Source organism: Mus caroli, unplaced genomic scaffold (assembly GCF_978045245.1).
Source record: "Mus caroli unplaced genomic scaffold, Mus_caroli_1 scaffold_5, whole genome shotgun sequence".
Classification (NCBI taxonomy): domain Eukaryota; kingdom Metazoa; phylum Chordata; class Mammalia; order Rodentia; family Muridae; genus Mus; species Mus caroli.
Genome location: NW_028227260.1, coordinates 65,509,217 through 65,653,395, shown reverse-complemented (window position 1 = coordinate 65,653,395; position 144,179 = coordinate 65,509,217). Strand labels below are relative to the sequence as shown.

The 144,179-nt window shown below is 40.8% G+C and overlaps 2 protein-coding genes and 1 pseudogene across 3 annotated transcripts; 1 reads left to right on the top strand and 2 right to left on the bottom strand.

Moving 5' to 3' along the window:
- Positions 1-57,714: 57,714 nt before the first annotated feature.
- Positions 57,715-141,155, bottom strand: LOC110286813 (brain-specific serine protease 4-like). Of its 2 annotated transcripts, XM_021153425.3 has the most exons (6): positions 141,081-141,155; positions 140,388-140,556; positions 121,728-121,975; positions 114,373-114,512; positions 111,410-111,556; positions 57,715-58,106 (listed from the first exon to the last, which is right to left on the bottom strand). In XM_021153425.3, exons 1-6 carry the CDS (start codon positions 141,136-141,138, stop codon positions 57,999-58,001), a joined length of 870 nt encoding a protein of 289 aa, XP_021009084.1. In that variant the 5' UTR covers positions 141,139-141,155; the 3' UTR covers positions 57,715-57,998. The 2 variants fall into 2 exon arrangements, with proteins under 2 accessions (XP_021009084.1, XP_021009083.1); XM_021153424.3 differs by lacking the exon at positions 57,715-58,106 and having other exon boundaries at positions 110,257-111,556.
- On the bottom strand, positions 59,004-61,472 carry Nap1l2 (nucleosome assembly protein 1 like 2). The gene has a single exon (XM_021153426.2). The coding sequence runs from the start codon at positions 61,132-61,134 to the stop codon at positions 59,749-59,751; it is 1,386 nt and encodes a 461-aa protein (XP_021009085.1). The 5' UTR covers positions 61,135-61,472; the 3' UTR covers positions 59,004-59,748.
- Positions 123,633-124,193, top strand: LOC110287023 (large ribosomal subunit protein eL20 pseudogene; annotated as a pseudogene).
- Positions 141,156-144,179: the final 3,024 nt, after the last annotated feature.

Sequence of the window (144,179 nt, the reverse complement as noted above, 5' to 3'; positions counted from 1 at the left end):
AAGATCAGTCTTAGTCCATGGTGATCTGATAGGGTGCATGGGACAATTTCAATATTTTTGTATATATTGAGGCTTGTTTTGTGACCAATTATGTGGTCAATTTTGGAGAAGGTACCGTGAGGTGCTGAGAAGAAGGTATATCCTTTCGTTTTAGGATAAAATGTTCTGTAGATATCTGTCAGATCCATTTGTTTCATAAGCTCTGTTAGTTTCACTGTGTTCCTGTTTAGTTTCTGTTTCCATGATCTGTCCATTGGTGAAAGTGGTGTGTTGAAGTCTCCCACAATTATTGTGTGAGGTGCAATGTGTGCTTTGAGTTTTACTAAAGTTTCTTTAATGAATGTGGCTGCCTTTGTATTTGGAGCATAGATATTCAGGATTGATAGTTCCTCTTGGAGGATTTTAACTTTGATGAGAATGAAGTGCCCTTCCTTGTCTTTTTTGATGACTTTGGGTTGGAAGTCAATCTTATCAGATATTATAATGGCTACTCCAGCTTGTTTCATCCTACCATTTGCTTGGAAAATTGTTTTCCAGCCTTTCATTCTGAGGTAGTGTCTATCTTTTTCTCTGAGATGAGTTTCCTGTAAGCAGCAAAATGTTGGGTCCTGTTTCTGTAGCCAGCCTGTTAGTCTATGTCTTTTTATTGGGGAGTTGAGTCCATTGATATTAAGAGATATTAGGGAGAAGTAATTGTTGCTTCCTTTTATTTTTGTTGTTAGAGTTGGTGTTCTGTTTTTGTGGCTGTCTTCTTTTAGGTTTGTTGAGGGATTACCTTCTTGCTTTTTCTATGACGTGGTTTCTGTCCTTGTATTGTTTTTTTTTTCTGTTATTATCCTTTGAAGTGCTGGATTCGTGGAAAGATAATGTGTGAATTTGGTTTTATCGTGGAATACTTTGGTTTCTCCATCTATGGTAATTGAGAGTTTGGCTGGGTATAGTAGTCTGGGCTGGAAATTGTGTTCTCTTAGTTTCTGTATAACATCTGTCCAGGCCCTTCTGGCTTTCATAGTCTCTGGTGAAAAATCCGGTGTAATTCTGATAGGCTTGCCTTTATATGTTACTTGACCTTTTTCCCTTATTGCTTTTAGTATTCTATCTTTATTTAGTGCATTTGTTGTTCTGATTATTATGTGTCGGAAGGAATTTCTTTTCTGGTCCAGTCTATTTGGAGTTCTGTAAGCTTATTGTATGTTCATGGGCATCTCTTTCTTTAGGTTTGGGAAGTTTTCTTCTATAATTTTGTTGAATATATTTGCTGGTCCTTTGAGTTGAAAATCTTCATTCTCATCTACTCCTATTATCCATAGGTTTGGTCTTCTCATTTTGTCCTGGATTTCCTGGATATTTTGAGTTAGGATCTTTTTGGATTTTGTATTTTCTTTGATTGTCGTGCCTATGTTCTCTATGGAGTCTTCTGCACCTGAGATTCTCTCTTCCATCTCTTGTATTCTGTTGCTGATCCTCGTATCTATGGTTCCAGATTTCTTTCCTAGTGTTTCTATCTTCAGTGTTGCCTCAATTTGGGTTTTCTTCATTGTTTCTACTTCCCTTTTTAGGTCTTGGATGGTTTTATTCAATTCCATCACCTATTTGGTCTGGTTTTCCTGCAATTCTTTAATGGATTTGTGTGCTTCCTCTTTAATGTCTTCTACCTGTTTAGCAGTGTTCTCCTGCAATTCTTTAAGGGATTTTTGTGCTTCCTCTTTAATGTCTTCTACCTGTTTAGCAGTGTTCTCCTGCAATTCTTTAAGGGATTTTTGTACTTCCTCTTTAATGTCTTCTACCTGTTTAGCAGTGTTCTCCTGCAATTCTTTAAGGGATTTTTGTGCTTCCTCTTTAATGTCTTCTACCTGTTTACCAGTGTTCTTTTGTATTTCTTTAAGTGTGTTATTAAATTCTTTCTTGATGTCCTCTACCATCATCGTGAGATATGCCTTTAGAACCGGGTCTAGCTTTTCCGGTGTGTTGGGGTGCCCTGGACTGGGCACCTGGACAGAGTGCTGGGTTCTGATGATGGTGAGTGGCCTTGGTTTCTGTTAGTAAGATTCTTACGTTTACCTTTCGCCATCTGGTAATCTCTGGGATTAGTTGTTATTGTTGTCACTGTTTAAAGATTGGAGCAGACTCTGTGTTCCATTCACCATAAGTCTCAAAATCCTGTTGCGGGTGTCCTGGGTAGCTGGCGGGTGTCAGCAGACCCTGCACTCTAGCTACCCCGGTGCTGTTCAGACCGGAAGAGGCTTGTGGCCCTACTCAGGCCGGATTTCTGCCTCCCCAACCAAAGCAGTCTCAGGTCCCCCGTGACTGGACTGGAGCAGAAGCTGTGTTCCACTCACCAGAAGTCTCAAAATCCTGTGGCGGGTGTCGTGGGTAGCTGGCGGGTGTCAGCAGACCCTGCGCTCTAGCTACCCAGGTGCTGGTCAGGCCCGAAGAGGCTTGTGGCCCTACTCAGTCCGGTTTTCTGCTTCCCTAACTCCATTTCTGATTTTGTTAATTAGGATGCTGTCCCTGTGCCCTCTAGTGAGTCTAGCTAAGGTTTTATCTATCTTGTTGATTTTCTCAAAGAACCAGCTCCTTGTTTGGTTGATTCTTTGAATAGTTCTTGTTTCCACTTGGTTGATTTCTGCCCTGAGTTTGATTATTTCCTGCCATCTACTCCTCTTGGATGAATTTGCTTCCTTTTTTCTAGAGCTTTTAGGTGTGTTGTCAAGCTGCTAATGTGTGCTCTCTCTAGTTTCTTTTTGGAGGCACTCAGAGCTATGAGTTTCCCTCTTAGAAATGCTTTCATTGTGTCCCATAGGTTTGGGTATGTTGTGGCTTCATTTTCATTAAACTCTAAGAAGTCTTTAATTTCTTTCTTTATTCCTTCCTTGACCAAGGTATCATTGAGAAGAGTGTTGTTCATTTTCCACATAAATGTTGGCTTTCCATTACTTATGTTGTTATTGAAGATCAGCCTTAGTCCATGGTGGTCTAATAGGATGCATGGGACAATTTCAATATTTTTTTATCTGTTGAGACCTGTTTTGTGACCAATTATATGGTCAATTTTGGAGAAGGTCCCATGAGGTGCTGAGAAGAAGGTATATCCTTTTGTTTTAGGATAAAATGTTCTGTAGATATCTGTCAGATCCATTTGTTTCATCACTTCTGTTAGTTTCACTGTGTCCCTGTTTAGTTTCTGTTTCCACGATCTTTCCATTGATGAAAGTGGTGTGTTGAAGTCTTCCACTATTATTGTGTGAGGTGCAATGTGTGCTTTGAGCTTTACTAAAGTGTCTTTAATGAATGTGGCTGCCCTTGCATTTGGAGCATAGATATTCAGAGTTGAGAGTTCCTCCTGGAGGATTTTACCTTTGATGAGTATGATGTGTCCCTCCTTGTCTTTTTTGATAACTTTAGCCCAGAAACTTAGTATACCCGAGATATAAGATACAATTTGCAAAACACATGAAACTGAAGAAGAACGAAGACCAAAGTGTGGGCACTTTGCCCCTTCTTAGAATTGGGAACAAAACACCCATGGAAGGAGTTACAGAGACAAAGTTTGGAGCTGAGACAAAGGGATGGACCATCTAGAGACTGCCATATCCAGGGATCCACCCCATAATCAGCCTCCAAATGATGACACCATTGCATACACTAGCAAGAGTTTGCTGAAAGGACCCTGATATAGCTATCTCTTGTGAGACTAGGCCGGAGCCTAGCAAACACAGAAGTGGATGCTCACAGTCAGCTATTGGATGGATCACAGGGCCCCCAATGGAGGAGCTAGAGAAAGTATCCAAGGAGCTAAAGAGATCTGCAACCCTGTAGGTGAAACAACGTTATGAACTAACCAGTACCCCAGAGCTCTTGACTCTAGCTGCATATGTATCAAAAGATGGCCTAGTCGGCCATCACTGGAAAGAGAGGCCCATTGGTCATGCAAACTCTATATGCCCCAGTACAGGGGAATGCCAGGGCAAAAAAGTGGGAATGGGTGGGTAGGGGAGTCGGGGGGGAGGATATGGGGGGCCTTTGGGATAGCATTGGAAATGTAATTGAGGAAAATGCGTAATAAAAAATATTTTTTAAAAAAGAGGCTCATATTAGGTAATCACAAAGTGGGTGGGTTCTCCAGGCCATCTTGTGAAGCAGTTATAGCAAAAACATTAAATGGATGCAAAAAACAATGTTTTTCCTTACTGGATGTCATCTCCAAGGCTAATCATTCCTATTGTGCTGTGTAGTTCTGATTAAACTACATCTTATTTAAAGTTGATTGGAAGCAAAAGGCTCAAATAATATGTGAATAATCAGTCAGGGTTCAAGTTCAAGTATTAGTCAATATTTTTTCAGTTGAGCCCTACATTGCTTCAGTGTACATTTATGGGTGCATAGAGTGTGCATGCAAATGGAAGTCAGGTATTCATGGTGGATATCTTTCTCCAAATTTTGAGTCAAGTTCTCTCACTAAAACCAAAGCTCACCAATGTTGCTAGACAAGCTGGATAGAAAGTTCCAAGGACTTTCCTGTCTCTGTCTCACCAGCACTAGTGGTATAGGCATATGGTAAGGACCATGGCTACTCAATTTGAAGCCAGGTTCTCACACTTGTGAGGCAATACTGCACTGACTGAGCAAACCCCCCAGCCCCAATTTGCTTCATTTTAAAAGAAATTTACATAACATAAAATTTATTTTTGGTTTCTGTTAAGATATATAATTTGGAAGGGTGAAATCTCTCAGGGTCCTACCCTTAAACAAAAACTATAGGCAACTAAGGAGTGCTGAGAGCAGGAGAAATAGTCTTCCCAGGAATAAGCCCCCCAATTCATTATTCAATATGAATTGGTCATCTGTAAATCAACTAACAATAAACAAACTAAAAAATTTTAGTTATATGTTTATGCATTTATATATATATATATATATATATATATATATATGCAACAATAACAAATAAAAAGAGGCCATGGATTTGATAGAAGGAAGATATGAGAGGGATTATAAGGAGGAAAAGGAAGAGGAAATGATGTAATTATATTTTAATTTAAAAAATAAAAGTGTATAAGCCTATTTTAGCATGCTTGAAAGTGAAGGGACTTATAGTAAATTGCAAGAACCACAAGCAATCTAGCCATTCTGAGAAAATTAACAAGAATTTGGGAGGTCACACCAACCACCAGAAATACAGGCCACACAAACCAGATGACCAAAGAGGAAAGAGAAACCAAGGAACAAAACACCCATTCAACAAAGACAAGCCCAGAAATCAGCACCTACATCGTATCTTACAGGCTCTAAGAGAACATGGTTCCCATTCCCAGCTACTATTCCCACAAAACCTTCAATCACCATAGATGGAAAAATATTTCATGACAAAGTCAGTATCTATCCAAAAATCTAGTTGTACAGAAAGTACTAGAAAAGGTCCAACCAGAGGAAGTTAACTAGACTCATGAAAACATAGGTACTAAATGATCTCCCAGCAGCAAAATCCAAAGAAGAGAAACACATACACACACACACACACACACACACACACACACAAGCACACACACACAACCATCACCAACAACAACAAAAAATAAAAATTAACAAGAATCAACAATCATCATTAGTCATAAATCTCTCAATATCAATGGACTCAACTCACCCAAAAAGATACAGGCTAGGGCTGGTGAGATGGCTCAGTGGGTAAGAGCACCCGACTGCTCTTCTGTAGGTCCGAAGTTCAAATCCCAGCAACCACATGGTGGCTCACAACCACCCGTAATGAGATCTGATGCCCTCTTCTGGTGCGTCTGAAGACAGCTACAGTGTATTACATGTAAAAAATAAATAAATAAATCTTAAAAAAAAAAAAAAGATACAGGCTAACAGAATGATACACAAACAGGATCCATCCTTCTGCCGCATTAAAAAAAAAAAAAACCCTCAACATCAAAACTAGACATTACTTCAGGAATTAAAGGGCAGGAAAATGATTTTCTAAGCAAATGGACCTAAGAAGAAAGCTGGTGCAGCTCTTCTAATATCTAACAAAATAGACTTCAAACCAAAGTTAATCAAAAGATATGGAATAGGATATTTCACAGTCAAAGAAAAATTCTATCTAGATAATCTTTCAATTCTAAACGTTTATGCCCAAAACACAATGGTGTCTACATTTGTAAAAGAAACAGTAGTGAAGCAGAAACCATACATCAAACATCATACATTAATAATGAAAGACTTCTGGTACACTCTAGAAATCCCCTCTGACCAATTTCTGTTCTCTCTCCTCTGCTCTCCCTACACCTGCTTCCCTCTGCCCCCTTCCCCTCCCACCAAATTACCTCCCTCCTTCAACCATATGTGTGTGTGTTTGTGTGTGTGTGTGTGTGTGTGTGTGTGTGTGTGTGTACGTACATATATCTCCTAAATGTTCTCAGCCTCCTTTTGAATAGTAATACACTTGAGGAATCAGATGTAGAAATCAGAAGTCTTGGTAGTATTTAAGTGATCTAATAACCATTACCTTAATAGTACCCAGATAGGAATTATCATCTAGTAAAGGTATTAACAATGTAAGAGCCAGCAGTAATTAGCAGAAGCAGAAGGGATGGCGGCCCTGTGATGGCTGACATCAGGGTTGCTATGTAGGTGGATTCTAGAAATGAACAGGGCACCAATCACAATTATTTTATCTCAGGTCCCCCTTTTGTACTGTTTCCTTGACTATAGTCAGATTATAATTCTAAATGATTTGAATAGAAATAATAATTTTCTCTTAAAGCCATATAATACCTCTTTGTTCTGCATAAAGCAGGCCAGTGTCCTATCATATAATAGAACTATTTCAGTTAATGAATCTACCTGTTGATAAATCTGTGCCTGTAGAGGAATTTTAATCCAGCAACATGGCAGCTCTGGCAAGGGATCATAGCCAAAGAATGTCTAGATCTATGCAATATGGCTGATATAAACCAGTCTAGCTGCTGTGATTGATCCCTCTCTTCATCTGTGTCAGCTAACATGCAGGTGGATTTAGGCTACCCCTGTAAAAGGGTCTTTTGACCTCCAAAGGATCTCAATCCATAGGTTGAGAACCACTGCTCCAAACCCTTTGCCAGATTATTTAAATAATTATCTTGCTGTATCATAATATAGGAATCTTTTACTCTCTGGTGTTTAATATCTTGTGCTCATAGCTGTGACCCAAATTTGTAGCCTTTTATTTATTTATCAAGATCACATATTAATAAAAACATAACAAAATACCTTATAAACTTTAAATGCCCTATAGATTTATAAATTCAAATATTTTTAAAATCTATTCCTTTGATGTATCCAGGGGTTTTTTTATTTAAATTTTCTGTAAAACTCCAAAAATGTTTTTAAAGAAATTTAAAAATCTCTCAGCTGTGTGCTCTAGTAATATCAAAATAAAGTGCATTTTTTACTTCAAGAGTGAAGACACAGGGTACAACCATACTCTGTACAAGGCAAACCAAATCTCCAACAGTGAAAACAATTCAATGTCTCTAAAATCAATACCACCTGGGTGACTCTTATGCTACAAAGTTTGGCTTCCAGCAAAGTATGATCATATGAACATATGAAGATACAACTTTAATACCTTACCAAACAAGCACTGTTTTAAAATCCTATCTTTTATAAACCTTTTCAGAACAGGAGAGTAATTATCATACAAAAATGTACAAATCAAAATATCTCGAGGACCTCTTGTCTCTCTGGTCAGCCCACAAGATGTGGTTGCCCTTAACAAGATGGTGGTGAAGCGCATAGGGCATCCTTTCCAACACTATCAAAGATGGCTGCCAGCCATGTGACTGCCTAAGGGTGACAGCAGGCCACATGTTGCTTATAAATACCATATGGTTCCTTTAAGATTACCTACGCACAGACTTTTAATTATCAACCCCATGTTGTGAGTTTTACATTAATCTTTTTGTTACAAATATTCTAGATTTTTAACCATACCCAAATGATGTTGGAATCCCTATTAGATATAGTGGCTAGAAAGGCCAGAGATAAATTCTGAGGTGAGGAGTGGGTACTCGGGGCAGGAGAAACAATAAGCTTATACATTCAAGGAGAATCAGTCATACAAAACAGCAAAATTACACAGTAAGTCTACACACTCAAGGAAGACCAGTCAGAGCACACCATATATCTGCAATGTAGTGTAAAGTATCTTTTTTTTTTGTGGGTAGTTTGATAGCTATTCTGATTGTCTACTTAACTACATCTGGAATTAACTAAAACCCAAATGGCTGGACACATCTTGAGGGATTATTTTCTTCCTTTCTTTTTAATTACATGTATTCATTCACTTTACATCCCAATATTAGCACCCCCTCTAGTCCCAGTACCTCTCACAAAGATCCTTCCACCCGTTCCTCCCCCCCCCACCTTCTCCTTTGCAAAGGGGAAGCCCTCTCTTGGTGTCAACTCCCCACACTAACACTCCCCACCCTGTACACCAAGTCACTACAGGACTAGGCACATCCTCTCCTACTGAGGCCAGACAAGGCTGTCCATTTAGGGGAACAGGATCCACAGGCAGACAGGCAACAGATTCACTGACAGCCCATCCTCCAGCTGTTGGGGACCCACATGAAGACCAAGCTGCTCATATGCTACATATGTTCAGAGGGCTTAGGTCCAGCCCATGCTTACTCTATGGTTGGTGATTCAGGTCTGAGAGCCCCAAGGGTCTGGGGTAGTTGAATCTGTTGGTCTTCCTGTGGAGTTTCTATCTTCTTCAGGTCTCTCAACTCTTCTGTAAGACTGCCTGAGCTCCATCTAATGTTTGGTTGTGAATCTCTACATCTCTTTCCATTGACTGCTGGGTGGAGCATCTCAGAGGACAGTTATGCTAGGTTCCTCTCTGCAAGCATAACAGAGGATCATGGTAGTGTCAGGGATTGGTGCTTTCCCGTGTGCAGTCATTGGTTGGCCATTCTCTCCTTCTCTACTCTGTCTTTGTCCTTGTTATCTTGTAGGCAGGACATATTTTTAATCAAAGGTTTTGTGGGTGTGTTACTTTTCTTATCCCTCCCCTTAGAGTCCTTTCTGGCTAGAGGAAGTGGCCAGTTCAAGATTCATATCCCCCACTGCTAGGAGACTCAGCTACAGTCATCCCCATATACCTCCTAGAGCTTCCATCCAATCCTAGGTCTCTGGCATGTCATAGAGATTGATCCTACCTACCAATAATTCTCTCTCTCTCTCTCTCTCTCTCTCTCTCTCTCTCTCTCTCTCTCTCTCTCTCTCTCTCTCTCTCTCTCTCTCTCTCTCTCTCTCTCTCCTGTTCTATCTACAACTGATCCATCCTTCCCATCTCTTCTCCCACAGTTTCCTCCTTCCCTTCTGAGAAATATTCAGCTGTTTTCCCTTGGACCTTCCTTGTTATTTGGCATCTTTGGCTCTGTTAATTATAGCATGGTCATCCTGTATTTCATGGCTAATATCCACTTGTAAGAAAGTACATACCATGCATGTCTTTGGGGGTCTATGTTACCTCGCTCAGGATGATATTTTCTAGTTCCATCCATTTGCCTGCAAAATTCATGACGCCCTTGTTTTTAATAGCTGAGTAGTATTCCATTGTGTTAATGAAACACATTTTCTTTATCAATTCCTCAGTTGAGGGACATCTGGGTTTTTTCCAGCTTCTGGCATTACAAATAAGGCTGCTATGAACATAGTAGCAAGTGTCTTTGTGGGATGATGGAGTATCTTTTGAGCATATGTCCAGGAGTAGTATAGCTTGGTCTTGAGGACTTATTCTCAATTTTCTGAGAAATCACCAAATTCATATCCAGAGTGGCCATACAAGTGTGCACTCCCACCAGCAATAGAGGAGTGTTCCTCTTGCTCCATGACCTACCCAGCATGTGTTGTCCCTTGAGATTTTGATCTAACCCATTCTGATGAGTGTAAAGTAGAATCTCAGGGTTATTTGAATTTGCATTTTCCTGATGACTAAGAACACCAAACATTTCTTTAGGTGCTTCTCAGCCATTCAAGATTCTTCTGTTAAGGATTTTCTGTTGGACTGGAGAGATGGCTCAGGGGTTAAGAGCACTGACTGCTCTTTCCAAAGGTCCTGAGTTCAAATCCCAACAACCACATGGTGGCTTACAGCCATCCGTAATGAGATCTTACAGCTTTTTCTGGTGTGTCTGAAGACAGCTACAGTGTACTTAGATATAATAAATAAATAAATCTTAAAAGAAAATTCTGTTTAGCTCCATACCCCATTTCTAGTTGGGTTATTTTGGTTTGTTGTTGTCTAACTTCTTGAGTTTTTTAAATATATTTTGGACATTAGCCCTCTGTCAGATGTAGCATTGGTGAAGGTCATTTCCCAATCTATAGGCTGTCATTTGTCCTATTAACAGTGTCCTTTGCCTTACAGAAACTTTTCAATTTCACAAGGTCCCATTTATAAATTGTTGACCTTAGTGCCTAAGCCATTAGTGTTCTGTTTAGGAAGTTATCTCTTGTACCAATGAGTAAGGTTATTTCCCACTTTCTGTTCTATTAGATTAATGTATCTGGTTTTACATTGAGGTCGTTGATCCATTTGAATTTGAGTTTTGTGCAGAGTGATAAGTATGGATCTATTTTCATTCTTCTACATGCAGACATCCTTTTAGAACAACATCATTTGTTGACGATGCTTTCTTTTTTTCCCATTGTATGGTTTTGGCTTCCTTGTCAAAAATCTAGTATCCATAGGTGTGGGGTGTTATTTCTGGATCTTTGATTCTATTTCACTGATCAACATGCCTGTCTCTGTACCACTACCATGCATTATTTATCACTATTGCTCTGTAGTACAGCTTGAGGTCAGCAATGCTGATACATCCAGGAGTTCTTTTATTGTTCAGGATTGTTTGGGGGGGGTGTTTGTTTTATTTTGTTTTGAGGGTTTTTGTTTGTTTCTGTTTTTCCATATGAAGTTGAGAATTGCCCTGCCAATGTCAGTAAAGAATTATAAGATGGAACACAGGGCCCCCAAAGGAGAAGCCAGAGAAAGCACCCAAGGAGCTGAAGGGGTCTGCAACCCTATAGGTGGAACAACAATATGAACTAACCAGTACCCCCAGAGCTCGTGTCTCTAGCTGCATATGTAGAGAAGATGGCCTAGTCGGCCATCATTGGGAAGAGAGGCCCCTTGGTATTGCAAACTTTATATGCCCCAGTACAGGGGAAAGCCAGGGCCAAGAAGAGGGAGTGGGTGGGTAGAGGAGCAGGGCATGGGGAGGGTATAGGGAACTTTCTGGATAGCATTTGAAATGTATATAAAGAAAATATCTAAAAAGGAAAAAAAGAATTGTGTTGGAATTTTGATGGGGATTATATTGAATCTGTAGATTGTTTGTGGAAAGATAGCCATTTTCACTATGTTAATCCTACCTTTCCATGAGCATGGGAGATCTTTCCATCCTCTGATATCTTCTTCAATTTCTTTCTTCAGGGACTTGAAGTTCTTGTCATACAGATCTTTTACTTGCTTGGTTAGAGTTACAACAAGTTATTTTATGGTTTTTTTGTGACTATTGTGAAGAGAGTTGTTTTTCTGATTTCTTTCTCAGCCTATTTATCATCATTTGTATAAAGGAGGGCTATTGATTTTTTTTTTTTACTTAATTTTGTATCTAGACACATTGCTGAAGGTGTTTATCAGCTGTAGTTCTCTGGTAGAATTTTTGGGGTCACCTATATATACTATCATATCGTTTGTGAATAGTGATACTTTGACTTCTTCCTTTCTAGTTTGTATCCCCTCGATCTCCTTTAGTTGTCTTATTGCTTTGGCTAGAACTTCAAATACTATATTGAAGATTTTCATATATTGAACCACCCTTGCATCTCTGGGATGAAGCATGCTTAATCATGGTGGATGAGGTCTTTGATGTATTTTTGGATTCAGTTTGCTAGTGTTTTACTAAGTATTTTTGGGTCAATGTTAATTAGGCAAATTGGTCTGAAATTCTCTTTCTTTGTTAAGTCTTTATGTGGTTTAGGCATCAGCATGTCTTAGTTAGGGTTTCCATTGCTGTGAAGAGACACAAAGACCAAGGCAACTCTCATAAGGGACAACAACTTAATTGGGGCTGGCTTGCAGGCTCAGAGGTTCAGTCAATTGTGCCTGCAGCATCCAGGCAGACATGGTGGTAGAGAAGGAGCAGAGAGTTCTGGCATTTTGATCAGAAGTCAGCCAGGAGAAGACTGACTCTTCCATACTGAGCAGAGCTTCAAAGCCTATCCCAACACATGTTTTCTCCAGTAAGGCAACATCTCCTAACAGTACCATGTCCTATGGACCAAGAGTATTCAAACCACCACACAGGGTAACCGTGCCCTCATAGAATGAGTTTGGCAATGTTCCTTCTGTTTATATTTTGTGAAATAGTTGGGTATTGTCACTAGCTTTTCTTTGGAAGTCTGGTAGAATTCTGCACTAAAATAATCTGACCCAGGGCTTTTTTTGATTGGGAGAGTTTTAATGGCTGCTTCTATTTCCTTACAAGTTATAGGACTATTCAGATATTTGACCTGATCTTGACTTAGCTTTGTCAGTGGATATCTGTCTAGAAAATCATCCATTTCATTTAGATTATCCAATTTTGTGGAGTGCGGGCTTTTGAAGTAAGTCCTAATGATTCTTTGAATTTCCTCAGTGTTTGCTCTTATTTCTCCCTTTTCATTTCTGATTTTGTTAATTTGGGTACTGTCTCTCTGACCTCTAGTTATTTTGTCTCTCTTGTTGATTTTCTCAAAAAAATGAGCTTTTGGTTTTGATTCTCTGTATTGTTCTCTTTGTTCCTAATTGATTAATTTCACACTGAGTTTGATTATTTCCTACAGTCTACTCTTCCTTAGTGTGTTTACTTCTTTCTTCTAGAACCTTCATGTGTACTTTTAATTCATTGGCGTGAGATCCCTCCAATTTCTTTATGAGGGTACTTAGTGCTGTGAACTTTCTTCTTAGCTCTGCTCTCATAGTGTCCCACAAGTTTGAATATGCTGTATCCTTATTTTCATTGAATTCAAGAAAAACTTTAATTTCTTTCTTTATTTCTTTCCTGATGCATTGATCATTAAGTAGAGAGTTCTTCAGTTTCCATGACTATGTAGGCTTTCTGTTTTACTGCTGTTGTTGAAGTACAGCTTTAATCTATGGTAGTGTGATAAGATAACAAGAAGTTATTTCAATCTTCTTGTTTCTGTTGAGGCTTGCTTTGTGTGTGTGTGTGTGTGTGTGTGTGTGTGTGTGTGTGTGTTTCTCTTATATTGGTTTTAATGGTGTGAAATTATTTATTTCTTGTGTTCTCTTGAGCATAGTTAGTATTCTTGTTGGTGATGCCTATGTCTGTAGTTCCTGATCTCTTTCCTAGTTTTCCATCTCCAGGATTCCCTCAATTTGTGTTTTCTTTATTGCTTCTATTCCAGTTTCAGGTCTTGGACAGTTTTATACATATCCTTCACCTGTTTGATTGCATTTTCCTGTGTTTATTTTTATTTGTCTCCTCTTCTAATGTCTCTCCACCTGTTTGGATATATTTTTCTTTATTTACTTAAGGAATTTATTCATTTCCTCTTTAAAGGCCTCTGTCATCGTTATAAAATTGGATTTAAGATCATTTTCTTCTGCTTCATTTTCATTAGGATATCCAGTGTTTGCTGTAGCAAGATAGCTGGACTCTGGTGGTACCATATTGGCCTGGCTCTTGTTAATTGCATTCTTATGCTGTCTTTTAGGCATCTGGTTTTCCCTGGTGTTGACTGGATGATCCCGATGGCAGCAGAACTTCTCAGAAAGGGCAGGAGAGACACACAATGGAGGTCAGGGTACCCCACTCTGATGGCTGTGTTTTACAAAGGCCCCACTGGCAAGGGATTAGTGTTGCAATGTCCCAAGCTGGTAGTTCTTAAGGGTCTCTGCAGAATGCTCTTGGGACCCTGCAAAGCTCCTCAGACCTGAAGAGTGAGTCTAGAGCTAGACAATGGAGTTCATGGCCTGTGCAGGCTGCATCCCAAAAGGACCCAACTTGATGAGAGTAGTGGAGCAGGGTTCCAAGCTGGTTAGCCTTGGTGCCATTCAAGGTTTCCATGGGGGAGCAGGACACTCTTGGGGTCCTGCAAAGCTCCTCAGGATGGAAGAGTGAGCCCAGAGCTAGACAGTAGGTTTCAGGGAATCATGCACAACTCACCTCTATAGGCTGTGGGGATTTTTTTCCCTAACGAAATCATTTGAAATGGAAAGGGCCCTTTTTAATCTGAATCTTTTGAGGTGGGAAGACTCACCTTTTTATTTGAGCCACACCTCTTGTGACAGCCTATATAAAGGACATGGATGAAGGAGAATTGATTTCTGCCTACTTTATCTTTCTCTGGTTGGCAAGTGCATTTCTTCACTGACATTAAAGCCTATTTCTTCTGGATTCTGGCATACATTGAAGACCAATTGAGACATCCAGCCTTGTGGACTGTACAACTGCTGGATTCTTGGACTTTCTGTTAGTATTTAGCCATTATTGGACTAGCTGCACCACAGCCAGTAAGCCATTCTAATAAGTCCCATATATATTCTATAAATTTTGTTCCTCTATCAGTGGGCCTCAAGTGCCATATGTAATGTTTCTATTGCTGTGATCAATCACCATTTGTGTGTTCTGACCCTGAGCAAATACTTTTTTTTTTAATATTTTTATTACATATTTTCCTCAATTACATTTCCAATACTATCCCAAAAGTCCCCCATAGCGCCCCCCACTTCCCTACCCACCCATTCCCATTCTTTTGGCCCTGGCATTCCCCTATATTGGGGCATATAAAGTTTGCAAGTCCAATGGGCCTCTCTTTCCATTGATGGCCGACTAGGCCATCTTTCGATACATATGCAGCTAGAGACAAGAGCTCCAGGGTTCTGGTTAGTACATCATGTTGTTCCAACAATAGGGTTGCAGATCCCTTTAGCTCCTTGGGTACTTTCCCTAGCTTCTCCATTGGGAGCCCTGTGATACATCGAGCAAATACTTACTAGAAGATTTCACATTAATCATGCTGGTCTCTTCTCAGTCATCACTAATTTCTTAGCTCCAACTAACCAGCATCAATTGTCTCAGTAATGCAAAGGTTTCACTTCAATGTTGCCAGTCTCATGTTAATCATGGCTGACTCATCAGCCACAGCTGACCAAAATGACATAATCTCAATTAAAAATAGCTTTAAACCTCTCTCTCTGAAACTTAACAAGCTAGGCCTCCATCTTCTTCACTGCGCTCAACATTCTTACCTTACAAGATCCCACAGAGTATCCCATTGAGCTCTCGATACTCAGTGGATTCTCTAGCCCAGAGTTCCAAAATCCTTCCACAAGCTACCCAAAAACATGGTCAGGTCTGTCACAGCAATACCCCACAATCCTGGTACCAACTTTATTTAGTTAGGGTTTCTATTACTGCAGTAAAATACCATGACCAAAAAGCAAGTTACAGAGCAAAGTACTCTCCAAAGCAAAGCTGGCTTATATTTCCATATTTCTGTTCATCACTGAAGGAAGTCAGGATAGGAACTCACACAGGGCAGGTTCCTGGAACCAGGAGCTGATACAGAGGCCATGGAAAGGTGTTGTTTACCTTCTTGCTTCCCCTGGCTTATACAGCCTGCTTTCTTATAGAACCCAGGACCACCAGCCCATGGATAGAGCTACCCAAAAGAGGCTGGGAACTCCCCCAACACTCAATAATTAAGAAAATGACTTTCAGCAAGATCTTATGAAGATATGTTCTCAATTGAGGTTCCCTCTGTTTAGATAACTGTAGTTTGTGTATCAAGTTGATATAGTGTCTCTTTGACCCATTGGTCTTAAGAAACGAATGACTGGTTTTTTTTTTCCCTTACATTGTCTTATTCTAAATACAAACTGGAGGACAAAAAGTCTCATCTACTGGGAAATAATGAACATGAAAATAAACCAACAGGGTAGGATACAACAGGGTACTCACAACTCTGAGTAGCTCTTGGCATGAGTTGAGAGTTAGATGAACTGATTTCTTTCTTTCTTTCTTTCTTTCTTTCTTTCTTTCTTTCTTTCTTTTTCTTTCTTTTTCTTTCTTTTTCTCTTCCTTCCTTCCTTCCTTCTTCCTTCCTCCCTCCCTTCCTTCCTTCCTACCTTCCTTCCTTCCTTTCTAATTATCTTTACGCTTTGTTTTTTACAGTCTAGTCATTATCCCCCTCCCGGTCCACCCTCCAACAGTTCCTTATCCCACTCCTCCTCCCCTGTCTCCAAGAGGATGTCCCCACCCCATCCCACCCCGCCAGCCCTCCCCACTCCCTGGGGCTTCAAGTATCTTGAGGCTTAGGTGCATCTTCTCTCACTGAGGCCAAGCCAGGCAGTCCTCTGCTGTATATGTGGCAGGGACCTGGGATCAGCTCATGTATGCTGCCTTGTTGGTGGCTCAGTGTGTGAGAGATCTCAGGGATCCAGGTTAGTTGGTCTTCCTATGGGGATGCCCTCCTCCTCAGCTTCTTTCGGCTTTTCCCTAGTTCAACCACAGGGAACTCTGACTTCAGTCCATTGGTTGGGTGTAGGTATCTGTGTCTGTCTCAGTCAGCTGCTTGTTGGGCTTCTTGGAGGGCAGCCATGCTAGGCTCCTGTCTGTAAGTAAGCACACCATAGTATCAGTAATAGTGCCTTAGAGCTTCCCCTTGAGATGGATCCCGGTCTGGGCCTGTCACTGGACTTCCTTTCCCCCAGTCTCTTCTCCATTTTTGTCCCTGCAGGTATTTTTAGACAGGAACAATTCTGGGTCAGAGTTTTTGACTGTGGCATGGGAACCCCATCCCTCCACTTGATGTCCTCCTATCTTTCTACTAGAGGTGAACTCTACAAGTTCCCCCTCCCTGCTGTTGGGCATTTCAGGGGGTAGGAAAAAGGGGAACATAATCAGGTATTGAGGGAAAACAGGAGCAAAGCCAGCAGAATGAATGGAAACAGGCAACCTTGGGAGGTGGGAGGTGGAAGATGAGGAGACACTCTAGAATGTACAAGAGACCTGGGAAGTGAGAGGTGAACTGTTTTTGGTTTTTTTTTAACTGGGTAAAGTTTTATGGGCTGTTAAAGGTTCCTGTATTTTCTACATACTTCACAGTTTCTGCTAATTGATGTCAATAAAGGAATCACCTTCAGGAGAAAAGCCCCCAGTGGTAAAGAGAGATACATTTAGTGTATCAGAGCCCTTTCACTGATATAGGGTCATAAGAACAAGGGATTAAGCTCTGGAAATCTGACCTCAGACTGCCATGCTTTGAATACCCTGGGTGATTCTCCTTCTAGGATCTTACTTCTGATAGTAAAGTGGGATTTGTGCCATCTAGTTTCAATACTCCTGGTGCTGGTTTTCCACAGCAGATACCATCCTTGGCCTGGTTGTTATATCCTGGGGCTCTTTAGGAGCACAAATGATATTGTTAGGACAGCGGTCAAGATTATCCTTGCAGGTATTCACGGGTTGTGCCATGAACCATTCTGTCCTGATGATCCTTGGAACTATTACTACTTTTGTTCCAATTAGATATTCCCTGTGCCCTACCAGGAATGACTTTAGATCTCTCCCAATTGAGAATCAGCCTGCTTTGTGACTGCCTTTTATGTTGCATGTGTCACTTGTTGCAACCTTGAACCCTTAGCCTCATAGTTGTTAATGAGATGTAACAGGGAAAGTAGATATGCTGTTGAAAATGAGCAAGTAGAAGAAAGCCAAGATGGTGGCTCTGCTGACACCCACTGTGGAACTCTGAGGAGTCTGAGAGACCCGTGGAGGCTCTGAAGGGTGACAAGGTGGTGAAAAAGGAATCTGCAGAGCCCTCAGTACCTTCAGAACAACTACATGAAAATTAAAGGTAAGTCTTTATGGGAAGATGTTTTTAAAATTGAACTCATGAGATTGGAAAGAAAGATGGCATCTCAGCCAGCAGGCTGGAAATTCAAAGGTCATGCCTGATGAACCATGGGGCAACCATGCTGCTTGCCCTGCTAGGAGATGGAAATCCCAGGGCAGTGGTGTTCCCCTGCAGCCTACAAGCTCAACAGTTGGGTCTGATGAGCCTTGGGGCAGCAAGCACCAAGGACAGGGTAGTGTGTGTGTGTGTGTGTGTGTGTGTGTGTGTGTGTGTGTGTCTGGCAGATGGAAGCTCCTGTAGAAACACGCCATTAATGAATTGGGCTGGCCCTAGGCCCACTTGCTAGTCCCAACTTGGAGATACTGCAGCTACAACCTGTGTTGCATGCTTTGCTGGTAGACAGAGAATGGAGGCAGTAGTGCTGCCAGCAGGCTACAAGCACAAAGGTCAAGCCTGGTCCTTTAGACAAGTTTTAGAGTGGCAGACATAGAGAGATGGAGGTGTGTGGCAATCAGGAGCTTGCTCAGAACCTGCCCCCAGATGCCCTGCTTAACCACAATATCACCCTGACTTCAGACAATGGCAGGATGTCTGAGAGGAGCCTTGGCAATGGCCCACTATTTATGCTACCTCAGAAACAAGAAACCTTGAACCAGATCAGTGACTCATTGCAATGAATATTTGCATGTGACTCATTGTAATGAATACTTGCATGTAAAGCTGTTTGGGAATATATATATATATATATATATATATATATATATATATATATATATAGTGTGACACACTGCTGTTTCCAGCATCGCTATGACAAACAAATATGCTATAGAGGGGTGGGCAAAATAAAGGAACAGAGTGGCAAATGGGGAAAGATGGAGCTAGAGATGCAATGGTGGTGGCAGGTATGAGAGAAGGCTATGATGAATAGGGAACATGTAGTTGCTAAATAGTCCTGACAGGGTGATGTGCCGCAGAATGGAGCTTGGGCAGACTCAGCCTCCAAATGCACTAACCAGCTGCATTATCACCTTGGCTCTGAGCAAAGACAGGATATTGGAAATGAAGAATGGATTGGAGCCCCTGCCCTCACCCCACTCCAATAGACCTCTATTGAAGGCCATGGTGTTGCCCATGATCTACTGCCCCAGGCTGTAATGAAACATGAGGTTCATGTCGATGTCCATGGTCTGAGCTGTCACTGGAGACCATGTGGATGTCGAAGGCCAGTGCTACCACAGGAGGCCAGGAGGATTTCCGTAGTCTGGACTGCCATTGGGGGCCATGTTAATGTGAATGGCCTATCCTTCCAAGGAGGACCATGTTGGGGTTCACAATATTGCTGTGGCAGACAACTATGATGATGTCTATGGGCTGTATTGCCACCAGAGAGCATCCTGAGGTCCCTGGCATTTGTTAACAAGAAGACTATGTGGATGTCCATGGCCCATGCTTTTGCTGGGAACCATGTGGAAGTCCATGATCCATGGTCCTGCTGACTAGAAAGGGAAAGATAGCTATTTGTATAGTAGTATCAGTGACCCCAGACTCACAGTTGTAAAAGAGAAGGTTTCTGTGGCAACTTCTATCTACACCCCACCCCACCCAAAAAAGAAACAGCCTGGACAGAAAAACACTGAAGAGAACGCTTTAAAATTGTGATACTGATGCTGAAGTGTAGCTCTCCACAATTGATGGCTTCTAGTGGGGTGGGGGTGGAGAAAGATTCAATTCAGTTTTCTTTCAGGAGCTAGCCACTAGGAGTTTGAACCATGCTCCAGTGTGTGTATGGGCGACACAAATTAGACTTGGGGTTTTTTTGTTTTTGTTTTTGTTTTTAAGATTTATTTATTTATTGCTATATGTAAGTACACTGTAGCTGTCTTCAGACACTCCAGAAGAGGGAGTCAGATCTTGTTACGGATGGTTGTGAGCCACCATGTGGTTGCTGGGATTTGAACTCCGGACCTTTGGAAGAGCAGTCGGGTGCTCTTACCCGCTGAGCCATCTCTCCAGCCCTAGACTTGGGTTTTATTTTTTGTTTCCTCCTCCTCTTCTTCCTCATTTTCCTCTTCTCCTCCTTCTTCTTGTCACAAGGGGAGTGGGGGCAGACATGGAAGGACTAGCAAGTAGGTGTGCTTGGGGTACATGATGTGAAATTCTCAAATAATCAATCAATAAAAATATTATGTTGGGAAAAAAAGAAACACAAATAGATGACAAGTAGAAGTGGCCTGAATGCAAGCACAGCACATGTCTGAAACCTTGCTGGCCAAGTCATGAGTTGCATGTAACCTCTTTTGGTTGGGTGATGTTATAGTTCAGGGCCAAGTTGTAGTCATTCAGCAGCCATGGATGAACTGGGTCTACCTGAAAGGGGGGGCTAGAAATGAAAAGGGAACAGGAAGGATGCGAGAGAAGGATGAAGCCAAGACAAAGTTTCTGATCAAGGCTCAACGTTTAATTTTCATCACTGCGTTTTTATATGGAAAGCCCACAGACCCCATCCTTTGTTTCAGCTGGATTATGTTGCAAAGCAAGCTCAGATGGCAGTCTACTCCTATAGGAAATTGCAAATGTGTTGAGGCCAGAGAGTCCTGCTAGGTTGTAAAACCATTATGTGTCTATTTAGCCTACTCAAGGCTGGGGGAAGGGCACACCAAGTCACAGGTATGAAGCTTACATAATTTGTTTCCTCAAAAGGCCTCCAGCCTGCCTATCTGGGGACTAGATAGAAATGTGATGAATACCTGTGAGCTCCCTGTCAGCCATGGCTAATGATAGGATAGTAGATTTGGCTTCTAAAGGTTCCAAGAGAAGTTTGAGTCTCTTAAATACTATATCAGGGCTGTTAATGTGATCTGTCTCTATCAGTTGGGTATGAAGAATCGACTGTGGTTTACAAGAGTCTCCTGGAGTGAAAGTTTTGCTTTGGGGACAATAAATACTGGTTATCTGGGACTGAAGAATCAGCCGTGATTAATAAGAGTTCAGGGTCAATGAGATGAATCATCTGGAAAGTATTTCTTCAGGATCAATACACAAATACTGTAGTCCAGAGGGGTCAAAGCTGCATTTAATGCTGTCAGTCTAACTTTGTAATATGTAAGAGTCACCTATGGGGTACTGGTGTTGGTATAAAAGTTGCAAGAAATTGCAGGACTATGATATGAGCACCAAGTAGAGCAGCAGCTATGGAGTGGAGCTGGCCTAAACCTATGATATGAGCTGTGGGTGGTATAGAGAGCAGAGCCAAAGAATTGTAACTTCCCAGGCCCTTTAGGTCCCAGAAAATTACAGATGCATCCCAGACACTGAACACTAAGAAGCTATTTCTGATGGCAATTGTTCCCTGGTTCTTCCCTCTTAGAGCTATAATTCTAGTTGTTGGCTGATTTCTGCATATGGATTAGAACTTCTGAATTGGTAGATGGATGGGCTCCAGAATGAGATGGATAAGCCTTGGGCCCTGGGCTTCGCCTAAGTGTATCAATGGGCTAATGAGCTGAAGCCTACATGCTTTATTTCTGTATCCAGCACTGTCTCCAGTTCCGTGTCTGGTCACTAGATTATGTGAGGTTGTAACATGGGTGAATGGAACTTCTGGCTTCTCTCAGAGCTTGTGTAATTTACTAAAGGAGGACATTAAGAGATGGCCCAGATGGTAAGACATGGAAATCCCACTGCTTAGTAGGACCTTTCCAAGGGTAGAATAGACTATACTAGCTGCGCCCTGATCACAGACTGGACATACCCATCCAGGTGGACTATGAAATGAGGATAGGGAAAGGTTAACTTTGACCCAAGGCCTCTTCATCTTTCCTTCTAAGTAGGTGTTTTTGAGAATTTTGGAATACAAAAAGAGGAACCTGGGAGATGGCAGAGGACTGGACCATGGATAATGGATGTCCTAATTACCTAGTCTGACCTGTCCCCGGGGGGAAAAAAAAAACAGACCACACTATCTGCTCCCTGATGGCAGACTATGAATGGTCATTCAGGTAGGCTAGGGAATCAGAGTAGAGAGAGAACAACCCGGACCCAAGATTCCCTCTCCTTTTCTCTATCTGGTTGCAGATGGAACAAATGGATTCCAAGAAAATCATTGCTTGACTGCTTTCTCAAGCACTGGAAAGAATTAAAACCTCAGACACTCAAACAAAAACCTGATTTTCTTTTGTTAGGACGCATGACTGCAGTAATCCCTGGGATATTTCCTTGAAGGGATTCAGATCGTCTACCTGTATTTACAGAATTTTCTTGTTAGCATGGCCTTAAAGAAAAACAAAGATATTAAGTTCTTCAAGGTGTCTGACTCCATTTCCAGGCACTCATAATCTGGTTGTGGATTCAGGCTTCTGAGCATTTAGTTCACCCCAAATCTAGCTAGAGTCTCAGGTTAAACATTGACAAAAGATACTTCTGTCCGCTACAAGCAGTCATGAGAGACAGTCATGTTTTCAGATCTACTTTTAAATTGCTGATATGAGAACTTTCTAAATTATGTGTTATGAACTTTCCTATTAGCACTACTCTCATAGTGTCCCATGAGTTTGGATATGTTGTATCCTTATTTTCATTGAATTCTAGAAGGATGTTAAGTTCTTTATTTCTTCCCTGACCCAGTGAATAGAGAGTTATTCAGTTTCCATGAATGTGTAGCCTTTCTGTTGTTTCGGCTGTTTGTTAAAGTCCAGCTTTAATCCATGGAGATCTGATAAGATGCAAGGTGTTATTTCAATTTTGTTTTAATCTGTTGAGACTTGTTTTGTGACTGACTATATGGTCAATTTTGGAAAAGGATCCAGGAAGTGCTGAGAAGAAGGTATATTCTTTTGAGTTTGGGTGAAATATTCTATACATGTCTGTTAGGTTCACTTGATTCCTAATGTCTATTAGTTTTATTGTTTCTCTGTTTAGTTTTTGTCTGGATGTCCTGTCAATTGGTGAGAGTGGGATGTTGAAGTCTCCCACTATTAATGTGTGGAGTTCAATGTGTGATTTAAGCTTTAGCAATGTTTCTTTTACAAATGTAGGTGCCCTTGTGTTAGAGCATAAATGCTCAGAATTAAGATATCATCTTGGTATATTTTTCCTTTGGTGAGTATAAAGTGTCCTTCCCTGTCTCTTTTGATTAATTTTGGTTGAAAGTTTATTTTATTAGATATTAGGATAGCTACTCCAGTTTGCTTCTTGGGTCCATTTGATTGGAAAACTTTTTTCCAGACCCTTACTCCGAGCTAATGTCTATTTTTATGACTGAGGTGTATTTCTTGTATCCTGTTACCACATCCATTCTGTTAAACTGTGTCTTTTATTGGGGAATTGAGTCCATTGATGCTGAGAGATATTAATGTCCAGTGATTGTTATTTCCTGATTTTTTTTATGTTAGTGGGGTGTTATTGTGTGAGAGAGAGAAAGAGAGACAGACAGAGGCAGAGAGAACTTGTGTGTGATTTCCTTGGTTTTTCTGGTATATACTTTCATGTGTTTTCTTGGATGTAGTTATCCTTTTTGGGTTGGCCTTTTCTAGTATTTTTTATAGGGCTAGATTTGTGGATAGGTATTGCTCGAATTTGGATTTGTCTTGAAATGTCTTGTTTTCTCCATCTATGGTGATTGAGAATATTGCTGGGTATAATAGTCTAGGTAGGCACCTGTGGGTTTTTTAGAAGTTGCAGGATATCTGTCCAGGCCCTTCTAGTTTTTACAGTCTCTGTTGAAAAGTCAGGTGTGTTTCTGATAGGTCTGTCTTTGTATGTTACCTGACATTTTTCCTTTACCTCTTTTAATATTCTTTGTTCTGTAGATTTTGCGTTTTGATTATTATGCGCCAGGAGGAGTTTCATTTCTGGGCCAGTCTAATTGGTGTTCTATAAGCTTCTTGTATGTTTATAGGCATATCTTTCTTTAAGGTTGGGAAAGTTTTCTTCTATGATTTTATTGAGAATATTTTCTGGACCTTGGAAGTGAGACTCTTCACCTTCTTCTATTCCTATTATTCTTAGGTTAGGTCTTTTATGGTAGCCCAGATATTTTGTGTCAGGAATTTTTTAGTTTTAATGTGTTCTTTGATCAATGTATCTATGCCCTCTTTTGTAGCTTCTATGCTTGAGATTCTTTCTTCCATCTCCTGTATTCTGCTGGTGATCCTTTGCATCTGTTGTTCCTGTTGTCTTCCTTAGGTTTTTCCATCTTCAAGATTTCCTTAGTTTGTGTTTTCTTTATTGCTTCTATTTCTACTTTCAGGTCTCACACAGTTTTATTTATTTCCTTCATCTGTTTAATTGTATTTTCCTATATATCTTTATGGGACTAATTTGTTTCCTCCTTAATTGTATTGTATTCTGTATTTCTTGAAGGGAGTTGTTCACTTTCTCTTTAAAGGCCTCTATCATCTTTATAACATTGGATTTAAGGTCATTTTCCTGTGTTTTAGTTGTGTTAGGATATCCAAGGCTTGCTGTAGTAGAGTAGCTGTGCTTTGGGGGGGGGTCATATTGCCCTGGCTCTTGTTTATTGTATATTTTTGAGGGACTTTAGCCATCTGGATGGTTTTGGTCCCTGGATGTTCTTGTCGTAGTAAGTATTGGGAGGGAGGTTAACCTTGATGGTCCTGGTGTAGCATATTCAAAGGATGGATATCCTTGGGGTGTATGGTTCCAGACCTGTGGTTCTGTAAGTTTTAGAAGTCTCAGGTCTGATGGAGATGGGGGTTGATGTGGCAGGAGAATGAAGAGCGCCCTGAGATAGCAGGCTGCTCAGCAAGTTTGGCTTGGCCCAGAGGGTTCAGAGAACAGGACTTATGGGTGGGGAAAGGGAAGCTTACCTGTATGATTCAGCAGTCTGATGGAGGTGGAAGAGAGGTGGTGGAAGAATGGAGGTCCCCCTGGGATAGCAGGCTGCTCAGAGCAGCTTGGCTTGGCACAGAGGGCTCAGAGAGCAGGGAAGGTGAGAGGGGGAAGGAAAGCTTATCTGTAGGGTTCAGGAGTCTGATGGAGGTGGAGGAGAGGCAATGGGAGAATGGAGCATGAATGCTTCTTTTATCTATATGTGTGTATCCTTAATTTGTGTAAATTTTCTTCTATGACCTCACTGACTTGGGGGTTCTTCATTCTCTTCTAGTTTTATGACTCAAAGGTTTGGCCTTTTTATGATGTTCCACATTTTATGCACATTCCTTTTTTGTGTGTTTCTTTTCCCTTTTTCACATTATTTGCCTAGTTGGTCTAGTTCTCTATTTTTAAGCCCTGATATTCTATCTTCTGTTTAAATTATTCTACTTGTTAGGCTTTTGTTATGGAGTTTGTGATCCCTGGGAAGGACTTTTAAAGGCAAAACCACACAAAGACCTTAGATAACAATGTAAGCAAGTAAAACTGCTCTGTTCTGCTAAGCTAAGTGATTAAGGTAACTCAAAACAATCTTTGGGTATCTGTGTAAGCATGTTACAGAAGCAAAAAAACTGTCAACCCCAGACAAAGGCATGAAGGCTTTCTTATAGGGACCTGAGGTAAATGTCTAGAAGTATTAGGTAATCTAAAATTTCATTGGTGGGTGCTAGGGGATCACAAGTGGTCAGTGGTCTGCATTCCTGTGTCATGAATGTTTAACCAGAGGATGACATAGGGTTACCCAGAGCAGATGGCCCATTCTGAAATAAGATATCTTCCCATTCTTGTGGTTATCCCCAAGCTGTTCTTTGGGAGGGGGGGTTATGACCTTGTTTCTGGATTTTATGGTCTGTTCCTGGGGCTAGTGCCTTATGACCTAGTTCCTGGGACTAATGGTTTGTTCCTGGATCTGGTGCCTTATGGACTTCTTTTCAAAATCAGGCTTGGTCATTAAATGGGGACAAATGGGGTTTATGTTGTCCTTTTTTCAGGCTTCCTGGGAACTAATCTTCCAGGGAAAAACATCTTGGTTTTTTGTTTGTTTGTTTTGTTTTGTTTTGTTTTGTTTTGTTTTGTTTTGTTTTGTTTGACATAACACTTTCCCTGGAGTTTTCTAGTTGGATTATTGGCTTGGTTTTTGTTGATTATTGGCTTGGTTTTTTTTGTTTGTTTGTTTTTTCAATTCCATCTTAATTTCAGCTTGAGTTTTCTTCAGTATTTCTTCTTTGTTGAAATCTGTTTTTAAAGTCCTGGATTGTCTCTATCATGTCATTTCTATCAGCTTTAGGTTTGTATTTTCTTGGGAATCACTCAGGAGTTATTTTTTTTCTTTTTAAATTAAATCTGTTTAAATTCATTGAGCTATGTATTTGCATCTTCTTAAATTCTTTGACCTCTTTGATAAAGTTTTTGTTGTTCTTTTAAATTCTGTATCCTGGGATTCAAGATGGCAGCAGCTGTCAACACCCAAGGGATGTTGGAACAGCTGTAAGGAGCCTTAAAAACCCATGGAGGCTTCGAAGAGATACAAAGCAGAAGATGAGTCTGCAGAGTGTACAATATCACACGAACAACTAAAAAAGGCAAGTCTTATGGGAAGATGCTTTAAAAAGTGCTCTCATTAAATTGTAAAGAAAGATGGCAGAGTGGAGCCATGTGCTTGACAGAGTGGCAAAGCCAGAGATGTTGCAGTAGCAATGGGTGTGGGACTACTGCAGACAAAGGAGCTTGTCATTGCTAAGTAGGGCTGGTCCTTAGCCCACCAGGAGCTACATGGAACCACTGTTGTTGCAGCTTGCACAGCTCACTTTGCTGGGGGAGAAGAGCAGGGAGCCAATGGCATTCCCCACAGACTGCAAGCATAATGGTCATACTGAGCTAGTTAACCAGGCAGTCAGCACTGAGGGAAGAGAGGTATGTAGCAGCCTGGACCTCATACAGATCTTGCCCTAGATGTACTGCCCAGCCACGAGATTACCCTGACCTTGGGCAACAAGAGGTTCTTCTAGTCTAGTACTTATAGTGCTTTAGAAACCAGAAATCTTGAACCAGACCAATGACTTATTGCAATAAATATTTGCTTATAAAATTGTGTGGAAGATATATACATATACAATAGTTTGTTATCTTGCTTTGAAGGATGAATGTTCAATGGAGAGGTAAGAATGATGGCAGGATGTAGGGTAAGTGTGCAGAGGAGAGAGGCAGAACTAAAAGATGCCTTGGGGAAACTGACAAGTATAGGATCACAACTGCACAGGGGAAATAAGCATGTTATTACTGAGTAGAGCCTTCAGGGTGGTATGCAGGAGCCTGAAGCTCACATAGGTTTTGCCCCTAAATGCATTGTCCAGTCACACAATTGCCCTGGCTCTAAACAACAACAAGATATCCAAAAGGAAAAATTGACTCATTTTCTGGTTTATAACTCCTCAAAAGACCTCCATGGTCCATGCTGTGGCAAGGGGCCATGCTGGTGTCTGATCTGTGCTGGCACCTCAGTCCATGTTGATTGTGTTGATTTCCAATGTTCAGTTTGCTTCCAGAAGCCATGTGGATGTCCATGGTCTGTAATGCTGCCTGAGAACACATTGATGTTCATGGTCTTTGTTACTGCCAGATGATATGTTGGTTGGTATCTGTGGCCTAGGCTGCCTACTGAAGTCATGTTAATGTTTGTGGCACATGTTACTTGCCAGAGGCTATGTTCATGTCTGTAGTCTGTGCTCCCCTCTGGAGGCCATGTTGATGCCATAGTCCCTGTTACCACTGAAGGCTATCTTAAAGTCCCTTGTCTGTGTTGCCACCGGTTGCGGGCCAACCAGCGGCTCGCAAGGAACAGGTACGACTGAGATGGCAGGCTCGAGCTGAAAGATAGGAACTAGACGGAAGAAAGAACAGAGCTAAGTCAAATTAGATTCTGATCAAAGCTCAATTTTTTTAATTAGGTATTTTCCTCAATTACATTTCCAATGCTATCCAAAAAGTCCCCAATACACTCCCCCCCCAGTCCCCTACCCACCCACCCCCACCCCTTGGCTTTATAAAGAAAAGGGGAGGCCCGTCCCTAGCCAAGCAAAGTTCATTTGAAGGAGATAGATCAGCTTTTTAGTGGGAACTCACAAAGATTGAGAAGTTCGGTGTTAACTCTGGAAAATCTTGGAAGAGAACCGGTTTGGCCTCAGGCAGGTTGGGCCTCAGGCAGGTAGTGGCGCATCAAAGGAGGAGCACAGCAGGTGGCTCCACTTAAGCAGCGGTGGATGGTCACAGCCACCCTTGCTAGGCTGGAAGGAGGTATCATTTTCCCCCTTTAAATAATATTAAACAAAACTGGACTGAGGCAAAAAATTTATTTATGCTCTATAATTTTGCCTGAATTCTTAGGGTCTAATGAAGAAACCTGTCTCAGTAGAAATCCCTAACTTTTCTCATGGTAAACCCTTATTTGGATAAGACTGTCCTTTCTGTCCTAGTAACTTCTTTGTTGAATTCTTACTGAATTTTACGGTCATACTAGGACATTGGCACTCTGGTGAAGACTTAACTATATCAGGATTTGATTTTTTTTTTATTTTTAATATTTTTATTACATATTTTCCTCAATTACATTTCCAATGCTATCCCAAAAGTCCCCCATAGCGCCCCCCACTTCCCTACCCACCCATTCCCATTCTTTTGGCCCTGGCATTCCCCTATATTGGGGCATATAAAGTTTGCAAGTCCAATGGGCCTCTCTTTCCATTGATGGCCGACTAGGCCATCTTTCGATACATATGCAGCTAGAGACAAGAGCTCCGGGGTACTGGTTAGTTCATCATGTTGTTCCAACAATAGGGTTGCAGATCCCTTTAGCTCCTTGGGTACTTTCTCTAGCTTCTCCATTGGGAGCCCTGTGATACATCCAATAGCTGACTGTGAACATCCACTCCTGTGTTTGCTAGGCCCCGGCATCGTCTCACAAGAGACAGCTATATTTGGGTCCTTTCAGCAAAATCTTGCTAGTGTATGCAATGGTGTCAGCGTTTAGAAGCTGATTATGGGATGGATCCCTGGATATGGCAGTCTCTAAATGGTCCATCCTTTCATCACAGCTACGAACTTTGTCTCTGTAACTCCTTCCCTGGGTGTTTTGTTCCCAATTCTAAGAAGGTGCACAGTGTCCACACTTTGGTCTTCATTCTTCTTGAGTTTCATGCGTTTATCAAATTGTATCTTATATCTTGGGTATCCTAAGTTTTGGGCTAATATCCACTTATCAGTGAATACATATTGTGTGAGTTCTTTTGTGATTGTGTTATTTCACTCAAGATGATGCCCTCCAGGTCCATCCATTTGGCTAGGAATTTCATAAATTCATTCTTTTTAATAGCTGAGTAGTACTCCATTGTGTAAATGTACCATAATTTCTGTATCCATTCCTCTGTTGAGGGACATCTGGGTTCTTTCCAGCTTCTGGCTATTATAAATAGGGCTGCTATGAACATAGTGGAGCATGTGTCCTTTTTACCGGTTGGGACATCTTCTGGATATATGCCCAGGAGAGGTATTGCTGGATCCTCCGGTACTACTATGTCCAATTTTCTGAGGAACCGCCAGACTGATTTCCAGAGTGGTTGTACAAGCTTGCAATCCCACCAACAATGGAGGAGTGTTCCTCTTTCTCCACATCCTCGCCAGCATCTGCTGTCACCTGAATTTTTGATCTTAGCCATTCTGACTGGTGTGAGGTGGAATCTCAGGGTTGTTTTGATTTGCATTTCCCTGATGATTAAGGATGTTGAACATTTTTTCAGGTGTTTCTCTGCCATTCGGTATTCCTCAGGTGAGAATTCTTTGTTCAGTTCTGAGCCCCATTTTTTAATAGGGTTATTTGACTTTCTGGAGTCCACCTTCTTGAGTTCTTTATATATATTGGAAGGATTTGATTTTTAAAAGCACTATAAGATAACACTAAAGGAGAGCACGTGTATCCTCCTCTGCATTTTTGGATGACAGGTGGGGAACAAGGAGGAGGGGATGACAACCGGCTTCATAGTACAAGGCCAATTAGCTTTATAGGGTGGGAGGCAGTGAAGGGCTTGCCCTTCTAACGGTACGGTCTCTAACCAGAGACCATCTTATGTCTGTGATCAAGGCTGTTGGGGGTCTATAATTCATGCTGATACTGGAGGTCATGTGGATATCTGTAGTCCATGTTACTGCTAGAAGCCATGTTGAAGTCCATGGTCTGTGCTGCCACTGGACACCATGTGGAAATCCATGATCTAGGCTGCTGCTGACTGTTATGAGCAAGGAAGCTTCTCTTGCAGTGGTGCTCATGACTGTACAGTCATAATTGAAAACAAGAGACATTGAAGGCTTCTGTGACAACATGCCCCGAGAGAGAGAGAGACAGAGAGAGACAGAGAGACAGACACAGAGAGAGAGACCAGATAGAAAGCTTTTGAAGAGAGTCCTTTAAAAATGTGGTAAAGATGCTGAAGTGAAGTTCTTCATTGTTGATGGCTTCTGGTGGGTTGGGAAGGACACAGTTATCTTTAAGGAGCTGGTCACTCAGCATTTGATCATGCTGCAGTGAGTATATGGGCAATGCAAATTGGACTTGGTATATTTTTTTCTTTTGACAGAAAGGGCATGAGGAGGGGAGGGTGGACCTGGGACGAATGATAAGCAAGTGTAATTGGGGTGTGTTGTGTGAAATTCCTAAATAATCAATAAAAAATACTATGTTAGAAAAAAATCTGAATCATAGGTTTCATCTAAGTAACTCCCATTAGAGAATATTTCTATAGGACTGCTGGGTTAGGGTGGGTAAATACTGACTCAATCTTTCATATTGCTTATATTTTTGAAATGCAATGTGGCCAAAAGCACTTCTTTTATTGATTCTATTATTATTCTTTTATTAGGTCTGATGTAAACATACCAGGCTGAACCAGATCACAGGATCTGTGGGCCAGGATGAGCCTGAAAGCTGTATATGGCTAAGATAGAATGAAGTCAGACAGAAAAGAGGCTGGGTTGGTGTGCAGGATGTGCATCCTGGTCCAAGCATGGAGACTGGAGGTAGATCTGGAGTTTTGAGAAGGTGCATGAAAGGGAGAATCTGTGGGGCAATGGGATATGCACAGACAGTCTTCTCTCCAGTCAAGCTGAGGTCTTGAACCGCAGTGAAACCCGATGGGTGGGAATTTTCACCTACATGGGACAGTCACCTCATGACTCCTGGACTCCTGACTCCTGTCATAGTTACTGCCTCTACAGCCCCCACAGCCCCCACAGGAGAGGCTCATGGCTAGCAGTCACGTACACAATGTCCCAAGCTTCTGGCCTTCTGGCTAGACTCCTCCACAGTTACCTAGCAACAGCAAGATAACAAGTTGCTTGGCCCCCCCTCGATCTCTAAGCTCTCCCTCTCCCTCTCCCTCTCCCTCTCCCTCTCCCTCTCCCTCTCCCTCTCCCTCTCCCTCTCCCTCTCCCTCTCCCTCTCCCTCTCCCTCTCCCTCTCCCTCTCCCTCCCCCCTCTCTCTCTCAGCTTTTACCTCTCTCTTAAGCTTTCACCTTTTTAATTCTCTAGCTCTTCCCCCCCCCAACGTGGCCATGGCCAGTCTCTCTCTTTCTACCTTCTCTCTTTCCCCCTGCCTTTCTAAAATAAAGCCCCCACGTGGCCATGGCCAGTCTCTCTCTTTCTACCTTCTCTCTTTTCCCCTGCCTTTCTAAAATAAAGCTCTAAAACCATAGACTGTTTCTGTTCATCAAGGCCCACTGTGCTTGAACAATGGGGTAGGCTTTCTTCTAGCAAGCCACATCTAACCTCCTATCAGAAGGCCTTCCTACACTCCAGCCACAAACCAGACTAAGGACTCTCGATTGCCTGCATGGGAACCACCCAGCGCTCCCGCCTCCTCTTTCTCCCTGCCCCTTCTTCCCATATCTCCAGGGTCTAGTGCTACCCTGGGGCCCCTATTCTGTTCTCAGCTCCTGGTACTGGGGGCTGCCCCTCCTCCAACCCCCGCCATGTGGGTTCAGTGGCTTCACACAGCCAGATGCTCACCCAGGGCAATGTGGAAAGCATCTGACAGTTCTCCCATGTCTGCCTTCCCAGAGCACAAGAACTCTGGCTGGACATGGGCTCTCTCCCTCTCCCCTCTTCCCCTACACCCACAGCCCCACAAGAATCAGGTAGAATCACCTGCCTAGACCCTGGCACAAGGTGTACAGGACCTAGCTTGGCTGAGTGGTTGGATGGGCATGCAAGGGGTCTTTAGACTACAGGAAGACAGCATAGGTAGTGGCCAAAACCCTGTAAGTTGCAAACAATGCAAGTAGGGGTGACCATACGAAGCTGGGGTATTAGGTGTGAGATCCAGGCTAGATCTTGGGATTTGGAGAGGTTTTATAGTGGGAAGATTAAGCATATTCTCCAAGTTAGGCCACGGCACATGATTTACAGGACCTGCCTGGACAGAAAAGTTGAATGTGACTTCCAAGGGGCTTGTTGACTGTGATTTGGAAGTGTGAGTCATGTCTAAAGCCTGGAAATTGGGGAGTAGCACAAAGTATCAGTGGCCAGATTAGGCTCCAACACTGGACATGGGACCCAGGCTAAGTATGGAGAGAGTGGAAGGCACTCTCAGGCAGATCAGGCAGGCTCAACTGGATAGACCTTAGTTCAAGATGTGAAGATTCTGACTGGGCAGAGGTTGTGTGTAGCATAAAAGGACCCTGTAGGTTGTGGGTAGGTGATGTACATATTGCCTGGAGCCTAGAAGTTGGAAATAGCACCATCAGGAGTAGGCATACTAGGTTGGGGCCTCAACTATCTTTCTTATACAGCTCAGGTCCATCTGCTCAGGGATGCCACAACTAACAACTCGTAGGACTTCCTACATCAATCATTTGTTAAGAAAATGCCCCCACAGACACACCAACAGGCCAATATCAGAGAGGTAATTCCTCAGCTAAGATTCTCTCTTCCCAAGTGACTCTGGGTTGTGTCAAGTTAATAAAAACTAGCCAGTACAGATGTCTTCATATGCATGCTACCAAACATTTAAGAGGAAAACTCCTAGAAAATGAAGAAGTCCCAGATCTGGTGGTACATATCTTGCACTCTGGAGGCTTGAGGCAGGAAAACCATGTATTCAAAGCTACTCTGGACTACAACGTAAGGGACAGTATCCAAAAAAGATGGTAAACTCATTTCTTTGTTTTATAAAGACAGTGTGAAGCAGATATCAAAACAACAAACACAAATTATAAGAAAAGAAAATGGTAGATCAGTATCCCTTAAAAGTGTTGGCATTAAAATCCTCATCAAATTAAATTCTGTGACTATTAAAATATTATTCATGGACTAGATGAGTCATGTTAGGAACCCTTACTGAGCAAACATGAAGACTGAAGCTTAGATCTCAGCACACATGCAGTAAGATGGGCATCCAATGCATACCTATAACCCTGGCATTGAAGCGGAACAAGTATTGAGGCACTTGCTCACTTCTAGACTAGCTGAGAAAATGTGAGCCATGGATGTGGGAGGGATCCAGCCTCAAAAGAATAGGTGAGGAGTAACAGAAGAGGATATTCTTCAGCCCTAAATGGAATGTCTCCATCAAATTCCTTCCCTCAGGACTCAGGGAATCCCACAGAAAAGGAGGCAGAAAGAATGTAAAAGCCAGATGGGATGGAGGACACCAAGGAAACAAGTTCATCTAAAGCAACCAAGCAAAGCTCATATGAACTCACAGAGACTGAGGCAGCATGCACAGGGCCTGCATGTGTCTGCACCAGGTCCTCTGCGTATATATTATGGCTTCCAGTTTAGTATTTTTATCTATAAGCTACTCCTTAGTGTGAATAAGTGGGTCACTGATTCTTGTGTCTTCACTTGGGCTCTTTTCCTTCTGTTGGGTTGCCTTGTCAATCTTCAATGGGATAGGTTTTGTTTTAACTTATATTTTATTTTGTTTTGTTTTGTTGTTACCTCTTAGATACTTGTTCTATTCTAATGAGAGACACAAGGGGAGTGGATCCAGATGGAAGGGAATGTGGGGAGGAACTGGGAGGTGTAGACGGAGGGAAACTGTAATCAAGATATATTGTTTGAAAGAAGAATCTATTTTTAATAAAAGGGGAAAAGTATTAAAAAGTAAAATTTTTAAAATGAGAAAAATAATCAGGAAAAAAACTGAAATTCAAGACTTCAATATTGGAAAGGAAAAAGTAAATGTATAAATGGCATAATATATATGAAAACTCCTAAATGTTACATAAAATATTACAGAATTCAATAAAGTTTCAATATACAATCAAATCATTGCATTTCCATGCACTAACAATAAAAATTCAAAAAAGTAAATTAAAAAAATTCCACAGTTCAATTGATAATAACATTAGAAAAATAAAATATTTGAGAATTATCTTAACTAACAAAGAAGAAAACTTATACACCATTAATTCCAAAACAAGACTGAAGGAAATTCAGTGGAATATAAATGGAGACATTGCATATTCATGACCTGCGATAACCTGTATTGTTAAGATGACAGTGCTACCAAAGTCAACCTAGTAAATAAATTCAATCGCTATAAAAATATCATGGATGATTTTGTAGAAATAGAAGATTATGGGCTAATAAGGTGGCTCAGTGGATAAGAGCACTGACTGTTCTTCCAAAGGTCCTGAGTTCAAATCCAAGCAACCAAATGGTGGCTCACAACCACCCATAATGAGATCTAATGCCCTCTTCTGGTGCGTCAAAAATCAGGTAACACAATCACAAAGGAACTAACACAATATGTACTCACTGATAAGTGGATATTATCCCAAAACTTAGGATACCCAAGATATAAGATACAGTTTGCTAAACACATGAAACTCAAGAAGAATGAAGACTGAAGTGTGGACACTATGCCCCTCCTTAGAATTGGGAACAGAACACCCATGGAAGGAGTTACAGAGACAAGGTTTGGAGCTGTGATGAAAGGATGGACCATCTAGAGACTGCCATATCCAGAGATCTATCTCATGATCAGTATCCAAACGCTGACACCATTGCATTCACTAGCAAGATTTTGCTGAAAGGACTCAGATATAGCTGTCTCTTGTAAGACTATGCCGGGGCCTGGCAAACACAGAAGTAGGTGCTCACAGTCAGCTAGTGAATGGATCACAGGGCCCCCAATGGAGGAGCTGGAGAAAGTACCCAAGGAGCTGAAGGGATCCGCAACACTATGGGTGGAACAACATTATGAACTAATCAGTACCCCGGAGCTCTTGACTCTAGCTGCATATGTATCAAAAGATGGCCTACTTGGCCATCACTGGAAAGAGAGGCCCATTAGACATGCAAACTTTATATGCCCCAGTACAGGGGAACGCCAGGGCCAAAAAATGGGAATGGATGGGTAGGGAAGTGGGGAGGAGGGTATGGGGAACTTTTGGGATAGCATTGGAAATGTAATTGAGGAAAAGATGTAATAAAAAATATATTTAAAAAATCAGGTACATTGTACTTATTTATAATAATAAATAAATCTTTGGGCCTGAGCAAGTGGGGCTGACCAGAGTGAGCACGGTACTACAAAAATTCAATTTAATTCCCAACAACCACATGAAGGCTCACAACCATCTGTACAGCTACAGTGAACTCATATATATATAAATAATAAATAAATAAATCTTTTTTAAAAAGAAAGAAATAGGGGCTGGAGAGATGGCTCAGCAGTTAAAGGCACTGACTGCTCTTCCAGAGGTCCTGAGTTCAAATCCCAGCAACCATATGGGGGCTCACAAACATCTGTAATGAGATCTGATGCCCTCTTCTGGTGTGTCTGAAGACAGCTACAGTGTACTTATATATAATAAATAAATCTTTAAAAAAGCCCTTCCAGTCGATGCCAGCACCAGGGCACCTGGGCACAGAGTCGGTGGACACCCCCCAAGGTCCCTAGAGGACTCTCCACCAGATCTTAGGACCACCAATGAGTGGAACACAACTTCTGTTCAAATCCAATCGCACAAGACCTGAGACAGCATTAGGAAAGCAGAAAACCTGGCCTGAACAGGGTCACAAGTCCCTTCCAGTTGGCGCCAGCACCAAATCACCTTGGTCGTGGAGTTGGCAGACACCCCCAAGGTCCCTAGAGGACTCTCCATGCGATCTTAGGACCACCTGTGAGTGGAACACAACTACTGTTCCAATCCAATCGCCTGACCAGGGTCAAAAAATCCCTTCTGGTTGGTGCCAGCACCTGGTCACCTTGGGCACGGAGTCAGCGGACACCCCCAAGGTCCCTAAAGGACAGCTTCTGAGGCAGACCCCGTTTCAGGCTTCAGACATCCTGCACCTTCCCTGCCAGAAGAGAGGTGTCTGCCCCACCCACCCGCGAGGGCTTTGCTGGAGGGGCACCTGGGGGAGGCATCTTGGCTCCCGGATCCCTCCGAGACTAGTCTGCATAGGTGAGAGTGTGGACTACAGAAGCTAACAGCTTCCCCAGGACAGGCTGAAGTGACACAGCTTCTGGGTCAGGCCCTGTTTCGGGCCTTCATCTTCCACCTTCGGAGGAAGGTCCGAACGCCAGATATCTGTGCACCTTCCCTGCAAGAAGAGAGTTTGCCTGCAGAAAGTGCTCTGACCACTGAAATTCAGGAGAGATCTAGTCTCCCAGGTCTACTGATAGAGGCTAACAGAATCACAGGAGGAACAAGCTCTAACCAGAGACAACTATAACAACTAACTCCAGAGATTACCAGATGGGGAAAGGCAAACATAAGAATCTTACTAACAGAAACCAAGACCACTCACCATCATCAGAACACAGCACTCCCACCTCACCCAGTCCTGGGCACCCCAACACCCCTCGAAAAGCTAGACCCGGATTTAAAAGCATATCTCATGATGATGGTAGAGGACATCAAGAAGGACTTTAATAACACACTTAAAGAAATACAGGAGAACACTGTTAAAGTAACAAGTCCTTAAAGAAAAACAAGAAAACACAACCAAACAGATAGAAGTCCTTAAAGAAAAACAGGAAAACACATCCAAACAGGTAATGGAAATGAACACAACCATACTAGACCTAAAAGGGGAAGTAGACACAATAAAGAAAACCCAAAGTGAGGCAACACTAGAGATAGAAAACCTAGAAAAGAAATCTGGAACCATAGATGCAAGCATCAGCAACAGAATACAAGAGATGGAAGAGAGAATCTCAGGTGCAGAAGATTCCATAGAGAACATTGGCACAACAATCAAAGAAAATACAGAATGCGGAGACTGCACTAGTTAGGGAAGCAGAAACCGGCCTGAGTAGGACCACAGGCCTCATCCGGCTGGATCAGCGCCGGGGTAGCGGGAGCGCAGGGTTGCCTGACACCCGCCAGCTACCCACGACCCCCGCCGCAGGATTTTGGGACTGCTGGTGAGTGGAACACAGCTTCTGCTCCAGTCCAATCACGCGGGACCTGAGACTGCTCTGGTTGGGGAGAGAGAAATCCGGCCTACATAGGGCCACAACCCTCTTCCGGTCAGAAAAGCACCGGGGCAGCTGGGGCTCAAGGTCTGCTGACACTCGCCAGCTACCCACAACACCCGCCACAGGATCTTAAGACTTCTGAAGAGTGGAACACAGCTTCTGCTCCAATCCAATTGCGCAGGACCTGAGACTGCATTAGTTAGGGAAGCAGAAACCGGCCTGAGTAGGACCACAGGCCTCATCCGGCTGGATCAGCGCCGGGGTAGCGGGAGCGCAGGGTTGCCTGACACCCGCCAGCTACCCACGACCCCCGCCGCAGGATTTTGGGACTGCTGGTGAGTGGAACACAGCTTCTGCTCCAATCCAATTGCGCGGGACCTGAGACTGCATTAGTTAGGGAAGCAGAAACCGGCCTGAGTAGGGCCACAGGCCTCATCCGGCCGGATCAGCACCAGGGTAGCGGGAGCACAGGGTTGCCTGACACCCGCCAGCTACCCACGACCCCCGCTGCAGGATTTTGGGACTGCTGGTGAGTGGAACACAGCTTCTGCTCCAGTCCAATCACGCGGGACCTGAGACTGCTCTGGTTGGGGAGAGAGAAATCCGGCCTACATAGGGCCACAACCCTCTTCCGGTCAGAAAAGCACCGGGCAGCTGGGGCGCAGGGTCGGCTGACACTCAACAGCTACCCACAACACCCACCACAGGATCTTAAGACTTCTGGAGAGTGGAACACAGCTTCTGCTCCAATCCAATTGCACGCGGGACCAGAGACTGCATTAGTTAGGGAAGCAGAAAAATGGCCTGAGTAGGACCACAGGCCTCTTCCGGCTGGACCAGCACCGGGGTACCGTCAGCTACCCACGACCCCCGCCTCAGGATTTAGAGACTGCTGGTGAGTGGAACACAGCTTCTGCTCCAATCTTTAAACAGTGACAACGATAACAACTAACCCCAGAGATTACCAGATGGCGAAAGGTAAACATAATAATCTTACTAACAGAAACCAAGACCACTCACCATCATCAGAACCCAGCACCCCCACTTCGCCCAGTCCAGGGCACCCCAACACACCGGAAAAGCTAGACACGGATTTAAAAGCATATCTCCTGATGATGATAGAGGACTTCAAGAAGGGCTTTAATAACACACTTAAAGAAATGCAGGAGAACACTGCTAAACAGGCAGAAGACAATAAAGAGGAAGCACAAAAATCCCTTAAAGAATTGCAGGAGAACACTGCTAAAGAGTTACAAATCCTTAAAGAAAAACAGGATAACATAATCAAACAGGTAGAAGTCCTTACAGAAAAACAGGAAAACACATCCAAACAGATGATGGAAATGAACAAAACCATACTAGACCTAAAAAGGGAAGTAGACACAATAAAGAAAACCCAAAATGAGGCAACACTGGAGATAGAAACCCTAGGAAAGAAATCTGGAACCATAGATACGAGCATCAGCAACAGAATACAAGAGATGGAAGAGAGAATCTCAGGTGCAGAAGATTCCATAGAGAACATCGACACAACAATCAAGGAAAATGTAAAATGCAAAAAGATCCTAACTCAAAACATCCAAGAAATACAGGACACAATGAGAAGACCAAACCTACGGATAATAGGAGTGGATGAGAATGAAGATTTTCAACTCAAAGGACCAGCAAACATCTTCAACAAAATTATAGAAGAAAACTTCCCAAATCTAAAGAAAGAAATGCCCATGAACATACAAGAAGCCTACAGAACTCCAAATAGACTGGACCAGAAAAGAAATACCTCCCGACACATAATAATCAGAGCAACAAATGCTCTAAATAAAGATAGAATACTAAAAGCAGTAAGAGAAAAAGGCCAAGTAACATATAAAGGCAAGCCTATCAGAATTACACCAGATTTTTCACCAGAGACTATGAAAGCCAGAAGATCCTGGACAGATGTTATACAGACACTAAAAGAACACAAATTCCAGCCCAGGCTACTATACCCAGCCAAACTCTCAATTAACATAGAAGGAGAAACCAAAGTATTCCACGACAAAACCAAATTCACACATTATCTCTCCACGAATCCAGCCCTTCAAAGGATAATAACAGAAAAAAACCAATACAAGGACGGGAACCACGCCCTAGAAACAACAAGAAGGTAATCCCTCAACAAACCTAAAAGAAGACAGCCACAAGAACAAAATGCCAACTTTAACAACAAAAATAACAGGAAACAACAATTACTTTTCCTTAATATCTCTTAATATCAATGGACTCAACTCCCCGATAAAAAGACATAGACTAACAAACTGGCTACACAAACAAGACCCAACATTTTGCTGCTTACAGGAAACTCATCTCAGAGAAAAGGATAGACACTACCTCAGAATGAAAGGCTGAAAAACAATTTTCCAAGCAAATGGCATGAAGAAACAAGCTGGAGTAGCCATTCTAATATCTGATAAGATTGACTTCCAACCCAAAGTCATTAAAAAAGAGAGGGAGGGACACTTCATACTCATCAAAGGTAAAATCCTCCAAGAGGAACTATCAATCCTGAATATCTATGCTCCAAATACAAAGGCAGCCACATTCATTAAAGAAACTTTAGTAAAGCTCAAAGCACACATTGCACCTCATACAATAATAGTGGGAGACTTCAACACACCACTTTCACCAATGGACAGATCATGGAAACAGAAACTAAACAGGGACACAGTGAAACTAAGAGAAATTATGAATCAAATGGATCTGGCAGATATCTACAGAACATTCTATCCTAAAACAAAAGGATATACCTTCTTCTCAGCACCTCATGGTACCTTCTCCAAAATTGACCACATAATTGGTCACAAAGCAGGCCTCAACAGATATAAAAATATTGAAATTGTCCCATGCATCCTATCAGATCACCATGGACTAAGGCTGATCTTCAATAACAAAATAAATAATAGAAAGCCAACCTTCACGTGGAAACTGAACAACACTCTTCTCAATGATACCTTGGTCAAGGAAGGAATAAAGAAAGAAATTAAGGACTTTTTAGAGTTCAATGAAAATGAAGCCACAACATACCCAAACTTATGGGACACAATGAAAGCATTTCTAAGAGGAAAACTCATAGCTCTGAGTGCCTCCAAAAGGAAACTAGAGAGAGCACACATTAGCAGCTTGACAACACACCTAAAAGCACTAGAACAAAAGGAAGCAAATTCACCCAAGAGGAGTAGACGGCAGGAAATAATCAAACTCAGGGGTGAAATCAACCAAGTGGAAACAAGAAAAACTATTCAAAGAATCAACCAATCAAGGAGCTGGTTCTTTGAGAAAATCAACAAGATAGATAAACCCTTAGCCAGACTCACTAGAGGGCACAGGGAAAGCATCCTAATTAACAAAATCAGAAATGAAAAAGGAGACATAACAACAGATCCTGAAGACATCCAAAACACCATCAGATCCTTCTACCAAAGGCTATACTCAACAAAACTGGAGAACCTGGATGAAATGGAGAAGTTCCTAGACAGATACCAGGTACCAAAGTTGAATCAAGATCAGGTTAATGATCTAAACAGCCCTATATCCCCCAAAGAAATAGAAGCAGTCATTAATAGTCTCCCAACTAAAAAAAGCCCAGGACCAGATGGGTTTAGTGCAGAGTTCTATCAGACCTTCAAAGAAGATCTAATCCCAGTTCTTCACAAACTATTCCACAAAATAGAAACAGAAGGTACTCTACCCAACTCATTCTATGAAGCCACAATTACTCTGATACCTAAACCACAAAAAGACCCAACAAAGATAGAAAACTTCAGACCAATATCCCTTATGAATATTGATGCAAAAATCCTCAATAAAGTTCTTGCTAACCGAATACAAGAACACATCAAAACAATCATCCATCCTGACCAAGTAGGGTCAGGTCATTCATCCCAGGGATGCAGGGATGGTTCAATATACGGAAATCCATCAACGTAATCCACTATATAAACAAACTCAAAGACAAAAACCACATGGTCATCTCCTTAGATGCGGAAAAAGCATTTGACAAGATCCAACACCCATTCATGATAAAAGTCTTGGAAAGATCAGGAATTCAAGGCCCATACCTAACATGATAAAAGCAATCTACAGCAAACCAGTAGCCAACATCAAAGTAAATGGTCAGAAGCTTGAAGCAATCCCTCTAAAATCAGGGACTAGACAAGGCTGTCCACTTTCTCCATACCTATTCAACATTGTACTTGAAGTCCTAGCCAGAGCAATTCGAACACAAAAGGAGATCAAAGGGATACAAATTGGAAAAGATGAAGTCAAAATATCACTTTTTGCAGATGATATGATAGTATATATAAGTGACCCTAAAAATTCCACCAGAGAACTCCTAAGCCTGATAAATAGCTTCGGTGAAGTAGCTGGATATAAAATTAACTCAAACAAATCAATGGCCTTTCTCTACACAAGGAATAAACAGGCTGAGAAAGAAATTAGGGAAACAACACCCTTCTCAATAGTCACAAATAATATAAAATATCTTGGCGTGACTCTAACTAAGGAAGTGAAAGATCTGTATAATAAAAACTTCAAGTCTCTGAAGAAAGAAATTATAGAAGATCTCAGAAGATGGAAAGATCTCCCATGCTCATGGATTGGCAGGATCAACATTGTAAAAATGGCTATCTTGCCAAAAGCAATCTACAGATTCAATGCAATCCCCATCAAAATTCCAAATCAATTCTTCAACGAATTAGAAAGTGCAATCTGCAAATTCATCTGGAATAACAAAAAACCTAGGATAGCAAAAACTCTTCTCAAGGATAAAAGAACCTCTGGTGGAATCACCATGCCGGACCTAAAGCTCTACTACAGAGCAATTGTGATAAAAACTGCATGGTACTGGTATAGTGACAGACAAATAGACCAATGGAATAGAATTGAAGACCCAGAAATGAACCCACACACCTATGGTACTGGTATAGTGACAGACAAATAGACCAATGGAATAGAATTGAAGACCCAGAAATGAACCCACACACCTATGGTCACTTGATCTTCGACAAGGGAGCTAAAAACATCCAGTGGAAGAAAGACAGCATTTTCAACAAATGGTGCTGGCACAACTGGTTGTTAACATGTAGAAGAATGCGAATCGATCCATTCCTATCTCCTTGTACTAAGGTCAAGTCTAAGTGGATCAAGGAACTTCACATAAAACCAGAGACACTGAAACTTATAGAGGAGAAAGTGGGGAAAAGCCTTGAAGATATGGGCACAGGGGAAAAATTCCTGAATAGAACAGTAATGGCTTGTGCTGTAAGATTGAGAATTGACAAGTGGGACCTCATGAAACTACAAAGCTTCTGCAAGGCTAAAGACACCATCAATAAGACAAAAAAACCACCAACAGATTGGGAAAGGATCTTCACCTATCCTAAATCAGATAAGGGACTAATATCCAATATATATAAAGAACTCAAGAAGGTAGACTCCAGAAAGTCAAATAACCCCATTAAAAAATGGGGCTCAGAACTGAACAAAGAATTCTCACCTGAGGAATACCGAATGGCAGAGAAGCACCTGAAAAAATGTTCAACATCCTTAATCATCAGGGAAATGCAAATCCAAACAACCCTGAGATTCCACCTCACACCAGTCAGAATGGCTAAGATCAAAAATTCAGGTGACAGCAGATGCTGGCGAGGATGTGGAGAAAGAGGAACACTCCTCCATTGTTGGTGGGATTGCAAGCTTGTACAACCACTCTGGAAATCAGTCTGGCGGTTCCTCAGAAAATTGGACATAGTACTACCGGAGGATCCAGCAATACCTCTCCTGGGCATATATCCAGAAGATGTCCCAACCGGTAAAAAGGACACATGCTCCACTATGTTCATAGCAGCCCTATTTATAATAGCCAGAAGCTGGAAAGAACCCAGATGTCCCTCAACAGAGGAATGGATACAGAAATTATGGTACATTTACACAATGGAGTACTACTCAGCTATTAAAAAGAATGAATTTATGAAATTCCTAGCCAAATGGATGGACCTGGAGGGCATCATCTTGAGTGAAGTAACACAATCACAAAAGAACTCACACAATATGTATTCATTGATAAGTGGATATTAGCCCAAAACTTAGGATACCCAAGATATAAGATACAATTTGATAAACACATGAAACTCAAGAAGAATGAAGACCAAAGTGTGGACACTGTGCACCTTCTTAGAATTGGGAACAAAACACCCAGGGAAGGAGTTACAGAGACAAAGTTCGTAGCTGTGATGAAAGGATGGACCATTTAGAGACTGCTGTATCCAGGGATCCGTCCCATAATCAGCTTCTAAACGCTGACACCATTGCATACACTAGCAAGATTTTGCTGAAAGGACCCAAATATAGCTGTCTCTTGTGAGACGATGCCAGGGCCTAGCAAACACAGGAGTGGATGTTCACAGTCAGCTATTGGATGTATCACAGGGCTCCCAATGGAGAAGCTAGAGAAAGTACCCAAGGAGCTAAAGGGATCTGCAACCCTATTGTTGGAACAACATGATGTACTAACCAGAACCCTGGAGCTCTTGTCTCTAGCTGCATATGTATGGAAAGATGGCCTAGTCGGCCATCAATGGAAAGAGAGGCCCATTGGACTTGCAAACTTTATATGCCCCAATATAGGGGAATGCCAGGGCCAAAAGAATGGGAATGGGTGGGTAGGGAAGTGGGGGGTGCTATGGGGGACTTTTGGGATAGTATTGGAAATGTAATTGAGGAAAATATGTAATAAAAATATTAAAAAAAAAAGAAAAAGAAAATACAGAATGCAAAAAGATCCTAACTCAAAACATCCAGGAAATCCAGGACAAAATGAGAAGACCAAACCTATGGATAATAGGAGTAGATGAGAATGAAGATTTTCAACTTAAAGGGCCAGCAAATATCTTCAACAAAATTATAGAAGAAAACTTCCCAAACCTAAAGAAAGAGATGCCCATGAACATACAAGAAGCCTACAGAAGTCCAAATAGACTGGACCAGAAAATAAATTCCTCCCAATACATAATAATCAGAACAACAAATGCACTAAATAAAGATAGAATATTAAAAGGAGTAAGAGAAAAGGGTCAAGTAACATATAAAGGCAGGCCTATCAGAATTACACCAGACTTTTCACCAGAGAATATGAAAGCCAAAAGATCCTGGACAGATTTTATACAGACACTAAGAGAACACAAATGCCAGCCCAGTCTACTATACCCAGAAAAAACTTTCAATTACCATAGATGGAGAAACCAAACTATTCCATGATAAAACCAAATTCACACATTATCTTTCCACGAATCCAGCCCTTCAAAGGATAATAACAGAAAAAAAAAATACAAGGACAGAAACCAAACCCTAAAAAAAGCAAGAAAGTAATCCTTCAACAAACCTAAAGGAAGACAGCCACAAGAACAAAAATGCCAACTCTAACAACAACAATAATAGGAAACAACAATTACTTTTCCTTAATATCTCTTAATACCAATGGACTCAATTCCCCAATAAAAAGACATAGACTAACAGACTGGCTACACAAATAGGGCCCAACATTTTGCTGCTTATAGGAAACCCATCTCAGGGAAAAAGACAGACACTACCTCAGAATGAAAGGCTGGAAAGCAATTTTCCAAGCAAATGGTATGAAGAAACAAGCTGGAATAGCCATTCTAATATCTAATAAAATCGACTTCCAACCCAAAGTTATCAAAAACAACAAGGAGGGACACTTCATACTCATCAAAGGTAAAATTTTCCAAGAGGAACTCTCAATTCTGACTATCTATGCTCCAAATGCAAGAGCAGCCACATTCATTAGAAAAACTTTAGTAAAGCTCAAAGCACACATTGCAACTCACACAATAATAGTCCGAGACTTCAACACACCATTTTCATCAATGGACAGATTGTGGAAACAGAAACTAAACAGGGACACAGTGAAACTAACAGAAGTTATAAAACACATGGACTTAACAGATATCTACAGAACATTTTATCCTAAAACAAAAGGATATACTTTCATCTCAGCACCTCATGGTATCTTCTCCAAAATTGACCATATAATTGGTCACAAAACAGGCCTCAACAGATACAAAAATATTGAAATTGTCCCATGCATCCTATCAGATCACCATGGACTAAGGCTGATCTTCAATAACAACATAAATAATAGAAAGCCAACATTCACATAGAAACTGAACAACACTCTTCTCAATGATGCCTTGGTCAAGGAAGGAATAAAGAAAGAAATTAAAGACTTTATAGAGTTTAATGAAAATGAAGCCACAACATACCCAAACTTATGAGACACAATGAAAGCATTTCTAAGAGGAAAATTCATAGCTCTGGGTGCGTCCAAAAAGAAACTAGAGAGAGCACACACTAGCAGCTTGACAACACACCTAAAAGCTCTAGAACAAAAGGAAGCAAATTCACCCAAGAAGAGTAGACAGCAGGAAATAATCAAACTCAGGGGCGAAATCACCAAGTGGAAACAAGGAGAACTATTCAAAGAATCAACCAAACGAGGAGCTGGTTCTTTGAGAAAAATCAACAAGATAGATAAACCCTTAGCTAGACGCACTAGAGGGCACAGGGACAGCATCCTGATTAACAAAATCAAAAATGCAAAGGGAGGCATAACAACAGATCCTGAAGAAATCCAAAACACCATCAGATCCTTCTACAAAAAGCTATACTCAACAAAACTGGAAAACCTGGATGAAATGGACAAATTTCTAGACAGATACCACATGCCAAAGTTAAATAAGGATCAGGTCAATGATCTAAACAGTCCTGTATGCCCTAAAGAAATAGAAGCAGTCATTAATAGTCTCCCAACCAAAAAAAGCCCAGGACCAGATGGGTTTAGTGCAGAATTCTATCAGACCTTCAAAGAAGATCTAATTCCAGTTCTGCACAAACTATTCCACAAAATAGAAGGAGAAGGTACTCTACCCAATTCATTCTATGAAGCCACAATTACTCTGATACCTAAACCACAGAAAGTCCCAACAAAGATAGAGAACTTCAGACCAATTTCCCTTATGAATAGAGATGCAAAAATACTCAATAAAATTCTCGCTAACCGAATCCAAGAACACATCAAAACAATCATCCATCCTGACCAAGTAGGTTTCATCCCAGGGATGCAAGGATGGTTCAATATACGGAAATCCATCAACGTAATCCTGTATATAAACAAACTAAAAAACAAAAAACACATGATCATCTCATTAGATGCAGAGAAAGCATTTGACAAAATCCAACACCCATTCATGATAAAAGTCTTGGAACGATCATAAATTCAAGGCCCATACCTAAACATGATAAAAGCAATCTACAGCAAACCAGTAGCCAACATCAAAGTAAATGGTGAGAAGCTTGAAGCAGTCCCACTAATATCAGGGACTAGACAAGGCTGCCCACGTTCTCCCTACCTATTCAACATAGTACTTGAAGTCCTAGCCAGAGCAATTCGACAACAAAAGGAGATCAAGGGGATACAAATTGGAAAGGAAGAACTCAAAATATCACTTTTTGCAGATGATATGATAATATATATAAGTGACCCTAAAAACTCCACCAGAAAACTCCTAAACTTGATAAACAACTTCAGTGAAGTAGCTGGATATAAAATTAACTCAAGTTAATGGCCTTTCTCTACACAAAGGGTAAACAGGCTGAGAAAGAAATTAGGGAAACAACACCCTTCACAATAGTCACAAATAATATAAAATACCATGGCATGACTCTAAGGAAGTAAAAGATCTGTATGATAAGAACTTCAATTTTCTGAAGAAAGAAATTAAAGAAGATCTCAGAAGATGGAAATATCTCCCATGCTCATGCATTGGCAGGATCAATATAGTAAAAATGGCTATCTTGCCAAAAGCAATCTACAGATTCAATGCAATCCCTATCAAAATTCCAACTCAATTCTTCTAGAAAGGGCAATCTCCAAATTCATCTGGAATAACAAAAAACCTAGGATAGCAAAAACTCTTCTCAATGATAAAAGAACCTCTGGTGGAATCACCATGCCTGACCTAAAGCTGTACTACAGAGCAGTTGTGAGAAAAACTGCATGGTACTGGTATAGTGACAGAGAAGTAGACCAATGGAATAGAATTGAAGACCCAGAAATGAACCCACATACCTATGGTCACTTGATATTTGACAGGGGAGCTAAAGCCATCCAGTGGAAAAATAAACAGCATTTTCAACAAAAGGTGCTGGCACAACTGGCGATTATCATGTAGAAGAATGTGAATTGATCCATTCCTATCTCCTTGTACTAAGGTCAAATATAAGTGGATCAAGGAACTCCACAAAAAACCAGAGACAGTGAAACTTATAGAGGAGAAAGTGGGGGAAAGCCTAGAATATATGGGCACAGGGGGAAAATTCCTGAATAGAACAGCAATGGCTTGTGCTGTAAGATCGAGAATCAACAAATGGGACCTCATAAAATTGCAAAGCTTCTGTAAGGCAAAAGACACCGTCAATAAGACAGAAAGGCCACCAAGAGATTGGGAAAGGATCTTTATATATCCTAAATCAAATAGGGGACTAATACCCAGTATATATAAAGAACTCAAGAAGGTGGACTCCAGAAAATCAAATAACCCCATTAAAAAATGGGGCTCAGAGTTAAACAAAGAATTCTCACCTGAGGAATACTGAATGGCTGAGAAGCACCTGAAAAAAATGTTCAGCATCCTTAATCATCAGGGAAATGCAAATCAAAACAACCCTGAGATTCCACCTCACACCAGTCAGAATGGCTAAGATCAAAAATTCAGGTGACAGCAGATGATGGTGTGGAGAAAGAGGAACACTCCTCTATTGTTGGTGGAATTGCAAGCTTGTACCACCACTCTGGAAATCAGTGTGGCGGTTCCTCAGAAAATTGGACATAGTGCTACCGGAGGATCCTGCAATACCTCTCCTGGGCATATATCCAGAAGATGTTCCAACTGGTAAAAAGAACACATGCTCCACTATGTTCATAGCAGCCTTATTTATAATAGCCAGAAGCTGGAAAGAATCCAAATGCCCCTCAACAGAGGAATGGATACAGAAAATGTGGTACACTTACACAATGGAGTACTACTCAGCTATTAAAACGAATGAATTTATGAAATTCCTAGGCAAATGGATGGACCTGGAGGGCATCATCCTGAGTGAGGTAACACAATCACAAAAGAACTCAACGGATATGTACTCACTGATAATTGGATATTAGCCCAGAAACCTAGTATACCCGAGATATAAGATACAATTTGCAAAACACATGAAACTGAAGAAGAACGAAGACCAAAATGTGGACACTTTGCCCCTTCTTAGAATTGGAAACAATCACCCATGGAAGGAGTTACAGAGACAAAGTTTGGATCTGAGACAAAAGGATGGACCATCTAGAGACTGCCTTATCCAGGGATCCATCCCATAATTAGCCTCCAAACGATGACACCATTGCATACACTAGCAAGTGTTTGCTGAAAGGACCCTGATATAGCTGTCTCTTGTGAGACTAGGCCGGGGCCTAGCAAACACCGAAGTGGATGCTCACAGTCAGCTATTGGATGGATCACAGGGCTCCCAATGGAGGAGCTAGAGAAAGTACTCAAGGAGCTAAAGGGATCTGCAATCCTATAGGTGAAACAACAATATGAACTAACCAGTACCCCCTGGAGCTCGTGTCTCTACCTGCATATGTATCAAAGATGGCCTAGCCGGCCATCACTGGGAAGAGAGGCCCATTGTTCTTGCAAACTTTATATGCCTCAGTACAGGGGAACGCCAGGACCAAGAAGTGGGAGTGGGTGGGTAGGAGACTGGGGGGAAGGGTATGGGGAACTTTTGGGATAGCATTTGAAATTTGAAATGTATATAAAGAAAATATCTTAAAAAAAAAAAAAGGCCCGGCCCAGGACTCGGGAGGCAGAGGCAGGCGGATTTGTGAGTTTGAGGGCGGCCTGATCTACAAAGTGAGTTCCAGGACAGCCAAGGCTATACAGAGAAACCCTGTCTCAAAAAACAAAAACAAAAACAAAAGAAAAAAAAGAAATAGAAAAATACCCTAAAAATTCACATGAAGTCTCAAAGGACCCCTAAAAAGGGTAGTAAGTTTGAAAATAAAATCAACTCCTATGACTTACACTTCCTAATGTCAGACTTATTATAAAGTTGCAATAAATGAAACGACATGGGTCTAGCATAAAGACAGGCTCCTAGACACATAGAGTAGAATATAGAGACCAGGAAAAAAAATCCCTGCACATATGTGGTCAAATGATTTTTTTAAAGATTTATTTATTTATTTATTTATTTATTTATTTATTTATTTATTTAATGTATATGAGTGCACTGAAGCTGCACTGATGGTTGTGAGCCATCATGTGGTTGCTGGGAATTTGAATTCTGGTCAACCCCGTTCCCTCCAGTCAGCCCCGCTTGCTAAAGATTATTTTATTCATTATAATATGTAAGTACACTAGCTGTCTTCAGATGCACCAGAAGAGGGTATCAGATCTCATTATGGATGGTTGTGGGACACCATGTGGTTGCTGGAATTTGAACTCAGGACCTTTGAAAAAACAGTCAGTCCTCTTAACCACTGAGTCATCTCTCCAGCCCCGGTCAAATGATTTTTTTGTTTGTTTGTTTTTTTGTTTCTTATTATGGATGGTTGTGAGCCACCATGTGGTTGCTGGGAATTGAACTCATGACCTCCGGAAGAGCAGTCATCGCTCTTATCCGCTGAGCCATCTCATCAACCCCGGTCAAATGATTTTTACAAAGTTTCCATAACTGCTAAATGTAGGGGAAACAATCTTAATAGATGGTGCCAGGAAAAAAATAATATACATATGAGAAAGAATGAAAGTGGGCCAATCCTATACATATCCATTCTAGCACTGGAATGGTCTACAAACACCATATTAATTTATAGTGAGAACATGGAAGTGTAATGCTTGGACATGAAATGTAAACAAACTGGATTGGCTAATATGGGTCTTAGCAAAGAAACACTATTCAGTTCTTTTTATATGTGCAATTAAAAGCACTTTGTCTTAGTAAGGAATGGTGTCACAGATTACTGATTCTTCCCTTATCCGTAGGATTCTTGGCAACATCTAGGTAATAGTTAGAATAGAAAAAGAAATTATCCAAATACTTGCACTTATTACTGGTGAATCCTTCAATGAAATAGGCACATTCACGCAGAGGCAGGCATGTACACATATGCAAAACATCACATTTTATCACTTCTGTGTACATTGAGTGCTCATTGATATTGGCTTCTTCTGACAACCTTTGAGCTTCTCATTCTGGATCATCCAGGCTTGTATGTGTGTATGGGGTGGGGTGGGGGGATAAAGAATGTGATTGTATGAAAGCATGTTAAGTTTGAAATAGGAAATTTAATGAAAACACAGTTACTTTTACTGATTAATTTTAGCTATCAAGTTAACACAACCTGAGTCACTGAGGAGGGTATCAAGTGAGGGATTGATCAGATCAGATTGGCCTGTGGCCATGTCTGTGAGAGATTGTCTTGATTGATGATTGATATGGGAAGGCTCAGCTCACAGTGGGTGGGTGGCACCATCTAGTCAGGTAGTCATGGAATGTATAAAGTCTACCTGAGCATGAATCAAGGACTAAGCTAGAATGCAGTTCAGAGAGTGAGTCAGTGAACAGTATACTTTCATAGTTTCTGCCTCAATTTTTGCTTGAGCTACTGCCCTGACATCCTCTGTTGACAGACTTGTTCTTGTAAGCTTAAGCTTCCTTTCTGTAGGTTGCTTTTTGTATGGGTGGTTTATCCCAGCAACAGAATGAAACTAGAACAGAAATTGTTCCTGGGAGTGTAGTGTTGCCATAGTGAACATGACCATGTTGTTTAATGGGGAAGATTGTGGAACGTTTCAGAACTTTGAAGTCGAAAAGCTGGTAAGTACTCGAGTTGTTTTTAAACCAGGCCTCCATAACCTTCATTTCTCTTAACACTCTTATTGGGCAAGCCTGTTTTGAAAAATTTCAAAAGGAAGCAACGAATCTTTCAGCAGGGCCATTTGAGTAAGAATCAGCTGTGGTTGGTAGGAGGTCAGCATCGTTAAGATGAAATCTGAGCAGTATTTTCTCAGGGTCAACATAAGGGAGACGGGGGTATACAACAAGCCAACAGAAAAATTGGCAAATTATGGGTAAGGTCACCCACATTGTATTGGTTTTGAAGGCATGAAGGAGTCATAGAGAACAGCCGAGGCTTGGCACTTTGTGGCAGAGTTGGAATCACTCTAGAGACATCCTGAGTGACCACTGGTGAAGTGAAGCATCAGTTAACAGTAAAGAGATCCCAGGATATTGGAGATGCCAGGAACATGGGTTGCTCACCAGGATGGTGGGGGTGGGGTGGGGGGAGTGTGGAATAGACCCAACCTGAACTTATGTTTGAAACAAGTTATGTGTGCTGCAGATAGCAGAGCATAAGTAACTGTAGTGACTTGGAGCCCAGATGACCATGAGTGATTTCCAAACATGAGATACTGAAGTAAAGTATTTGATTGACACTACTGGATTTTGGGAGTTGCTTTGATGTCATTGTAACTACACACTGATTTTTTTTCCATTTTGTAATAATAAATTCTGTAACATCTTGTTTTTATTTTACAGTATTCCACAATTAAGAGACTTTGGATATTTAAACAGACCTTGGATTTTTAAAATATTAAAATTTTTAGATTGTGGAACTTATAAAATTTGGCCTATTGGAGACTAGGGGGATGGCTTAGGTGTTAAGAGCACTTGTTCTTTCAGAGGACCTGGGATCAGTTCCCAGCACCCACATAGTGGTTCACAACCGTCACACTTGAGCATGCATGTGGTACACAGGCATAAATGCAAGTCAAAAGCTTAAGCATAAAATTCAAATCTAAAAGTTGAATTGTGTTTTATATTTTGATCTTTACGAGAGATCTTGGAAACAACAATTGAAAATCGTGTTTTTGTGTCAGTCTGACAAGTGACATGGAGTCCTAGGTAGTATCTGCAGCTGTCAGCTGAAACAGTCTAGAGTCCTCTGATGGCATCTCAGCTGTGGAGTTGAGTGCATCAGGTTGGGCATCTTGGCCAATGACTGATGCGAGAGGGGCCAACCCACAGTTGGCAGCACCACCCCTAGGCAAGTAGGCCTGGATCGTGTAAGAAGCCTAGCTAATCATGATCCAGAGTACAATCCAGAAGGTGAGCCAGTTCTTCAGCTCTTGATTGAGTTCCCGCCCTGAATTCCCTCAGTTATGAACTGTTGTCAAAACACAGTACAAGAGTGAAATCGCACAAGGAGAATTTTGAGTGCTTTTGACAGAGCTCTAAGAAAACAGGAAAAGTGACCTCAGTTTCTTCAAAAACACAAAATTAGTATTGGAATGTGTTTTTGTGCCCTGCAGATTATGTAATAATCACGTACTATCTAGTCTTCTAAATGTATCTATAGGAGGATTACATGGACGTGCTCTACCGGTGTCACAAGCAGTAACCCTTTTTATGTACCATTCCTTCTGTATATGCACATTCGTGCTGCACACCTGAGCTCCCATTCTGTCCTACGACCAAGGCACAATCATATTTCATTCATCAGAAGAATGCTTTTTCTGTGGGTACTTGAGACCTTAGTTACATCAAAGCTGAACTACTCGAAAGCCCCCCTCATTGCCCATTCCTAAGACACTGCACTTAAGTTGTTGTTTCCCTCTAGATTGCCACCTGAACTTCTCTACTTTAGCTTAGCCAAAAAACAAAAAATGATCATCAATCTTTCTTTACACTACCTATGATCACTTAGGTGGGCACAAGAGAAGACTTTAGACTTCAAAGTGGGAAAAAAAAAAAAAAAACGTAAACCTTTCCCAACGTCTGCAAAGGCACTTAAGGCACCTGCTTACACCAGGACTATCTTTGTTTCTCACCAACCACAGACCACATGTATCCTTACACATAAACCATGGGTTCATAAAGCCATGGGCCTGAACAGTGATGCTTCACCCATTCCTTTTGGCTTGCATGTATGTGCTCCCACACCACTCAGTGGAGTATCTCGAAGATATGCTTCCATGCCTTCATTGTCAGAGACCAAAAGTTATGCTCAACTAGTCTTCATATTCCTAAAACAGCAAAGCCATAGGAGGCTGGGATCCTTTATGGAGAATGGCCATGCCCTTCCTCACACATTCTTATTGTACTTCATGTTCCACCTCAGCTGTCTCTGTGCACACACAGAGAAATGGGCAGGCACACAAAAACCCACACATGCAGAGTCAGTGGGGGTGTGACAGTATATGAGCAAGAAGACTATGGAGCGCACGCCTTTAATCCCAGGACTCCGGAGGCAGAGGCAGGCGGATTTCTGAGTTCGAGGCCAGGACAGCCAGGGCTACACAGAGAAACCCTGTCTCGAAAAATCAAAAAAAAAAAAAAAGAAGAAGACTATGGAGGAAGTAGGTTACATATAGTCGGCTTGAACTTCAGTTTTATTGTCTTTGAACACATAGAATAGATAAATCGATAGATAATTAATAATGTTTATTTTTAAATGGCAGACAGAAACTGCTTCATTTAAACATTCCTTTCTAGTTTTAAAAGGTGTCACTGGGCAAGTAATCTGAAGAAAATATATCTCACAGATATGTTCTGTTTCTTTTTAAAATATTTTCTGTTTTATAAATAGCATACCTCATATCATACATATTTATATGCTAACTGAAAGCTTAAATGTTATATACCTATAGATTGCATATAATTTCACATAATTTTTACTTTCTCTATTCTATTTGTCTCTGTTACCACATATTTAAAATCAGATTCATGATATATTTGTTGGTCACTGTCTTAGTCACTCTTTTACTGCTGTGAAGAGACACGATGACCAAGGCAACTCTTACAAAAGAAAGCATGTAACTGGGACTTGCTTACAGTGTCAGGGGTTTAATCCATTATCATCATGGTGGGAAGCATGGTGGCATGTGGGCAGATGTGATGCTGAAGAAATAGCTGAGAGTTCCTTATCTGGATCTGCAAGCAACAGGAAAAGTGAGAAACTGGACCTGGCTTGGGCCTTTGAAACCTCAACCCAGGGACACACTTCCTCTAACAAGACCACATGTACTCCCAGAAGGCCAGAATATTCCTAATTCTTCACAAGTAGTGCCACTCCCTGATGACAAAGCATTCAAGTATGCAAGCCTATTGGGGCCATTCTTATTCAAACCACAGCAGTCACTGAACAAATGGCCTCAAATAAATACTGGGCTTAGTATACACAAATCAAAAACTATGAATATACTTAGAAATGTGGAAATACCTCAATAGTAACTGACTTTATGAGCCTTTTTATGAGCCAGGTGTGGTGGTTTGAATGAGAAATGTCCTCCGTAGACTCAGGTATTTGAAAACTTGGTCCCCAATTGGTGGCCGTGTTTTGGGGCAGTTATAGGGAAGTGTAGCCCTCCTGAAGGAAGGAAATTATTAGAAGGGGCCTGCAAAGTTTGTAGCATAGTTTCACTTCCAGTTATATCTCTCTGCTTACTGTTTGCTATATGTAATCCCTCCACTTCCTGTTTCTACTGTCATGTCTGCTATTTGCTTCTGTGGTACCCCACCATGATAGAATCATATCCACCTTTATCTTTCATAAATTGCTTCAGAATGTGGCATATTGTCTCAACAACAGAAAAGTAAGTAATATACACTGATCTTGTGAATAATTAAAGTACTGCTACTCAACTTGACTATATTAGTATTTGCAGATCAAATATCTTGGAGACTTCTTGAAATATAAAGTGTAAACTGTCATTTCATTTACATTGGAAAGTAATTAGGGTAATAGTTGTTATTAATTAGTAATTTAATAATGTGTAGTTTTGAATCTTTCACAAATATGAACATTAATAAAATAGCAAAGATAGATTCATCTAGTATTTATAGTCAAAATTATACATTGTTACAGGGGTTGGGATTGGAATTCAGATAGCCTGGTCCTAAAGATTAGTCCCTCTAATATATAATACCAAATACCTTATTTTTTATTATCATGTATTTAAAAGGGAATTTGTGTGTGTGTGTGTGTGTGTGTGTGTGTGTGTGTGTGTGTGTGTGTGTGTGTGTCTGTTTCAGGCTATACCCTAGAAAGACAAAAATTCTCAGAAGTCTTTTCTAACAGTTACCTCAAATAACCTTCTAGAGTCCAAAATCACATGAATAATTTATTTTAAAAATGCAAGTATAGGTCTTTGGCTTGTTCCAGAGATGCCCTCTCAATTTCTGTTCTCTCTCCCAGCCCTCTCACCCCCACCCTGTTCTCCCCACACTTGAACCCCAACCCCCATCCCGTTCCCCTCCTCACCTCTTCTCCCATCCAGTTCCCTCCCTCATCACTTCCAATGTCTATTTTATGTCCCCTTCTGAGTGAGATTCAAGGATCCTCCCTTGGGTCTTTTTTCTTTTTTGGTGTGCAGCTTGGTCTTCATGTAGGTCCCCTAACAATTGGATCAGGACTCTGTTTACTGCCTTTGGATCCCCTTCCCCTAGCTGGGCTGCCTTGACTAGCCTCAGTGGGAGAGGATGCATTTAGTCCTGCTGTGACTAGAGAAGGGGAGGAGGGAATGGGGGAGGAGGTGTGGAGGTGTGAGGTGAGACTGAGAGAAGAGGGGGGCTGCGATCAGGATGTAAAGTGGGTAAATAGATAAATGAAAGTATAAAAAGAATTAAAGTAAAATTATATATACATATATATATATTTCTTTTTTAATGTTTTAAAGATTTATTTATTTTTATATGTGTGGGTGTTTTGCATGCATGTATGTCTGTGTGCTATATGTACAGTTCCCAGAAAGGCCAAATGATGATGATAAATCCCCTGGAATTGGACTCACAGATGATTGTGAGCCACTTGATATGGCTTCTGGGAACTGAACCCAGGTCCTTTTCAAGAACAGGAAGTACTCTTAACTAATCAGCCATCTTTCCAGCCACAAGCTTTTTAAAAAATAATAATAATAATAATAATGTGTGTGAGAATATATGCCTGTGTCTATGTGTAGGTATGTACATGTATGAGTGCAGGTGCCCATGGAAATCAGATGAGGATGCCAGATCCCCTGAAACTGGAGGCAGCTGAGAATTGCCTGACATGGGGGTTGGGAACAGAACCTGGGTCCTCTGCAAAAGTGTTATTACTTGATGAGCCATCTCTTCAGCCTCCAAATCATTATTTTTAACATAGTTGGGACCTAAACTCTAGTACAGGACTATGTGGTGGCCTGAGATTGATAGCCTAACCTCAAGACCTAAAAGACCCTAACACTAAAGATAAACCAGCCTAGGGGAGTAATTAGAGCCTCAAATTGTTTCCCTGTGATAAAGATGAAAGAAAAAGGAAAATGAAAAGCAATCCCTGATATCGAGAATCTGAGCTGGTTCATACAGGTAGGCCGTGTTAGTCTCTTGTTGGGCATAATTCATTTTGTAGAACAATAACCTTATATGAGGTTACTTGGGAAATGTATTAAAATGAGGCAAAGCTAGTCCACTTAATTTATCTAAGAAGGTCCAAAATAAAAGACTACTATGTCACTCTTCTTAATATCAAATACTCCAATACAGAAGTTAAAATGTGTGCATCTTTTTTCTTTTTACATTGTGCACACACATGCATCTGTGGAGGACAGAGAACAACTTGCAAGAGTGCATTATCTCCTTGCCTATGTAGGTTCTGAGAATCAAAGGCAGGTAATCAGGCTCAGTGTCAGGCGCCTTTCCCTGCTGAGCAATATAGCCAGCCAGGCTTCAACTGTTCTACCAAGTACAGCTTTATCACTTTTCTAGTGTTCCAAGATATACCATGGCTAATGTTTATTGATCTAGTACTAATAAGTGGTTCCTACTTTTGCCAGTATCCAATCTACAACAACCCCCTACTTCTTTAAATATTCCACCAAAGCACACAAAGACCAAAGTCTCCATTGTGTTCTAACACTTATGGATCCATTCTATTCTCTGTGCTATGTATTATCTGTCTTTGCAGTGAGAACTGAAGAAGCCTTGATAAACCCTAGGTGCATTCCTTGCATACCTTTGACAGAGGACCCTAACATGAAAGTTGTAGCAACGGGGTCCTGGCCTGCTATCAGGGTAAATCCAGACGAAGCACATTAACCATTCTAGCACATAGGGACAACCGAAAAGGCCATAGAAAGCTGCTAGGCACTAGGCATTCTCTGCAAAACATCAGGAGAGTCACCCACATTCCTCATGTTTGTTTGTTGGTTTTTACAAGTGTCTCACATAGCCCAAGCTGTTAGTAAATGCCTTATATACCTGAAGCTGGCCTTGAACTCCTGATCCACCTGCAGATATCCACCTTCCCAGTGCTGGGATTACAGGAGAATGCCTCCACTGCAAGCTTTAAAAGTATTTTTTATGTTCCTGGGTTTTTTTGGTTTGGTTTGGGTTTTTTTTTTTTTGTGCATAGTAACAGTATCACAATAAAAAGAAACCAGTATCTGTGGGGTGAGTTTCGGGGTAGTAGTAAATTTCAAAGGTCAATATTAATCGTTGTGGGAAAGTATGCAGCCCTCTGTATTTACAGGATGCACACTGGCAGAATCGCTTGGTTCTTTAGTAAGTTGCCTGTTTCCCTATATACTTCCACTTACTGCAATTCAAAAGCAAAGCACCAGAACATCTATTTGATCTGGGAGAAGATCTTGGCTTTGAAGGTCCTCCCTAGAAAGGAATAGAAAAGGTAAAGCTTTTATTTTCTTTCCCAGTTTTACCGGACAGAAGTAAGAAAAATAGGCAGTGCTAGAAACTTACCTCTCTGGACCACAATATAAAGAAGGAAGCATGTTCAATAGTGGATAGTAGAAGAATAAGTTACAGCAAAGCTTTTGTTCCACTTGGGTTACAGTTCAGTGAGATCACTTCACAAACATTTGGGATGGAAGTGTAGGTAGTCAGCAATAACAAAACAGAGTGAGCATTTCCTTGCCACTCACAGCGTCTATGTGACACAAAAGTGACCAAGAAGGTCTCTTATCCTAGGAAAATAGGTGTAATTCTTCATAGAGTTTATCAAAAGGAAAGGCCTTTTAGGGGGACATCTGATTGTCCTCAAAGAACAAAGCAAACTCATATCTGGACTGTGTGAGCAGCTTTTTCCACTGTCCCCAGTCAGTGCTGCCCCCCAGTGTCATAAGGGGATATATACAAATAACACTGTAGAAAGATAAGAAATTTAAAATATAGAATAGCACATAGGAATCTGTTATTTATAAAGAGTACTAACATTACATTATAAAGTAGAAATGAGTTTACTGGATATTTGTTTCCCTGTAACTCAATCTGAAAATTAAAATTAGATCAGTTATAAATAATTTTGGAATATGCATGTTAGACAGTGTTAGTAGATCTGCATACATGTATAAACACATAAGAATAACTTACAGAAAAATAATTTGTAGAAAACAAATCAAAATATTAAAAGTGTTCATCTTTGGTGAATATGTCTTCTGATTTTAATTAATGAATTTTTTAATATTTTTAAATGTGTCTTCCAATGAACATACTGCCTTTATAGTTTAAAAGTTCTTTTTTAAAACATTTAACACCATGAAATTTTTATTCATTTTATTTTTCAGTGAATGAACAGAATATGAAATGTATTTTCAGAAATGGTAAAGTGTCCATTTCAATGAATGATTCAGTATATTATGAAAGAAAACTGTACACTGTAATCACAGTTTACACAATTACACAGGACAATATTTGCAACATTTGAAAATACTGTAACTCACATGTCAATGATAAACAGTAACTTCAATACAATTGAGTTTTATTATTTATCACAGTCACATACAATCAGAAGCCTTGCACTAGCTGTTATCAATAATAAATATGATTTTGCCTGAAATTCTCAACCATATGCAGGCCTCTTAGGCATTCAAGTTTTAAATTCTACTGCATATTTGCTGCAAAATGAAGCAGGCACAATAAAGTCAATTGGCCAAAGCACTAAGAGGATAAGGGGAAAAATAGCAAAGCACTCTTAGGTAGGTTTCCAATATTTTCTTTGCAAACAAATAATCTCATTTAGCACTTCTAATAATATTCACAGCCACAGATTAATAGATACATGGCACAAGGACTTCAGAAGGATTATACTACAGACTATTAATGTCTTAATCATTTATCACAGTCTACATGTCTTGAAAACATCATACCACTACAATGCAAGGTCAGATTAATTAGTATTTGAATTTTTAAACTGGCATGACAGGAAAAAATGCAGAACACAAGACAAGATTAACTGCTTATGTCTTCAGTAACTGCATGTAGAGCAGTTAGTTTCAAAAGCATCTACTCTGCTTTAACGATCAATATCTTCTACTAATGCCTCAAGATTTTTGCAACAGGCTTTAACCTCCTCAATTGCAGCCATCCAATCATCATAAATAATTTTGTCATATATTTCGTCATTAACTTCCCTAACTACACCCTCCTGCTGAGATTCAAGTGCATCTCCTGAGAAAAATAACACTGATCTTGGAATTATGTAAGTACGCAGATTATGACCAAGTAAAAAATCATCATTTTCATCCCCTCCATTTAAGCTGATCCCATGAGGAGAGAAGAAATTGAAGAAAGAGTCCTTGGGAAAATCTTCAGTCACAGTTCGGACAGTTCCCCAGACGCGATGTCTCTGCTTCTTCTTGATGGTTCTCAAAGTGACATTCTTCCCTTCGTTCCAATCTATGTCGCAGCCAGTGGCATACTCAATGGCAGTTCCCCTATAAGGGTGGGGATCGTAGCATGCAAGCTTTGACTTCAGCACATAAGTCTTTGTCAACAGCTCATTTTTAAAATATTCATTGGGCTTGAAGTGAAATTCAAGTGTGAAGCTGAGAGGCTCCCCGGGATCCGAAAGCTTCACTTTAATATCTGTCAGCAGCTTCAGAATAGGCTCATCATACTTCTTAATCATAGGAGTGAGTGCTTCAACATTTTTTAAAACAGTCAACCAAAAATCCGGAATCCCCTTAGGATCCTCTTCGTTAACCTCTTCTCCTCCGGTGGCCCCAGCGCTGTCATCTTCCTCCTCCTCCTCTTCTTCCTCGTCATCATAATCATAATAACAGTCCTCATAACCATCATCTTCATCCACGTATTCATGCACCATGCCCTCTTCGTTGCCGTTAGTCTCTTCCTCCTCATCCATCTCCTCCTCAAAATAGTCCTCACAGTCCGATTTATACTCACATTCCTCTTCTGTGGGCTCATAGACTGCATTGATGATCTGTCGTCTTTTTTCTAGTAAGGGTTGATACATTTCAGCAAACTTCCTTTCAATGTCGTGAAATTCCCTCAGGAATTTGGATTCCAAATGGGCAGCTCTTGTTTGAAGCTTTTTAAGAGCTAGCACTCGGCACTTAACTTTCACTGGGAGACTTTCAACGAAATCGGTATCTAAAAGATAACCGATAAGTCCTTTTGGACGGTCTGAGTCTGAGTCCTCATCAGTGCCTCCGCATTTCCCAGCATCTTCCCCAGACCCTGCAGCAGCTTCTTCACCTTTTCCCTCTTCCCCTACTCCAGCAGCCACGGTTTCTTCACCATGTTGCCCGCCATCTCCAGGCTCAATGGAGACACCTTCACTGCGGTCCTGACTTTCCCCGGGCCCCTCCGCCATTACCTGGCTGCCAAGCTCTTCTTGGTTGGATTCAGACAGTTCTTTATGGTCGACTGATTCAGCCATTGTTTTCAAACGATCGCCTGCACTTATGGTGGCTAAGCCCGCAGATCAGGAGACCTGACCTCCGCAGGAAGACTCACCAATACAGCAGATGCGCGATGATCTGGCAGAGATGAACCAAGAGGCAGCGGCGGCTGGACTGATGGCAGGCAGCAAGCAGTGGGGATAAAAGACCGTGCTGAAGCTGGGATAGCAGAATTGAAATCGGCTGTCTGGGCGGAGACTCTAGGCCCTGAAAGAACAGGCTAGAGACTGCAGAGAGCCGCAGTGGGCAGACCTCCGCAAGCAGCTGCTCCAGCCACTCGGGGGCGGAGGGATGGAGGAACTGGTGCCGCAGTATGATTACGCAGTTGTCTCTAGGCTCTTTTTTTTTTTTAAGTGTATGCAGGTTGCTGCGTCACCCCTTCCCTCCCAGGACTCTTCTCTAATCTCATTTGCCAGGCTGTAGTGATTGACAAATCCTGAGCCAGTAAATTAGTAGATGAATCAAATTTTCAACACCTCTTGCCTTCCCAGATTCTCTAATATGGCTGATTCCTCCACCTATGGCTCATCTTCCACCCTATAGCCTGTGGAATTTTGCAGAAATGCAGTATCATTCATTCCGTTTTCAACTGATACTATATGTTCATAATGTCAAAAGAGCTATATGGAAACAGTGACAAGGAATGAAAAAAAAATGGGCAAGGTACTGGATTGTCTTTAGTCTATCCCTTTGGTTATAACCTGAGGCTCTGGGAAAGAGAGGAGGGTAGTGGAGGAGCCCACAAGGAGATCCTTTGAGGTTTAAAATTACCAAAAATAAGCATAGGTGGCTTTGGATGATGTAACTGACAGTGGTTTAAATATTCTGTACCCTAGTTTCTGTATTTTTCACAACCTGTGTGATTGTAAATAGGAAAATTCTCATAATATTTCCTGATGAGGAAGAGATGACGGATGACTAAAGTGTGGGGGGAGGGGGTGTTGAAGCCTGTTGTAAAAGAGCCAGCTATGTGACTAGTGAGCATACAGGATAATACTCCAGTCCTAAACTGTCTTTCTACTTTCCCTTATGTGATGTTGTTTTAGCCTGTAATCACAGCACTGAGATGGAAAATCAGAAGTTCAGGAGTAGCCTCCACATATAGCAGTTCTGGGTTAGCTTGGACTACATGAAATTTTGTCTTAAAAACCCAAAAACAAAACAAACAAAAGGAAAGCCATTAGGAATTTTACAAAGAAAAGCCAAATGTAAAGTACTATTTTGTTTTTTAAAATCACAGAATTTGCTTGACATTTTGAAGTTTATTGGAAATAATACCAATATCAGCACTAAAGAGAGAGTTAAATATATGATAGAATATTCATGCAATAGAAGACTATGCAGTAAATTAAAATTTCCTCTAGGAAAGGGGCAGGAAGATATCTTGCTGGGTGAAGGTGCTTGTTGTATAAACCTGGCAAATGCTAAAGCCATGCAAATGTTAAAGGGGAGAACTGACTCTGTCCAGTTGCACCCTGGCTGCCACACATGTTCCTTAGAACTCACCTTGATGACACCCATCCAATAATAAAGAAAATTTTCAAAATTTGTTTTTAAAGATGACCAGTATCATTGGTTATGTAAATAATAAGTCAAAATCATGACTAGATACTATTTCATACCGATTGAGATAGCTTAAAATACAGAAAATAGCAAGCAGTGGTGAAAGTAAGGACAGTGAAAATCAGTATAGCCACATCTCAAAGCATTAAACATGATTATCATGTGTTCAAGCAATCCCACTTCTGGATATAGATAGATACATACATACATATAAACATACATACATACATACATACATACATACATACATAGATGATAGATAGATGATAGATAGATAGATAGATAGATAGATAGATAGATAGATAGATACATAGATAGATACATAGATAGATACATAGATACATAGATACATAGATAGATACATAGATACATAGATACATAGATAGATACATAGATAGATACATAGATACATAGATACATAGATTAGGTAGATAGTGATAGAGATATAAACTTGAAAGCAGTCTCAGATTTTGCATACCCATGTTCAGAGGAGAACATATACATTAGCAGAAAGTTAGAAACAATTGGAGAGATGGCTTAGCAGGTAAGAGCACTTCCTGCTCTTCTAGGGGAACCAGGTTTGGTTCTCAACATCCACGTGGTGGATCACAACTGCCTATAACTACAGTTCCAGGTCATCAGACTTTCTCTTCTGACCTCTGCATACACCAGACACATATGTGTTACATACATACAGGCAACAATATACATATATAAACTTTCAAAGTTGGAAATAGCCTTAAGTGTTCACTGATAAATCAATAGACAAAAAAGTGTTGATAATTTTTATTAGTATGTTGCATATCATTTAGTGCCCAATAAAATAGTTGGGTTTTTTTGTTTGTTTGTTTTAAAGAAGAAATACAACAAAAGCAGATTTCCCTGTTTTGTTATAAATGTTTCATTTTTCAAAATAGGAGAGTTGCCCGGCAGTGGTGGCACACACCTTTAATCCCAGCACTTGAGAGGCAGAGGCAGGTGGATTTCTGAGTTTGAGGCCAGCCTGGTCTACAGAGTGAGTTCCAGGACAGCAAGGGCTACACAGAGGAAACTCTGTCTCAAAAAAACAAAAAACAAAAACAAAAGACTATTAGGGGCAACAGAAGCTAGCATGTTAGAAGTACATGAATGGCTATCATAAGACCTTTGGTCTTCCAAAAAGCCAGGGAAATAAGAATGGCAGAAGCCTCAAAATGCATATTACAAGAAATGATATGTTTCTATGGAGTGAACCTTGAGCAGAATAGGGATACAGGTTCATGCAGAAGGGTCTTGGCCAAGTGGCCATCTCTGTGCAGTACTTCACACTATCTTCAAAACCAGTCCTAGAAGTTGGACTTTATTCATCCACTTAAATGAGAACCAGGCAGCAAATGACTTAGTGGCCTCAGTCTCCCTTCTTGTACAGTCTGCTCTGTGCCCAACAGCCCCTGTGTACCTAGCACAGTATTGCTTACAGAAATCAGGCCAAGAATGAAAGATCCTGGGGGCTAGAGAGATGGCTCAGCCATTAAGAGCACTGACTGCTCTTCCAAAGGTCCTGAGTTCAAATCCCAGCAACCACATGGTAGCTCACAACCATCTGTAATGAGATCTGGCGCCCTCTTCTGGAGTGTCAGAAGACAGCTACAGTGTACTTTCATATAATAAATAAATCTTTTTTAAAAAGAACAAAGATCCTACCTCTAGGTTTCTGCTAGAGATTCTGCCCTGGCTTTCTTGATGACAGAATCTAAACTTGCATGATGTAATAAATACTCTCCTCCCCTTTGAAAATGGAAACCGTTAAAGGAAACCACGACCACACACCATACTGAAATCAATGAACAGTGGGGAGAACAGCTCCAACAGAAACATCTCCTACACAGCAAGCTAAGTCTCAGAGAACATCTCAAAAGAGATGAAAGACAGATTATTGTAAGAGTTAGAGGACCAAGAAGTGTTCTTTGAAACTGTCTCTTAGAAATGGCTGGATAAAGAAGAACTTAACAATAACAACATCACCAGACATGCTAACTCAAAAGAAGGAAATCTCACAGAGCTCCACCCCTAGACAAAGAGCAACAAGCAACTAATGACTACTGAGTAGAACTAGTCTCTCCCAGATGTGAGCCCAGAAATTACAAAGGAGTCATCCTTGAAAAAATATATACACAAACAAAAATGGACTTGGCAGGTTGTGTGTATACATCTGTACATGCAATAAATCATGTTTTCCATTTGTTCTCATAATTTTTCAACATTTCATACTACAAGTTTAAATATTTTACAAGAAAGCTTTTTCCTTCAAACATGTCAGGCTGACTAAGACATACATTCTTCACCTATGAACTTGTCATCGGACCACTAAATACACATGCTATATGATATGAAGGGTAAACACATTTGACCAGGAGAAACAACTGAAGCCTGAATCACTGTGTGGAAATTGCTGAGGAACTTTTCAGTTGTTGTTTTTTTTTTTCAACTATTTTTCTGTGTCTCATTATTTTTCCTCCATATTGGAATTCTCATTATGGACATTTTTGTCTATTTCATGATACCCTATAGAACTTTTTGATACTTCTGAGTTATCCCAGTTAATCTATCTCTGAGTTCACTGATTATTTTTTTCTGCCAACTCAAATAGTTAAGATTATCTAGTAAAATATTCAAATTTATAATTTCCTTTTTTACTTCAAAATTATATATATACATGTATAGTAAATTTAGATAATACTTGTATTGCTTTCATTAAGCTAAACATAGCATTACAGTTTGAGCGTATTTTTATACATTATTTAATATGTTTACTATATCCAATATCTAGATTTTGTCAAGGATGCTTTCTTTAGCTGAATATTTTATTAACATGTGACATAATGCTGTGTTTTGTTGTACTTCTTAGTTTTGTGTTACAAATTAGACTTGTTAGAATAAATCTGATAATAGTTATCAAAATATTTTACCTAGCACATTGCTTCTTGTCATAGTTTTATTTAGTCTTATTGTTGCTTTAATTGTTTCATGCTTACTTAGTAATTTTCTCAAATTCATCCTATAAGTTCTGTCAGCTAATTTAATTCATACTTTACGAGTTTTTAGGATTCATCCCCATTTCAGTCTAATTTATTGGCCAGCCAAAATTTATCAAATATACAAATTCCTTGGTCTATGCCTTCCACCATTTAACAAATTAATCTACTTGTAAATATATGCCTTCAAATTTCAGACACCTTTTATGTTAACCCATACTTTGATTTCCTTGTAACACCATGCCTCAAGATCAGTTAAGGTGAGTGACTAAAAGCTACTCCTTTCCCAGTTCTTTCTTATGCATGCAGTCACTCTTCTGAATATGAACAGGTTTCTAAATCCCTCTCCATCATATTATCTGTATGACAAGAACTTCAAGACTCTGAAGAAAGAAATCGAAGATCTCCATGCTCATGGATTGGCAGGATTAATATACTAAAAATGGCTATCTTGCCAAAATCAATCTACAGATTCAATGCAATCCCCATCAAAATTCTAACTCAATTCTTCACAGAGTTAGAAAGGGCAATTTACAAATTCATCTAGAATAACAAAAAACCCGGGATAGCAAAAACTGTTCTTAACAATAAAAGAACCTCTGCTGGAATCACCATGCCTGAACTAAAGCTGTACTACAGAGCAATTGTGGGGGGAAAAAAACTGCATAGTACTGGTACAGCAACAGACAGGTGGATCAGTGGAATAGAATTGAAGACCCAGAAATGAACCCACACACCTATGGTCACTTGATCTTTGCAAGGGAGCTAAAACCATCCAGTGGAAATAAGACAGCATTTTCAACAAATGGTGCTGGCACAACTGGCAGTTATTATGTAGAAGAATGTAAATTGATCCATTCTTAAGTCCTTGTACATAGCTCGAGTCCAAGTGGATCAAGGACATCCACAAAAAAAAAAAAAAAAAAAAAAAAAAAAAAAACAGATACATTAAATCTTATAGAAGAGAAAGTGCAATAGAGCCTCAAACACATGGGCACAGGGGGAAATTTTCTGAACAGAACACCAATGGTTTATGCTCTAAGATCAAGAATCGACAAATGGTACCTCATAAAAATTGGGGAACAGAGCTAAACAGAGAATTCTCAACTGAGGAATCCTGAATGGCTGAGAAGCACCTAAGAAATGTTCAACATCCTTAGTCATCAGGGAAATGCAAATCAAAACAACCCTGAGATTCCACCTCACACCAGTCAGAATGGCTAAGATCAAAAATTCAGGTGACAGTAGATGCTGGCGAGGATGTGGAGAAAGAGGAACACTCCTCCATTGCTGGTGAGATTGCAAGCTGGTAGAACCAGGCTGGAAATCAGTCTGGTGGTTCCTCAGAAAATTGGACATAGTACTACCGGAGGATCCTGCAATACCTCTCCTGGGCATATATCCAGAAGATGTCCCAACCGGTAAAAAGGACACATGCTCCACTATGTTCATAGCAGCCTTATTTATAATAGCCAGAAGCTGGAAAAAACCCAGATGTCCCTCAACAGGAATGGATACAGAAAATGTGGTATATTTATACAGTGGAGTTCTACTCAGCTATTAAAAAGAATGAATTTATGAAATTCCTAGCCAAATGGATGGACCTGGAGGACATCATCTTGAGTGAGGTAACACAATCACAAAAGAACACACATAGTATGCACTCACTGATAAGTGGATATTAACCCAAAAGCTTAGGATTCCCAAAATATAATTCACAGACCACATGATGCTCAAGAAGAAGGAAGATCAAAGTGTGGATGCTTTGGTCCTTCTTACAAGGGGGAACAAAATACTCAGGGGAGCAAATATGGAGACAAAGTATTAAGCAGAGAATTGAGGAAGGAAAGGCCATCCAGAAACTGCCCCACCAGGGCAGTTTCTATCTCATACACAGTCACCAAACCCAGAGACTATTGTGGCCGCCAAGAAGTGGTTGCTGATAGGAGTCTGATATATCTGTCTCCTGAAACACTCGGCCAGAACCTGACAAATACAGAGGTGGATGCTTGCAGACAACCATTGGACTGAGATTGGTGTCCCCAATGGAGGAGTCAGAGAAAGGACTGAAGGAGCTGAAGGAAATTGCAGCTCCATAGGAGGAGGAACAATATGAACCAACCAGACCCTCCACCAGAGATCCCAGGGACTAAACCATCAACCAAAGAGTACACACGGAGGAACCCATGGCTGTGGAGCATGAATGGGAGAAGGGAGAAGAGGCTGTTGGTCCTATGAAGGCTCAATGCCCAGTGTAGGGGAATTTGAGGGCAGGGAGAAGGGAGTGGGTGGGAGGGAGAGGGGATAGGAGATTTCAGGGGGACTGGGAAAGGGAATAGCATTTGAAATGTAAATAAAGAAAATATCCATTTTTTTAAATGTGAAATCACACCAAAAAAAAAAAAAAAAAGCTTAAAGGGCAAGGAGGGAAGCAGTTGGCTTACTAGGCAACTGCTAGTTGCCTAAGTCAACCTAATCTTTAAACTGATTGCTCCTGGGGATGGGGGATGGGTGGTGAACAGGGGAATTTCAGAACTTTGAGATAATAGATCATGACTATTGTTATCATAAATTTTTGGCTTATTAGTAGCATTCTTCCATGTCAGCCACAAATTTCACAGTGAGCTCATAGGTAGGTGTGGGAAGGGCTGCCAGGTAGTCAGCTCTGACTCAAGATATTTTAGACATAACAGTTAATATTGAACTTTTATTTGATAGGTCCTATGTAAAACTTTGTGGAATTTCTTAAGATTAGCAAACCACATACAGAACAGACAGAACAAAACAGGGTATGTGGTCAGCATGTCCTTGAGCCAAGTCACTTCTGTGTTACTAACGTGTAGGCATGTTAAAGCAACAATATGAAAAGGCTAGCAGGTATGGAGCAAATGGCTACAGATATTCTGGGGGGAGGGAGGTCAGACCATAAAAATTTGAGTATGTAGGAAGTGCAGGGATGTAGTGTCCAAAAATCATAGAAAAGACAGAGATAGTTTACCACCTGGACAGTTCCCAATATTGCTTATAATGTTGGAGCATCTATCTTTAGCCTTCTAGCCCAGGATATCTGACAGGCTTTTTAAGTGAAGCAGGAATTATGACGGACTAGCTTAGCCTGTCTTGGCAAAGCTAAACAATTGACTATCCTGCTTCCATTTGTCCTTTTTGGACAGCATTCTGTCTGCAAATAAACCTGGGGCATTTTTTGCCCGGTAGTTACCTGGCCACCGTTGAAGCAACCTCATATGTAGGTTATTGATGCTCATCATCTTTGAAGTAGAATGGGAGTATTGTTAGAAGCAAATCTAGAAAAGATCTTTTAATAACGACATGATTTTAAGTCACATATTCTGTGGATCTCTGACTCTTTTGAAGACCATCTATCTATTCATAGAATATCTGAACAAACAAACATTACCTGTCTCCAGCTACCTATTATCTGTATAACCCACGATGTATATTTTTGTGATAATTCAGACTAATATCTAACCTGACTACAAGTTTGATTGATTGATTATTGAATTGCTTTATTTGATTATCTTAAATAATTTTAATAGCAGCTATAAAGGATTAGGATTAAGCCTTGTATTTTTAAATGAGCTGCATAGGCACAATGCCTATCTAAGAGTAACAAAATTAATCTTAAATTTTGTATCAATATACAAAGATTTATACCAATGCAAAACTTAAACCTGTATCAATATACAAAATTCTATATCAATGTAACAAAATATAAACTCAATTCTGCATCAAAATATAACAATTTTTAACAAGGTAAGATTATGGTGATAAAATACTATTGTTTAAAGTAGATTCAATAATCTACCCTATTTTTCTAATTTCTTATAATTTTTCTTTTTCTCTCCTTTTTTTTCTCAACTCTCCTTCCCTTACCTAAGAAAAAGGAAGAGGGAAGGGAAGCTAGAAATCCCTGAGTCTAAGTTCTCTAGTTTATTCCTGTCCAAAACTATCATTATTTGTAAATCTTCCTTTACATAACAATATATCTATAATTCATAAAATAACCAAAACCATCCACTCAACTTAAGGGACTAGGACCATGGTATCCTTATAATTGTTTCCTGCTGAAGTAGGGTTAATAATTCCTGTTTGGGATCCCAAAAGGAAAATGGTTAAGTCAAAATAAAGCTAGCTGTCATTATTTCCTGACTGGAACAGTCTAAAAGGCTGGATGAACTGAAATCATCAGGGAAGCCCTTCCTGAAACTGTTCTCAAAGCAAGTCTCTGGAAATAGCATCAGTTGGGCAGCAGGAACAGGCAAGGAGCATCCTTGAGGGTGAATCCTTTTTCAGGACTTCCCTCCTAGTCATTCATTCTGCAATATACAAACTTCACATGAAGTACATGGTTCTATAAAGACATTTGTATGTAATGTGTAGGTTGCACACATTAATTGAAAATTAATTTTCGAGGGTTTTTTGAGCAGCTGAAAGACAATTGTCTTTCTTTATGACTTAGTGTGACCAGAAACCAAATGGTAATATAAATCTTCATTTATGCCATATGAAAGGATAGCACAATGAATTTTGAGGTCTCTGTAGCCAACAAGATCCATTGGCTATATATAGTTGAAGTTCTGGCTAGAGACATTTTTATGTCTAAGCCAGTTTTAGGGCTGTTTCCATGTATAGGGATCAGCAAATCATGTTACCTGTCCTCTTCAGTCTTCTTGATTTTCTTCTTCTTGTCTGCAGTCAAGATCTTCAGGACATCTTCCTCTAACAAATCTGATCCTTATTACTTTGGAAGGAATCCAAGCCTTTTTTATTCTTTCCTGTTAACACAAATACAAAGCCTCTCTCCAAAAATAGTATATCCTTGGTCGAGCAACCCAAAATCATCAAAAGTATACATTGATTCAACTTAGCAGTCTCTTTACTATTTAGTTCTGCTCTGTTTCTACCTCTCTCGTGGAGAATTTATAATACCATTTGTCATGGTTTGGATACGCTTGCCCCAGTTGGAGTAGGTGTGGCTTTTGTTGGAGAAGGTGTGGCTTTTGTTGGAGTAGGTGTATCACTGTGGGCATGACTTTAATACCCTCATCCTAGCTGTCTGAAAGTCAGTCTTACACTAGCAGCCTTCAGATGAAGTTGTAGAACTCTCAGCTCTGCCTGCACCATGTCTGTCTAGATGCTGCCATGCTCCCACTTTGATGCTAATGGACTGAATCTCTGAACCTGTAAGCCAGCCCAATTAAATGTTGTCCTTATAAGATTTGCCTTGGTCATTGTATCCACTCACAGCAGTAAAACCCTAACTAAAACAGATGTTGGTACCAAGGACTGAGGTATTGCAGTGATAGGCCTGACCATGCTTTTCTTTGGAAGAATGTGGATTTGGGGACTTTGGACTTGGAAAGCGGTGGCATACTTTAAATGGGGCTTAATGGGCTATCCTAGTAGGAATATGGAAGACTTTGTTATTGAGAATAATTTGAACTGTGCGGATCTGGCCCAAGAGATTTCAGTGAGGAATTTCAAAATGTGGCCTACAGGACTGTTTTGTGGTATTTTGGTGAAGAATGTGGCTACTTTTTGCCCTTTTCTGAAGAGTCTGCCTGAGGCTAGGGTGAAGAGACTCAGATTAATGGCATTGACAAAAAAAAAAAGTCTCAAAAAAGCCCATCAGAGACTTTGTTCTCTGGTTAAGTCTTATTAAGAGTGTTTCAAACAAGCCTAGCAAGCAGAGAAACTAAAAATATAAAATACTGGCTTGAATTTTAAGGGGGCACCAGGAACTGAAATCAAGATGAATCCTATGTTCTAAGACATAACAGATTAAGAGATTTTGGGGTAAGATCCCATCCAGCCAAGCTTAGTCAGTGAGGGAGTTGGAAAACAGAAAGCTGGTAATAGAATAAGTGAACCATGTTCCAGCCCCCACGAGCATTTTAACATGCCTGGGGCCATGGTCTCAGCCATGGCCTTGTGGATATTTTCTAGCTTACATAAACAATCCTGAGAGAACATTCGTGGTCATGACACTAAGAATGTTTGTGAGTAAAGAGGACACTGTGACCGTTGGTTCCAGGAGCTGAAAAGATTGCCACCTGACCTTCAGAGAGCCCCTGGGCTCTTCCCCCCGTCCCTTGGAGCCTCCTCTTGTTTATGTTTATATTGCCACTCCTGAATAAAGTTTTTCAGAGCTTGATCAGTATGATTGTCTTGCTCTCATTCTTCGTGTCTCTTTCCCTCCCACTCTCTCACTCCCTTGCCCTGGGTCCCTGCTGATTATCCCTGCAGGTCGGGGCAAACTGGTGCCCAGCTTGTGGTCTCAGGGTCTGGGGTCTGAGAAAGACCACTCTTCACACTGAACTGCTGCTTTGTCAAGAAGTGAGTGAAGGCTCACAGTGAATAAACCCGCACAGAGATAGCCGCAATGTCACCCGCACTGTGAGATGGATCCGGATCCGAGAAAGATAGGAAGAGTGGCTAGACTATGGGACAAGCATTACGTAAACATGAATTGTTTTTAAAGGGATCTCAAGGAATCCCTCAAGACATGAGGAATACGGGTTAAGAAAATTTGTTCACAGCCAAGAGCTGCTCCAGGTGGGAGGAATAGGGTTTAAAATAAAATAAAATTAATAAAAAGAGTAAAAAACAAAACTACAAAAAACAAAATAACAGATGTTTAAAAAACTTTTTTAGCTTAAGCACATTTATGTTGTTCTTAATTCCCAGAAGTAGGAATAGTAAATATATAAATGAAAGAATTAGACAAGTTGAGGAGTGATTAGGAAAGTTAGAAAAGCGGGGCACAGGGGAGCAACTATCAGTAGCTACCACTGTGCTTCCTCTCCCTTCTCTGGCAGAATTCCCAGAAGAAGGAGATAAAGAGTTACACTTTGAACATGAGTGAGAGAAAGAGAGATAGAATAGGTTTCAGAAAAGCAGGTGTCCCCTGTTCAGGACCTTTTAGCAAAAGAGAAGGAAAATGGGAATAAGCTATTTCAGAGCTCTCCTAGGGACAGAAGGAAATCGGGAGATGTCCTGCTTCCTCTCTGGCTCCTATGGAGATATTCTTAGTTCTGGTTAGGATATCTGGGCCCCTTTGAGACACCAAGTTCTATTCCCTCTCTGTCTATTGTCTGTCCTTGGTGCACCAATTTGTCTATATGTGTGTCAATTTATGTTTGTTTTTGTTTTGTTGATTGAATGATTGTTGTTCTGTGTTTCATGTTGAAAGAAAAAAATGGATAAAACTTTATCTGCTGGCTGTCCATCCTTTGATTGAGTTTAACTTGTTTAAAAGGCAGTCTCAATTTGCAGAGCAGAAACTGATAAGTTACACTGCACTGTGGCTGGGAATCAAGCACAGCTGGAAAAGCCCTGCTAGAGACTGATTATCTACACAAGAAGCTCTTAAAGGGGCCAGCAACTTTTTGCTTGTAACAGCAAGTTAGCTTAAAATTGGTAACTCAGGGTTGGAGTCATTCTAAACAACACGTGGCATGAGCCAACCAAGGAAAACAGGTCTTTTAAGATACTTCTAAATTGGGATAATATTTTGTGTAATTATTATTCTAGAAACTAGATTTATAAGGATAGAATTTAAAACAATGTCTCTTCAATGAGGTGTTAAAAGCTGCACTGTCATGCATTCATATGTAAGAATTGGCAGCCAAACTTCATAATGTGAAAGTGATGATTTTGGTATTGATTTTAAAGAGAATATATCGTTTACAATTGGGTTTTGCTTTCCAAAAGTTATGGATATATTCTAATATTGCAAAAGAAACTTTAAAATTATTGTTAAAATTGCCAGTGTTCCATTGACTGCAGTTTGCAGTTTGATTACAAGCTCGGGATTTTTAACTCACCCATTAATTGTAATTAGGATGACTATAAGAGTTTATCTTACAAGAACACTAATGCAACTCCCTGCAGCCATCTTGCCATTCAAAGCAAAGACAGACTTATCTGTATATATTCATCTTTGTGCAGAAATTGGACCCTCATACAATCAGTTTGGCTATGGTTGCTGCCTTGCAGGCAACTACAGTACAAGCAATGCTTTGACAGCACTGAGGTTATAAGGAATGTTTTACATATAAGTCATCTTAAGAAAGACTGTCCAAAAATTAAAGGCATGGTCAGACAGTCGAATTGTTCCCCCAGAATCTGTCCTCACTGCAGGAGGGATAATCTTTGGCCAGGACTCTGGCAGTATGCTCAGATTAAAAGATTATTTATATTTGAGTTAATGCAAAGCTCAGAGCAGCCTCAGTGAGGCTTGTGTGACGTTTCTTTGGTTTTGCAAACCGTGCCTAGGGAAGTTTTGGGACCTCACCTCTCCTTGCCTCCTGGAAATTATTTTAAGCCAAAACAACATTATTACAGATCTATCCAGGTGTTGTTCAAAATAAAGTTTAAACTTAAGATGTATGAAATATCAATGAGGCTGTGGACCTTCTAAAGGCATTGCAATCTGGCCTGCCTACTCCATATAGAGTAGAGGAAGCTTCTGTAATCAATTGTAATCAATGGCAATCAAACATTAGCTGCTTATTATAGTTATTGTTACTCAATATGCCTACAGAAATTCTTTGGCAAAAGAGAACATTAATGTGGAATAATCTTTCTTCATCTCCAAGTAAAGTTTTAACATCCTATTATGAAACTGTTGTGGTGTTAATCAAGAATTGTAAGATAAAATCATGAAGATATTTTTTTAAGTCTTAAAAACCTAATGAGATATCTATTTCTTGTCTCAAACAGCAATTAAATTGGTTATTGCAGAATATTGATATTTGGTCTATTGCATAATAAACTTTTTAGGTAAAATTGATAATCATTATACAAAACATAAGTTGCTAAAAATTGCTTCTGTGCATGCTTTTGTATTTCTTGTAAATTTATGCATGCATCCCATAAAGAATACATCTACTGTATTTATAAACAGCCCTTCTATGGGAGAGAAGTATATGTGATTGGATCACATGTTTATTCTTTTGAGTTTCCTCCTGCTTCAACACAGATAATTGAATTGTGTGCTGTACCCAGTGTTTTGAAATCTTAAAAAAATCAAGCAGGTGGAGACATTCATAAAGAATATTATAAAATAGCAGTAGATTTGAAAGATTGTTTCTTTACTATTCCTTTGCATCCTCACGATTGTGAAAGATTTGCTTTCAGTGTTCTTTCTATTAATTTTAAAGAGCCAATGAAAAGGTATCAATGGATAGATCTTTTCTCAAGGCATGGCTAACAGTCCTACATTATGTCAAAAATTTGTGGCACAAGCCATTCAGCCTAAGAGACAGCAATAACAAATAATATACATCATACATTGCATGGATGATATCTTATTAGCAGGGAAAGATCCTCTGGACTTGCTTCTATGTTATAGAAATTTACAACAGGCATTATCTGATAAAGGACTACAAATAGCTCCAGAAAAAGTGCAAACTCGGCCCTGAAGGGAGCGCCATCTTGGCTCCGGGACTCCGCCGAACTTAGTATGCACAGGTGAGAGTGAGGACCACAGAGGCAGACAGCTTCTGAGACAGGCGGGAGCCACAGAGCCGCTGAGGCAGCACCCTTTTGGGGCCGCAGACATCCGGCACCCTCCCAGCCGGAGGACAGAGGTCCGCCCTGCAGGGAGCGCCATCTTGGCTCCAGGACTCCGCTGAACTTAGTCTGCACAGGTGAGAGTGAGGACCACAGAGGCAGACATCTTCTGGGACAGGCGGGAGCCACAGAGCCGCTGAGACAGCACCCTTTTGGGGCCGCAGACATCCAGCACCCTCCCAGCCGGAAGACAGTGGTCTGCCCTGCACGGGAGCCCTCTGCCTCAGGAGCAGGGAGCACCATCTTGGATCCAGGACTCCACCGAACTTAGGAACTTAGTCTGCACAGGTGAGAGTGTGCACCACAGAAGCTGACAGCTTCTGTGACCTGCCAAAGCAGCACAGCCTGGGAAAGGTCCTGTCTTCGGCCTTCTTCTTCGGCCAGGAGGAGGTCCAAACACCAGATATCTGTACACCTTCCCTTTAAGAGGAAAGCTTGTCAGCAGAGAGTGCTCTAACCACTGAAACTCAGAGGAGAGAGCCTGTCTCCCAGGTCTGCTGACAGACGGTACTCAGAATCACCAGAAGAACAACCTCTGAACAGAGACAACTATAACAACTCCAGAGATTACAAGATGGCGAGAGGTAAACGTAAGAATCTTACTAACAGAAACCAAGACCACTCACCATCATCAGAACCCAGCACTCCCACTTCGCCCAGTCCAGGGCACCCCAACACACCTGAAAAGCTAGACCTGGATTTAAAAGCATATCTCATGATAATGGTAGAGGATATCAAGAAGGACTTTAATAACTCACTTAAAGAACTACAGGAGAACATGGCTAAAGAGTTACAAGTCCTTAAAGAAAAACAGGAAAACACATCCAATCAGATGATGGAAATGAACATAACCATACTAGACCTAAAAAGGGAAGTAGACACAATAAAAAAAACCCAAAATGAGGCAACACTGGAGATAGAAACCCTGGGAAAGAAATCTGGAACCATAGATGCGAGCATCAGCAACAGAATACAAGAGATGGAAGAGAGAATCTCAGGTGCAGAAGATTCCATAGAGAACCTCGGCACAACAATCAAGGAAAATGTAAAATGCAAAAAGATCCTAACTCAAAACATACAGGAAATACAGGACACAATGAGAAGACCAAACCTACGGATAATAGGAGTGGATGAGAATGAAGATTTTCAACTCAAAGGACCAGCAAACATCTTCAACAAAATTATAGAAGAAAACTTCCCAAATCTAAAGAAAGAGATGCCCATGAACATACAAGAAGCCTACAGAACTCCAAATAGGCTGGACCAGAAAAGAAATACTTACCAACACATAATATTCAGAACAACAAATGCACTAAATAAAGATAGAATACTAAAAGCAGTAAGAGAAAAAGGCCAAGTAACATATAAAGGCAAGCCTATCAGAATTACACCAGATTTTTCACCAGAGACTATGAAAGCCAGAAGATCCTGGACAGATGTTATACAGACACTAAAAGAACACAAATTCCAGCCCAGGCTACTATACCCAGCCAAACTCTCAATTAACATAGATGGAGAAACCAAAGTATTCCACGACAAAACCAAATTCACACATTATCTCTCCACGAATCCAGCCCTTCAAAGGATAATAACAGAAAAAAACCAATACAAGGACAGGAACCACGCCCTAGAAACAACAAGAAGGTAATCCCTCAACAAACCTAAAAGAAGACAGTCACAAGAACAGAATGCCAATTTTAACAACAAAAATAACAGGAAACAACAATTACTTTTCCTTAATATCTCTTAATATCAATGGACTCAACTCCCTGATAAAAAGACATAGACTAACAAACTGGCTACACAAACAAGACCCAACATTTTGCTGCTTACAGGAAACTCATCTCAGAGAAAAAGATAGACACTACCTCAGAATGAAAGGCTGGAAAACAATTTTCCAAGCAAATGGTATGAAGAAACAAGCTGGAGTAGCCATTCTAATATCTGATAAGATTGACTTCCAACCCAAAGTCATCAAAAAAGACAGGGAGGGGCACTTCATACTCATCAAAGGTAAAATCCTCCAAGAGGAACTATCAATCCTGAATATCTATGCTCCAAATACAAAGGCACCCACATTCATTAAAGAAACTTTAGTAAATCTCAAATCACACATTGCACCTCATACAATAATAGTGGGAGACTTCAACACACCACTTTCACCAATGGACAGATCATGGAAACAGAAACTAAACAGGGACACAGTGAAACTAACAGAAGTTATGAATCAAATGGATCTGGCAGATATCTACAGAACATTTTACCCTAAAAAAAAAAGGATATACCTTCTTCTCAGCACCTCATGGTACCTTCTCCAAAATTGACCACATAATTGGTCACAAAACAGGCCTCAACAGATAGAAAAATATTGAAATTGTCCCATGCATCCTATCAGATCACCATGGACTAAGGCTGATCTTCAATAACAAAATAAATAATAGAAAGCCAACCTTCACGTGGAAACTGAACAACACTCTTCTCAATGATACCTTGGTCAAGGAAGGAATAAAGAAAGAAATTAAGGACTTTTTAGAGTTCAATGAAAATGAAGCCACAACATACCCAAACTTATGGGATGCAATGAAAGCATTTCTAAGAGGAAAACTCATAGCTCTGAGTGCCTCCAAAAAGAAACTAGACAGAGCACACATTAGCAGCTTGACAACACACCTAAAAGCACTAGAACAAAAGGAAGCAAATTCACCCAAGAGGAGTAGACAGCAGGAAATAATCAAACTCAGGGGTGAAATCAATCAAGTGAAAACAAGAAGAACTATTCAAAGAATCAACCAATCAAAGAGCTGGTTCTTTGAGAAAATCAACAAGATAGATAAACCCTTAGCCAGACTCACTAGAGGGCACAGGGAAAGCATCCTAATTAACAAAATCAGAAATGAAAAGGGAGACATAACAACAGATCCTGAAGACATCCAAAACACCATCAGATCCTTCTACCAAAGGCTATACTCAACAAAACTGGAGAACCTGGATGAAATGGAGAAGTTCCTAGACAGATACCAGGTACCAAAGTTGAATCAAGATCAGGTTAATGATCTAAACAGCCCTATATCCCCCAAAGAAATAGAAGCAGTCATTAATAGTCTCCCAACTAAAAAAAGCCCAGGACCAGATGGGTTTAGTGCAGAGTTCTATCAGACCTTCAAAGAAGATCTAATCCCAGTTCTTCACAAACTATTCCACAAAATAGAAACAGAAGGTACTCTACCCAACTCATTCTATGAAGCCACAATTACTCTGATACCTAAACCACAAAAAGACCCAACAAAGATAGAAAACTTCAGACCAATATCCCTTATGAATATTGATGCAAAAATCCTCAATAAAGTTCTTGCTAACCGAATCCAAGAACACATCAAAACAATCATCCATCCTGACCAAGTAGGTTTCATCCCAGGGATGCAGGGATGGTTCAATATACGGAAATCCATCAACGTAATCCAGTATATAAACAAACTCAAAGACAAAAACCACATGGTCATCTCCTTAGATGCAGAAAAAGCATTTGACAAGATCCAACACCCATTCATGATAAAAGTCTTGGAAAGATCAGGAATTCAAGGCCCATACCTAAACATGATAAAAGCAATCTACAGCAAACCAGTAGCCAACATCAAAGTAAATGGTCAGAAGCTTGAAGCAATCCCTCTAAAATCAGGGACTAGACAAGGCTGTCCACTTTCTCCATACCTATTCAACATTGTACTTGAAGTCCTAGCCAGAGCAATTCGACAACAAAAGGAGATCAAAGGGATACAAATTGGAAAAGATGAAGTCAAAATATCACTCTTTGCAGATGATATGATAGTATACATAAGTGACCCTAAAAATTCCACCAGAGAACTCCTAAGCCTGATAAACAGCTTCGGTGAAGTAGCTGGATATAAAATTAACTCAAACAAATCAATGGCCTTTATCTACACAAAGAATAAACAGGCTGAGAAAGAAATTAGGGAAACAACACCCTTCTCAATAGTCACAAATAATATAAAATATCTTGGCGTGACTCTAACTAAGGAAGTGAAAGATCTGTATAATAAAAACTTCAAGTCTCTGAAGAAAGAAATTCTAGAAGATCTCAGAAGATGGAAAGATCTCCCATGCTCATGGATTGGCAGGATCAACATTGTAAAAATGGCTATCTTGCCAAAAGCAATCTACAGATTCAATGCAATCCCCATCAGAATTCCAACTCAATTCTTCAACGAATTAGAAAGTGCAATCTGCAAATTCATCTGGAATAACAAAAAACCTAGGATAGCAAAAACTCTTCTCAAGGATAAAAGAACCTCTGGTGGAATCACCATGCCGGACCTAAAGCTTTACTACAGAGCAATTGTGATGAAAACGGCATGGTACTGGTATAGTGACAGACAAATAGACCAATGGAATAGAATTGAAGACCCAGAAATGAACCCACACACCTATGGTCACTTGATCTTCGACAAGGGAGCTAAAACCATCCAGTGGTAGAAAGACAGCACTTTCAACAAATGGTGCTGGCACAACTGGTTGTTATCATGTAGAAGAATGGGAATCGATCCATTCCTATCTCCTTGTACTAAGGTCAAGTCTAAGTGGATCAAGGAACTTCACATAAAACCAGAGACACTGAAACTTATAAAGGAGAAAGTGGGGAAAAGCCTTGAAGATATGGGCACAGGGGAAAAATTCTTGAATAGAACAGCAATGGATTGTGCTGTAAGATTGAGAATTGACAAGTGGGACCTCATGAAACTGCAAAGCTTCTGCAAGGCAAAAGACACCATCAATAAGACAAAAAAAAAAAACACCAACAGATTGGGAAAGGATCTTTACCTATCCTAAATCAGATAAGGGACTAATATCCAATATATATAAAGAACTCAAGAAGGTGGACTCCAGAAAATCAAATAACCCCATTAAAAAATATGGCTCAGAACTGAACAAAGAATTCTCACCTGAGGAATACTGAATGGCAGAGAAGCACCTAAAAAAAATGTTCAACATCCTTAATCATCAGGGAAATGCAAATCAAAACAACCCTGAGATTCCACCTCACACCAGTCAGAATGGCTAAGATCAAAAATTCAGGTGACAGTAGATGCTGGCGAGGATGTGGAGAAAGAGGAACACTCCTCCATTGTTGGTGGGATTGCAAGCTTGTACAACCACTCTGGAAATCAGTCTGGCGGTTCCTCAGAAAATTGGACATAGTACTACCGGAGGATCCAGCAATACCTCTCCTGGGCATATATCCAGAAGATGTTCCAACCTGTAAGAAGGACACATGCTCCACTATGTTCATAGCAGCCCTATTTATAATAGCCAGAAGCTGGAAAGAACCCAGATGTCCCTCAACAGAGGAATGGATACAGAAATTATGGTACATTTACACAATGGAGTACTACTCAGCTATTAAAAAGAATTAATTTATGAAATTCCTATCCAAATGTATTGACCTGGAAGGCATCATCTTGAGTGAGGTAACACAATCACAAAGGAACTCACACAATATGTATTCACTGATAAGTGGATATTAGCCCAAAACTTAGGATACCCAAAATATAAGATACAATTTGCTAAACGCATGAAACTCAAGAAGAATGAAGACCAAAATGTGGACAATATGCCCCTTCTTAGAATTGGGAACAAAACACCCATGGAAGGAGTTACAGAGACAAAGTTTCGAGCTGTGATGAAAGGATGGACCATCTAGAGACTGCCATATCCAGGGATCCATCCCATAATCAGCTTCCAAACGCTGACACCATTGCATACACTAGCAAGATTTTGCTGAAAGGACCCAGATATAGCTGTCTCTTGTGAGACTATGCCGGGGCCTAGCAAACACAGGAGTGGATGCTCACAGTCAGCTATTGGATGTATCACAGGGCTCCCAATGGAGAAGCTAGAGAAAGTACCCAAGGAGCTAAAGGGATCTGCAACCCTATAGTTGGAACAACATGATGAACTAACCAGTACCCCGGAGCTCTTGTCTCTAGCTGCATATGTATGGAAAGATGGCCTAGTCGGCCTTCACTGGAAAGAGAGGCCCATTGGACTTGCAAACTTTATATGCCCCAATATAGGGAAATGCCAGGGCCAAAAGAATGGGAATGGGTGGGTAGGGAAGTGGGGGGCGGTATGGGGGGCTTTTGGGATAGCATTGGAAATGTAATTGAGGAAAATATGTAATAAAAAATATTAAAAATTTTTTAAAAAATGTGCAAACTCAAGATCCTTATAATTATTTAGGTTTTAGGCTTACAGATCAAGCTGGTTTTCCTCAGAAAATAATTATTCATAGGGACAATTTTAAAACTTTAAATGATTTTCAAAAGCTGTTAGCTGATATTACTTTACTTCTTCCTTATTTAAAGCTTACTACAGAAGAATTGAAGCCCTTATTGATATTCTTGGGGGAGTGCTGATCCTATCTCTCCTCGAGTTTTAACTTTAGAAGGGTTTTTGGCCTTACAACAAGTAGAAAGAGCTACTGAAAAACAATTTGTTACTTATATAGATTATTCTTTGCCTTTAAATTTGTTATTTTTAATACGACTCGTATACCTACAGGATCTTTTGAGGTCAATTGCCTCAGTCTGTAGAACTTGTCACAGGATCCTACTGGAGGTGGTGTGGTACAAACACCATTCTTGCTTGAAAAAATCCTATTTATATTGGTCATATAAGAGCTCATTCTGATCTTCCCGGACCTTTAGCTGCAGGCAATGATTGTATTGACAACGCTTTGATAAGAGAAGCTTTAGTTTCAGATCTTATGTTTTGGCTAAATGTGGTCTGTGGGGAGCCGCCCTCACATTCGCCATTACAAGATAGCGCTTACACCCTGTGTTCTAAGTAGTAAACAAGCAAGCTGCGCATGTGCCGGGGTAGTTTTCCACTCCATGTGCTCTGCCTTCCCCGTGAGGACAACTCTGGTCGATGGGCTGCAGCCAATCAGGGAGCGACATGTCCGAGGCAGAGGACAATCCTCCATAAAAGGGACGGGGCTTCGCCATTTTCTCTCTCTTCTCCTCTGGCTCCTGAAGAAGTAAGCAATAAAGCTTTTGCCACAGAAGATTCCGGTTGTCCTGAGCGTGTTCTTGCCGGTGGGGACAAAAGCTCGGGATAGTGGTCACAATAAAATTCATCTTTCTAGTCATACCTTAAGGCTCCTACATAAGATCGTTAAGAAGAAAGCTAGAATGATTTTTTTTTAATATGTCCAATCACTGTGATCACTGTTGAGGGGTTTTTTTTAATTTATCTATTTATTATATGTAAGTACACTGTAACTGTCCTCAGATACTCCAGAAGAGGGCATCAGATTTCATTACGGATGGTTGTGAGCCACCATGTGGTTGCTGGGATTGAACTCGGGACCTTCGGAAGAGCAGTCGGCGCTCTTAACCACTGAGCCATCTCGCCAGCCTGCTAGAAAGTTTTTAAAGCAATGTTTTGACTGTCTTATATTGTCTCAAGTTCCTCATTTAGGGGTTAATCCACGAAACCTTATGCCCAATCATATTTGGCAAATAGATGTAACTCATTATTCAGATTTTGGAAATTTGAAATACATACATGTCTGTATTGACACTTGTTCAGGACTCATTTTTGCTTCTCTACATACAGTAGAAGCTTCTAGAAATGTAATTGATCATTGCTTACAGGCTTTTACTGCTATGGGTTTGCCTAAAATCATCAAGACAGATAATGGCCCTGCTTATACTGGAAATAACTTTATACAGTTTTGTAAGGAATTTGGAATTGAACATAAAACTGGAATTCCTTATAATCCATGGGACAAGGAATTGTTGAATGTGTGCATTGCACTCTGAAAAATTGGCTTTTGAATACAAAACAGGGGGAATCATATTCCCATATACACCACAAAAATTTTAAAATTTCAATGGCAAGGAACTCTCTGAGTGTGGGGAAGAGGGCATGTTTGTGCTTTTTCTGCAGGATGCTGAAGGAGCATGCTAGCTGGCAGTGGTTAGTGAGACATACTGATGCTGCACAAAGAATGATCGTGAGTTTGTAAAGTGTCCTGACAATGATGATAGAGAAGTTGTATTGGGCTTTCATCCCTGATCCACCCTTTATTATATCCAATAGTATGGGAAGGCCTAGAAGTTGTGGTAATGGTAAATGCTAAGTTGATAGATATGCCTGCTGGAGGAAATTTCGCCATCAATTGAGAAATTAATTACTAAAGATTTAGAACTAAAGTCTCCACATACTTTTGTGGGAGACACAGCTACAGGTACTTCTGCCCTAGTTTTGCAAGAAAAAAATTATGAGCTTCTTAGAACAACAATAGATACAGAATAAAGAAAAGGAGCTGAGTACACAGCTCTCCACTTGGTCCACACATCACCCTTTTTCCTGGATATCTCTCTTAAGAGAGGGCCTGACAGTTGCCAGTATTACTGGATTAGGAAATGTCTCAGCCTGCTTCCTTTGTGCTGCATTAGGATGTCCTCCATTGACAGCTGTCCCTTATCCCATCCCTTTTAAAATGTCTGGTGCCAGTTGTAAAACTTTTTCCCCAGTTTTTGAAGTATCCTTGTTTTTGATCCCTGAACGAAAACAATTTAAATGCTGCTATACTAGTCCCAATGATAATTTGTGCAATCAAACTAGCTCACCTAGTCAGGATCTGATTGCCGCTGAAGGATTCTTTTTTTTTTTTTTTTTTTTTTTTTTTTTTTTTTTTTTTGGTGTAATGGTACCCTTACTCTTACGCTTTCCAAAAACATAAATAAGAATTGTTGTGTCTTCCCATGACCCTAGTTCCTCAGTTGATCTTGCTAACTCCCACCAAGTATTTGAACTGGAATAGCCCCCCAGATATTAGAATCAAGTGAGCTGTTTCCCTCCCTGTAGTGGCCAGCATCTTCTTGGTTACCTCTGTTGTGGCTGCCAGTTTGGTTGGAGGATCTTTAACCCATTCTTTTCTCACCATTGCCAAATTATCTCAACAATTTGCGTTGGCAGTGGAAGCCTCCATTGAGTCATTAGCTTCTTTACAGAGACAATTAACTTCCCTTGCCCAGTTGCCTTACAAAATCGAAGAGCACTTGATTTTCTGACTGCTGAGAAAGGTAGCACCTGTCTCTTTTTTTTTTTTTTTTTTTTTGGTTTTTCGAGACAGGGTTTCTCTGTGTAGCCCTGGCTGTCCTGGCACTCACTTTGTAGACCAGGCTGGCCTCGAACTCAGAAATCCGCCTGCACCTGTCTCTTTCTGCAAGAAGAATGTTGCTTTTATGTAAATGAATCAGGTATAGTGGAAACTTGAGTTCAACAGTTACATAAACTTAAATTGGAGCTCCAGAGAAAACAGTTTTCAGCCATTGCTGATAATTGGTGGAAGTCCTCTATGTTCATCCTCTTGATGCCCCTCCTTGGACCATTAATAAGCATTTTATTATTAGTAACTTTGGAGCCTTTCATTTTTGACAGAATTACTGGTTTTATAAAACAGCAGATTGGAGCCGGGCGTGGTGGCACACGCCTTTAATCCCAGCATTCGGGAGGCAGAGGCAGGCGGATTTCTGAGCTCAAGGCCAGCCTGGTCTACAAAGTGCGTTCCAGGACAGCCAGGGCTATTACAGAGAAACCCTGTCTCGAACCCGCCCCCCCAAAATAAAAACAGCAGATTGATTCCTTGGAATCGAGACCCTTGCAAATTTATTATCATAGACTTGATTTGGATGACAGAGGCCTTGCTGGACCTGAGGTTGATAATTCTCCTTCAGGAGCTGCATAAGATTCAGACCTGTGCATACTGGTTCTTGATAAAATGAATCCAGTATGGGCACCAGCGTGGGTTGTGAGGCTAAGCACTGCAGGGGAAGGTCTAAAAATGACCATCTCTGAATTACCTGTGAGACAAACCTGGTTTTCAAGGAGGTTGGTATCTGTTTTCAACCTTATCCTAAAGATTTTTCTCTAGGCTCTGACTCCCCTCCCCAAAAGATATCAAGACCCATGATTGTGGGTCGTGATGGTACCCATGGGAGGAATCGGGTAAATGGGTTCCCCCTGGTTAATGCCCACTTGTCCAAGGATGAGATGACTATTGATAACCCCAGTTTCATGGGGCCTTCGTGAAAATAATTTAAAAAGAGGAGATGCCTGGGGCCATGGTCTCAGCCATGGCCTTATGGATATTTTCTAGCTTACATAAACAATCCTGAGAGAACATTCATGGTCATAACACTAAGAATATTTGTGGGTAAAGAGGACACTGTGACCGTTGGTTCCAGGAGCTGAAGATTGCCACCTGACCTTCAGAGAGCCCCTGGGCTCTTCCCCGTTCCTTGGAACCTCCTCTTGCTTATGCTTATATTGCCACTCTTGAATAAAGTTTTTCAGAGCTTGATCAGTATGATTGACTTGCTCTCATTCTTCCTGTCTCTTTCTCTTCCACTCTCTCACTCCCTTGCCCTGAGTCCCACTGATTATCCCTGCAAGTCAGGGCAAGAACACAACAGCTTTGGCCATGTGACTCTGGCTTTAGAGGAAAAAGTAGAAGGGACTACTGGGACAATTGATGCTGGTTAGCTGGAGCTAAGAAATTAAGTGATTAAGAAGAGACCAGCATCTGAGAATGTGGAGAAAGAGGAACACCCCTCCATTGTTGGTGGGATTGCAAGCTTGTACAACCACTCTGGAAATCAGTCTGGCGGTTCCTCAGAAAATTAGACATAGTACTACGGGAAGATCCAGCAATTCCTATCCTGGGCATATACCCAGAAGATGTTCCAACCTGTAATAAGGACACATGCTCCACTATGTTCATAGCAGCCTTATTTATAATAGCCAGAAGCTGGAAAGAACCCAGTTGTCCTTCAACAGAAGAATGGATACAGAAAATGTGGTACATTTACACAATGGAGTACTACTCAGCTATTAAAAACAATGAATTTATGAAATTCTTAGGCAAATGGATGTATCTGGAGGATATCATCCTTAGTGAGGTAACCCAATCACAAAAGAACACACATGATATGCACTCACTGATAAGGGGATATTAGCCTAGAAACTTAGAATACCCAAGATACAATTTGCAAAACACATAAAACTCAAGAAGAAGGAAGACCAAAGTGTGGATACTTAGAGGGTGAAACAAAATACTCATGGAAGGAGTTACAGAGACAAAGTTCGGAGCTGAGAATGAAGGAAGAAGGATCATCCACAGACTGCCCCATCCGGGGATCCATCCCATAAACAACCACCAAACCAGACACTGTTGCAGATGCCAACAAGATTTTGCTGACAGGACCCTGATATAACTGTCTCCTGTGAGGCTATGCCAGTACCTGGCAAATACAGAAGTGGATGCTCACAGTCATATATTGGAAGGAACACAGGGTCCCCAATGAAGGAGCTAGAGAAAGGACCCAAGGAGCTGAAGGAGTCTGCAGCCCTATAGGAGGAACAACAATATGAACTAACCAGTACACCCAGAGCTCCTTGGGACTAAACCACCAATCAAAGAAAACACATAGTGGGACTCATATCTCTAGCTCCATATGTAGTAGAGGGTGGTCTAGTTGGCCATCAATGGAAGGAGAGGCCCTTGGTCTTGCTAAGATTCTATGGCTTATTATGTGGGAATGCCAGGGCCAGGAAGCGGGAGTGGGTGGGTTGGGGAGCAGGGGGAGGGGGGAGGGTATAGGGGATTTTCAGAGGAAACTAGGAAAGGGAATAGCATTTGAATGTAAATGAAGAAAATATCTAATAAAAAAAAGAGAGAGAGAGACCAGTATCACTGAGGTGAAATCTTCTGGGAAGTGTTTTCTGAGAGCACAAAGAAGCTGTGTGCCAGAGATAGTCAACGTTGTACCTTGTGCTGCAGCTCTACTTGGTAATGTTTAAGAATCACCCAGGTAGTACTGATTTTGAAATATGAAGGGGTAGCAGCTGATGCTTGGCACTGTGAGAGGCCATGGAGGGCTATTGGTGAAGGTGCAGCCTCAGTCACTGTTGACAGACCAGGACTGAAGGGGTCACGCAAAGGATTTGAGGCTTGGCACTATAGAGAGAGTTTATGAGAGGCTATTGGTGAAACCTAGTTGCAGCAGAAGATCTCAGTGTATTTATTGGAGATGCCAGTACCATGGGATGATCACCAAGAACAGTAGCAGCAGTGGAGTGGATCAACTTGAGCTACACAGGGCAAAGCTGGAGAAGTGACCGAAGCCCTTTGGAGGAGTCCAGAAGATTATGTGTAGATCCCAGATATTGCAACAAGAAGCTACAACATTGAAGCTGCCTTGGAGCCCCCAAGATGTTTGAGATGCCAGAACCATAGGGTATTTGCTGCTAACAGGGAGTGGAACCAGCTCAAGAGAAAGAATTGTGTTGCAGTCAACAAAAATGAGAAAGGATTTGTATACCTGAAGACTGCTTTGGCATCAGACATAGAGATAGAGTTTGGAGTTTGCACAGCTGGTTTCCAGTCTTGCTTTGGAAATTACAGTTAAGTGATTAGATGAATCTCAGACAAGACCTTGAACTTTGGACTTTTAACATTGTTCAGACTGATATAGACTATGGGGTCTTTGGAAGTTGGAATAAATGTATTTTTATTATGCTATGTTTAGATATGGCCCCCATAGACTCATGTGTTTGAACAAGCCTATGGGGGCCAGGGAATGGAATATGGTGGTTTCTATATGCTTGGCCCAGGGAGTGGCACTATTAGAGGATATGGCCCTGTTGGAATAGGTGTGGCTTTGTTGAAGTAGGTGTGTCACTGTGGGCATGGGCTTTAAGACCCTCGCCCTAGCTCTCTGAAGTCAGTCTTCCACTAGCAGCCTTCAGATGAAGACGTAGAACTCTCAACCCTGCCTGCATCATGCCTGCCTAGATGCTGCCATGCTCCCACCTTGATGATAATGGAATGAACCTCTGAGTCTGTAAGCCAGCCCCAATTAAATGTTGTCCTTATAAGATTTGCCTTGGGCATGGTGTCTGTTCACAGCAGTAAAACCCTAACTAAGACACCATTATAACCATTGAACTTATAACCACATTCATTTTGATAAGTTAAAACAAAGCAATTTAAAACAATTAAAAACAATTATTGGGCTGGTGAGATGGCTCAGTGGGTAAGAGCACCCGACTGCTCTTCCAAAGGTCCAGAGTTCAAATCCCAGCAACCACATGGTGACTCACAACCATCTGTAACGAGATCTGGCGCCCTCTTCTGGAGTGTCTGAAGACAGCTACAGTGTACTTACATATAATAAATAAATAAATCTTTAAAAAAAAAAAAAAAAAAAAAAAAAAAAGCCGGGCGTGGTGGCGCACGCCTTTAATCCCAGCACTCGGGAGGCAGAGGCAGGCGGATTTCTGAGTTCGAGGCCAGCCTGGTCTACAAAGTGAGTGCCAGGACAGCCAGGACTACACAGAGAAACCCTGTCTCGAAAAACCAAAAAAAAAAAAAAAAAAAAAAAAAAAAAAACAATTATTATTATTTATTAAGCCATATTTATTTAACCAGTGAGCAAATAGAACAAGAAAAATTTACATAGCATCATTTGGTGTATGTGACAATCTGCTTGTTAGGGGCAACCAGATATGGAAGACAGTATTTAATATTTGAATACATAGCAACACCAGACAACCCCCTCCCAAGATACATATATGCCCAAATGAATCAAAAGCAGGATTTTGAGGGGGTCTGTTTATACCTATGCTCATTATATATACCACCAATCATAATTCTCAGATTTGGAAATAACATAAAATATGATAATGAATAACAAAATATAGTATTAAATAGTCAATGAAACATAATTCTCTTCTTTTTTTTTTTTTTTTTGGTTTTTCGAGACAGGGTTTCTCTGTATAGCCCTGGCTGTCCTGGAACTCACTTTGTAGACCAGGCTGGCCTCGAACTCAGAAATCCGCCTGCCTCTGCCTCCCGAGTGCTGGGATTAAAGGCGTGCGCCACCACGCCCGGCTTATAATTCTCTTCTAAAATGAAGGAAATCCTATTCTACCATGAATGAAATTTGAACATTTTATACAAAGTGAAACAAACCAGTCTCAAGAAAAGTAATATGATATGATTTAACTCATGTAATCAAATTCATAGAAAGAGAAAGTAGGGGGGCTGGTGAGATGGCTCAGTGGGTAAGAGCACCCAACTGCTCTTCCGAAGGTCCGGAGTTCAAATCCCAGCAACCACGTGGTGGCTCACAACCATCCGAGATCTGACTCCCTCTTCTGGAGTGTCTGAAGACAGCTACAGTTTACTTACATATAATAAATAAATAAATCTTTAAAAAAAAGAAAGAGAAAATAGAATGGTCATTACTAGAGAGTGGATGGGAGATAGGGGAGTTATTAGTGAGTATAAAGTTTCAGTAGTGCAAGATGAAAACTTGTGGAGATCTGTTAAGGAAAAACGTGATAACACAATTACTGAATGATTCGATGTTAATTTTCTATAATGTATTTTTGCCACAATTAAAAATTGGGTTTTTTTAAATGTTAAGTTTAAGGTTATTTTCTTTTGTTCTCCTTTCCTTTCCTTTTTTTTTTTTTTGTTGTTGTTGTTTATTTTTTTATGACATTTAAGCCATTCTCACCAACAACTTTCTTCTCAAAGACAAGCCAGCTACCAGCCTAGGGCATATGCAAATGAAATTCCTCAAACTAATGCTGTTCACCCAATCAGGGCTGAGGCAGTTCACCTCCCCCCACCCCCTCCGGAATGCAGTTTTTTTGTTTTTTTAAGATTTATTTATTTTATTTTATGTATATGAGTACACTGTAGCTTTATGTAGTTGTTGGGAATTGAATTTTTTTAGGACCTCTGTTGCTCCAATTAACCCTGATCAACCCTGTTTGCTCTGGTCGGCCCTGCTCGCTCCAGCCCAAAGATTTATTTATTATTATAAATAAGTACACTGTAGCTGACTTCAGATACACCAGAAGAGGGCATCAGGTCTCATTACAGATGGTTTTGAGCCACCATGTGGTTGCTGGGATTTGAACTCAGAACCTTCAGTAGAGCAGTCAGTTCTCTTACCTGCTGAGCCATTTCGTCAGCCCCTAAAAATTGTTAATGAGGGGCTGGAGATGTGGCTCAGCAGTTAAGAGTACAGGCTGCTTTTCCAGAGGACCTAGATTCAATTCCCAGCAACCACATGGTGGCTAACAATTGTCTGTAAATGCAGTTCCAGGGAATCTGACACCTTCACACAGACATAAATGCAGGCACACCAGCAATGAATGTAAAAAATGTTAATGAAAAACTTATGGGAAGGGGATAAGGGGATTTTCAGAAGGGAAACTAGGAAAGGGGATAACATTTGAAATGTAAATAAAGAAAATATCTAATAAAAAAAAGAATGTCATAGGCACAAAAAAAACCTTATAAAAGTAATACAGATGAATTTCATGTGCGACGGGAGTTTCCCTAGTCAGCTTTTCACTGATTCTGAGAACACTCATGGGGAGGCAAGGTTTATTTTGGTTTATAGTTTTAGAAGGTTCAGTCTGTATTCATCTGCTCCAATTGCTTTGGACCATAGAGGCCACAGTAAAAACATGGTGGCATAATCGTGAGGTGGAGGAAAATAATTCACCATTTGCCAATCAAAGATCCAAAGGGATTGGGGTCCCAATATCTCTTTCAACCACATATATTCAAAGCCTCATTACTTACACTGGGTCTGACCCTGAAAAGTTCCACCACTTTCCATGGTACCACACACAAGCTGAGTCAGAACCACGTGGACTTCTGAGTCACATTTGAGAACCAAAGCATAATAGAATCATACATTAGGAGCTCCAAGACGGCCATATAATAAAATTGCTGAGCTACTCCTGATGTGTATCATGGTTTCCTAAACATAATATGGTGTGTGTGTGTGTGTTTGTGTGAAGTTACTTTATTTAGTTAGTTAGTTATTTTATTTTATTTTATTTATGTGAGTACACTGTAGCTGTCTTCAGACACACCAGAAAAGGGCATCAGATCTTATTATGGATGGTTGTGAGCCACCATGTGGTTGCTGGGATTTGAACTCAGGACCTTTGGAAGAGCAGTCAGTGCTCTGAACACCTGAGCCATCTTTCCAGCCCAAGTTACTTTATCTTGATTGTGGTAATTTTATAGTAAGTAGTGTATCCTGAAGTATAAATACCCTAGCTTTATTTTTGTCTCAATAATATTTAACTGTTACAAATTTTTGCAATTCTCTATAAATTTTTGGATCAATTTTCCATTTCTGCAAAAAGGATGTTTTTTTATGTTATGTTTTACAGCTATTGTTAAGTGCACTTTTGTCATATCTTCTTGATGAAATTATCATTTAAAAATTCCGTATCTCAACTCCTGCGAGGGAACCAAGAAGGCTGACTGTAGATGGTCAGCTCTCTTTCAGTTCCTCTAGACCCACTCTAACAGTCTTTAACCCAGCTCTGCAGCAAAATACCTGATGCAGACTTCCCTGGCCGCCCCTATACCCATCTGCTGTGGAGTCCACAGACACTCCCCTTCTAATCTCTCTTCTGCCACTCAGTGCTTTATATCAGCCCCCAACAACAGCAGGCATTCCATGCTAATCCAAAAGCCACTCCTGCCAGGGAAGCAGGTAGACTGACTGTATCTTCATCTCTCTTTCTACTCCTCCTGGTACAATTCCTTCAGGCTCATCCTGGACCCTGAGGTAAACTATCTGCTGTGGTCTCCCTTTTTTCTCAGACCCTATCCTCAATGGATCATAAAGATGTTCTCCTGTAACACTCCCTCTCGCAACTTATCCTAGCCTCCAACACCAGCAGACTTTCCCTGGGAACAAACCAGCTTAGTAGGACAGAGAAACAGATCCACAGAACATTTTCTACCAGGAAACATGTAACCAACACACTCTCCTCAAGTCCAGGGAGGAAGCAGAAACCAAGGAACAAAACAATTAACCAACAAAGACAAAGTCAGCACCTAGACCCATAATCATTCCAATCCCAGATGCCAGTGGAGAAACTATCAAGAGCAAAACCCATGTGCTCAGTCAGAGGCCAGATCAGCTGCCAGAACTCCAGGCAAGTCCACCTTCCCATTGGTCTCCCACACTCTCAGTGCCCAGCCACCCTACCCTCAATACTCCCTCCTATACTTAATGCCATGTTCAATGGCCAACTTGGGTTGAGAGCCCCTGCTCAACCACTGGCTAGGCTGGCCACCAGAAGCCCAGGTAGGCACTGACATCAGTGGGACCTGCCAACCCTATAAAGACTCCCTTCTCAACAAGAGGCCATCCTGAATACCAGAAGTCAGAGATCCTCTGTTCAATCACAAGACAGACTGCCCAGAAGACCAGATAGAAAACAGAAATCAAGGAACAAAAAACAGCAAAAAAAAAAAAAAAAAAAAAAAACCAGACAAATCCGGGGCTGGTGAGATGGCTCAGCAGGGTAAGAGCATTGACTGCTCTTCTGAAGGTCCTGAGTTCAAATCCCAGCAACCACATGGTGGCTCACAACCACCTGTAGTGAGATGTGTCTCCCTCTTCTGGTGTATCTGAAGACAGCTAGTGTGTATTTATTTATAATAATAAATAAATCTTAAAAGAAAAAACAGACAAATCCAAAAATGAGCGCCAAGTATAATCACCCCAAACCCAGATGACCAGACACTAACAGAAGAATACAACCAATAACAGGCAAAACATTATGTCACCCAGCTATCCTGCTACAGCAAGCTCTAAATATACCAACACAGCTGAAGCACAAGAAAAAGACCTTTTTTTTTCATTGTGGGAGTATTTATTTTATTTTATTTTATTTTATTTTATTTTATTTTTAAAGATGTCTTTATTTATTATATGGTACACTGTAGCTGTTTTCAGATACCCCAGAAGAGGGCATCAGATCTTTTTACGGATGGTTGTGAGCCACCATGTGGTTGCTGGGATTTGAACTCAGGACCTTCAGAAGAGCCGTAGGTTCTCTTAACTGCTGAGCCATCTCTCCAGCCCCCAAGGAAAAGACCTTAAAACCAACGTTATGTCAATGATAGAGGTCCTTAAAGAAGTGAATGACTCCCTTAAAGAAATCAAAGGAAAGGCAAAGGCTGGAAGAAATTAATAAATCCTTTAAAGAAAGCCAAGAAAAAGAACAAGCAGTTGAAGGAAACAAAACAGTTTTTCTTGACCAAGGCAACCTTTTTAAGGATAACATTTAATTAGAGCTGGCTTACAGGTTCAGATGTTCAGTCCATTACCAACATGTCAGTAAGCATGGCAGCATCCATGCAGGCATGGTGCTGGAGGAACTAAGTTCTACATCTTGTTGCAAAGACAACCAGAAGGCTGTCTTCTAGACAGCAAGGAGGAGGGTCTCAAAGCCCAGCCCACAGTGATACATTCCCTCCAACAAGCACACACCTACTTCAACAAGGCTACATCTCTTAATAGTACCACTCCCTGGGCCAAGCATATTCAAACACATGAGTCTATGGGGGCCAAACCTATCCAAACCACTACAATGCCCAAGTCCAAATTAGCACTGTCTGTAGTACCATGAATTAGATCTGGAATACTTACTTGCTGTTTTTCTGCCTGCTTGTTATTGCCTGGCGGACAAAAGGCAAATGGCTCACACTTTTTGTTGAGGAGCCTTGAGCTAGCCCACACCCCCTCCCATTTTGTTTCCCTATAGCAAAAAATTGCCTTGAATATCTCTCCTGGACCTGCACTCATTTGTTCAGTGGCAACCATTGCCACATTGCCTACACACTTCTGGAAGCCTTTGAGATGCCTTTTTCACAATTTTGTTTCAAATGTCCATATTTCCCACAATTAAAGCACCAGGCCTTTTGATATTGGAGGCCTCTAGCTATAGCCTATTATATTAGCATGGTATATGTTAGAACCAGTATCGATCATATTCTTTATCCATTCATCTCTGAGCACGGCCTGCACCTTCAGAGGTCCTATGACTTTTTTATGGTCTGTATTCATATTTTCGAAGGCTAGGGTCTCTATCAACAACTGTCCTGCTTCTGGGTCAGAGATGATCTTATTTACTGCTGGGATCAGTCTTAGTAAAAAAAATCAGTAAATGCTTTCCCTGAGCTTGTATAATTTTTGGTAAATGAGGTGGACTTTGTCTTGCCTCCTCAACTTTGTCGCAAGCTCTTAAAGGTGATAAATGACATTATTCTATGATTGTGTCTTTAAACTGAACCTGTTCTTGTATATCAACATAATGACCTTCACCTATCAACTATTCTTTCACTATATTAATTCCCTTTGCTCTATTGCACTGTTCCAAATTCCTGGCTTCTTCTTTCCACCATGACAACCAATTGCAATTGAGGGGCAGCCTCTGGTACAGCTGTTACCAATCTTCTCCAGGTTTAGGGAGTGATTTCTTTTGAGTAGCCCAAATATTCAGGAGTTTGTTTCACATAAAGAGAGTTCATCCTTCCACCAGCATTGCCTCTTTAATAACATCTTAGGTTCATCACGTCTACAGGAAGCCATCCTACTTCATCCTAGCTTCGAGGATTATCCACATTACCAGGCATATGCTGGATAACTACTTGGAATGCTTTCATGATTTTATGACCCTGGACTGCCTGTCCTCAAAAGGTGCTGTGGAGTTAACCCTGTCTCCTGAAAAAAAAAAAAGTCTGTCTCATCTGACTGTCTTCCAGTATTTCCATTCTTTGACACATTTCTGTCCCTTCTTTCTTCCTGGGGAAAACTCCCTCTTTCTGATTCAGTCACTGAGAATGAACTGATTTGTTCTCCCTTTTCTTATGTTTGGCATTTTTCTTTCATTTTTTTTATTCCCAGGCTTGTCTAATTAGGTCCACCTTTTTTCCAATTGCTAAGCCAGTCTTTTCTCTAATTCTACCTGATTTTTTCCAGTTTTATAGAGAAAACAACCCAAAATGAGGAAAAGGAGAAAAAACACTGCTGCTAAAAACCATGTGAGACCCGTCCGCAAAACAGCCTTCGCAAATACCCTTGTGGACTTTTTGAAACCAAGTATCCATCTCTTCTTTCCCTGCATTATGCTCTATGGTACTTGAAATCAAGCCTCCCCTTCTGCCCAGCCACACAGGTGGCCACTTGTCTTTCTTCAAACAGCCTGTCATGTTGGAGACCAGCTGTAACTTTTATTTTCCCCATATTTTTGCAAATTTGTGGGTTCTTCTCCTGTCTCCTAGTATCTTCTCTGACTTAGCTCAGCTTCTCCTGTCTCAACTGCCACTGGGATGGTTTGAACATGCTTGGCCCAGTGAGTGGCTCTATTAGGAGGTGTGGCCTTGTTGGACAAAGTGTGTCACTGTGGAGGTGAGCAATGAGACCCTCCTCCTAACCACTTAGGAGCCAGTCTTCTCCTAGATGTAAACCTCTCAGCTCCTCCTCCACCATGCCTGCCTGGATACTGTCATGTTCCTGCCTTAATGATAATAGACTGAACCTCTCAACTTGTAAGCCAGCCCCAATTAAATGTTGTCCTTATAAGGGTTGCCTTGGCCGTGGTGCCTGTTCACAGCAGCAAAAATCTAACTAAGACAGTCACCAACTGTATTCCCTTCTCATGCTGCTCTCTGACCCTACTTTTCTATCTCCTGGAATCCCTCTCTGCTACCCCTGAATCCTACTCCCAGATTTAAGACTCTGTTGGCTTTTTAAATATCCTCTTTTTTCCCCAGAATTCGAAGAGCCAACTGACACTGGAGGACATAGGATCCTTTAAAGAACGAGGCACATAAAATATATACAACTACATTCAGTAACCCACTTTTACCAATGGAGAAGTCATACAGACAAAAACTAAACACAGAAAAAATATTGGAGCTAATGGATGTAAGTTATAAAGCAAATGGACCTCACAGATATCTACAGAATATTTCACACACACACACACACACACACACACACACACACACACACACACAGTACCTTCTTCTCAAGACATCATGGAACCTTGTCCAAAATTGACTACGTACTTGATCACAAAGCAAGTTTAAGCAGATACAAGGAAATTGAAATAACTCCCTACATCCAATTAGACCACCACAAGGACACATGTTCCACTATGTTCATAGCAGCCTTATTCATAATGGCCCAAAAGTAGAAGCAAATCAGGTATCCCTCAACCAAAGATTAGATAAAGAAATTGTAGTCCATTTACACAATGGAATACTACTCAGCTATTAAAAACAAGGACATCATGAATTTTGCAGGCAAATGGGTGTAACCAGAAAATATCCTGAGTTAACCTGGAACCAAAGGACATGCATGATATGTACTCACTGATAAGTGTATATTCGCCGAAAAGTACAAAATACCCATGATACAACCCACAGACTGTATAAAGTTTTAAACAATGGAAGATCCCGGTGAAAATGACTGAATCTCACATAGAAGTCAGAACAAAATAGTCATGAGAGTCAGAGGGAGGAAGGAACATGGATAGGAGAGGGGAGGGGATAGAGAAAGGGGATCAGGAAACATCTGAAGAAAAAGAACAAATCACCAGGAGAAAATGTCCCAAGTAAAAGAGTAAATTAAATTGGCCAAGTGGGATTGCCCACCTCGAGCTTGTTTCTGCAGAAATAAGTAGCAAATGGTCTTTATGTGGTCCCAATTCAATTCAAAATTAAGCTGGTTTTGGGATTAAAACATGGCTCTCTCTAAACCCCTCCATGCATGTTAAAGGAAAAATCCAAAAACTCTGTCTCATATCAGAAGAACCATTTGCTATGGAATAGAGGAAAACAAAAAATAAGGGACTATTCTATGGCCACTAATCCCATAATCTTTTGGTCTTCATTTGACTTTTAAAATTTTTTCCTAAAGTACTAAATATTATCTCAAAATATATAAAATTAATATATATAATTATTATATATACATATATACAGACTTTCTGTCATGATACTAGTAGTCATACAATGTGTTAACTAATTCTAGAAATAAACTTCATGTATACATGTTTTCAGGCTTTAATCTGAAGCAGGTTACTAGGAACAAAGTTTGTGTATCTCAGATGTACTTAATAGAATGTGATCCTGCTGAATGTGGCATTTTAAATGCTTACATTTTCTGCCATTCCTAACAGTAAGCTTTGAGGTCTCCAAGAAGATGATGGGACCCCACAGTAGGAATACACCTGGATTCTGGTAATGCTAACCACTGGGAAAAATTGCCCCATGCCTCTTCTGCCACTAGGTTCTGCAGAAACAGTGGACACCTTTGGGTTGACTATGTTCTACCTAGCCAGGATTGCCACTAAGATGACAAACACCACCAAAAGTAATCTTCAGACTACATACTACTCAGGGCATTCAAATTGCTGAGTTCATATGAGAATGACATGAACATTTTACAGAACTTTGAACTCAAAAATACTTAATCCTGAAACTGCCAAATAAAACGAAGATGGACATTGTGGACAGCTCGACAGAAATAGCTTCATTATTGTGAATAGTTTTACTGTGCTGGGGTTAAAATCTTTCCTTTTTATCTAGACAGAAATCTAGAAATGTTGAGGGTTATTTGATCACAGATAAGCCTGAGATTGTGTTATTTACTGGAAATGTCTGTTAGTAGCTGTGGTGTGCTCAGCCGTAGCACATACCTTTAATGCAAGAGCACCCTGCTTCAATATTGTAAACAAGATTAAAGAAAGTCAACCACAAATCAAGAGGAAGAGCAAGCAACCAGTTGACAGGAAGTGAACATAGAGAAAAAAAGAGAATAAGACAAAAATCAGGATGAATAGATACAGATGCACAGGAAGTAGAGGGGAGAGACATTTAGTTTGAAGGAATTTTGAGACAGCATGAAGGAGAGCTTCTTTTGGGGACATTGGCTGAGGAGGAAAGTCATGTGGGTGCTTTCTCTGCCTCTCTTAGATAGCAGGTTTGCACCAAAGCATCTAGCTCCCAGGTCTTCATTGGTAAAATTGAACAACTAAGATTTTGTTAAAGATAACAAGAATCCCTTGAAAGAGGAGGCTAAAGGAGACAAGGAGCCTGCCTACCTGTCCCCAACCCATATAACCCTTCTATGCCACTGTGTGTGTGTCACTGTGGGTGTGGGCTTAAAGATCCTTATCCTAGATGCCTGGAAGCCAGTATTCTGCTAGCAGCCTTCAGATGAAGTTGTAAGCCTCTCAGCTCTTCCTGCACCATGCCTGCCTGGATGCTGCAATGTTCCCGCCTTGATGATAATGGACTGAACCTCTGAACCTGTAAGCCAGACCCAATTAAATGTCCTTATAAGAGTTGCTTTGGTCATGGTGTCTGTTCACAGCAGTAAAACCCTAACAGAAACAGGGGTTGGGAGATGGGGTGGGATCTTTTCAGCTATATATCTGACAGGACATTAATATCCAGGATCTACAAAGAACTCACAAAACAGAATCAAAAATGACCCATTTGAAAAATGGGCCTGGGATCGAATAAGAGAGGTCTCAAAAGAGTTCCCCATTCACTGTTGGTGGGATTCCAAACTATTGCCACGGTATGTGGGCTGGGGAGCAATAGAGAGGTGAAGAACAGGGTACAAATCATCCAATTAGGGAAATGGCAAAAGGAGTACTTACAGGGAGTGGGGCTAGGGGGAGTAAATACAGAAGGTGGTTAGAGGGCAGACAAAGGGGAATAGCAGGACACAAGTGATTTGGTTTTTAAAATGGGGAGGGGCAGGCTCTAAAGGAAAGGGGGGAAGGTGGTAAATACACGAAAAGCCAAGAGATGGGTAAAACAATAAAAGTGTCCAAAAAATGCAAGCAATAATATTATTAACTATTTACCTAAAAATGATAGATAATACATGTAGTTTTGTGCATAAATATACATATAGAATTTAATGAATTTTTCTCATCTTATCTGATGGAGCACTGTTCAAGAGACTCCCAAAGTATACAACCTATTGCTGTTGCCCTTGGTTACCTCTCAGAGGTAGAAGGTAAGTCCCTATTGCTGAAGACACTATGCACTTCAGACACAAGTGCCAGAGACCCCCTGAACAGGAATTGACCTGACTGTGCCCTTCATGAAGACCGACTTTCATCGTACCAGAAGGCACCATGAAATCTTCTAACGGAGGGAAGTAACCAATAGTTCTACTCAACTATGACACTTATGAAGCACATCAAAGGCCAGCATGGCACAATCACCATAAGGGTGCAACAGTGGCACATGTACTTTAGTGGTATCTATAATGGAACTCAAGACCCACTCAACAAAAGGGGAATCATGCTTGGTACTGGAAATCTAGCAAATTAGTCAATGATGGTGAAGTCATGGATCTTGAAGAGGTACCAACAACTCATACTTTAATAAACTATCATAATTCCTACCAAAAATTTAAACATCCTCATACCCACAGAAAATTATAGTCTTTGCCCCTCACCAAGGAAACTTCTCTTTACAACAGTTGGAGACCATGACAGAACACTACAAGCAATAGAAACTCAGAATTGTGTAGACCAGTCCCAAAAGATACATCTTACAGTACAACTCTCACACCTAAGTCTCAGAGAAGATTACAGATGAGGAGGAGATAGGATTGTAAGAGACAGGGGATCAGGGCAATTGCTGTGAGGTTTTGTCTCTTAGTAATGATAGAAGCTGCATCTATAAAGTCTCGTCAAGCAGGGCATGGTGGCACATACCTTTAATCCCAGCACTCAGGAGGCAGAGGCAAGCATATTTCTGTTTGAGGCCAGCCTGGTCTACAAAGTGAGTTCCAGGACACCCTGGGCTATACAGAGAAACCCTGTCTCAAAAAAAAAAAAAAAAAGTCTCACCAACAGAACTTCCTGAACATGAGCAAAACAAAAATAACACCAATATATATGCTTTTGGATGAGGAAAAGGCCACAAGGCCTTAACCTTAAACAAGGAACTACAGGCAACTAAGGAATCCCAAGAAGAGAAATGCTCTTCTCCATGGAGGAACATACTAATGGGTTCTACAATACCAAATGGACATCCAAGTAACATTATCCAGACTGGGAAGAGTCTATTCAGGAATATACTCATCTGCATGTAATAAGACCAGTGAAAGAAAAAAGAGGCAATGATTGTCTCTCACTTCTCTCCTAGCACTTTCGCCTCAAACTAAGGTATTTTTACCGTATAACATAAACATACTCTATTATTTGGGGAATGGGGAGACATGCAAAGATGTGTGGCATACCATTTTTGATTTTCAACAGAAACTAATGCTAATCTTTTAAAGACACCATGGTTTTATTTTCTTTTTTTTAAAGTGTTCAAATCTTTCCTTTTTACCTAGATAACTGAATTAGTTTTAATGTAATGTATAACAAGTAAGAACTTTGGCGCTCATCCGGCCGGATCAGCGCCGGGATAGCGGGAGCGCAGGGTTGCCTGACACCCGCCAGCTACCCACGACCCCCGCTGCAGGATTTTGGGACTGCTGGTGAGTGGAACACAGCTTCTACTCCAGTCCAATCACGCGGGACCTGAGACTGCTCTGGTTGGGGAGAGAGAAATCCGGCCTACATAGGGCCACAACCCTCTTCCGGTCAGAAAAGCACCAGGGCAGCTGGGGCGCAGGGTCTGCTGACACTCGCCAGCTACCCACAACACCCGCCACAGGATCTTAAGACTTCTGGTGAGTGGAGCACAGCTTCTGCTCCAATCCAATTGCGCGGGACCTGAGACTGCATTAGTTAGGGAAGCAGAAACCGGCCTGAGTAGGACCACAGGCCTCATCCGGCTGGATCAGCGCCGGGGTAGCGGGAGAGCAGGGTTGCCTGACACCCGCCAGCTACCCACGACCCCCGCCGCAGGATTTTGGGACTGCTGGTGAGTGGAACAGAGCTTCTGCTCCAATCCAATTGCGCGGGACCTGAGACTGCATTAGTTAGGGAAGCAGAAACCGGCCTGAGTAGGGCCACAGGCCTCATCCGGCCGGATCAGCGCCGGGGTAGCGGGAGCGCAGGGTTGCCTGACACCCGCCAGCTACCCACGACCCCCGCCGCAGGATTTTGGGACTGCTGGTGAGTGGAACACAGCTTCTGTTCCAGTCCAATCACGCGGGACCTGAGACTGCTCTGGTTGGGGAGAGAGAAATCCGGCCTACATAGGGCCACAACCCTCTTCCGGTCAGAAAAGCACCAGGGCAGCTGGGGCGCAGGGTCGGCTGACACTCACCAGCTACCCACAACACCCGCCACAGGATCTTAAGACTTCTGGAGAGTGGAACACAGCTTCTGCTCCAATCCAATTGCACGCGGAACCAGAGACTGCATTAGTTAGGGAAGCAGAAAAACGGCCTGAGTAGGACCACAGGCCTCTTCCGGCTGGACCAGCACCGGGGTACCGTCAGCTACCCACGACCCCCGCCGCAGGATTTAGAGACTGCTGGTGAGTGGAACACAGCTTCTGCTCCAATCTTTAAACAGTGACAACGATAACAACTAACCCCAGAGATTACCAGATGGCGAAAGGTAAACGTAATAATCTTACTAACAGAAACCAAGACCACTCACCATCATCAGAACCCAGCACCCCCACTTCGCCCAGTCCAGGGCACCCCAACACACCGGAAAAGCTAGACACGGATTTAAAAGCATATCTCCTGATGATGATAGAGAACTTCAAGAAGGACTTTAATAACACACTTAAAGAAATGCAGGAGAACACTGCTAAACAGGCAGAAGACAATAAAGAGAAAGCACAAAAATCCCTTAAAGAATTGCAGGAGAACACTGCTAAAGAGTTACAAATCCTTAAAGAAAAACACGATAACATAATCAAACAGGTAGAAGTCCTTACAGAAAAACAGGAAAACACATCCAAACAGATGATGGAAATGAACAAAACCATACTAGACCTAAAAAGGGAAGTAGACACAATAAAGAAAACCCAAAATGAGGCAACACTGGAGATAGAAACCCTAGGAAAGAAATCTGGAACCATAGATACGAGCATCAGCAACAGAATACAAGAGATGGAAGAGAGAATCTCAGGTGCAGAAGATTCCATAGAGAACATCGGCACAACAATCAAGGAAAATGTAAAATGCAAAAAGATCCTAACTCAAAACATCCAAGAAATACAGGACACAATGAGAAGACCAAACCTACGGATAATAGGAGTGGATGAGAATGAAGATCTTCAACTCAAAGGACCAGCAAACATCTTCAACAAAATTATAGAAGAAAACTTCCCAAATCTAAAGAAAGAGATGCCCATGAACATACAAGAAGCCTACAGAACTCCAAATAGACTGGACCAGAAAAGAAATACCTCCCGACACATAATAATCAGAGCAACAAATGCTCTAAATAAAGATAGAATACTAAAAGCAGTAAGAGAAAAAGGCCAAGTAACATATAAAGGCAAGCCTATCAGAATTACACCAGATTTTTCACCAGAGACTATGAAAGCCAGAAGATCCTGGACGGATGTTATACAGACACTAAAAGAACACAAATTCCAGCCCAGGCTACTATACCCAGCCAAACTCTCAATTAACATAGATGGAGAAACCAAAGTATTCCACGACAAAACCAAATTCACACATTATCTCTCCACGAATCCAGCCCTTCAAAGGATAATAACAGAAAAAAAACAATACAAGGACAGGAACCACGCCCTAGAAACAACAAGAAGGTAATCCCTCAACAAACCTAAAAGAAGACAGCCACAAGAACAAAATGCCAACTTTAACAACAATAATAACAGGAAACAACAATTACTTTTCCTTAATATCTCTTAATATCAATGGACTCAACTCCCCGATAAAAAGACATAGACTAACAAACTGGCTACACAAACAAGACCCAACATTTTGCTGCTTACAGGAAACTCATCTCAGAGAAAAGGATAGACACTACCTCAGAATGAAAGGCTGGAAAACAATTTTCCAAGCAAATGGCATGAAGAAACAAGCTGGAGTAGCCATTCTAATATCTGATAAGATTGACTTCCAACCCAAAGTCATTAAAAAAGACAGGGAGGGACACTTCATACTCATCAAAGGTAAAATCCTCCAAGAGGAACTATCAATCCTGAATATCTATGCTCCAAATACAAAGGCAGCCACATTCATTAAAGAAACTTTAGTAAAGCTCAAAGCACACATTGCACCTCATACAATAATAGTGGGAGACTTCAACACACCACTTTCACCAATGGACAGATCATGGAAACAGAAACTAAACAGGGACACAGTGAAACTAACAGAAGTTATGAATCAAATGGATCTGGCAGATATCTACAGAACATTCTATCCTAAAACAAAAGGATATACCTTCTTCTCAGCACCTCATGGTACCTTCTCCAAAATTGACCACATAATTGGTCACAAAGCAGGCCTCAACAGATATAAAAATATTGAAATTGTCCCATGCATCCTATCAGATCACCATGGACTAAGGCTGATCTTCAATAACAAAATAAATAATAGAAAGCCAACCTTCACGTGGAAACTGAACAACACTCTTCTCAATGATACCTTGGTCAAGGAAGGAATAAAGAAAGAAATTAAGGACTTTTTAGAGTTCAATGAAAATGAAGCCACAACATACCCAAACTTATGGGACTCAATGAAAGCATTTCTAAGAGGAAAACTCATAGCTATGAGTGCCTCCAAAAGGAAACTAGAGAGAGCACACATTAGCAGCTTGACAACACACCTAAAAGCACTAGAACAAAAGGAAGCAAATTCACCCAAGAGGAGTAGATGGCAGGAAATAATAAAACTCAGGGGTGAAATCAACCAAGTGGAAACAAGAAAAACTATTCAAAGAATCAACCAATCAAGGAGCTGGTTCTTTGAGAAAATCAACAAGATAGATAAACCCTTAGCCAGACTCACTAGAGGGCACAGGGAAAGCATCCTAATTAACAAAATCAGAAATGAAAAAGGAGACATAACAACAGATCCTGAAGACATCCAAAACACCATCAGATCCTTCTACCAAAGGCTATACTCAACAAAACTGGAGAACCTGGATGAAATGGAGAAGTTCCTAGACAGATACCAGGTACCAAAGTTGAATCAAGATCAGGTTAATGATCTAAACAGCCCTATATCCCCCAAAGAAATAGAAGCAGTCATTAATAGTCTCCCAACTAAAAAAAGCCCAGGACCAGATGGGTTTAGTGCAGAGTTCTATCAGACCTTCAAAGAAGATCTAATCCCAGTTCTTCACAAACTATTCCACAAAATAGAAACAGAAGGTACTCTACTTAACTCATTCTATGAAGCCACAATTACTCTGATACCTAAACCACAAAAAGACCCAACAAAGATAGAAAACTTCAGACCAATATCCCTTATGAATATTGATGCAAAAATACTCAATAAAGTTCTTGCTAACCGAATCCAAGAACACATCAAAACAATCATCCATCCTGACCAAGTAGGTTTCATCCCAGGGATGCAGGGATGGTTCAATATACGGAAATCCATCAACGTAATCCAGTATATAAACAAACTCAAAGACAAAAACCACATGGTCATCTCGTTAGATGCAGAAAAAGCATTTGACAAGATCCAACACCCATTCATGATAAAAGTCTTGGAAAGATCAGGAATTCAAGGCCCATACCTAAACATGATAAAAGCAATCTACAGCAAACCAGTAGCCAACATCAAAGTAAATGGTGAGAAGCTTGAAGCAATCCCTCTAAAATCAGGGACTAGACAAGGCTGTCCACTTTCTCCATACCTATTCAACATTGTACTTGAAGTCCTAGCCAGAGCAATTCGACAACAAAAGGAGATCAAAGGGATACAAATTGGAAAAGATGAAGTCAAAATATCACTTTTTGCAGATGATATGATAGTATATATAAGTGACCCTAAAAATTCCACCAGAGAACTCCTAAGCCTGATAAACAGCTTCGGTGAAGTAGCTGGATATAAAATTAACTCAAACAAATCAATGGCCTTTCTCTACACAAAGAATAAACAGGCTGAGAAAGAAATTAGGGAAACAACACCCTTCTCAATAGTCACAAATAATATAAAATATCTTGGCGTGACTCTAACTAAGGAAGTGAAAGATCTGTATAATAAAAACTTCAAGTCTCTGAAGAAAGATATTATAGAAGATCTCAGAAGATGGAAAGATCTCCCATGCTCATGGATTGGCAGGATCAACATTGTAAAAATGGCTATCTTGCCAAAAGCAATCTACAGATTCAATGCAATCCCCATCAAAATTCCAAATCAATTCTTCAACGAATTAGAAAGTGCAATCTGCAAATTCATCTGGAATAACAAAAAACCTAGGATAGCAAAAACTCTTCTCAAGGATAAAAGAACCTCTGGTGGAATCACCATGCCGGACCTAAAGCTCTACTACAGAGCAATTGTGATAAAAACTGCATGGTACTGGTATAGTGACAGACAAATAGACCAATGGAATAGAATTGAAGACCCAGAAATGAACCCACACACCTATGGTCACTTGATCTTCGACAAGGGAGCTAAAAACATCCAGTGGAAGAAAGACAGCATTTTCAACAAATGGTGCTGGCACAACTGGTTGTTATCATGTAGAAGAATGGGAATCGATCCATTCCTATCTCCTTGTACTAAGGTCAAGTCTAAGTGGATCAAGGAACTTCACATAAAACCAGAGACACTGAAACTTATAGAGGAGAAAGTGGGGAAAAGCCTTGAAGATATGGGCACAGGGGAAAAATTCCTGAATAGAACAGTAATGGCTTGTGCTGTAAGATCGAGAATTGACAAGTGGGACCTCATGAAACTACAAAGCTTCTGCAAGGCTAAAGACACCATCAATAAGACAAAAAAACCACCAACAGATTGGGAAAGGATCTTCACCTATCCTAAATCAGATAAGGGACTAATATCCAATATATATAAAGAACTCAAGAAGGTGGACTCCAGAAAGTCAAATAACCCCATTAAAAAATGGGGCTCAGAACTGAACAAAGAATTCTCACCTGAGGAATACCGAATGGCAGAGAAGCACCTGAAAAAATGTTCAACATCCTTAATCATCAGGGAAATGCAAATCAAAACAACCCTGAGATTCCACCTCACACCAGTCAGAATGGCTAAGATCAAAAATTCAGGTGACAGCAGATGCTGGCGAGGATGTGGAGAAAGAGGAACACTCCTCCATTGTTGGTGGGATTGCAAGCTTGTACAACCACTCTGGAAATCAGTCTGGCGGTTCCTCAGAAAATTGGACATAGTACTACCGGAGGATCCAGCAATACCTCTCCTGGGCATATATCCAGAAGATGTCCCAACCGGTAAAAAGGACACATGCTCCACTATGTTCATAGCAGCCCTATTTATAATAGCCAGAAGCTGGAAAGAACCCAGATGTCCCTCAACAGAGGAATGGATACAGAAATTATGGTACATTTACACAATGGAGTACTACTCAGCTATTAAAAAGAATGAATTTATGAAATTCCTAGCCAAATGGATGGACCTGGAGGGCATCATCTTGAGTGAAGTAACACAATCACAAAAGAACTCACACAATATGTATTCACTGATAAGTGGATATTAGCCCAAAACTTAGGATACCCAAGATATAAGATACAATTTGCTAAACGCATGAAACTCAAGAAGAATGAAGACCAAAGTGTGGACACTGTGCACCTTCTTAGAATTGGGAACAAAACACCCAGGGAAGGAGTTACAAAGTTCGTAGCTGTGATGAAAGGATGGACCATTTAGAGACTGCTGTATCCAGGGATCCGTCCCATAATCAGCTTCTAAACGCTGACACCATTGCATACACTAGCAAGATTTTGCTGAAAGGACCCAAATATAGCTGTCTATTGTGAGACGATGCCGGGGCCTAGCAAACACAGGAGTGGATGTTCACAGTCAGCTATTGGATGTATCACAGGGCTCCCAATGGAGAAGCTAGAGAAAGTACCCAAGGAGCTAAAGGGATCTGCAACCCTATTGTTGGAACAACATGATGTACTAACCAGAACCCTGGTACTCTTGTCTCTAGCTGCATATGTATCGAAAGATGGCCTAGTCGGCCATCAATGGAAAGAGAGGCCCATTGGACTTGCAAACTTTATATGCCCCAATATAGGGGAATGCCAGGGCCAAAAGAATGGGAATGGGTGGGTAGGGAAGTGGGGGGCGCTATGGGGGACTTTTGGGATAGTATTGGAAATGTAATTGAGGAAAATATGTAATAAAAATAAAAAAAAAAAAGAACTTTGGCAATTTGTCAGTCTTCTTAGTGCTTCATGTCCTAAGCTACTGCATGCTAGTTATCCCCTGACTTGCTAAGTTACTGACCTTGCCATTTCTTTCAGTATATAATTTGGATTGTATCTTCCTTGCCATTTAGGCAGTTTCTTATAAAACTAAATTGTTTTATTATTGCCACATGACTCAGAAATTTCAGTCTTGGGTTTTCTCAGGGAAAAACCCATGGGAAATTTACACGTAATCCTGTGAATGAACTTTTAGCAGTTTAGTACATTTAAGCAAGAACTTGATGTATCTATTCAACAACTGAATTGTTAAACACACTATGATACATATATGCCATGAAATAAAATGTTTTTAAAAAAAAAACTCTTTTTTTAAGATTTATTTATTATTATATCTAAGTACACTGTAGCTGTCTTCAGACACACCAGAAGAGGGCATCAGATCTCATTACGGATGGTTGTGAGCCACCATGTAGTTGCTGGGACTTGAACTCAGGACCTTCAGAAGAGCAGTCAGTGCTCTTAACCACTGAGCCATCTCTCCAGCCCCCCCAAAAAACTCTTTCTTAGTCAATGTTTTATTACTGTGAAGAGACACCATCATCAAGGCAACTCTTATAAAAGAAAGTACATGACTGGGGGGCATCTTACAGTTTTTGAGACTTAGTCCATTCTTATTGTGGCAGGAGGTCAGGACACAGGCAGATACCACGTTGGAGAAGTAACTGAAAGCTCTACACCTTGATCTCCCTGCAAGCAGCAGGGACAGAGTGGCATCCGGTTTTGAAACTCCTGGGACATACTCCCTTCAACAAGACCACACCTCCTAATTCTTTTAATCCTATCCACGAGTTCCACTCCTTGATGACTAAGCATTAAAATATATCAGCCTATGGGTGCCATTATTATTCAAACCACCACATCCTCTATTATCTTCACAGAATTGTCATAGGTTTATGGCCATATCCTGGTTGTGATCTATGTTATTACAAAGTATTACTAGTGAAGAAACTGCTTGTGGTATCTCTCTGTATTCTTTTTGACAATTGCACACACAACTATTATTAGATAAATAAAAATTCCAACATGTCATCGCCAGGTAAGTGTTAGTTGTCACCTTGACAGAATCAAGAAGCACCTGAGAAATGAGCCTCTAGGTGTGCCAGTGGGATAGCATTTAGATTGTGTTAGTTGATGTGGGAAGACCCATCTAAATTGTGGATGAGATCATTCCTTGGCAAGAGATTCTGGACTGTATACAATAGAGAAGATGAGCTGAACAGTAGTATGCATTTTTCCTGATTGTAGATATGATATGCCCACTTCCTTCAAGCTCCTGCAGTTGGAATTTCCTCACCACAATGAACTATAATCTGAACCATATGCTAAAACAAACTCATCTCCCTTAAAGTTGCTCTTGTCATAATATTTTATGATATAAACAGGAGAAAAAAAAAAAAAAAAAAAAACCTAAGACAAGTTGACCAGGAAGCTTGATCCTAGAAAAAATAAGTTGTGCATTCACACAAATACTGCATATTAATGTCCACAGAAACCAGTTGCAACAATAAAAAACAACTAATTCAAATAGCTTTCAATGTGTGGAGTGGATAGAGAAACAGTGATATGCCCATACCTTCTAACATAAGTGATTAAAATAATTACTGGTACATATTTTGGTACACGAATTAACTTAAATACTAAGGAGGTTATGCTGAATAAAAAGCCAATTACAAAATATCTTATACAATATGATTCCAATCATAATATTGTCAAAATGATCAAATTTTTGTGATGGAGGACATATTAATGCCTATTAAAGATTAGTGGCAAGATTCTTGTGAGAAAGCAGTAGATGTGACTATAAAATGGTAACATGAGGAAGCTTTATGTCAATAGAACTATTATATCTCGCCGGGCGTGGTAGTGCACGCCTTTAATCCCAGCACTCGGGAGGCAGAGGCAGGCGGATTTCTGAGTTCGAGGCCAGCCTGGTCTACAAAGTGAGTTCCAGGACAGCCAGGGTTATACAGAGAAACCCTGTCTCAAAAAAATAAAAAAAAAAAAAACTATTATATCTCATGACTGTGAAGAAGTATACATGAGTCATATGCATTGAAAATTGCAAAATATATATACAAATGAGTACAAATAAAACATAAAGACTATAAATAAAACGGATGAGTTGAGTTGTATCTATGTTAATATTCTGATTATGTTGAACAACCGTTTTTCAAAAATTTTAAAACTTAGGAAAAATGTAGCACAGCTAACTTATTTATGAATTTTTTAAGATTTTTTTTTTATGTATGTGAAGTGCTCTATCTGCATGTACAGCTGCATGCCAGAAGAGGGCATCAGATTTCATTACAGACTGTTATGAGTCACCATGTGGTGGCTGAGAATTGAACTTGGGACCTCTGGAAGAGCTGCCAAGAGCTCTTAACTGCTGAGCCATCTCTCAAGCTCCTGGTGGTAGTTGTAAACTGTGTGATTCTTCAATTAACTTGGAATAATTTTCAACATGAAAAGCTTTCAAACCATTAAATTGATCCACCTGTAAAAAGAATCCTCTTAAAACTTACAAAAAAGGGAACAAGATCTAATTAATAATTTGCTTTTCAATTTGTTTTTATTTTAATTTTTTTGAAAAGACATAAGTGTTTATATAATTTTCCATAAGGACAAATGACATTTCAAGTCTGGGTGTCTAGTTCTCTCAGATTCAGCTTTCAGTTGGGGTTTAATTTCAACTACAGGTTGTGAAATGGCCTTAAATGATGAAGACTGGCCTTGTGATGGTACTGTACGGTGCTAATTTGGATTTTGATGGGTTTTAGCCTCAAAATCAGTAGGTAAAGATTCATAGGTAAATTTAGGAGTCGAGGGCATACCTATGCTGTCCAATGGTAGAATCTGGAGTTGACGGGCATCAGTTACAGGATAATTTTGAGCTCTTACTGAATCAGTAACTGCTTGATCTTGAGAAGTTACAACATTGTAGCCAAAAAGAGAATTCCAGGGCGTAATTATACCACTTGGTTTGGGAGTCCCTCTACTTTCAAAAGGAGTCATATTAGATGTTTCATTTTGTTGTAGACATTTCATGGGCAGGTCTGTTTTTTTAACAGTTGTACCTGAAGTAGATAGTCCCCAGGGTACCTCTCCTTCAGTTAAATATAAATTTGGTGGTAAACTGGCCTTAGTTGTATATTGACTCTGAGGTTCATCTAACATGGTCCTCAAAAGATTTTGGTATTTTTCTAAATCAGCAACATTTTCTGTCCAAGAATTATCAGCCATACTATCCTCATAGAGATTTTCAGGTTCCACTTCATCATCTTCTGATGGGCTTGATTGTTTAATTATATCTGCCATGATTTTATCAAAAGACTCATCAGTATTGTATGCTGCAAAACCCAAGGGATTATCATCATCAGTCTTAGAAGAATTATATGATATAGTTGTGTTAGAAATAACCTGAGATAGTGGAGATTTACTAAAATTACCTATATTATGTGGAGGAGTATTTGGCTGGTACTGAATTAAATTATGTCCAAATTTTCCTGGAAGTCCAGCAACAGGCAATTGCTGGACAGGTTGTGGGGTCTGGTTTTTATCAAGGAACGATCTATGACTATCAGCAAGATAATTTAGATCACTAAAATTAAAGATTGTTGGTACATTGTTGGTATGTGTAGTTTGTGGAGAAACACCTACGTTTCCTTGTAAAACCCTCAAGAGGTAGTCGCTGGAGGCCAGAGTTGTGAAATAATTATGGCTATGTCTGATTTGGGGAACATACTCATTTTCATACGATGTTCTACAGTGTAAGGAGCGAGTAGGATTTAGTAGCTTCTTAGATGCCTTGATGAATTGTTTTATCCAGGTAAAGTAAGGAGCTGTTCTAATGATGACTGTGGGATTTTGACATATCCTTGAAGTCTTATGTATGAGGCCCACTAGTTCCCAGTGGTTCTTTAGGAGACATAGAACAGGACTGGCTCTCTGTACCTGAATAAGGAAACCAAGAAATATATGTCATTTATACAGTTTACTATGTATACAATCCATATACTATGTGAGGGAGAGGGGAAAATTCAAATAATATTCATTATAAGCAGCTCCCAAAAATTAATAATGTAAGATGTGGGCACATATAGTAGAAACATATGCTAAGAGAATATAGAATGTGTCAGTACCAAAGTGTGGAGCAGAGACTGAAGGAAAGGCCATCCAGAGACTGCCCCACCTGGGGACTCATCCCAAATACTGTCACTAAACCCAAACACTATTGATTATGCCAAGAAGTGCTTGCTGACAGGAGCCTGATATACCTATCTCCTGAGAGGCTCTGACAGAGCCTGACAAGTACAGAGGCAAATGCTCTCAACCAACCATTGGACTGAGCACAGGGTCCCAAATGGAGGAGTGAGAGAAAGGACTGAAAGAGCTGAAGATGTTTGCAGCCCCATAGGAGGAACAACAATATGAACCAACAAGTACCCCCAGAGCTCTCAGAGACTAAGCCACCAACCCAGGAGTACACATGAAGGGACCCATGGCTCCAGCTACACATGTAGCAGAGGGTGGTCTTGTTGGGCATCAGTGAGAGGAGAGGCCCTTGGTCCTGTGAAGGTTGGATGTCCCAGTGTAGGGGAATGCCAGGGTGGGGAGGCAGGGGTGGGTGGCTGGCTGGGGGAATACCCTCATAGAAGCAGGGAAAGGGGATAACATTTGAAATGTAAATAAAGAAACTATTCAATAAAAATTAAAACATAGAATATGTCAGTACTAATTAATTTTCAAACTCTTACAATCAGCCACTTTATCAACACTGAACTTGGATTTCTAAGAGTTATATCAAACTTAGTGTTAAACCCCAAAGGAACAACTGATCTTCTTCATACAAAATCTTCCTTTTGCTTTATTTTCCTAGTGAAAGTCACAACACCCCTCCAAAAGTTCAAGTTTAAAACAAACTTGAGGGGTGATATGCAAGGGATGCTCGCCTTCTCTGAGAAGAATGGAATGGGCAATGAGGGGAGGGAGTTACAAGGGTAGACCTGGGACGAGAGGAGGTAGGGGTCTGTAATTGGGATGTGAACTGAATAAAAAATGAAAATTAAAAAAAAAAAAACTTGGGGCTGGTGAGATGGCTCAGTGGGTAAGAGCACCCAACTGCTCTTCCAAAGGTCCAGAGTTCAAATCCCAGCAACCACATGGTGGCTCACAACCATCCGTAATGAGATCTGGCGCCCTCTTCTGGAGTGTCTGAAGACATCTACAGTGTACTTACATATAATAAATAAATAAATCTTTAAAAAAAAAAACTTGAAATCATTATTTGTGCCTCTCTCTCTTCCACACTATGTTACCAGTCTCTCAACAAATAATGCTTCTGATACTTTCAATAATTTCCCAAAAATTATTTTAATAATTAATCATTTTCTTATCTAGCAATGCTTCTATTGTTAGGAAATATAGTGTCTTTATGAAAAGGCATACTTCTTGTTCTCACATCTGATCTTAACACGGCATCCTAACTTATCCTCTTAAAATCTAAGAAAGACCAATAAATACATCTTTCTGCTTAAAAACTCTCCAATGAGTGCTTTCAAGTTCTAACAATGTCAAAAGTGTAGTTGTCATAGTAGCGGATAAGGCCTTAGAAACCCGAATTACTACCTTGATGCTATCTCCTGCTGCTGTTGACTAAGATACTATAGCCACCTGGCTCGTCTTCTCTGTTATGGAAATATTCTAGACATATTTACGCATCGAAAATCTCTGTATTGGCCTTTTCAATACACTATACTTGTAACACTGCTTTGGTATTCAAATTACTTGCTTCATCAGTTCCCCCATAATTCCATTCAAACACTTTTATTAATTTTTTTAACAACCTAGTTGTTTTGAATGGGATTATATAGACAAAAACTCTTCTATCTTGCATTGCAAGTATTTTACGATAACGCTGTCTTTGTAGTCCAATTCTTTCAGATTGCAGATGGAACTCAAGGTTATAATCAGCCCTGCTCTGTTTATTATCCACAAAATAGTTAATATCACTTCTGTTATTATTTACTTATTATTGATCACATCTCAAATACATATAAACTCATGAGAAAATAGCCTGCCCTATCTTCACTGGTATCCATCTCATTCCTTGCGATGATTCTCTAAGACATCTAGCTACTAACTCTATAGCTTTGCATGTGTTATTCCCTCAGATCAATTTGAAATAAGGTTTTGAACAGTTTTCATTCATTCTTGTTTACTTAAGTATTTCTCATCATTACCAGCACGAAAGGCTGGTCATATCCTAAAGTAATTAATTCAGTCAGGATTTCCACACTTCAGATTAATGTTTTCCTTGAAGTCTTTCAATATTATTTGTGTGTGCAACTTTAAATTGTCCAAGGTATATTAGTACCTAAAAATTTTCTTGCATAGGGCTTTATTTTCTACAGCCTTTCTACATGAATAGGTGGGATGAGTTGTATCTGTGTCTTCTAAACCACCCCCCAGCTAAGTTTGAGCCATACAATGTTCAGTATAGTACCTATAGAAAGGCTATAATAAAATTAAAAACAAAGATAAAATGTATTTGTGTCCATTGATTCTTTTTTGTATTTCTCATTTGTTTCTAAAGCCTTCCTTGTGCAAACTCTATGTCACTCAAATATTGAGTGAAACTTCCAGATTCACATATTTGCCTGACACCAACTTCCTTGTGTCCTGTTATCTAACATTTCCTTGCATATTTATATAATTGTACTTTTTTTCATTTCCTGTTTGTTCCTAATATTGTTCTGGTATATGATTACCCAGCAGTCTTCCCGTGGTTGACTATGAATACACAAGCCCATGGTCTTCTCTAAACTGGAATGTAGGGGGTGGCACATTGAGAAATCTAGCAGCTGCACAGCTATCTTCTTTAATCTGCTGGTTCCAAGCTTCTTGCTACCTAAAAGGAAACATAAAGGATGATGCTGAGATGCAAAGCACTGGATATCAGACTTTGGTTTGTCACCACTCTCAATTCAATCACATAATGTTTCCAAAACAGTCATCTTTCCCTTTCTTCCCTTCCTTTCCATTCCTCCTTCATTTCTCTTCTCTCTTTGCGTATCTCCTTACCTTGTACTTTCTGAACCATTCATACCTTCCTTAAACTGTTGTTATGGTTAGTCTTCTGTTTTACTTTGTTTCACTTTGTTTTTTCAACACAGGGTTTCCTGGCTGTCCTTGAACGTGCTTTGTACAACAGACTGGCCCCAAACTCACATAGCTCCACCTGCCTCTGACTCCTGAGTGTTGGAACTGAAGGCATGCACCATCACTACCCAGCATGATGGTTAGTCGTGATTATAAACTTAATCGGATTAAGAAAAACACCTTGGGGTACCTAAGTAGAGCCCACCTTTGGACACATCTTATAGCATTTCCAAACATCTAGCATATGACCACTCTGAACAAAACAATGAATTAATCATTTGATGAATATGATAGCAGCATTGATATATACTTAAAAGTATAAAGTAGCTCTTCCAGTCAGAAAAGCACCGGGGCAGCTGGGGCGCAGGGTCAGCTGACACTCGTCAGCTACCCACAACACCCGCCACAGGATCTTAAGACTTCTGGTGAGTGGAGCACAGCTTCTGCTCCAATCCAATTGCGCGGGACCTGAGACTGCATTAGTTAGGGAAGCAGAAACCGGCCTGAGTAGGGCCACAGGCCTCATCCGGCCGGATCAGCGCCAGGGTAGCGGGAGAGCAGGGTTGCCTGACACCCGCCAGCTACCCACGACCCCCGCCGCAGGATTTTGGGACTGCTGGTGAGTGGAACACAGCTTCTGCTCCAATCTTTAAACAGTGACAACGATAACAACTAACCCCAGAGATTACCAGATGGCGAAAGGTAAACGTAATAATCTTACTAACAGAAACCAAGACCACTCACCATCATCAGAACCCAGCACCCCCACTTCGCCCAGTCCAGGGCACCCCAACACACCTGAAAAGCTAGACACGGATTTAAAAGCATATCTCCTGATGATGATAGAGGACTTCAAGAAGGACTTTAATAACACACTTAAAAAAATGCAGGAGAACACTGCTAAACAGGCAGAAGACAATAAAGAGGAAGCACAAAAATCCCTTAAAGAATTGCAGGAGAACACTGCTAAAGAGTTACAAATCCTTAAAGAAAAACAGGATAACATAATCAAACAGGTAGAAGTCCTTACAGAAAAACAGGAAAACACATCCAAACAGATGATGGAAATGAACAAAACCATACTAGACCTAAAAAGGGAAGTAGACACAATAAAGAAAACCCAAAATGAGGCAACACTGGAGATAGAAACCCTAGGAAAGAAATCTGGAACCATAGATACCAGCATCAGCAACAGAATACAAGAGATGGAAGAGAGAATCTCAGGTGCAGAAGATTCCATAGAGAACATCGGCACAACAATCAAGGAAAATGTAAAATGCAAAAAGATCCTAACTCAAAACATCCAAGAAATACAGGACACAATGAGAAGACCAAACCTACGGATAATAGGAGTAGATGAGAATGAAGACCTTCAACTCAAAGGACCAGCAAACATCTTCAACAAAATTATAGAAGAAAACTTCCCAAATCTAAAGAAAGAGATGCCCATGAACATACAAGAAGCCTACAGAACTCCAAATAGACTGGACCAGAAAAGAAATACCTCCCGACACATTATAATCAGAACAACAAATGCTCTAAATAAAGATAGAATACTAAAAGCAGTAAGAGAAAAAGGCCAAGTAACATATAAAGGCAAGCCTATCAGAATTACACCAGATTTTTCACCAGAGACTATGAAAGCCAGAAGATCCTGGACGGATGTTATACAGTCACTAAAAGAACACAAATTCCAGCCCAGGCTACTATACCCAGCCAAACTCTCAATTAACATAGATGGAGAAACCAAAGTATTCCACGACAAAACCAAATTCACACATTATCTCTCCACGAATCCAGCCCTTCAAAGGATAATAACAGAAAAAAACCAATACAAGGACAGGAACCACGCCCTAGAAACAACAAGAAGGTAATCCCTCAACAAACCTAAAAGAAGACAGCCACAAGAACAAAATGCCAACTTTAACAACAATAATAACAGGAAACAACAATTACTTTTCCTTAATATCTCTTAATATCAATGGACTCAACTCCCCGATAAAAAGACATAGACTAACAAACTGGCTACACAAACAAGACCCAACATTTTGCTGCTTACAGGAAACTCATCTCAGAGAAAAGGATAGACACTACCTCAGAATGAAAGGCTGGAAAACAATTTTCCAAGCAAATGGCAGGAAGAAACAAGCTGGAGTAGCCATTCTAATATCTGATAAGATTGACTTCCAACCCAAAGTCATTAAAAAAGACAGGGAGGGACACTTCATACTCATCAAAGGTAAAATCCTCCAAGAGGAACTATCAATCCTGAATATCTATGCTCCAAATACAAAGGCAGCCACATTCATTAAAGAAACTTTAGTAAATCTCAAAGCACACATTGCACCTCATACAATAATAGTGGGAGACTTCAACACACCACTTTCACCAATGGACAGATCATGGAAACAGAAACTAAACAGGGACACAGTGAAACTAACAGAAGTTATGAATCAAATGGATCTGGCAGATATCTACAGAACATTCTATCCTAAAAAAAAAGGATATACCTTCTTCTCAGCACCTCATGGTACCTTCTCCAAAATTGACCACATAATTGGTCACAAAGCAGGCCTCAACAGATACAAAAATATTGAAATTGTCCCATGCATCCTATCAGATCACCATGGACTAAGGCTGATCTTCAATAACAAAATAAATAATAGAAAGCCAACCTTCACGTGGAAACTGAACAACACTCTTCTCAATGATACCTTGGTCAAGGAAGGAATAAAGAAAGAAATTAAGGACTTTTTAGAGTTCAATGAAAATGAAGCCACAACATACCCAAAATTATGGGACGCAATGAAAGCATTTCTAAGAGGAAAACTCATAGCTCTGAGTGCCTCCAAAAGGAAACTAGAGAGAGCACACATTAGCAGCTTGACAACACACCTAAAAGCACTAGAACAAAAGGAAGCAAATTCACCCAAGAGGAGTAGACGGCAGGAAATAATCAAACTCAGGGGTGAAATCAACCAAGTGGAAACAAGAAAAACTATTCAAAGAATCAACCAATCAAGGAGCTGGTTCTTTGAGAAAATCAACAAGATAGATAAACCCTTAGCCAGACTCACTAGAGGGCACAGGGAAAGCATCCTAATTAACAAAATCAGAAATGAAAAAGGAGACATAACAACAGATCCTGAAGACATCCAAAACACCATCAGATCCTTCTACCAAAGGCTATACTCAACAAAACTGGAGAACCTGGATGAAATGGAGAAGTTCCTAGACAGATACCAGGTACCAAAGTTGAATCAAGATCAAGTTAATGATCTAAACAGCCCTATATCCCCCAAAGAAATAGAAGCAGTCATTAATAGTCTCCCAACTAAAAAAAGCCCAGGACCAGATGGGTTTAGTGCAGAGTTCTATCAGACCTTCAAAGAAGATCTAATCCCAGTTCTTCACAAACTATTCCACAAAATAGAAACAGAAGGTACTCTACCCAACTCATTCTATGAAGCCACAATTACTCTGATACCTAAACCACAAAAAGACCCAACAAAGATAGAAAACTTCAGACCAATATCCCTTATGAATATTGATGCAAAAATCCTCAATAAAGTTCTTGCTAACCGAATCCAAGAACACATCAAAACAATCATCCATCCTGACCAAGTAGGCTTCATCCCAGGGATGCAGGGATGGTTCAATATACGGAAATCCATCAACGTAATCCAGTATATAAACAAACTCAAAGACAAAAACCACATGGTCATCTCGTTAGATGCAGAAAAAGCATTTGACAAGATCTAACACCCATTCATGATAAAAGTCTTGGAAAGATCAGGAATTCAAGGCCCATACCTAAACATGATAAAAGCAATCTACAGCAAACCAGTAGCCAACATCAAAGTAAATGGTCAGAAGCTTGAAGCAATCCCTCTAAAATCAGGGACTAGACAAGGCTGTCCACTTTCTCCATACCTATTCAACATTGTACTTGAAGTCCTAGCCAGAGCAATTCGACAACAAAAGGAGATCAAAGGGATACAAATTGGAAAAGATGAAGTCAAAATATCACTCTTTGCAGATGATATGATAGTATATATAAGTGACCCTAAAAATTCCACCAGAGAACTCCTAAGCCTGATAAACAGCTTCGGTGAAGTAGCTGGATATAAAATTAACTCAAACAAATCAATGGCCTTTCTCTACACAAAGAATAAACAGGCTGAGAAAGAAATTAGGGAAACAACACCCTTCTCAATAGTCACAAATAATATAAAATATCTTGGCGTGACTCTAACTAAGGAAGTGAAAGATCTGTATAATAAAAACTTCAAGTCTCTGAAGAAAGAAATTATAGAAGATCTCAGAAGATGGAAAGATCTCCCATGCTCATGGATTGGCAGGATCAACATTGTAAAAATGGCTATCTTGCCAAAAGCAATCTACAGATTCAATGCAATCCCCATCAAAATTCCAAATCAATTCTTCAACGAATTAGAAAGTGCAATCTGCAAATTCATCTGGAATAACAAAAAACCTAGGATAGCAAAAACTCTTCTCAAGGATAAAAGAACATCTGGTGGAATCACCATGCCGGACCTAAAGCTCTACTACAGAGCAATTGTGATAAAAACTGCATGGTACTGGTATAGTGACAGACAAATAGACCAATGGAATAGAATTGAAGACCCAGAAATGAACCCACACACCTATGGTCACTTGATCTTCGACAAGGGAGCTAAAAACATCCAGTGGAAGAAAGACAGCATTTTCAACAAATGGTGCTGGCACAACTGGTTGTTAACATGTAGAAGAATGCGAATCGATCCATTCCTATCTCCTTGTACTAAGGTCAAGTCTAAGTGGATCAAGGAACTTCACATAAAACCAGAGACACTGAAACTTATAGAGGAGAAAGTGGGGAAAAGCCTTGAAGATATGGGCACAGGGGAAAAATTCCTGAATAGAACAGTAATGGCTTGTGCTGTAAGATCGAGAATTGACAAGTGGGACCTCATGAAACTACAAAGCTTCTGCAAGGCTAAAGACACCATCAATAAGACAAAAAAACCACCAACAGATTGGGAAAGGATCTTCACCTATCCTAAATCAGATAAGGGACTAATATCCAATATATATAAAGAACTCAAGAAGGTGGACTCCAGAAAGTCAAATAACCCCATTAAAAAATGGGGCTCAGAACTGAACAAAGAATTCTCACCTGAGGAATACCGAATGGCAGAGAAACACCTGAAAAAATGTTCAACATCCTTAATCATCAGGGAAATGCAAATCAAAACAACCCTGAGATTCCACCTCACACCAGTCAGAATGGCTAAGATCAAAAATTCAGGTGACAGCAGATGCTGGCGAGGATGTGGAGAAAGAGGAACACTCCTCCATTGTTGGTGGGATTGCAAGCTTGTACAACCACTCTGGAAATCAGTCTGGCGGTTCCTCAGAAAATTGGACATAGTACTACCGGAGGATCCAGCAATACCTCTCCTGGGCATATATCCAGAAGATGTCCCAACCGGTAAAAAGGACACATGCTCCACTATGTTCATAGCAGCCCTATTTATAATAGCCAGAAGCTGGAAAGAACCCAGATGTCCCTCAACAGAGGAATGGATACAGAAATTATGGTACATTTACACAATGGAGTACTACTCAGCTATTAAAAAGAATGAATTTATGAAATTCCTAGCCAAATGGATGGACCTGGAGGGCATCATCTTGAGTGAGGTAACACAATCACAAAGGAACTCACACAATATGTATTCACTGATAAGTGGATATTAGCCCAAAACTTAGGATACCCAAGATATAAGATACAATTTGCTAAACGAATGAAACTCAAGACGAATGAAGACCAAAGTGTGGACACTGTGCCCCTTCTTAGAATTGGGAACAAAACACCCAGGGAAGGAGTTACAGAGACAAAGTTTGGAGCTGTGATGAAAGGATGGACCATCTAGAGACTGCCGTATCCAGGGATCCATCCCATAATCAGCTTCTAAACGCTGACACCATTGCATACACTAGCAAGATTTTGCTGAAAGGACCCAAATATAGCTGTCTCTTGTGAGACGATGCCGGGGCCTAGCAAACACAGGAGTGGATGTTCACAGTCAGCTATTGGATGTATCACAGGGCTCCCAATGGAGAAGCTAGAGAAAGTACCCAAGGAGCTAAAGGGATCTGCAACCCTATTGTTGGAACAACATGATGTACTAACCAGAACCCCGGAGCTCTTGTCTGTAGCTGCATATGTATCGAAAGATGGCCTAGTCGGCCATCAATGGAAAGAGAGGCCCATTGGACTTGCAAACTTTATATGCCCCAATATAGGGGAATGCCAGGGCCAAAAGAATGGGAATGGGTGGGTAGGGAAGTGGGGGGCGCTATGGGGGACTTTTGGGATAGCATTGGAAATGTAATTGAGGAAAATATGTAATAAAAATATTAAAAATCAAAAAAAAAAAAAGTATAAAGTATACCATATTTGAAGAAGTAGCTAACTGGGGACACACTCTTAGGCCAATAACTTACTCTTGTACTTTCCTGTACTCCACCCTTTTGTCTACTATTCTGACCACCAAGAAGTGAAAAGCAGCCTCTACCACATGCTTCAATTGGAATAGTGTTCTCCCCAGTACATAGGAACAAAAAGCCAAATATGGAACCTTCTGAAACCATGAGCCAAAATAAATCTATTCTGTCTCAAATCATCTCTGTTAGATCTTTCATTACAGCAACAAGAAATAGTTAAAATACCTGAATATAGAAAGAGTTCTGTAACAAGAGTTGAGACTAAATTCAGGCATAGTCCATTCCGTTCTTATGCTTCAGATTATTTTCCAATAGATTGATGGGCATCAGTAATAACCCCTACTACATTTTCTAAATTATTTTCCCCTCTTTAGAGACTTAATTTCTTTAAAAAATGAATCATATCCCTAGAGCAAATATCACAAAATAGTGTAACTTGACTCCTTTTACTTACTCTGATATTCATACACGTAACAGCTCTTGTATTGGCACTTAGAACAGCTCTTCAGGGATGTACTAGGGGACTGGGATAATGGTATTTCATCCCCATTGATAGGCTCTTCAAGAATAACCAAGCCAATATCTGCTTTCATTGGATCATTTTCATCGTTGAGATTAAACTTGGGGTGGAGGCAGATTCTTTGGCCATATGAAATGCTTTCTGGGTAATTTACTCCTGAAATGTCCAGGTATAACGGTTTCCTAGGGTTGAAAAAGAATGTGCAATAATCTAATTAATGATAATAAAGGATAATCCATATAATATCTTATAAAAGGCAGCATAGGTCAAATTCAAAGTTATAAAATAACCCAGTTCTTCATTTATTTGACAGCATAACCTTATCTTAATTCCAGGTCACACAGTGCCTATATAAGGCACTACATTCTATTGGCCTTTGGTTCCTTTATAGTTCTACTGCTTCACCACCAACTATTTGATTCTCAAAAACTTACACTTTTTTTAAAGATTTATTTATTGTTATATGTAAGTACACTGTAACTGTCTTCAGACACACCAGAAGAGGGAACCAGATCTCATTATGGGCGGTTGTGAGCCACCATGTGGTTGCTGAGATTTGAACTCAGGACCTTCGGAAGAGCAATCAGTGCTCTTACCTGCTGAGCCATCTCACCAGCCCGAAAAACTTGCTTTTGATACTTGGATCTTAATGAATTCCATAAATTGAAAAGAGAAGGTCAGCTTATCCAAACTCCATTTCAGATATAGCATTCTCAAACTGAAGAATAAGCCCAGCCAGGTGGTGGTGGCGCACACCTTTAATCCCAGCGCTACAGAGGCAGGCTGATTTCTGAGTTCAAGGCCAGCCTGGTCTACAGAGTGAGTTCCAGGACAGCCAGGGCTATACAGAGAAACCCTGTCTCGGGGGGGAAAAAAAAAGCCCAGATTCTCTACCTTGGATCCCCAGTGGCCAGAACAGTCTGGAACTCAGGTAGGTACTCTCCACTCTCCTTTCAGTCCTCCACAACAGTCTCTCCAGTCTTATCCCCAACCCTGTAACAGACTGTTTTCATGTTCCTCTCCTCCCACCCTACGTTCAATTCCTGAGGACTCCACAGAACTTGCTTTAAACAAGGCCTTCTGCCAGCCAAGGATATATAGAAAGAAGTTTACCAGGGTCCCGCTGTGGACACTCTGGTCCTGGATTCAGGTAGATGATTTTTTACCCTCCTTTCTGTCCTCCCGTCTCATCCCCAGCCCTATAGCTACATGCTAGCAGGGGTCTGTCCTCCCGCCCTATCTCTATTCCCTGGGGGACTCCACCAAACCTTGCTGTGAACACAGATTTCTTCCTTCTGGTGGTCCCTCTCCACTGACCCCCTCCTTGTATCCCCACACCAATACCTCAAAATATTTTCTACCCAAGGCTCTGAAGTGCCTGCAACTGGCAGGGACTCAAGTATGTTTGCCACTCTGACATTCCTGTCCTCCATTAGGATCTCTCCATTCTTATTCTGAGCCTGGTAATAGACTTGCTTACTAGTGTCTCTTCTCCCACCTCAACTATATTGACTGCAGGCTCCAGCTCCTAATTCAGACCCACAGTGCCCCTAGTCCATTCGCCCCTGCTTCTCCAGATTATTCTTTGTCCTTCTGCAACTTAATTGCAAAATCCCATCTTCCCACCACACATACAATTTCCAGGGACCCTGCCTCTCAGTTTAAACAGGATCCATTTAGCTCTTTGCTGAAGCCTCTTTAAGCATTTCCTCTTAGCCCACCTCTACTCCTTTCTACCACCAACCAACATGAAGAAGCACTCTCTGCCATGAAACCCACAGCCACTACACTTTTTCTAAGATTAAGAAGGGACAAGAGGCCTATTGTGAGTGGCAGCAAATGAGGACGCTGCCACGAAGGCATCAGGCACACTTTGGGAGTGTGGAGGGCTGCTTGACAACCCCAAAGTGCCATATGCTGCCACTGTACCGAATATGCATCTTTATCTTTGCACTCAACCATGTGGTTGCCAAGTCCCGCTTCTGGTACTTCATGTCACAGCTAAAGAGGATGAAGAAGTCATCCAGGGAGAGTGTGTACTGTGGGCAGGTGTTTGAGAAGTCACCCATGTCCTGCCTGTGAAGAACTTTGGCATCTGGTTGTGCTATGATTCCCTCAGTGGTATACATCAAGAGTACTGGGACCTGACCACTGCTGGCACAGTCACACAGTGCTACTGCAACACAGCTGCCTGTACCTTGCCTGTGCACACTCATTTGAGATTAGGAAGGTGGAAGAGATTACAGCTGGCAGGTGCCCCTTGGCAGGCTGCCAAAGCAGTTCCACAACTCCAAGATCAAATTCCCATTGTACCACCACGTGTTGCAATGCCAGCACAAGCCATGCTTCACCATCAAGAAGCCCAATACCTTCTTCCAGACCAGAGAGCCACTGAATTAAGAATGGGGCGGGGGGGGGGGCCCACCTAACAAAAACAAGGCCACATAGCAAAACTAGAATCACCTCAATCACCCCAATAACAGATGCCTAGACATCAGCACAGAAGCACAAACATTAACAACCAAGAAAATATGCTCCCACCAGAACACAACAACCCTACTACAATAATTCCTGTAAGGGGCTAGAGCAGGGGTCGTTAACACCAAAGGCCAGGGTGATGTCCCTAGTCTGGGCTGCCACAAGTAGATATGTTGCTATCTGAGAGCTTCACCCCTCATTTGGGCATTGTTGAAGATCTGGCCCTGAGGGCATGAGAGGAAAGAGCTGACCCCACCCCTAGCCAGTTGCAGTATTTTTCTGCAGTTCAGTGACATGAGCAATGAAGAAATGCCTCCCTTACGCCTTGCCACCTATTGAAAGCAGGAGAACTAGCCCCAGGGTCATCAGAGCAGGAAAGCTGGCCCTGCCCCTCACCTACTGCAGCGGTTGAGAGAGCAAGGCCTGCACACAGCACAGTAGAGCTGGCTGTGTATATGAAGGCTGTAGGTGAGCCATCCCCTAGCGAGCTTGGGAGCAGGGGAGAGCTAGCCCTGCCCCTCCCCTGCTGCAGCATTCTGGAGAATAGGCCCTGGCCCTCACCTGGGCACCACAGTAGAGCTGACCTTGCTAATGAGGGCGTGAATGAGGTGACTCAAAGGTCTGAGGATGGGACATCTGGCTGTGCAATGGTCTGCACTTCAGCAGCGTGGGTAAGGGGAAGATGCCTTTCCCCACCCTCATCCTTTACCACCTACAACAGGTGGCAGAGCTGGCCCTGGGGTCATGAGGGCAGGAGAGCTGATCCTGCCCCTCACCTGCAAAAGCACTCAAGGCCCTACACCTTGCATGGGAAGCACAGTGGACCTGGACCTGGATATGGGGGTTGCAGGTGAGCTAGCCCTAAGGGTGTGAGCTTAGGAGAGCTGAACTTGTCTGCTGTGAGGTAGTCCAGATTGTCCCTTCACACATATGGCAGGTGGGAAAACTGTCCCCAGAGTCATGAGAGTGGGTGAACTGGCCATGTACCTCACCTGCAGCAACTCTCCAAGAGCAGGCCCTGCACCTTGCCTGGGCAACAGGGCAGAGCTGACCCAGGTTTCTGGGGTGGAGGTGGTGGGGGGAGGTTGCTGGTGAGCTAACCCTAGGGTATGAATGTAGGAAAGCTGGCTCTGATACCTCTCAGACCCAGATCCAGGAATTATGAATTGGACCACCCCCAAAATGTACCCTGTTGATGAACTGTTGGAGTGCATGAAGGGGCTGATTCTATAGATCCAAAACCACAGGATCTCCATGACAAGGGGCAACAACAGGATATCTGAGAGGAGTTCCTGAGAGGATTCTGTACTGATAGTGTAGCAGAAGCCAGAGACCTCGGGCCAGCCCAATGACACATTGCAATGAACATCTACAAGGAAAGAAGTGTGGACAAACGGGGTATACTGTGGGGCACACTGTGACAAATTACAGCTTCCACAATGAGATTATTTTTAATCTCTTGGGGGGGTGGCAAGGATGGAGGGTGAGTATAAGAGGAGAAGATGGTGAGTGGGACTGAGGTGTATGATGTGAACTTCACAAAGAACCAAGAAAAGGATTTAAAAAGATAAATAAGGTAGGCCCATTAGAATAACATTCAACTTCTCAATCTAAAAGCTAAAAGGGTCTGAAAAATATGTTCTTCAAACTTTTTGAGAACACATATTTCAGCCTAGATTACTATACCCAGAAAAACTATCAATAATAATAAATGGAGAAAGAAAAGCATTCCATAATAAAACCAAATTTGAGTAGTATCTATCTACAAATACAGCCCTATAGAATGTACTGGAAGGAAAACTTCAATCTGAAGAGGTTAACCATACCAAGAAAATCCAAGGAATAAATAATCCCAGAACAGTAAATTAAAGGGGGGGGGAAACATACACCATAACAACAAAATAACAGGAATCAATAAACAATGCTATTGATAACTCTCAACATCAATACTCAGTTCCCTAATAGAAACACACAGACTAACAGAACTGATTAGAAAATAGGATTCTTCTGCTGCATCAAAGAAACACACCATAATATCTAGGATAGAAATCACTTTAAGATAAATGAAACAAGAAGCAAGCATGTGTCGTTATTTTTTAAATCTAACAAAACAGACTTCAAAACAAAACTAATCAGAAGAGATGGGAATGGGCACAACATCCTTAGCAAGGGACAAATTCCATCAAAAGAATATTGTAATTCTAAACATTTATGCACCAAGCACAAGGGCAACCCAAGTTTTTATAAAGAAACATTATTTCAATTAAAATCACATATTGACCCTCACATAAGAATATTGGATGGGACTGGAGAGATGGCTCAGTAGTTAAGAGCACTGACTGCTCTTCCAGAGGTCATGCGTTCAAATCCCAGCAACCACAAGGTGGCGCACAACCATCTGTAATAGGATCTGATGCCCTCTGCTGGCATGTCGGGAGACAGCTACAGTGTACTCATTAAAGTAAGTAAAAAATAAATCGTTTAAAAAAAAAAAAAAAGAAGAAGAATGGTGGATGACTTCAATAGCCCACTTTCACAAATAGATAGTTCATCCAGACAAAAACTAAACAACAACAAAAAATGCTGGAGCTGACTGACATTATAAACCAAATAGACCTAACATACTAATAGACCTAACATACTAATAGACCTAACATACTAATAAGACCTAACATACTTATAGAACATTTCACCCAAACACAAAATAAAATACCTTCTTGTCAGCAGCCCATAGAACTTTCTCCAAAATGGACCACACACTAGGGCACAAATCAAGTCTCAACAGATTTAAAATTGTCATGGCACAATGCATCCTATCTGATCACCATGTATTAAAGATTAATATCAATAACAGAAACAACATCAAGTATACAAACTCATAGAAACTGCACAAATCACTACTGAATAAAATAAATTTCAAGGCAGATATCAAGAAGAAAATTAAAAAGGTTTTATAGCTGAATGAGAATGGAAATAGAACATGCCCAAACCTGGACACAATGAAGGCAGTAGTAGTTCATAGCACTAAGTGACTACATAAAAAATTTAAAGATCTCATATTAGTAAATTAATCATATATCTAAAAGTGTTAAAAGAAAATAACATGCCCAAAAGGTAAAGACCAAAAAATAAATAAACAACCAAATATAGGGCTGGAATCAATCAATCAAAAAAGAATAATACAAAGAACCAACGAAATGTGGAGTTCTTTCAGAAAAATCAATAAGATTGATAAACTCTTTTTTTTTTTTTTTTTTTTTTTGGTTTTTCGAGACAGGGTTTTTCTGTGTAGCCCTGGCTGTCCTGGCACTCACTTTGTAGACCAGGCTGGCCTCGAACTCAGAAATCCGCCTGCCTCTGCCTCCCGAGTGCTGGGATTAAAGGCGTGCGCCACCACGCCCGGCTAAGATTGATAAACTCTTAAACAAATGAATAAAAAGGAGAGAAGAGATATAAATTTGTTAAACTAGAGACAAAATGAAAGTGAGAAAACCTAGAGAGCCGGGCGTGGTGGCGCACGCCTTTAATCCCAGCACTTGGGAGGCAGAGGCAGGCGGATTTCTGAGTTCGAGGCCAGCCTGGGCTACAGAGTGAGTTCCAGGACAGCCACGACTACACAGAGAAACCCTGTCTCGAAAAACCAAAAAAAAAAAAAAAAAGAAAGAAAACCTAGAGAATCATGAGCACAAGTACAGTTCTACCATACTGGGAAACCTGAAAAAAAAAAAAAAAAAGGATAAATATCTTTATATATATAGCCTAACAAAGCAAAGTTAGATCAAGATCAAAACCCCCAGTGAAATAGAAGCAGTAACTTAGTTTCCCAACCAAACCAAAAAAAAAAAAAAAAAAAAACCAGGGCCAGAACAGAACAATTAACATCAATTCTACTCAAATTATTAAGCAATATAGAAACATAAGGAACATTGCCTAATTCTTTTTAATGAGAGCACAGCTACCCTGATACCCAAACCACATAAAGATTCAATATGAAAGAGAACTTCAGACCAATTTCCCTTATGACTAAGTCAGCCTCATCCGAGACATCTAGAGATGGCTTAACATACATAAATTGATAAATGTAATCCACCACATAAACAGGCTGAAACACAAAAAACACATGATCATTTCATTAAAAGCAGAAAAGGCCTTTGACAAAATTCAACATGCCTTCATGGTAAAAATCCTGGAAAGACTAGGGTTACAAAGGATACACACATAAACATAACAAAGACAATTTACAGCAAGCCTATAGTCAACGTCAAATTAAATAGAAAGAAACTCAAAGCATTCCCACTAAAATCAGAAACATGACAAGGCTGTCCACTCTCTATATCTATTTAATATACTACTTGGAATCTTAGCTAGAGAAAGATTCTGAAGAAGATCAAGAGGATACAAATTGGAAAGGATGAAGTCAAAGTATCTTTATTTGCTGATGATACTATTTTACATACTAAAGACCCTAAACTCCATGAAGAAAAACTTCTACAGCTGATAAACCCTTTCAGCAAAGTATCAGGATACAAATCTAACAATAAAAATCAGTAGCCTGCTGGGCGGTGGTAGTGCACACCTTTAATCCTAGCACTTGGGAGGCAGAGGCAGGCGGATTTCTGAGTTCAGGGCCAGCCTGGTCTACAGAGTGGTCTACAGAGTGAGTTCCAGGACAGCCAGGGCTACACAGAGAAACCCTGTCTAGAAAAAAAAAAAAAAAAATCAGTAGCCTTCCTATATACAAATGGCAGAGAGATTGAGAAGGAAACCAGGGAAACAGTGCCTTTCACAATAGCCTCAAAAGAAAAATAATTGAGATAATTCTAACCAAGCAAGTGAAAGACTTGTATAATAAAAACTTTTAAGACATTGAAGAAATAAATGAGAGAAGATCTCAGAAGATGGAAAGATTTCCCATGCTCATGCATAGGTAGGATTAATATAGTGAAAATGGTCATCTTACCAAAAGCAATGTACAGATTCAACGTAGTTTCCATCAAAACTCCAACACAGGGCTGGCGAGATGGCTCAGCAGGTAAGAGCACTGACTGCTCTTCCGAAGGTCCTCAGTTCAAATCCCAGTAACCACATGGTGGCTCACAACCACCTGTAATGAGACCTGATGCCCTCTTCTGGTGCGTCTGAAGTCATCTACAGTGTACTTACATATAATAAATAAATAAATCTTAAAAAAAAAAAAAAACTCCAACACAATTCTTCACAGATCTTGAAAGAACAATTCTCAGCTTCATTTGGAAACACACACACACACAAAAAAAACAGAACAGCTAAAACAGTCCCGGATAATAAAAGAAATGCTGGAAAGGTCACTGTTCCTGTCCTCAAATTGTACTATAGAGCTACAGTGATAAAAATATCATGGTACTGGCATGAAAATAGACATGTTGATCAGTTAAATTGAAGGCACAGACATAAATCCACACACCTATAAACACCTGATTTTTTTTTATAAAGAAGCAATAAATAAAGAAGCCTAGATAAAGAAAGAATACAGAATCTTAAACAAATTATGATGATCAAACTGGATGGCCAGATATAGAAGAATACAAAGCTCATACCTAAACATAATAAAAGCAATATACAGCAAACCAGTAGTCAACATCAAACTAAATGGAGAGAAACTTGAAGCAATCCCACTAAAATCAGGGACTAGACAAGGCTGCCCACTCTCTCCCTACCTATTCAATATAGTACTCGAAGTCCTAGCCAGAGCAATTAGACAACAAAACAGGTCAAAGGAATACAAACTGGTAAGGAAGAAGTAAAAATATCACTATTTGCAGATGATATTATACTTAAGTGACCCCAAAAATTCCACCAGAGAACTCCTAAACCTGAACTTCAGCAAAGTGGCTAGATATAAAATTAACTCAAACAAATCAGTAGCCTTTCTCTACTCAAAGAATAAACAGGCTGAGAAAGAAATTAGGGAAACAGCACCTTTCACAATAGTCACAAATAATATAATATACCTTGGTGTGGCTCTAACCAAGCAAGTAAAAAATCTGTATGATAAGAACTTCAAGTCTCTGAAGAAAGAAATCAAAGATCTCAGAAGATGGAAAGATCTCCCATGCTCATGGATTGGCAGGATTAATATAGTAAAAATGGCTATCTTGCCGAAAGCAATCTAGAGATTCAATGCAATCCCCATCAAAATATACAAAACCCAAAACCCAAAAAATAACAAAAACCCAAGATAGTGAAAACTATTCTCAACAATAAAAGAACCTCTGGTGAAATCACCATGCCTGACCTCAAGCTGTACTTCAGAGCAATTGTGATAAAAACTGCATGGTAGGCTGGCAAGATGGCTCAGCAGTTAAGAGCACTGACTGCTCTTCCGAAGGTCCTGAGTTCAATTCCCAGCAACCACATGGTGGCTCATAACCATCCGTAATGAGATCTGATGCCCTCTTCTGGTGTGTCTGGAGACAGCTACAGGGTACTTACATGTAACAATAAAAAAAATCTTAAAAAAAAAAAAACTGCATGGTACTGGTACAGCGACAGACAGGTAGATCAATGGAATAGAATTGAAGATCCAGAAATGAACCGACACACCTATGATCACTTGATATTTGACAAAGAAGCTAAAACTATCCAGTGGAAAAAAGCATTTTCAACAAATGGTACTGGTTCAACCAGCAGTCAACATGTATAACGATGCAAATTGACCCATTCTCATCTCTCTGTACAAATCTCAAGTCTAAGTGGATCAAGGAACTCCACATAAAACCAGATACACTAAATCTAAGAGAAAAGAAAGTGGGAAAGAGCCTCAAACACATGGGCACAGGGGAAATTTTTCTGAACAGAATACCAGTGGCTTATGCTCTAAGATCAAGAATCGACAAATGGGACCTCATAAAATTGCAAAGCTTCTGTGAGACAAAGGACACTGTCAATAGGACAAAACATCAATTCACAGATTGGGAAAAGATCTTTACCAATCCTACATCCAATAGAGGGCTAATATCCAATATAAACAAAGAACTAACTCAAGAAGTTAGACGCCAGAGAACCAAATAAGCCTATTAAAAATGTAGAGCTACACAGAGAATTCTCAGCTGAGGAAACTTGAATGGCCGATAAGCACCTAAAGAAATGTTCAACATCCTTAGTCATCAGGGAAACGCAAATCAAAATGACCCTGAGATTCCACCTCACACCAGTAAGAATGGCTAAGATCAAAAACTCAGGTGACAGCAGATGCTGGCGAGGATGTGGAGAAAGAGGAACACTCCTCCATTGTTGGTGAGATTGCAAGCTCGTACAACCACTCTGGAAGTCAGTCTGGCAGTTCCTCAGAAAATTGGACATAGTACTACCAGAGGATCCCACAATACCTCTCCTGGGCATATATCCAGAAGATGTCCCAACCGGTAAGAAGGACACATGCTCCACTATGTTCATAGCAGCCTTATTTATAATAGCCAGAAGCTGGAAAGAGCCCAGATGTCCCTCAACAGAGGAATGGATTCAGAAAATGTGGTACATTTACGCAAGGGAGTACTACTCAGCTATTAAAAACAAGGAATTCATGAACTTCTTAGGCAAATGGATGAAACTAGAAAATATCATCCTGAGTGGGGTAACCCAATCTGAAAAGAACACACATGGTATGCACTCACTGATAAGCGGATATTAGCCCAAAATCTCAGAATACCCAAGATGCAATTCACAGACTGCACGAAGTTCAAGAAGAAGGAAGACCAAAGAAGGTCTTCAGTCCTTCTTAGAAGGGGGAACAAAATATTCAAGGGAGGAAATAAATACTGAGACAAAGTGTGGAGCAGGAAAGGCCATCCAGAGACTGTCCTACCTGGGGATCCATCCCATGTACAGACACCAAACCAAGACACTATTGTGGATGCCAAGAAGTACTTGCTGACAGGAACCTGATATAGCTGTCTCCTGAGAGGCTCTGCCAGAGACTGACAAATACAGAGGTGGATGCTCACAGCCAACCATTGGACTGAGCATGGGGTCTCCAATGGAGGAGTTAGAGGAAAGACTGAAGGAGCTGAAGGGGCTTGCAACCCATAGGAAGAACAACAATATCAACCAACCAGATCCCCTTCCTAGAGCTCCCAGAGGCTAAACTACTAACCAAAGAGTATACATAGAGGGACACATGGCTCCAGCCGCATGCATATGTAGCAGAAGATAGCCTAGTAGGACATCAATGGGAGGAGAGGCTCTTGGTCCTGTGAAGGCTCAATGCCCCAGTACAGGGGAATGCCAGGGTGGTGAGGTGGGAGTGGATGCATGGGATAGAGGGATGGATGATGAGATAGGGGGTTCTGGAGAGTGGGGGAAACTGAGAAAAGGGATAACATTTGACATGTAAATAAATAAAATGTCCAATAAAAAAATATAAATATACATAATCCGCTATATCATACTATATGTATGTGTGTATCTATGTGTGTGTTACTTGGATTCCACTGCTGTTTAAAAAAAATAGATCTACCATATCACTATGCTTGTATGTATGTAGCTTGGATTCAACTCTTCTTTAGTAAAATAGATCTTTGAAATAATAACTATATAGCTTGTCTCCATCTTGCCTGGTGACCTCATCAGAATGGAAGCAACCATGTGGCTGGCAGCCATCTTTATTAAGGTTAAAAAAGACTACATGCAATGTAACTTCACCATCTTGATTACATGGTAGAAACCAACTAAGGCAACAATCTTAAACCTTCGTAAACCCACTTAGCCCTCTGCTTAGCATTGTCTCCTTTTTTGACTAAGGAGGCAACAACGCATCTCTAAAGTATTTTGGATTAGAATGTGGATTTGGATTTTTGCACGATCAATTCCTAAAGTTATAAAGATCTACTCGGGTTAACAGAGGGCTGGAGAGAGGGCCCAGTGGTTAAGAGCACTGGCTGCTCTTCCAGAGGTTTGGAGTTCAATTCCCAGCAACTATATGGTGGCTCACAATCATCTGTAATGGGATCTGATGCCCTCTTCTGGCATGCAGGTGTACATGCAGACAGAGCACTCAAACAGATAAATAAATCTTAAAAACTGACTTAAGAGATATATGTCTAACTATTTGTATCTTGGCTAACTGTTCAACACCAGGCTTCTAGAAATTTTTAAGGAACAATGTATGTTTGATAAAAATGTATGATAAATAACATTTATAAACTCCTAAGATCAACTTAGTTTAACAGCAACTGACCTGAAGATCTATGTCTAGCCTCTGCATCTTTGCTAACTTTGTTAACATTTAACTATTTTGATAATCTAAATCATACAAAAGTCTGTGACAGTCCATAAGGGTATGCTATAAGAGAATCAGAAGCATAAGGTTTCTAGTCTTTATGTGGGCTATATTTATGTTTTATAAAGTTCTCAGTTTCTCTGTAGACTACACTTATATTTTAAAGTTTTATTTTGATGATGAAGGATCTTCAATTAAATCTTCAACTTATTTTTTAACAGAGATAAAACTATAAAATACTAAGCTTATAAAAGCTTGTAAACTGTTAAATATATGTAAGACATGCAAATTAGTGATTAGTCATTTCATGATAAATTCTTTAATGTGCTCAGAACTATGCTCACAATCATGCGAATTCATTTTATAAGCATAAGCTTTTTTAAATATTTATTTATTACATGTAAGTATACTGTAGCTGTCTTCAGACACACCAGAAAAGTGTCAGATCTCATTACAGATGGTGGTGAGCCGCCATGTGGTTGCTGGGAATTGAACTCAGGACCTTCAGAAAAGCAGTCAGTGCTCTTCTTAAACGCTGAGCCATCTCCCCAGCCCCAGCTTTATTTAGCCTTCTGTATATATTTTCAAAGTAAGTAACTGAAAACAAATAATACATAATAGATGGTCCTCAAACTCCTCAGAGATCTGTTGAATGTGGTATTTGAAGTATTATGGTGGTATTATGAAAAGCTTCCTGAAATAGACAGAAATGCTAACTCCCAGAAGCAACCCTAAGGTGTCCAAAGAAGTTAGTGAAACACAGATGACTCCACCTAGATTACAGTAATGCTAACCACTTGGAAAAACTCTTCCATGTCCTACCCAATGCCAGGGCCCTATGCAAACTGTGGACACTGTTAGATTGACTGTCCTAATCTGTCTGCCTCACTTGGGGGAAGTTTTCCCAAGTTCCCCCTCCACAGGAAAATCTTTCAGACATTCTGAGTCTGGCAGCTGAAAGCCAATGATGTCTTGTTTGGCAACCAAAAATGTAATGCTTTTGTGTGTAACAGTCGTAGACCAACAACTTTTGCGCCCAACAAAACAGTCAAGACCTTCATCTGGCAGCCTAGGGTAACTCTCCAGGTAGTGGAATGTCTCTGTCATTTTAATTGATACAGAAAACATTTTGATGATTTTTTTTCCATCCATAATCTATCTCTGTCAGAACTAATGATGATGATGGTTATCAGCTGTCAACCATTTCATGTGTAAAATCAAGCCTCATTTTTCTAGAGTTACTAGGTTTCATGCTGAGAAAGAAGACACATTTTTATCTCGCTGGGAGACTTCACACTGAAATATGTAAATTCACAAATCAAGTTGCAATGTAACTTTTTTTTTTACTATTTCTTTACTTAAAAGAATTTGTTTTGCAATGACTGCTCTCAAAAATCAGCAATTGTGTCTCAAATAGGTGGAAAGAAAAGGTTTGAAGTTTATATAAGCCATGGGGATCTAAGAAAGTAATTTAATGTATGTAATTGCAAGTTGTAAAGGTCTGAGGATGTGAAGCATTAAAAAAGTTGTGAGGGTGTAAGAAAAGAATTTAAATTGTGTAAAAGAAGGTTGTAAAGGTATAAGAATGTACTTTAAGGTATGTGAAAAATGAGGAATATTTCAGATTGCTTTCCTTTTCACTCTGCTTTTATTTAGTTAGTTTTGGTTTTGTTTTTTTGTTTTTATTTGTTTGGGGGGGGTTGGTTTGTTTGTTTTCTTTTTTTTTTTTTTTTTTTTTTTGGTTTTTTCAAGAGAGGGTTTCTCTGTGCACTCCTGGCTGTCCTGTAACTCACTCTGTAGACCAGGCTGGCCTCGAACTCAGAAATCAGCCTGCCTCTGCCTCCCAAGTGCTGGGATTACAAGCATGCACCACCATTGCCCAGCACTCTGCTACTTTTATACTAAGACCTGAAAAGCTCAAGAGTTTTAACTGAGAAAGGCTGGGCTTCAAATTGGGAGTTCAAGAAACTAGATGTAAATCTTTGTTTCCATTAACTTGGCAAGTCCCATCAGATTTCCAATGAACTGCAGGCTGCAAACTGCTCTGAATCAAAACCTACATTCCCTGGAATTGCTGAAAGCAGATGGAAACTAGATGCTTCCTAAGTGTCAATTTCAGGTATTTCTTAGGAACCTGCATCCTAGACTGCCCAAAGAAGCTAGCACCAGGAAGACCCACAGGACTTAGGCAGCAGGAAAAACAAATGGCTTCCATCCTCCTCTTCCAGCCCCCCCCCGGCCCCCCCCAGGCCCTAGGCAGGAAAAACAAATGGCTTCCATCCTCCTCTTCCCTCCCCCCCCCCAGGCTCTAGGCAGGGAAAACAAATGGCTTCCATCCTCCTCTTCCCTCCCCCCAGGCTCTAGGCAGGGAAAACAAATGGCTTCCATCCTCCTCTTCCCTCCCCCCTCCCAGGCTCTAGGCAGGGAAAACAAATGGCTTCCATCCTCCTCTTCCCTCCCCCATCCCAGGCCCTAGGGAGGAAAAACAAATGGCTTCCATCCTCCTCTCCCTGCCCCCCAGGCCCTAGGGAGGAAAAACAAATGGCTTCCACCCTCCTCTCCCTGCCCCCCAGGCCCTAGGGAGGAAAAACAAATGGCTTCCATCCTCCTCTTCCCTCCCCCCTCCCAGGCTCTAGGCAGGGAAAACAAATGGCTTCCATCCTCCTCTTCCCTCCCCCATCCCAGGCCCTAGGGAGGAAAAACAAATGGCTTCCATCCTCCTCTCCCTGCCCCCCCAGGCCCTAGGGAGGAAAAACAAATGGCTTCCATCCTCCTCTCCCTGCCCCCCCAGGCCCTAGGCAGAAAAAAAACAAATGGCTTCCACACTCTTCTCCCTGCCCCCCAGGCCCTAGGCAGAAAAAAACAAATGGCTTCCACACTCCTCTCCCTGCCCCCCAGGCCCTAGGCAGAAAAAACAAATGGCTTCCACCCTCCTCTCCCTGCCCCCCAGGCCCTAAGCAGAAAAAACAAATGGCTTCCACCCTCCTCTCCCTGCCCCCCAGGCCCTAGGCAGAAAAAACAAATGGCTTCCACCCTCCTCTTCCCCCCCCCCAGGCTCTAGGTAGGGAAAACAAATGGCTTCCACCCTCCTCTCCCTGCCCCCCAGGCCCTAGGCAGGAAAAACAAATGGCTTCCACCCTCCTCTCCCTGCCCCCCAGGCCCTAGGCAGAAAAAAACAAATGGCTTCCACCCTCCTCTCCCTGCCCCCCAGGCCCTAGGCAGAAAAAAACAAATGGCTTCCACCCTCCTCTCCCTGCCCCCCAGGCCCTAAGCAGAAAAAACAAATGGCTTCCACCCTCCTCTCCCTGCCCCCCAGGCCCTAGGCAGAAAAAAACAAATGGCTTCCACCCTCCTCTCCCTGCCCCCCAGGCCCTAAGCAGAAAAAACAAATGGCTTCCACCCTTCTCTCCCTGCCCCCCAGGCCCTAAGCAGAAAAAACAAATGGCTTCCACCCTCCTCTCCCTGCCCCCCAGGCCCTAAGCAGAAAAAACAAATGGCTTCCACCCTCCTCTCCCTGCCCCCCAGGCCCTAAGCAGAAAAAACAAATGGCTTCCACCCTCCTCTCCCCCCCCCCCAGGCTCTAGGCAGGGAAAACAAATGGCTTCCACCCTCCTCTCCCTGCCCCCCAGGCCCTAGGCAGGAAAAACAAATGGCTTCCACCCTCCTCTCCCTGCCCCCCAGGCCCTAGGCAGAAAAAAACAAATGGCTTCCACCCTCCTCTCCCTGCCCCCCAGGCCCTAGGCAGAAAAAAACAAATGGCTTCCACCCTCCTCTCCCTGCCCCCCAGGCCCTAGGCAGAAAAAAACAAATGGCTTCCACCCTCCTCTCCCTGCCCCCCAGGCCCTAGGCAGAAAAAAACAAATGGCTTCCACCCTCCTCTTCCCTCCCCCCTCCCAGGCTCTAGGTAGGGAAAACAAATGGCTTCCATCCTCCTACCCCCCCCACCCCACCCCTCCTCCAGCCACAACTACGTTTCAGCTAAGAAGCAATTATGTTGCCTTTATCATTGACAAAAAGGCTGGAATGTCAGATGCTCAGAACAAAAGGCTACCTGGGGTGCCTAGCTCTTGCTCCTGTCAGATCATCTCACCTTACCACCTACCCTAAGCTTCTCTGGCCAGCCTGACAGCTGGGGTCTTCCCTTCCCTTCCCCCAAATTCTAATTTCTATTTAAAAAAAACAAAAAACAAAAAACCTGGAGGGGGGAACCTGACATTTTGGCCATGTGTGCTCTTGGGTCCACTTTCAATAGTCTTTGCCCTCCTTTGCTCCTTTTTCTTCCTCTCATTCTCCTTCCCCCTCTCTCCTTTACTGGCTGTGTTCAGTCTACTTCTTTCTCTACCTGTTCTGGACTCTTCCAGGTGCCTCTGGTTGTATCTCCCTCATGTCTACAATAAAAACCTCAACCTTACCTTGGAGTGGTCATGTCTTCCTTTGATTCGCACTCAGTCTTAAATGGCATGTATCCATCAAACCCTCAGCGCTTAGAAAACTATGTAGGAAAGGTGGGATGATTCGGCAATGAATCACACCCAGAAAACAGCATCTTCCAAACACAACAGGGCTAAAAACATAGAAACACACAGAGACTGTGGCAGCATACATAGGGCCTCCACAAATTCAAGCCAGATGGAGTCCCAGTGCAGAGAGGGGAAAGTAGACACAACCTCTCATCCCTAACCAAGAAGTTACTCAATTGATAACTGCTTGCAAAGGAAAACATAGTTTTCTTCAGTGGAGTTTCACCAGCAGTAGAAGCCAACAAAAACCACAAAGGTATTTTTGTAGACATTTTTTTTTGTCTCTCATTGCTTTTCTTAAGCAATTTTTTACATATTGGTCTTCTGATTGAATATTACAGTTTGCAATTTGTTTTTTTTTAATGGTGTGTATGTGTTTCCTTTTTCTTTGTTTCTTTTGTTCTGTTGTTTTGTTTTGCCTGTTTGTATTCTGAAGAGAGAGAGAGAAAAAGAAATCATGGAGTTGGATGACTGGGAAAGTAGAGAGAATCTGGGAGGAGAAACCATGATCAGAATATATCGTATAAAAATTATTTTCAAGCCGGGCATGGGCAGTGGTGGCACTCCTTTGATCCCAGCACTTGGGAGGTAGAGGCAGGTGGATTTCTGAGTTCAAGGCCAGCCTGGTCTATAGAGTGAGTTCCAGGACAGCCAAGACTACACAGAGAAACCCTGTCTCAAAAAAACAAAAAACAAAAAATTATTTTTAGGCCGGGCAGTGGTGTCACATGCCTATAATCCTAGCACTTGGAAGGCAGAGGCAGGTGGATTTCTGAGTTCGAGGCTAGCCTGGTCTACAGAGTCCCAGGACAGCCAGGACCACGTCAAGGGGCAGGCCTCACACCCAGGAGTAGTTGAATAACACATTTTGAACTTCATGAATCTTTTTTTTTTTTTTTTTTTTTTTTGGTTTTTTGAGACAGGGTTTCTCTGTATAGCCCTGGCTGTCCTGGAACTCACTTTGTAGACCAGGCTGGCCTCGAACTCAGAAATCCACCTGCCTCTGCCTCCCGAGTGCTGGGATTAAAGGCGTGCACCACCACGCCCGGCGAACTTCATGAATCTTAAGAGAGAGAAACAGAACATAAATTTGGATGGGTAGGTAAATAGGAATAGACCTGGGAGTAGGTGAGGTGATATGATCAAAATATATTGTATGCAAATTCTCAAAAAATTAATTAAAATATTTTTAAAGATGTATTTATTTTATGTATATGAGTACACTGTAGCTGTCCTCAGACACACCAGAAGAGGGCATCAGATCCCATTACAGATGGTTCTGAGCCACGATGTGGTTGCTGGGAATTGAACTCAGGACCTCAGGAAGAAGAATCTCTTATCCACTAGGCCATTTCTCCAGCCCCCTAAAATATTATTTTTAATTGTATTAGTTATTTACATTCCAAATGTTGCCCCTCTTCCTGGTCCCTCCTCCAAGAGTTCTCAAAAGACAAAAAGAATATAGAGGACGACAGTCTAAAGAACTGTTATGAAAGTATTCCAGAATCAACAGCAGGAATATCTGAATTAAAGCAATGGTCATAGGGAATGAAGACAAAGGAATTAATGACACAACATTAGAGAGAAAAGTCTGAACAAGATTTTGTAACTGAGTTGCTACAAGATTATGTAATTATGTAATTATGAACAGATTCTGGTTATAACCTTAATAATATTGCCAGTCCTAAAACTAAGATTTCTGCTTTGTTACATTTGTGAGAAACTCCAATCTCTTCAGATGACACAAAAGGTCTTCCTTTATTTTTGATAAAAGACTAATTAATATGTCTTCAAGAACAGAGATTGTGCTGAGCAGTGGTGGCACATGCCTTTAATCCCAGCACTCAGAACAACTTGCAGGTGTTCATTCTCTTTCTAGGAATCAAACTCAGGTCATCAGGCTTGATTACAGACAAAATGGAACCACTAATTCATTTATCTCTGACTCCTCAGAAATTAGTTTTCAGCATGACAATGATGGATATGCAATTGATTTTCAAAAGAATGAATGAGGAAGAAGGAAATGGAAAAATAAAGTGTGAGAAGACAGAAAAGAGGTTGGCTACATAATAGTAAAAAGCCCATTACATGATTTGAGTACCAGAAAGTGATTCTTTTTTGTTTGTTTGTTTGTTTGTGGGTTGGTTTGTTTTTTTTTTGTTTGTTTGTTTTTTCGAGACAGGGTTTCTCTGTGTAGCCCTGGCTGTCCTGGAACTCACTCTATAGACCAGCATCTTCTCCAGTTTCTCTGAATTCACTAGCAGGAGTCCTGAAAAGGAAAATTCACTTAACCATATCCAAGAAGACCCAAAACCATTCTTTCTCCTCCTTCATACTCACAATTTCTTCAGACAGTTGGCTGTTGAAAGAATCAGCCTTGTAGTCAGAACAATACCCTGGCAATTATCAGGCATAGATGCCAGCCATGGTATATCAATGTAGCTATTCGTTGGTAGTAGATTTCCAGTCACTGAGCTTGAACTCACACTCAGTCTTGACATTTGGGGCACTGAAAAGGGGGTATGATAGGAATAGAGATGGTGAACATAACGTTAAAGACAGTTTCACTACTGAAGATCTGAAGATCTACTTAATATACTCAAATTCAGCTAGAAAGTTTCTGTTGCATATTCAATGTGGCCTAACTTCTTTTGCATATGTGATTGATATTCTATGTGAGTAAATATGAATGTGCTATTTCCATCATGACAACATGATGCTACATCTTTTTCCTCTGAGCATTTAAACTAAATGAAAATACAGTTTGTGTGAGGAAAGATAGACAAAGGCATCACATGTGATGCAAAGAAATTTAAAAGGTGGGCAGAAAGTCATGGGAGAGAGAAGGAAGTAAAAGGAAGGGAAATGGATCTATAAATGTAGCAGACAGAGAAGTGAATGAGAAGACGTGGTAAAGGAGGCTGAACTAATTCAGAAAGGGATAAGTAAAATAGGGATAAAAAGAACAGAATAGTCTTTGGCCATAAAAGGGAAAGAATAATACATAAAGATGTCCAGGTATCCATGACTTACCAGCCCAGCAGTAGCAAACAAAACGCAAAACACAGTAAAGCCAAAGTAGAGCCTTCATTTCGAGTCAACTGGCAAGAGGTGTGTTGTGGAAATCCCAAGGCAACAGCAGCTCTAGTCATCTAGAAGCACAGTTCAGAGGTTATAGAATGTCTGACATCATAACACCTATTATGAGATTTGGTCTTCCTCTTGTAGCCTCCTTAGGGCTGCTTAAGATAGAAAACTAGGGGCAGCAACATAGTTTAAAATCAAGCATTATTTTCTTTTTAAACTCTATTTTTTTTAATGCTTTATTTAGTCAGAAAAGAGCTGATACTTGTCCTAGCCTGGTGTGAGAGGCTAATTTCTCTGCTACACAGAATGAGTGACTGACATCGTTGTGTAGCTCAGCTTCAGTTCTTCAAGAAGGAACAACAGGAATAACATAAGAATAACAGGTCACTGGAAAGTTCAATGCCCAGCAGACTAGATAGTATTAAATCTTCAGGCTTGAAAGCAATCTTCTTTGCTTCATTGCCTTCCTTTTAGACATATGAGAATGGAATTAGATTCCCAAACTTCTAGGAAGAAGAGCCTATACCATGTGTCTCACAGATTTGGGGGTATCATGCCCATAATTGTTTCAGCACACAGAGACTCTGAAGTTCTGGTTTCTTGTAGATGGACCTATCTCCATGACCTTTAGTCCTTTAGGTAGACATTATATAGTGGCCTTAATACAGGGCTCCCTCTTGGATTGTTCTTCTGGGAGTTCTCATTCCTAGAGTAGTCTCACTCATATAGCATTTTCTACCTGATTCCTGTGGGCTTCTAAGACATTCTTAGAAATCTAGATGAAAGTAGCAGTACCTCCACAGCTTATGTGTCCTGTTTGCCTATGTGGATGTGGGGGCTGGAGAGATGGCTCAGCAGTTAAGAGCACTGACTGCTCTTCCAGAGGTCCTGAGTTCAATTCCCAGAAACCACATGGTGGCTCACGACCATCTGTTATGAGACATACCTCTTCTGGTGTGTCTGAAGACAGCTGTAGTGTACTCACATGCATAAAATAAATAAATCTTTAAAAAAAAATAAACTATGTGGATGCTGTCAAGATTTATGATCCATGCCTTCTGGAGTAATAGTTTTAACTGACTTCTGGCCTTTTAAAACCACAAATAGAATAGCCAAAGACTACTACTCAATGTGCTTAAATAGAGATATAAAGTAGCCTTAGGCAGTAAGTCAAAAACATCAAAGTAGTCTGCCTCCATGCCACTTTCTAGTGGCCTGGGACTTTCCTTTTTTTTTTTTTTTTTTTTGGTTTTTCGAGACAGGGTTTCTCTGTGTAGCCCTGGCTGTCCTGGCACTCACTTTGTAGACCAGGCTGGCCTCGAACTCAGAAATCCGCCTGCCTCTGCCTCCCGAGTGCTGGGATTAAAGGCATGCGCCACCACGCCCGGCGGACTTTCCTTTTAAAACTTTTTTTTCCAAGGCCCTGGGACTCTGGACCTGTGAAGTGTGCAGCACCCTCCACTGTTATAGTGAATAGCACCTAACATCCTCTTATTCATTCTGATCTCCTTACCAAGAGATCCTTTGATCATGTCCCTGGTTTTCTCCTTTTAGCAAATGCTTGATTCTTTACATGGTCATGATGAGAAATTTCCAAATCTTTACTTCCAGTTTCCATCTTGATAGTAAATTCAGTTTAAATAATTTCTCTGTTTTCATATGTATATAATACATAGAGAATACTAAAGCTTAGATCTAAAGTGCCCCCCCAAAACTCGTGTATTTTGTTCTTTGTTCTTCAGCCTATGGCACTGCTTATGAGGTATGCCCTAGAAAATGCGCACATTGGTGCAATAGTGGCATAACTGTTTATGGGGGTAACCAGAGGCTCTCTTGATTTGATTGGAGGCTGTCTCTGTAGGTATAGTATTGTAAATATGATCAAAACCCATGGCTAGGGAAGTCATAGGCCCAAAGGGAGAATCTACTAATGTTGTTTTCTAAATTCTCATGCTATCAAACTACCTTCTAAATACTTATAGCCATAGATTGGTGCAGCTCTAAACCTCAATCAGAGAAACTTCTTATTTCAGTTTATAGTGACTAATGCTGAGACCTATAACTGTTCAAAGCACTGAAAATATGCAACTGTAAATGCTCATTCATAGAACACTCTTCACCAAAGCACTGGGAACATGGAAGATGGGGATGGAATGAAAGAGCCAAAGGATTGAGAGAAATGCTGTAAAATGTTGTCCTCCAGATAGGATATGGATGAATCTATTGCTAGACTGTCTCTGACCCACCAGCTTCCAAATAATGACACAGATACTTATATATTTATTTATGAAAGCTTAGGCCTTAGCCTCAGCTCCTGGCTTCAGATCTTTGTTAAGTCAATCAGAGAATGTCTTAGGCAGGTGAGGAAGGAACAAATATACACCTCCATACACTATGCAAAAATGTCATCCTGACATTTTCCCCTTTTAGTCCAATAAATAGCTTTTTTCTAATATCAATAAACTATAAAAAAGAACAATTATGAGAACTCTCAGATAAGAATTATATTCACATATCCAGTCCTTTGTATTTTGCACCTTTGGAGAAAGTACTCTACTACCTATCCTATCTTGGTGAGTTCAAAGTTCTATACCTAAATCATTTTCTATCATAACTTTAACTACAAACATCTTTCTAGACCTTAAACCATTTTCTTAAATCCTAAACAACATAACTTATATGTGAGACTATAACTATATTCAACCCCATCAGAGACCTGAGAAGGATAAATATTACCTGAGAATGTCCCATAGGTCTGTATGTTTGGTCCTCAGTTAATAGAACTGTTTTTAAAGGATTAGGAGGTCTGTTCTTGGAGTAGGTGTGACCTTATTGAAAGAGGTACATAATTGAAGGTGGGCTTTGAGGTCTCAAATTCCCACAGTACACCAGTCTCAGTCTCTTTTACCCACTGCCTGATAATCAGGGTGTAAAGCTCTCAGCTACTGTTCCACTGCCCTATCTGTCTGCTTCCCAGGATGATTGTGAACTAGCCCTCTAAAATTGTAAGGCAGCCCCAATTAAATGTTTTCTCTTAGAGGTTAC

What these genes read in the sequence shown, in the direction of transcription:
- LOC110286813 (XM_021153424.3), bottom strand. Translation starts at nt 141,138, where the DNA reads ATGAAGGCTCTACTTTGGCTTTACTGTGTTTTGCGTTTTGTTTGCTAC. An exon ending in TGTTTGCTACTGCTGGGCTG is followed by an intron (nt 140,557 to 141,080) that starts GTAAGTCATGGA and finishes CCCCCTTTTCAG; the next exon opens with TGCCCCAAATGTCAAGACTG. An exon ending in AACCACGGGAAGACTGCTGG is followed by an intron (nt 111,557 to 114,372) that starts GTAATCATATAC and finishes TTCCTTATTCAG; the next exon opens with GTACAGAGAGCCAGTCCTGT.
- Nap1l2 (XM_021153426.2), bottom strand. Translation starts at nt 61,134, where the DNA reads ATGGCTGAATCAGTCGACCATAAAGAACTGTCTGAATCCAACCAAGAA.